The 106,758-nt window shown below is 34.7% G+C and overlaps 14 protein-coding genes and 1 pseudogene across 15 annotated transcripts in view; 8 read left to right on the top strand and 7 right to left on the bottom strand.

Moving 5' to 3' along the window:
- The first annotated feature begins 5,934 nt into the window (after positions 1-5,934).
- On the top strand, positions 5,935-7,886 carry LOC21407584 (HMG1/2-like protein). Its single transcript, XM_010096264.2, has 8 exons — positions 5,935-6,065; positions 6,161-6,209; positions 6,369-6,470; positions 6,928-6,985; positions 7,065-7,109; positions 7,203-7,283; positions 7,382-7,477; positions 7,567-7,886. The coding sequence occupies exons 2-8, from the start codon at positions 6,169-6,171 to the stop codon at positions 7,582-7,584; spliced, it is 441 nt and encodes a 146-aa protein (XP_010094566.1). The 5' UTR covers positions 5,935-6,065; positions 6,161-6,168; the 3' UTR covers positions 7,585-7,886.
- A 3,943-nt stretch (positions 7,887-11,829) lies between these two features.
- Positions 11,830-14,262, top strand: LOC21407585 (WUSCHEL-related homeobox 8). Its single transcript, XM_024164354.1, has 3 exons — positions 11,830-12,339; positions 13,121-13,521; positions 14,043-14,262. The coding sequence occupies exons 1-3, from the start codon at positions 12,063-12,065 to the stop codon at positions 14,127-14,129; spliced, it is 765 nt and encodes a 254-aa protein (XP_024020122.1). The 5' UTR covers positions 11,830-12,062; the 3' UTR covers positions 14,130-14,262.
- Positions 14,263-14,893: 631 nt separating this feature from the next.
- LOC21407586 (Fanconi anemia group J protein homolog) lies at positions 14,894-26,817 on the bottom strand. The gene is made up of 28 exons (XM_024164329.1): positions 26,456-26,817; positions 25,469-25,562; positions 25,221-25,296; positions 24,846-24,910; positions 24,709-24,753; positions 24,519-24,619; positions 24,274-24,415; positions 24,098-24,159; positions 23,947-24,020; positions 23,801-23,871; positions 20,611-20,698; positions 20,455-20,530; positions 20,283-20,378; positions 19,971-20,079; positions 19,774-19,867; positions 19,553-19,636; positions 19,321-19,477; positions 18,903-19,099; positions 18,719-18,763; positions 18,441-18,469; positions 18,237-18,358; positions 18,044-18,091; positions 17,510-17,634; positions 17,121-17,407; positions 15,999-16,872; positions 15,810-15,881; positions 15,570-15,689; positions 14,894-15,440 (listed from the first exon to the last, which is right to left on the bottom strand). The coding sequence occupies exons 1-28, from the start codon at positions 26,811-26,813 to the stop codon at positions 15,417-15,419; spliced, it is 3,735 nt and encodes a 1,244-aa protein (XP_024020097.1). The 5' UTR covers positions 26,814-26,817; the 3' UTR covers positions 14,894-15,416.
- Positions 26,818-28,836: 2,019 nt separating this feature from the next.
- On the top strand, positions 28,837-35,568 carry LOC21407588 (epidermal growth factor receptor substrate 15-like 1). Its single transcript, XM_010096268.2, has 13 exons — positions 28,837-29,263; positions 29,931-30,936; positions 31,069-31,293; positions 31,378-31,577; positions 31,705-31,779; positions 32,239-32,310; positions 32,408-32,506; positions 32,848-32,919; positions 33,005-33,119; positions 33,613-33,681; positions 33,822-34,077; positions 34,193-34,277; positions 34,877-35,568. The coding sequence occupies exons 1-13, from the start codon at positions 29,129-29,131 to the stop codon at positions 35,429-35,431; spliced, it is 2,964 nt and encodes a 987-aa protein (XP_010094570.1). The 5' UTR covers positions 28,837-29,128; the 3' UTR covers positions 35,432-35,568.
- Positions 35,569-36,783: 1,215 nt separating this feature from the next.
- LOC21407589 (dolichol-phosphate mannosyltransferase subunit 1) lies at positions 36,784-39,526 on the top strand. 2 transcript variants are annotated; one of them, XM_024164357.1, is made up of 8 exons: positions 36,784-37,088; positions 37,187-37,289; positions 37,389-37,422; positions 37,497-37,573; positions 37,946-37,971; positions 38,057-38,221; positions 38,312-38,426; positions 39,144-39,526. In XM_024164357.1, exons 1-8 carry the CDS (start codon positions 36,976-36,978, stop codon positions 39,246-39,248), a joined length of 738 nt encoding a protein of 245 aa, XP_024020125.1. In that variant the 5' UTR covers positions 36,784-36,975; the 3' UTR covers positions 39,249-39,526. The 2 variants fall into 2 exon arrangements, with proteins under 2 accessions (XP_024020125.1, XP_010094571.1); XM_010096269.2 differs by having other exon boundaries at positions 36,788-37,088; positions 37,190-37,289; positions 39,144-39,524.
- A 143-nt stretch (positions 39,527-39,669) lies between these two features.
- LOC21407590 lies at positions 39,670-40,798 on the bottom strand. Its single transcript, XM_010096270.2, has 2 exons — positions 40,480-40,798; positions 39,670-40,390 (listed from the first exon to the last, which is right to left on the bottom strand). Exons 1-2 carry the CDS (start codon positions 40,583-40,585, stop codon positions 39,873-39,875), a joined length of 624 nt encoding a protein of 207 aa, XP_010094572.1. The 5' UTR covers positions 40,586-40,798; the 3' UTR covers positions 39,670-39,872.
- Positions 40,799-42,063: 1,265 nt separating this feature from the next.
- Positions 42,064-45,258, top strand: LOC21407591 (probable acyl-activating enzyme 1, peroxisomal). Its single transcript, XM_010096271.2, has 2 exons — positions 42,064-42,356; positions 43,590-45,258. The coding sequence occupies exons 1-2, from the start codon at positions 42,159-42,161 to the stop codon at positions 45,081-45,083; spliced, it is 1,692 nt and encodes a 563-aa protein (XP_010094573.1). The 5' UTR covers positions 42,064-42,158; the 3' UTR covers positions 45,084-45,258.
- Positions 45,259-46,950: 1,692 nt separating this feature from the next.
- On the bottom strand, positions 46,951-48,321 carry LOC21407592 (vinorine synthase). Its single transcript, XM_010096272.1, has one exon. It carries the CDS (start codon positions 48,319-48,321, stop codon positions 46,951-46,953), a length of 1,371 nt encoding a protein of 456 aa, XP_010094574.1.
- A 3,976-nt stretch (positions 48,322-52,297) lies between these two features.
- Positions 52,298-59,026, top strand: LOC21407593 (pre-rRNA-processing protein TSR1 homolog). Its single transcript, XM_024164307.1, has 21 exons — positions 52,298-52,514; positions 52,756-52,832; positions 52,947-53,024; positions 53,197-53,328; positions 53,856-53,906; positions 54,020-54,160; positions 54,265-54,387; positions 54,465-54,542; positions 54,705-54,797; positions 54,876-54,998; positions 55,209-55,292; positions 55,686-55,778; positions 55,914-56,108; positions 56,225-56,300; positions 56,808-56,911; positions 56,995-57,254; positions 57,347-57,433; positions 57,511-57,741; positions 58,104-58,182; positions 58,289-58,352; positions 58,559-59,026. Exons 1-21 carry the CDS (start codon positions 52,424-52,426, stop codon positions 58,669-58,671), a joined length of 2,373 nt encoding a protein of 790 aa, XP_024020075.1. The 5' UTR covers positions 52,298-52,423; the 3' UTR covers positions 58,672-59,026.
- A 1,965-nt stretch (positions 59,027-60,991) lies between these two features.
- LOC21407594 (pentatricopeptide repeat-containing protein At1g76280) lies at positions 60,992-67,626 on the top strand. Its single transcript, XM_024164343.1, has 14 exons — positions 60,992-61,250; positions 61,346-61,406; positions 61,654-61,711; positions 62,085-62,251; positions 62,428-62,535; positions 62,778-62,960; positions 63,602-63,949; positions 64,345-64,440; positions 64,577-64,750; positions 64,916-65,143; positions 65,897-66,040; positions 66,144-66,332; positions 66,563-66,682; positions 66,963-67,626. Exons 1-14 carry the CDS (start codon positions 61,237-61,239, stop codon positions 67,362-67,364), a joined length of 2,292 nt encoding a protein of 763 aa, XP_024020111.1. The 5' UTR covers positions 60,992-61,236; the 3' UTR covers positions 67,365-67,626.
- A 1,269-nt stretch (positions 67,627-68,895) lies between these two features.
- Positions 68,896-72,151, bottom strand: LOC21407595. Its single transcript, XM_010096275.2, has 7 exons — positions 71,697-72,151; positions 71,485-71,574; positions 71,188-71,268; positions 70,965-71,096; positions 70,221-70,439; positions 69,827-69,919; positions 68,896-69,416 (listed from the first exon to the last, which is right to left on the bottom strand). The coding sequence occupies exons 1-7, from the start codon at positions 71,934-71,936 to the stop codon at positions 69,255-69,257; spliced, it is 1,017 nt and encodes a 338-aa protein (XP_010094577.1). The 5' UTR covers positions 71,937-72,151; the 3' UTR covers positions 68,896-69,254.
- Positions 72,152-73,907: 1,756 nt separating this feature from the next.
- On the top strand, positions 73,908-78,926 carry LOC21407596 (O-fucosyltransferase 16). The gene is made up of 10 exons (XM_010096276.2): positions 73,908-74,258; positions 74,369-74,419; positions 74,527-74,617; positions 75,120-75,196; positions 75,721-75,809; positions 75,957-76,140; positions 76,712-76,893; positions 77,249-77,351; positions 77,542-77,873; positions 77,961-78,926. The coding sequence occupies exons 1-10, from the start codon at positions 74,085-74,087 to the stop codon at positions 78,400-78,402; spliced, it is 1,725 nt and encodes a 574-aa protein (XP_010094578.1). The 5' UTR covers positions 73,908-74,084; the 3' UTR covers positions 78,403-78,926.
- A 6,396-nt stretch (positions 78,927-85,322) lies between these two features.
- On the bottom strand, positions 85,323-92,523 carry LOC21407599 (annotated as a pseudogene).
- A 2,510-nt stretch (positions 92,524-95,033) lies between these two features.
- On the bottom strand, positions 95,034-100,515 carry LOC21407600. The gene is made up of 11 exons (XM_010096280.2): positions 99,806-100,515; positions 99,182-99,273; positions 98,827-99,020; positions 97,934-97,973; positions 97,588-97,669; positions 97,408-97,485; positions 97,178-97,303; positions 96,562-96,683; positions 95,764-95,803; positions 95,546-95,620; positions 95,034-95,391 (listed from the first exon to the last, which is right to left on the bottom strand). The coding sequence occupies exons 1-11, from the start codon at positions 100,126-100,128 to the stop codon at positions 95,226-95,228; spliced, it is 1,338 nt and encodes a 445-aa protein (XP_010094582.1). The 5' UTR covers positions 100,129-100,515; the 3' UTR covers positions 95,034-95,225.
- Positions 100,516-102,725: 2,210 nt separating this feature from the next.
- The window catches only part of LOC21407601 (WD repeat-containing protein DWA2), a 5,056-nt gene continuing 1,023 nt past the window's right edge, over positions 102,726-106,758 (bottom strand). Inside the window, exons 4-13 of the mRNA XM_024164320.1 lie at positions 106,319-106,430; positions 105,889-105,988; positions 105,635-105,759; positions 105,263-105,332; positions 104,485-104,573; positions 104,259-104,304; positions 103,943-104,016; positions 103,752-103,825; positions 103,608-103,666; positions 102,726-103,294 (exon numbers count right to left, since the gene is read on the bottom strand). Coding sequence (XP_024020088.1) covers positions 103,253-103,294; positions 103,608-103,666; positions 103,752-103,825; positions 103,943-104,016; positions 104,259-104,304; positions 104,485-104,573; positions 105,263-105,332; positions 105,635-105,759; positions 105,889-105,988; positions 106,319-106,430 — 791 coding nt within the window. The 3' untranslated portion in view covers positions 102,726-103,252. The remainder of the gene's footprint in view (positions 103,295-103,607; positions 103,667-103,751; positions 103,826-103,942; positions 104,017-104,258; positions 104,305-104,484; positions 104,574-105,262; positions 105,333-105,634; positions 105,760-105,888; positions 105,989-106,318; positions 106,431-106,758) is intronic.

A 106,758-nucleotide genomic window follows, 5' to 3' on the forward strand; every position in this document is an offset into this window, starting at 1 on the left:
CAAGATAAGTGAGAGTTGGTAGGATGACATATATAGTTGGGTGAATTAGAGACAACAAAGGAAGAAACCTCTTTCTTCTTCCTTAACTACCATCGCTGTTGGGCTTTTTAAGCAAAGTTACGCCTTGGGCCTAGAAGTCCAATGGGCCACTCACTACCCTTATAATGCACGAATTTTAGATTTTTATCTCTCCCACTCAATTACAGTCGAAAAAATTATATTAATTAAAAGTGTATTAACTGAGAATAAAAGATAAAAATCTTAAACAGTGCATTTAAAAAGTAAGTTTATCAATTTTCTCACATAAGAAAACGTCACAAATTCATGCCTTTGAATTGTTTTTTTTTTTTTTTTCTTTTAGGAGCCTTTGAATTGTTTTATGTTACGAGGAAAGTTAATTGTAAAGAATATCATGTCAATGCATATAATCACAACACTGAATATACTTTTAAAGTGGCGCACTAAGACACCAACAGTAACTTTTGGTGACTATAAATATATTACATGATACTTGGAGGTATTCCACCGTAAAATTAAGGATCTGTTTGTTTGGTTTATGAGTTAAAGCCATAGTTCATAATCTTAATTTTTAAAATTTAAATTTCTCATAAAAAAAAAACACCATAGCAAATTAAGAATCATAATTTGAACCATATAAATACCTTAAAATAAATGCACCCTAAGATTCTAACAAATGGCAATGGAACATCGATGACCGCATGTAACCTATAGTGATACTTGGAAGTTATCGGCTAGAATTGTCGATATCTTAACATGATGTGTTGCACTTGCTAACATGGGTCGATCCGGTTGACTTAGATTTGTCCTCTGATTTGAATCATAGTTCGTAATTCGCTACAGTATTTTATCTCACACAAAATACACGTAAATCGAAAATAATTCTAATCACGTGGTTCTAATTCATGAACCAAACGTACTTTTTTTTAAGAATTTTATTTCAACGGCCTGCGATGAGACGTTAACTAAGTCAATTTTCTTTATTAGAGACATTAATTCTATCTCCATGAACGTCGAGTTGAATAAGAAGCTTCATCTTCTAATCCAGTCCTCCATGCAAATTGTCTAAATTATGAGTTATTTTTCAGAGTCATGAAGTGGGATGGGATGCATTGTTGATTACGTTGAACAGTAGGGCGCTTCAATTGAACGAAGGTCGAGAATGATGATAGCGGCAAATGGACATCGTAACTTTGTGCGTAAAGACAATGCCAGAAGTTAGGAGTAACATAAGGCTTGTTCTTTTAGAGTTTAACTTGAGTATAATTCTTGAGTTGAATTTGAGTTATAACTTGAGTTGAACTTGTAACTTGAGTTTGTGTTTGGTTGTGTACATTTGAGTTATGGTTTGAGATAATAATCTTTTTGAGTTTGTGTTTGAGTGAGTCAAAACTTGAATTTGTATTTAGATAGTATTTTAATAAAAACTCAATGTTGATGAAAATTTTTAATAGGGTATATGGGTCGGGTTTTATTCGTCTTTTCGTTATCAATGCAAAAAAAAAAAAAATCTCAATTAGAATTAAAACGAAAAAGTTATAGCATTTTTAAGAATAGAAAAAATATTGTTCATTAATTTGAGTTCGAGTTTCTGAACTCGAGTTGAAGGAGAAACTTGAACTCGAGTTTTAGTTCTAAACTGGAGTTTAAACTCGAGTTTAAACTTAAAAGAACATGAACTCGAATAAAGTTGTAACTCGAGTTGCATTTTTTTAAGTTTTTCACTCAAAAGAACCCTGGGTTTTGTGTCTTGGGGTCCTCTAAAGTGACGGGTGTTGATTATGATCTTCAATGTATGGTTAACGTGTGTAAGACAGAAACAAGAATTGTGCGACTCAAGGCGAAGACTCCATATGCGATTCAGAGTACCAGTTAATTAATAAATTGGTTTAGTTTGGAATTGTTCTAAATTTTAAAAAAATTATTTTTAGCTGTGCTGAAAGAAAAAATAACTATTATAAAAAATAATGAGTGTTTAGTAAACTATAATTATAATAACTCTACTGATTTTAAAATTAATGTAATAGCGTTTGATAAATTATGAAGTTGAATTACTATTAATAGTTAAAAATTACAACTATATTATATTATACTATAATATAATATATAATTAAAATATAATATATATTTAATACAATAAAATAACTATTATTATATAATTATGATATAAAATATAATAGTATTATTAAAATAGTAACTGAAATAATTAAAAATTACGATTATATTATATTATTATATATTATAATATTATAAAATAATAATTATAATATCATATTATTAAAATAATTATAATATCATATTATATGATAAAATAATAATATTATAGTTATTAATATAATTATGATATTATTTGTTACAATATTATTATATTATGTTATATTACGAGTCTCACTTTTAAATTTAGAAGATTATAAATTATAAATTTTATTAGGGGAATTATAAAAATTTTATTAATTATATTATGTTAATTCTCACATAATTTAAAAATTAAAATTGCATTTAGATTATTTCTGATTTTAATTATAGATTCTTTAAAAAAATTTTAAAAAATTTAACAAACACTAAAATTAATTTTCATTATAAATAGAAATTGATTTTAGAGTGAAAAATAATACCAAATGCAGCCATTGTGTCATCGCGGTAGTTTTTTGAGTTGGTTCGTGGAGGCGGTGTCAACAAAAGACAGTAGCATGTGGCACACACGCGTAAGGAGGTGGTAGGTAGCATTGAAATTTTATTTATTTATTTATTTTATCGATTCTCGTGATTTTTCCTTATATTACGTGGTTTTTGAACAAAAATATTTTCGTTAGCTGTGAACACTCAAAAGTAAATTCTTTGAACAATATAGACTAAAGAAATCGATTATCACTTTAATACCAATTGATGTATAAACAAATAGATCCAAAAAATATATAGAGTTTATGGACAAGGGCGTTGATTTGAGTTTTTAATTTGAGTTGAGATGTGATTTTATGAGTCCGTTTAGTTCATTGATTTGAGTTTTTAATTTGAGTTGATATGTGACTTTATGTGAGAGCTTTTTACTGTAACAAAAAAGTTAGATGTGACTGTTTTTGAGAGTTTTTTACCGTAGTAAACTCGAAGCAGTGAAATAAATGAGGTCTATGTGAGAGTTTTTTTATTGTAACAAAAAAGTTAAATGTGATTGTTTATGAGAGCTTTTTACTGTAACAAAACTTGAATTTTAAACTCGAATGGTGAAATGAACAGAGCTTATAGTATGGTGACTTGATTTTTCCTCCTAGTCAGCCCGTTTGGTTTGAGGATTCGTTCTCTGATTCGAATCATGATTCATGGTTCGCTATAATATTTTCTCTCATAAAAAATACACGTAAATCAAAAATAATTATAATCTCATAGTTTTAATTCATAAACCAAACGGACTAACGTTTGGTTCACGAATTTAAAATCATAATTTAAAATTATTTTTAATTTATATATATTTTTTATGAGACAAAATACAAACTATAATTTGAATTATAGTATGAAATCTCGTAACAAACACTCTCTTAGTTGGCTAGAAACTGAAGGAGTTTGCCAGAGGCTACGATGAAGTTCTGATTTTTTTTTTTCTTTTTTCCCCCCTTTTTTTTAGGAATAAATGAAGTAGTTGGTGTTGAATCCTATGTGAGAGATCTTTTTTTAGTTTGGTATTTTGTTATGCTCTTCAACCGCTAGATTCGAATTCAATGCCTCTAAAAAGTCACCCTACCAGTAAGGAAAAGTGTAGTTATCCTATCATAGACATGCCCAGAATTTATATAGAAAATACAAAATCAATAAGGAGAGACACAACTTAAACTACGAGAGAAAGAGGGATTTAGAGAGAGATAATTAAGGCGTTGTTTTGTATAAAGGTTCTGAATCTGAAATCATGATTCTGGTTCAGAATTAGTATATGTTTATAAAAAATAAATAGTGATTTTGATTTGACTCACTTAAAATCAATATTTGATTAGGATAGTTATGATTCAAGGTTTGAATTCTGATGTGATATTTTAGATCATGAATCACCTATGATTATAAAACCACTCCCTCTTGGTTTTTGGTAATTCAAACCCTTGATTATAGTTATGATTTCAAAACCATGATTTGGACCCAAAATCATGAATTATAATTCTGATTCTAAAATTAAAATTAGAATTACCCTAATTTAAATACTCATACCAAACGAATCCTTAAAGAAAGAGAATGTAACTCTTGATCAATAATCAACTCTTTGACTGACTATAATCACAAACAAACACAAGTAAATATCACAAATATTCCCAAGAGATAATATTTTTTTATTTTATTTTATGAAATCCCAAGAGATAAATATAAACCTAAATTTTATAATTAAATACTAAAGATAACTATATAGCATTTAAATACCTAATACCTCTAATATCGTTCGTAGCTGCCATGCTAAATACAGACCGCATTGACATGAAAAAAAAGAAAGATAAATATTTATATGTCTAAAATGATTATTGAGAGGAGTAATTCAGTTAATGTACATTGTACAGTAATGAACGTGTCTTTATTCCAAGGATGGAATTGCAAACCAAACAATTGAATTTTTCGCTGATTCGAGTTTTTAATTCGAGTTGAGATGTGATTTTATGTGAGAGTTTTTTACTGTAACAAAAATGTTAGATGTGATTATTTGTGAGAACTTTTTACTGTAACAAAACTCGAATCAACGAAATGAATGGAGATATTTTTCTTATAATACGGCCATTTCAATGCAAGTCCCATTAATTTGCTTTGTCCGATCGGTTAAACCAAATACTTCCTAGAAAAATGATAATTTTTCATCATTGTGGTTTGAATCCACTATTTATCGTTTTGGGTACATGATGTTGAATCTTAAATTTTAATTTAGGATTCGTTTGGTTGGAGGATTCAAACCATGTGATTCGAATCATTTTCAATTTACGTGTATTTTTTGTGAGAAAAAATACTATAACGAATTACGAATCATAATTCAAATAAGGAAACGAATCCCTCTACCAAACACTTAAACAACTCACGCGAAATAGCAAGTTAACCTTTATTAATAACCAAGTTAGTGGTCGCTATTTAAGCAAAAAACAAAAACAAAGTTGCGTGTTCATTATTAATATAAGGATATTAATATTTGGAAAAAATATTTATCAACATTGGGTAAAGGCGTTCGAGGGAAAAAAAAACAGTAATAATTTTCGTTGTTACCAAATAAAATTAGTAGATTACAACAATATTTATTTATTTATTTTTTGCTGAGAAGTGGTAATACATGAGCTGACAAAAGCAATAACAATATAGAATTAAATTTTTGTTCTGTTGAAACATAGCTTTTAATTCGAACATTTACTCCACTCGGAAAAAGGAAAAAATTAAAACACCATGATTTTTTTTTTTTTTTTTGCTTGTAAAAACCAACATGTATTTACAAAGTAAATATGAACTTACTCTAAAAAAAATATCATGAAGTTTAATAGAATGAAGAAAAAAAACCATAAACTTAAATCTAAACAGTCTAATTTTTAAAGATTTACCCTTTACTACCAAAAAAGTAGTTTATTTTTCCCCATTCTAATTTTCCAAAAGCAAAAAAGTTATTATTTTCAATTTTGGGAGAAAAAAAAGAAGCTTTGACAAAATTAGAGGAACAGATGCTGAGAACAAGCACAAAGGAAAGCACAAAGGGGAAAAGAAGGAAGAAAGAAAAGAAGCGTGAAAAAGCTCGGGCTACAAACCACCAATAGAGAGAAAGCGCACGGATCGATGACGTGGCATGAAATTTAAAATCCCGCCCAAACCCCTCCAAATTAAATTTCATTTCGTGCGCAATTGAATTTCAATTTCCCCAAAAATCTCTCTCTCAGTAATAATTATAATAATAATAATAATAATAACAATTATAATAATATCTCTCTTGCCTTTCGCTTCTCTTCTAGTCCCTTCACATTCCGGATACATCGCTCTCCATTCTCTTCTCTCTCTCTCTCTCTCTCTCTCTCTTCGCGTTGAAACCCTAACCCTAGCTCACCAATCAGGTATTTCCCGTCGATTCCGTCCAATTTCATCGAATTTTCCTGTGCTTCGATCGTTTCCGCTGCGATTGAAGACTGATCCGTTCTTAAACTTGCAGGTTTCGCCATGAAAGGAGCCAAATCGAACACGAAGAAAGCCGATACCAAGTAAGTTCCTTTTCCAATTGCAATTTCATTTCGGTCTCTCGATTAAGCTCTAGAATCGTGTTTTTTCAGGCCTTAGATCTATGAATCTGTTTATTTTTATTTTCGATTTTTTGTTTGTTTGTTTTTTTTTTTCTCAATTTGTTTTGTTATGTCTTGTAGGCTTGCGGTGAATAAGAAGAGCACCAAAGTGGGAAGAGGTAAGAAGGCAGTCAAGGACCCTAACAAGCCCAAGAGACCAGCCAGTGCCTTCTTCGTTTTCATGTAAATATTCATGGCTTTAAACTTTTTTTTTTTGAAATTGTTTTATTATTTCTGTGCTTTTAACAGAATATCATTCCAATAATTTATTGGATACAAAGACTAAATAGGATGTCTTGATGAGAATTAAATTCAGTAGAAAAAATGTGTTTATTTTGCATATACGATTGGCATAATTCCACATATAATAAAAATCTATCATTATGTTGACTATATGTATTTTAGGTTGCTCCTCTATATTGTATTAATAATCTTGTAATCTAATTTGTTAACGTTATCATCTAAAGTAAGCGTCGAGTTATCTAATTTTTTAGGTTTTAATTCAGAAGGCTTTTTGCTAAAGGGAAAGAAACACATCATGTGAAACTGTTTTTCATTACATGTACACTTTCCTATAAGATATTGTCAATCAAATACTATGTAACTCATTTCCCCCTTTTTTTTTTTTTTTTGATTAAAGGGAGGAGTTCAGGAAGCAATTTAACAAGGAGAACCCTAACAACAAAGCAGTATCCGCTGTAAGTATATGCACTCTCTAACGTTTCGCGTGTAATGATCTAAAACTTGTTGGTCCTTATTCCCTCTTTCATTTATTAGGTTGGTAAGGCTGCTGGAGCAAAATGGAAGTCCATGTCGGAAGCCGTAAGTGTTTTCCATCACATGAATTTCCTTTCAAGCTGTGTGGTAGTCAAAAGTTGTATTGTTATTAACGTTGCAACAACCATATATATCTAGGACAAGGCACCTTATGTTGCAAAGGCTGAGAAGAGGAAGGTTGAGTATGAGAAGAACATGAAAGCCTACAACAAGAGACAAGTAATTTCTCAGCAAGTTGTTTTTGTTGTTTGATTGTAAACCAATTTAGTGTATAAAATTGACCCTTTGCGTACTGGGGGGTTTTGTTGATTTTGTAGGCTGAAGGTGTCAATGCGGCAGATGATGAAGGATCTGATAAGTCGTTGTCCGAGGTGAATGATGACGATGAGGGAGATGAGGATGGCAGTGGAGAGGTTTGTTTTTAGGTTCCTCTGAATTCTCTTTGGTGTTCTCGTATGGGGTTTTAGCTTTTGTTCACTATTTGTCTTTCACTTGTTTGCAGGACGATGATGAGGAGTAGATTATGGCATAAAGGATAGCATAGTCACCTAGGCTGTCAAAATATTTTATCAATCCATGTTAATGGGTTTGATTGTTAATTGTTAATCGGTTCTTCTCTTCGGAATATACTTCTACTCCCTTTGTCCACTGATTTTGGGCTCTTGAATTTTTATAGTTATTATAGAAGGGAGAATCATCTCTATTTGTACGTTTCTTTAAGTCTAATGACTAGCTAGGTGATTCTGTCTTTTGTAGAGAGAAGCTGGCCTCCTTGATATAACTTTTGATGTTAACTGATTGCTATGGCCTCTTTCTTACTAACTTGTCTTTCTTTTCCACTTCTCGTTCTATTTTGTTTTCTGTTTCTTTTTCCCCCTCTCTATGTTCTCTTCCTTTATGCTTTATATATTTTCAACTTTTTTTTTATAAATTGATTAGATGGTTTTGGTTTGTGCTTTTTGCCATATTGTGGGTGGAGATGAGCTACTTGTTAGTTTATTTGAATTTGTGTTTCGTCAATGGTCCTTTTTTGATAGTTTTCCTCTGCACCCTTTTGAGCGTTAATTAAAGGTTCACTGACGTTATGTCTTAATGCAATGAAGCGGACTCGTTTAAATTTATTTATAGTTTAATCTTGATTTTCTAAATTCTGTGTTAGCTGCCATAGCCGGTACATATGGCCTATTTAATTTACTGATTTGATTTTCTAATTTGATTTGAGTTTTTAATTTGATTTTATTTGAGAGTTTTTTATTATAATAAAAAATTAGATGTAATTATTTTTTAGAGTTATTTATTGTAATAAAATTTAAATTTTAAATTTAAATTGATAAAATAAATGAGGTCTTATGTACAAGTACAAGCTCGGGTTGTATTATACTCGGAAGTTGGCAAATAGATATTTCTTTGTTTGCGGTGCGATTTGCGTGGTTTGGATCACGTTGGCATGGTTTTCTTTTAATTTATTTCAATCTAGCTGTTATTCACATGCAGCCCTTGAAAAATTCATTGACATGGTTTCTTATTGTGGTACAGAATCAATCAAGTTTACTGAGCCATCTTTTATCTTATTCTTAAGATGCCCGTTGATCTTTTATTTGATTATTAATTTGGTTTTGTGTGAAACGTGAGAACTGAAATTAGTCTTTGCATTAGCACTTCTTCTATTTTTATCGACTGTTGACATTCTGTTTCATATAATAATGGCTAAATTGACCGTTCACATTGATACTTGCCTCTCCATCACCCCAATTCCGACCGTACAACTACTCTATCTATGCGTAACTTAAAAAAATTGGAGAGCTGCAAAATGAGATAAACATGTGGATCTTCTTCATTATGATAATATATTGATAAGTCAGATTTTTTATTTGTCAGATCTGTATAAAATCACATAAAAATAAAAAAAAAAATATGAAGATTCAACAGTTTGAAAAAATTAGTTTATTGATACGTCATGTGCATCGAAGAATCTCCCCGACTATATTACAAGAAGTGAAGAAAAGAAAAAAATTGTCAAAGAATTTGAGCCAATTGACAAAGATGTCGAGACCAACTTCAGGGCCTCTATTAGGCAAGTTCTTAATTTCCATTCTTATCCGAGCGGTTCTCTATAATAAAGAGAAAAAGAGAGAAAAAAGAAAAGGTTAAGCCGTGAAGGTTTGAGAGAATGAGACTTTTATTGTTATAATAAAGAATTATGTATCAACAACAGAGGTGCAATGAAGTGCTAAGACAAATACAGGTGAACTTGACAACAATCTAACAGTGTGAGGGTTATAAACGCGATGGAAACCATACAAATATGCCAAAGGATCTTTCTTCAAAAGGAAGGATAAAACAGAATAAAACTATTTCACACTCAACACGAAAGTTTCAATTATAATAGGAGAGTATTAACCATATGTACAAGCAAAAGATGTGTGAATGGAATACGTTTGGTATAAAATTATCTCCTCTCCTTCTTGAAGGATCAACTTCTGAAGCGATTGGCAAGTGAATCACACTCATATTTGACAGTTGCTTATAAACATTATTTTCTTACTTCCTAGCCTGCAAGAGTATTGTGTCATTTGCAGCTAAACTTTGACAACAAAAATTCGAAGTGAATTCACGACGCATTTTCTAAAAAACAATGAATAGATTAACTAAGTAGTATCTTATGATAATCGGTTGATAGAAATTCAGTTTACAACTCGAAAAACAAATCTATACCTGTAAAGGAAAAGGGTAGAAAGTAGCCCCAATAGCCTAGGAACATACTCCATAAGTGGTTTGTGACAATTCAAATATAATACCTTTATCCTCCAACCATGTAATTGATATGGAGAGCAACAGTCACATAATATATAGCTTATCAAAACTAAAGACTAAATCAAATACAAAACACAAATAATACACAATTGATTACAAGAATCGTAAAGAATTAACACACAACCAATGAATATGACAAAGTCCAACATATCCAAAGGAGAGAAATAACCAATATGATACCAAAACGGGTTATTATTGAGATTGACACTATGATTCTACATAAATCTTTTGATTCATTTAAAAGTAACACTTCAGAGTTCTATAACAACACTTTTAAGTTGGCCTCTAGACCATCTTCAATGCAACCGTTAAGAGCATCTCTAATACAATACTATAATTAATGTGCCAATTACAAATTTAACATTTGAGTGTAAAAAACATTCTTTAATGCAATGTTATTTGTTATGTCAAATTTATCATATACTATATTTTGTGACAAATTTCCCACCACATATATCATTTGATTATTATTGGTTAAAATATTTATTTTTTCATGTAATCATTGTAACTTTAACATTTACAAACTATTTTAAAAATAAAAATTTACTTTTAACAACTTTCAAAATTTCATGATCATAAGAAAAAAAAATAAATTTAGCATTTCAAATAAGAATAACATTATATCATATTTTTTTAATGTCAAATGTACAATTAGTATTAACATTTACATTAAAAATAGTCTAATGTATTTCACATCAAATTCTTGTTTCAATTTTTAGTAAATTAGTGGTATTAAAGACATAAAAAGGGTTGTGAGAGAGTTCCTATTAATAGTGGATTTGTCAACTTATTGTGACAAAATTATAGCTCGGGGACCACCCTCATATAATCTTATTTAGGTGGTTAACCAAATAACTAAAGCTTGGCGTAAGTTGCAAGCTTGAAGAGACAATTATGTCCGAGTGTTCTTAATTATCCAAAATATAATGAACTTTTTGTTTGATGCTTTTATAACGTCAGGTGGTGCACCAACTTTCTCTGTGTCCCCAACACCAACAGGAATCTGATTCCTCTCTTTTTATGTCTTCTTTTAGTGAGATTAGATTTTTATTGCGTCATTTTATCAAATTTCTATACTTAATAAGTGATTATTGATAAAAATGTAATTATTAAAAACTTATATATATATATATATATATTAAAATCCTTCCCACCTTTTCCTCGAAAGTGTTTTTGCTTAAGCACTATTGGTTTCCCCTCCCTCAGGGGAAAAAAAGGAGCACTTCTTCATTTTATTTTATTTTATTTTATTTTAAAGCAATAGTTTGGTTCTGTTTCTTTTCCTTTTGCCGATTTAGCTATTGAACTTTTGCAATTTTGATACTAACACTATAGCTGATAGATTTTTATAGTTAATGGAAATTCTTGTGATCATATCGCATAAAGATTTGAAATTTTACAAACAAAATGTCGTATAGTTGAAAAATCTTCTACTTCAAGGATATTTAAGAGCAGTTAAGAAAACATTTTACAGTTTACTTGCGTGTTTTCGTAAAATTTTAAGTTATTAAGCGATAAAATAATTTTTAATTTTTTTAAGAAAGTCTCGACTCTAATTTTTTTTTTTTTTTTTTTTTATTGAACTCTATGAATACATATGAATGCCATATAATAGTTTCCCGAACAAAAGCTTTAAAAAACCGAAATAAAATAAAAAGAAAATAAAAATTCCTTGAATACATTGAATTACAATCTCAATTCAATTTCCGAATACTACAAAAAAAAAAAAAAAAAAAAGGGGTCAAAGAATAGGAATGTAAAAATAATTTGACGTGGAGATTGTGCAATCCAGAGTATACGTATTATTACGTAGGAGAGACCGGCTATATTGCGCGATTGGCGTCGTTGAAATGCAAAAAAAAATACGCCCGACTCTGGAGCGTCTTTTTACTCTCTCCCTCTTCGCTTTACCCTTTTTTTTTTTTTTTTTTTTTTTGGGGGTACATCGTTAAAAAGACATTCATTCATTCAGTAGTCAGTAATCAGGACTAGATAGTCAGAAGTCAGTACTAAACACTTGCTTGGAATCTAAGACTCTCTCTTTTCTCTCTCGAAGTCAGAATCTGTCAGAAGAAGAGGATCCGGGGGTTTGACAAATGAAATAAATGGGTTAAATTCTGTTAAGAAGTTGAAGAAGAAGAAGAAAGAAAGTAAGAATAATTAGAAAGAGCGAATTGATTAAGGATGGTTATGGAGTGGAAGAGTGAACAACATCAACATCAACAACAACAAGATCATCATCATCATCATCATCAGAATCATCAGAGACTGCAGAAAGAGGAAGAAGAGAAATTGATTGTTAATGGGGTTTCTCCAAAAGAAGGATTAGGGTTAATGTACGTGAAGGTGATGACTGACGAACAAATGGAGCTTCTGAGGCGCCAGATCTCTGTCTACGCCACCATCTGCGACAAGCTTGCTGAGATGTTCAACTCCGTCACTTCCCAACATGACTTCTCTGGTTTCTCTCTCTTCTCTCTCTCTCTATTTTTTTTAATTAATTGTTTTCTGGGCTATTACTATTTTCCTCCTTTTTTATTTCTTCAGTTTTAATTCAATGGGGTTCCTTGTTATCCGTTATTCATCAATCGACCCTTGTAGGCAATTCAATTTGTAGTTTTGGTTCATAGATATGGATTCTTGGTTTTGGTGCATAAAAAAGGTTATATATATAGAGGGTAGATAATCCCGGGAAATGGATTGTTTATGTTTGTGACTGATTCGAACTCAAGACCTTATTCTTATTACTTTGGTGATTGATGGTCTGAGACAAAGATATTTGAAATCTTTAACTTCTATGCTAAGTTTTTACCCTGGTGCCTATTGCTCTATTAGTTTAATTGCTCATGCTTATTCTCCATGGCTGGCTAAAACAGTCTGAGACAAAGATATTGAAAGGTTAGGCTTGCATGAGAGCAGGTGCAGGATATACTTGTATTTTTCACCATTTTTTTAAACGGTTGAGTAAGGCGTGGTATTGAATGGGAGCAGATGTAGAATAGAATTTTTATTTTTTATTTTTGATTTAATGAACTTGGAGTAATATATGGTGTAAGCCAGAGATTGTTTTGTTCTTTTAAATTGTGTAATTGTGAGTTCTCAAAGCTATTGTACATGGTGAAGTGTACTGTTTTCATAAACACATAACATTTTATGTTAAAGTTTCAGCAAAATTTATCACACATTTTTCGTTCTTTTTGGCTCTAAACATTTTTTTTTTTTTTTTTTTTTTTTCTGGTTAGGACTGAAACTGGGAAGTCTTCACTATGATCCACTAATGACATATGGTGGCCACAAGATTACTGCAAGGCAGAGGTGGTCACCAACGCCCGTGCAGCTTCAAACCCTTGAGAAAATTTTCGATGAAGGTAATGGGACCCCGAGCAAGCAGAAGATCAAAGACATAACCACGGAGCTCTGTCAACACGGCCAGATTTCTGAAACCAATGTCTACAATTGGTTTCAGAATAGGAGAGCTCGTTCGAAGAGAAAGCAATCCACTCCAGCTCCAAACAATGCGGAACCAGAAGTAGAGACTGAAACTCAAGAAGAGCATTTGAAGGACTGTACAAAACCAGAAGAAGCAGAATTCTGTGAGAACCCTGATCCGAGGGAGGATAATGTCTACTTTCCAAGTCCTGAGGTAGCTAGATAACTTAACATTGAAATGTTGCGTCTTTACTTAGATGTTTAATCTTAAGGCATGTTGAAATGCTGTGTCATTGATGGGAAAGGGGAAGGAAAAGTGAATATCTCTATTCATGTTTTTACTTACAAAGTCGGGAATGGTAATTTTTTAAGGACAATATGATGTAGGGAACTAGTCTTAATTTACACTTGATTTTGTTTCCCTTTGGATCAGAATATCAATGATTGTTGGGCACTTTTTCACCTTGCAAGAAGTCTTGGGTTCGAGTCACCCCACCGCGTTGGTCTAGTTGCCTTTAGGGTGTCAGTGGTCCCCGTAAGGTGGCCCGGGCCCAGGATTATTTGGGGGCTCCAACCTCTTCCCCTATAACCTTTTTTACTTCATCAAAAAAAAAAAAAAAAAAAAAAACAGATCCCCCTTTCTTATTTCATTATTTTCCTTTCCAAGTCTCTTCATTTTCCCATCACTATCTTTAATAAATTGTAATGTGTTTGAAATTCTAACGGATTTTGCAGGAGTTGATGAATTGGTCGGCTAGTGGAAGTGCCATTGAGCTACAAGCCTTGCCTTCCTGGGCAGGATTGGATGTGGATGAGCTGTAGCTGGGTCTTATATGTCCTCTTGATGATCTTTATAGATCTCATGAATTTGAGTTTGTAGGCAATATTTATTTAGAGAGACTTCCTTATTGAAATATTATACCCATAGATGGTTTAGCATTCACTGACAGTCTGCCACGTGCATATATATATATATATATATATACATATATATATATATACAATCGTGTGTGGCAGACTTGGCAAAGAACTAATAGCCAAAGAGGTCTTTGTTGTTAGCATGTATATCAGTATATGTAATCTTTAGTCTTTACAATCTGATTGCGATGAACTTGGTTTGTTGAAACCTTCAAATATATACAATGGTATAATATGCTGCTTGTAATGACAATATCATATTCTTTTCTTTTTTCAAACATTTACCTTCAAGTTTAATTGGTTGGCATACTATGGGATGAAAATTTTTTTTTTTTTAGAGGACTTTAAAAAAAAAATACTGATATTTTTGATATGATATGGTAATTTTAAAACTGTAATCTGTTTTTAAATTTAAATTTCACCAGAGAATTCTCCAAAACTTTTGTGCTGCTCTGTTTTGAGTTTTGTTCTGCTATTGTTGATCTGACACACTAGGTGACTAGAGGTATTTTCTTAAAGAGTTGAATTGATTGCTTTAATTGCTTTAATTTGGAAATTGGAAGCCATGACAAAATAAAAGAAACGTAATAAAAACAGCAAAGTCCATTTTTCCCTGAACTTGTTTCTGGTCTGAATAAGAACACAAATAGTAGGTACAAGATCCGAGTGAAGAAGATTTTAACCACCAAAAAAAAAAAAAAAAGCAATTCCTATGGCTTCTTTATCGCGTCTTTGATAAGTTCTAGGAGCATTGACTATCATCGCTTTAAATTCCTCCATCTTCGGTGGTTGAAAGTTTGTTGCTTCTCTTCCAGGAGACAAATTCCAGGCAGCAAAGCAAAATGTCGGATATGGCATGCTATATATAAAGAATATAAATATAAATATACACGTGTATTTTTACGACCAAAATACTATCCTAACACATTACATAGAACATGTACATTAACATTTTGTTCATCTATCTTATGAATTTGTAGAACTCGATTGTTAGTGACTCGAGTCCTAAATATAAAATAAAATAAAATGCCATCAAGTGTCAAATGTCTTGGTTAGTTGATGGGGGAAACTGCAAAAACTCAAACCGAGTGCTTGACATGGACTTGGTTAGTTGATGTCATCATCGTTCGCCGCCGTCGGAACAAAGTGCTATGGACACAAGTTCTGTCATTGATCCTCTGTCTTACAGATTCAGCCTCTCTTTGGTAGTTTCAACTGCACCAATTCAATGCTTTTCAAAACCAAAAAAGAAAAAGAAAAACTGCACCAGTACAAATGAATTATTAATTTCATGGTTTGACAAGATGCACTGCAACCAAAAGTTTTAGTTCCTTGGTTTCTGACCTTTGATTTTGTGGACCTCCAGCCTCCTGAGTTATTTTCTTGTGGAGTATATGAGAATCTGTCAAAGGATTTCAGAGTGCCCACTTCATTCATACTTGAGGCACTAACCGGCAAGGGATCCTACAGAAATTGAGAGATTAACAAAATTCGAGTGAAAATTTATCACCTTTAGGATGATTCGAAGTTGACAGCCCATTGCCTTGAACGGAAAAAAGAAGAATCAAATATGAAAAATTTTACCTTGCCTTTTGACTTCTTGTTAATGGATTCTTCAAGATTTTCAATTTCTAGCTGATCGACATAAAACAAGATCTGCAGGAATAGAAAGTGAGCAAATAACACTTTCAGCTGAAGAAAAAGGCACCTATATATGCACAAACATCGAGGTCTCTGTAAACATGTGTATTAAATTTTGTATTGAGAACTTACCTTGTTAAGAAGATGAATATTTGATGCATTAGTTGCCATGACCTGTACACCAAGGCAATTGCCGTGCGTACTACAGAAGGGGCAGAAAATAGTATTGAACACACATCCATCTTTCTCACACCATATACCCCGTTCTGAATTACTTTCAAGAGTTCTATCGAATAGTCGTTGATAGACCGACGAAATATCTGTTACTAGAATGGGTATGCCTTTTGATGTCCTAACATGCTGAGGTTTCACTATTTCTTTGTGAAGGGATTCTAAATGAATCTTTGATGAAGTAGTCAAATAACACATCATATATTGATGATTTCCAGGAAGGCCCAAAGGGGTTTTGCAGAGTGAGCAATGAACACGTAGTCTCTTGTCCATTGCAGAATCATTCATGGTAAGCAGTTGAGCAACAGCTGACTTAAAATTTTCTTCTACGCAGTTAGTCTCAACACCGAGGTCAATTCTTCCATTTGGCTCTCCATTAGTACAATTAGAAGCATTCGCATCGGCAGCATCATGCTGTCCTTCAAAAAGGCAGACCAGTGATGAGGAAATGAACTTTCTTCGTTTCTGGGAACAAGAATTAACACTTGAAATGTTCGATGATTCCATTTCCAGCATTGATCTGCTTGTGTCCACAGCAGCATTCTTCTGAGGAGTAACTTCAGTCAGACACTGGGCTTCTGGAGAACTTTTGTTCCAATCAGTTGAGGACTGTTGATCAAACAATAATTGTCTTGAAACAACTGAGCCGGTCACGTCCTTAGAAAAGGACCTAGGACTTTCTGTTGTAATGCTGTCACCTGCACATGGGGTCTCCTTGACAATGGATACTTCTGGATCTTCAACGGAGAATCCCAGGGATAAAGCTGTACGGTACCTGCAATTGACTCCTAACTTGTAATGAAGTTCTAACCCTTTACTAAATCTAAATCAGGCAGACAAATAATTATATTTCTTTACTAATATTTATAAAATAACTAGAGATTAAACCTTGAAATGATTCCTTTAAAAGTGGGAGAGAATATTAAACCTTCAAGACTAGACCAACTTGAAATTTTAGCTTGAACCTAAAGGCTTTGATTTAGTCCAATATCTAAAACGCTGAATGAAAAACTTAAAATTTACCTTGAATCGTTTTGAAGACTACATAGGTCAATAACTTCCTGCCAGTTTTCAGCATCTTCATTCAGTTTTGCAGTTGTCTGGAGCTCCATATCATCCTGAGAATTCAATGAGGTACAGGAGACATTATGCCTTGTTAAGGAAAGCTCTTTCTGTCCAGAATGATCAGATTTGTTAAAGTTCTGATCTCGTTTTGTTGTAGACCCTTTAATTTGATCTGCAGAAAGTACATTTTCTGAACTGGTATTGGAAGTCTGCAAGGCATTCATCATATTCTTGTTCACTCGTTCCTGCAAACAAGTTGACTCGTTTGGTAATGTTTTTTCATCCATTGAAAAAGGAAATGAAAATGAAACATAGAATCAGGCTAAGGAATGAGAACGCATAAAGACCTTGACATTGCTGAAAAAGGATTTTAATCCTTCTACTATCAAGTCAAAGTTGTCGTACTGTCTAATAGATTTCCGCAGCCATTTGGAGATGTTTGCTCTGTTCCTTTCTTCCTGATAACGTTCATCTAAATGTGCACAGTGATGAAATAAGTGGCCACAGATATGAAGAAGGCAGAATTGAAACAGTATCCAGAGAAAAAGTTGCACCAGAAAAATAAAAGACGGACGAACACACAAGAAATTTGAATGTTAGTTAAAAAAGAGAGATATATAAAAGCAGTTCGAATAGAGATCCAGCATTGAGAATGACTATATGAGACTGAAAATAATCTGAAATTAAACACGAAGTTTGAATCACACGAGGCTTCATATTGGCGAGTTATAACCAAAGAGTTAGGTTTAGAGTCTTCTGAGAACTGAGAAGGATCTGTCACCCCCCAAAAACAACTGGACACTTTTATTCCCGCAACAAAGAAAGCTCTTAGAAGGAATTCTCAGTTATTAAAGATAACCATGTCAATTTTGAATATTTACCTAGAAATATAATAGCTCCATAATCAGACCTGTGGCGGATACAACGTCCTAAATAAAAAGAAAACACACGGTTACGATAACAAATTTATCAGAGTTTATATTTATAAAACTGCTGTAGAACCTATTATTCAAATCAAATCATCCAAGGAAAAAAGGGAAAAGGAAAAGAAGTGATAATTTGCTTTTCATGTACCTGCGGCTTGATTTAGAGCTCTGAATGCTTGCTGGCAGTACCACTCATTCCCGCTTAGAAGATCTTTGGATGCTTTATGTGCATCGTTGTACTTCTTTTTTAGCGAAACTAGAATATCATTTCTGATCAATTTAGAACAATCAGCGATCACTTGCATAAGATATGCTTTCCAGAAAAAAAAATTCAAAAAAAAAAGAAACTTACACGTTGGCAAATGGGATGCCGACAATTATCTTAAGATAGTTAAGTCAAATAAAACATCCTCAGTAGGCAGGTTTAAGGTGAAATGCAACGTGTTTAATGAGGTAAATAGATAGGCAAATCATTCACAAACACAACAAACATACAAGCTTTAAGAATCACACTATAAGCGAAATTACTTGATTGAAAAAAAAAAAAAACATCTTAATGGAGCCCCTACGCTCAAACCATGGAATAAGGAAACAAAATAATGGCGAAAAATGGAATGACGAAAGGGATACAACCATCCGGGCATTGTCATCAGAGAAATCAATTCCTTCTGAAACCTGCATGAACAACAGAAAATTTGAGAAAACCTAAAAGAATTACAATTAAATTTGCCAGTAACAAAATAGAACGCCAGGACCAACTTGCGAATAACATCTAGTGGAAGGATCATATTCGCTCTACGACTAAAAATTACACCTTTCCACGGCAAACTGCCAAAAGGGCGGCCCCTTTCGTACTAGTACTGTTTGCACACTGAGCAGCAGCCAAGTCATTATTCTTCAAACTCTTAATTCTTTTCCTTCTCCCAGAAAGAGGTCTATTGACACCATAAATTGCATCGTAGTAATCCTTCAAGACCGACTCAAAATCCTCTTGGCTGGCTCCTCTTGGTTCTGCACTAGCCAATAGTAGTCCAATTAGACGAAATTAGTGTTGAATCACAACAAAGCAAAATCAAGTCAAAGCATTAATATTTCTAAGATCTCCAACATTCGTGCATAAAGGCTAATCATGAGCAACATAAAAGATCAAATTCCTTAATGACAGTTTGTCAAAGGTTTATTGTCGCAATTTAGGGTTAATAGAAGGAACAGGAAATGAACATAAACCTTACCCACAAAAAGGGACTTGTTTGCATTTAATTGAGACCATTGACCTGTTTCACACCAGCGCTTTCTTAGCTTCTCCATAAGCTTATAACTCGGGAAAAATACAAGAGAGCCACCAGGCACGACTTTAAAAATCTCCTCCAAAGATTTTCCAAGTGAATCCTTGAAAAGAAGATACAAAAGTTAATAACACAAAATAAAAGGCCTATTCCTTATAAATCAAGAGTAAAGTAGTACCTGGAAAGCATATAAATTTGCTGTTTTATAACTTGCATTCAGTGGAAAATTACTTTGACCAGAAGACATTATGGCAGACCAAACCTAAAGTGACAGTGGTGATATCTTGTAAGTTTTTTGGTAGAAGGTAATATCTTGCAAGTTGAACAACTATGCAACCAACAAAAATACTAGATGAAAAATATATATATATATATATATATATATATATATATATATACCTGAGTTTCATTATCAATTACGTGTGCAGCTTCAAGACTCGTTCCAAATTGAACACCAAGTTCAGATGAAAAAGAATTCATTGGCGACAATGTCCTAAACAGAAAAAATGCAGAAATAGAGGATATTTGGAAATCATACCAAGTAGCATATTTGGACAGTCAATCAACGGCTTAACATATCATCTGGGTATACTTACCCTGATGTCAAAATAACTGACAAAGATAATTGAGCAATGTCTTTAAACACCACGGCTGGATTTAGGCACCATAAACTTAAGGTATATGTCCAGTCGCCAAAAGCTTTCCCTAAAGAATACCAAGCAAAAATGATGGTAATTTCACGTGTAATTTAGTAGGAATTATATTACCTTTTCAGTAGCAATATGAGATCTACGTCACTGACATGCTAGACCAGCATGTCTTCTAACTAAGTAGAAAACGCCTCATCCAAGAAATGTTCAAAACCACTATTTTACGATAAAATAAATATAATGCCATTTACTACTTACCAGCATCTTTCTTAACGTATTTTCGTACAGCAAGCTGATAATCATCCGTATGAAACCCATCTCTTGAGAAAAAATAAGTCAGAGAAGAGAACAATCCTGCAAAACATAAGAAATGATATGATAGATTGACATATTATAGGACATCTAACACAACAAAATTTGGATCTTTTACCTTCTAGTGTCATAACGGCCATGCCAGTTAAATGTATTTCAGCTGTTGACTCTGTATCTGACGCATCTTCTATTGCCTGAAACCAAAAACAAAAGTTGAGACCATGCAGTTTAGAAATGGAACACATAAAATTCAACAGATTTTTACAAAAGATACCTTTGCAGCACATTCTAGCAAGATTGGAAAAGATTGTTGGGAAATATTAGCTTCTTGTAATTCTTTCAATGCCTTATCACCAGTCCAACTACAACACGTAATGCCCCACCAATAAAAGAGGAAAAAACAAACAAAATATAGACATTACAAAGTATAGGATTTATCAACTATAAAGTCTCAAAGACCTAAAAACACCTGGTTGTCACAATATATTCAACACCCAAGTACAAAAGTAGACTATACATAAATTCTTTCATTATGCTTACAGGAAACGAAGTGGACTGGAGAGAAAGCAAAGGAGATTGGAAATTTAGGACACGAGTTATGGTATATAGGTTGGGAAATGAATCACAATGGAGTTGGTATTCTAGCGGACAAAACTGTGAAGGATGACGTAGTTGAGATTAAACGAATAGGGGATAGAATTATTATGCTCAAATTGGTACTAGGAAATAAGTTCATCTATGTAATTAGTGCTAATGCTCCACAAATAGAATTGGATGCGGAAACTAAAGTCAAGTTCTGGGAAGACATGGATGACTTAGTGTGTCGTATAGGCAATGAGGATAGTATTTTCATTGGAGGAGATTTCAATGGGCACGTTGGTAAGGATAAGGAAAACTTCGAAAGGAACCACGGTGGTTTTGGTTTTGGAGCTCGAAACGAAGAAGGAAAATCTATTTTGAAATTTGCATTGGGACATGATTTTATCATAACACACATTTTTCAAGAAAAGAGATTCTCACTTGATCACTTTTAAGAATAGGAGGAACTTAAGCCAGAGATTATTTTCTCACAAGGTATATAGAACGTTCTCTATGTAAGGATTGTAAAGTAATTCCTGGAGAAGTACTAGTCACCCAACATAGGTTGGTGATCTTAGATGTGAGCATTAAGCTTTGCTATAGAAGGACTAAGATAAACCACCTTCCACGAACTCGTTGGTAGCATTTGAAGGGAATAAAGCAATTGGCCTTTAAAGAGAAGTTGTTAGAGGAGGCTACTTGGTCATAAATAGGTGACGCAACTACTACGTGGGATGCCATGGCCAGCTGCATTAGAAAAGTGGCAAAGGAGGTACTAGGGGAATTTAGAGGTAAAGGCTCCCCAAGGAAAGAAACCTGGTGGTAGGGTGAGGAAGTTCAAAAGGCTATTAGGACCAAGAGGGATTTATATAGAGATTTACCAAAGCGTAAGGATGTTGAAACTTTTAATAAGTACAAAGAAGTGAATAAAGAAGCTAAGCGAGCAGTTGGTAAGGCTCGATCTACTTACTTATATGAGGTATATAGGAAACTTGAGACTAGAGAAGGAGAGGAGGATATAAACTAGCTAGGATAAGAGAAAGGAAGTATCAGGACCTAAATCAAGTGAGGTGTGTTAAGGATGATACGGAGACAAAAGATAAGGACATTAGGGAAAGGTGGAGGAGTTACTTTAAGAAGCTTTATAATGATGATCATGCGATAGAGTTTGACGATCTTAGGTCACAAGGAGAACCTAATGTGATGTATACAAGAGGAATCAGAGTCTCGAAAGTTAACTGCACTACGAAAAATGAAAAAAGGAAAGGCATGTGGGCCAAATGATATTCTAATAGAGGTTTGGATGGCGTTAAGAGATGTTGGAATTGTGTGGCTCACTAAGCTTTTTAATGAGATACTAAAGAAGAAGCATATGCCTGATGCATGGAGGAAAAGTATTCTTGTCCTCATCTTCAAAAATAAAGGAGATGTGTTGAATTGTAACAATTGTAGAGGCATAAAGTTAATAAGCCACATTATGAAACTTTGGGAGAGAGTTATTGAAAGGAGATTAAGGGCCACAACTACCATCTCAGGTAACTAATTTGGCTTCATGCCAGGTAGATCAACCACGGACGCCATTTTTCTGCTTAGGATGCTGATGGAAAGGTACAGAGAAGCCAAGACAGACCTACATATGGTCTTTATAGATTTAGAAAAGGCATATAATAGAGTACCGATGGAAGTTTTATGGTGGGTGCTAGAAAAGAGAGGAGTGCATATGAGGTATATCAAGGTAATTAAGGACATGTGCGATGGGGTGGTCACGAGTGTGAGAACTGCTGGAGGCTACACGGCAGAGTTCTCCATTCGGATTGGCCTTCATCAAGGATCTACTCTTAGTCTTTATCTTTTCACCATTGTGATGGATGAGCTGACAAGAGAAATCCAAGATAGAGTTCTTTGGTGTATACTTTTTGCAGACGATATAGTTTTAGTTGATGAATATAGGGAAGGAGTTAACTGTAAATTAGAACTGTGGAGACAGACTCTCGAGACGAAGAGATTTAAGTTAAGTATGACGAAAACTGAATACATGCATTGTAGGTTTAGTAACTCAAGTAATCAGAGTGATGAAATTTCTTTAGATGGTGTGGAGATTGGGGCTTCTAGGAAGTTTAGGTACCTTGGGTCTATAGTGCAGTACGGAGGAGATATAGAATAGGATATTCAACATAGAATTAAGGCAGAGTGGGTTAAGTGGAAGAATGCTACGGAAGTTTTATGTAATGGCAAAATGCCTATTAAGTTGAAAGGAAAGTTCTATAGGATTGCAATCCACCCAGCTATGTTTTATGGTAGTGAATGTTGGGCCATTAAGAGACAACATATATTTAAGATGAGTGTGGTAGAAATGCGTATGTTAAGATGGATGAGTGGCCATATGAGAATGGATCGCATAAGGAATGAAGTTATTCGTAGTAAGTAAGTGTAGCACCAATAGAAGATAAGGTGTGCGAATGCCGCTTGAGGTGGTACGAGCATGTCCAACGTAGACCGCTAGAAGCACCAGTTCGTGCTTCAGAGGACATTCTTATACCTAATACTAGGAGAGAGAGGGATAGACTAAGAATTACGTGGACCGAAGTAGTTAGAAAAGACATTCTAAATCTAGGTCTTTAAGAAAGTCTAATTTCGAACAGAGCTGCGTAGAAAAGTGAAATCCATATAGCCGACCCCAGTTGGGATTAAGGCTTGTTGTTGTTGTTGTTGTTGTTTTGTATGTATTTTGTAGCAACATGATAGGAACACAACAAAACTCAATGTAATTTTGATGCTATGTTAATTTGCACAGTTCATCTAAGAATCCAAGGGTCACTTTAAAATAAAATAAACAAGTGATAGTATGAAGGACTAACTGCATCCATATTCATAGTAGAACTTACCAAGAGACATATTCTTGAAAGTCACACTTTTCCAACGTCTTTTTCCTATGATCAATCCAACTTAGAAGGTCCTAAACATTTTGGAACCAATATAGTATAAATAAATTTACGTTATGTAATTGTGAGTAAAATGGATGAAATAGTACCTGGGTCATTTCATACAAAGGTTGGTACACTGTAACATTCTCTTCGCACAGGGTTTCTAGTTCTGCCTTCAATTCTTTTAAAAGTAGAGCAACTATGTAAGAAACAAACAACTTAATCATAAGAAGAAGGTGTTAATAGTTTGTAACCTACTATGCAATGTTTCTTCTTCAATATCCACACTACCAGCATCACGAGCAATATCTTCTATATTACTGCAAACAAATAAACAAGACTAAGACTCGTGTATTATCAATTACATTCTTTGTTTTCCAAAAACAGATTACACAGTATAAAACAAAAGGAGGAGATGAAGCAGTCTGACGTACTGAGCCTCGTCAAAAATTATAATGGCTCTGTTAATTTTTACTTTCATAGCACCCCGTATAACTGGATTGATAATGTAATTATATGGACAAAATACCAACTGAGCACTATCCGCCATGGAACGTGCTGCATAATAGGAACAACCTAGGAAATGGTTTGAAAAAAAAAATCAGACATATTTGATAGAAAAAGAGCTGGATGTCAACGTTTTCTTTAACCTGTAAAAAAATGAAAATTTAGGGGGAACCTTTCACAGCTTGCCCAATTTTAACAAGATCTTCTATGTCAAAGGCTTCATGGCAACCTCCTTTATAAAGGGATGGATGGCATTTAACTTTATCTACATTTCTGTTGAAAAGAGAAACTAATAATCATGCTCAAGTCATAGTTTGTCCAACTCCAACTAAACTTGAGAAATAAAGCAATAAATAACTCACCTATATTCGAGGCATCCTCCATTTTTATCTCTCAAAAGGCGCTTGCTGAAAATTCAAACAATGCAATTTAGACACCAAGACAAAAACCTTCTTTAGAGAAGGGGAAATACAAAGGGTTGTGACAGAGAAACGAATACCATTCTTCATCAATTGTATCTTTTCCACGTATAGATGCATTAGTGCAGTAATGCTTTCGTGAGGCCTGTACCATAATGGACAAACAAGCATTTGAAGATGCCATTAACGAATCACAATATTTTAGTGAACAGTTGAATATTCTTTCATACTTTCCTCCAGTAAGCTAAACCCAGATTTCAGCAAAAGTATGTTTTTATGTTGCAATATTTCCGAACAAAGAATGCAGGGAAGTGTTAAGTACAGAAATAAGTAGCACATTAACCAAAAAGACCACAGCTTTAAAGAGCAACAATTCTGAATGAGGACACCAGTTAGTCAAACTGTCAAAGGAATTTAATCATAAAGATCAATAGCAGAAGAAACCACCAGCTTACCAAAACAGACATTGCTACCCGGTATCCAGTCTTTCGATATTCGCGAATCACTTGAGAGATTTGTGAATGTGTCCTCCTTATAAAAAAATAAAAATAAATTTTACTATTTTACTGAATTCAACACCAAATATCCTCGAGCAGCCGTGATTAGAAATACTTGTTTGTAATGTACCATAGAACTTTTTGGGAAAATTCAAAAACTAATCCAAAACATACTCGAATATCTTATTGAAAAACACACAACTTACGTTGCATAATATATGGTAGGTGTTGCCTTTGCCTTCTTAGTCTTATTATTTAACATGGTTTGGGCTGATCCAGGACCTTCTGGTGCCAGCATACCTAAGAAGAATAATAAAATGTTATCCAATAATGCGAAACCCGTAAAGAAAATAGCAATCAAAAACCCATTTTAATCGCATTGAAACAGAATGGACTTGAAATAGGACAGTAAACTAAAGGCAATATTGGACAACTGTGAATCTAGAATAATGAAAATTAGACTTCAGATAATCACAATGCTTTCCTGCGAACAATGATAGCCTAAAAAGCAAAGAGTTTTACAAAAATATACTGCTTTATTTGGCTCCATGGAAAAGCATCTAACCAACGTGAGGAAAATAGCGAGGAAACATTTGGTATGAATTCCTTTCTCTTATCCTTTAAACTTTGAAAGGATTAAAGTAAAAGCCTCGTAGAGAACTTAAAATGCCTAACCTAATCCATTCTCTCCTTCAATCCCTCTTACCAAACAACCATAAATCTTAAAATACATTCACTAATTCACCCTTATCCCTCCTTCCACTTTTTCCTGCTACCAAATAAGGCTTTAAGGTTGTGCTTGGTAAGAATGAGAGAAAATTGAAAGGAAGCAAAGGTACATAATCTAGGTGAGGAAAGTGAAGAAGAAAACGGAGGAATTTTCTCCTACTATGTCTGGTGTCGATTCCGTTCTCTAATCTCCATATTTAAAACGATTAAAAACTCTCTTTGTAGGATTTTAAATTTTTCATCGAATCCATTTCCACATCTTCTCTCTCCTACTAAACAACCATAAGTCCCAAAATCGATCCACTTTTCGCACAGATCAAACAAACTCCAAGACTCCAGATAACTGTCAACAAATCCATAAATTTGACTATAATGACTGTTAGAATTTAATCACAATGCTCCGCTGCCATATAATGCTTTGTACGATTCCATAGAAAAGGCCAGAGACCGAGAAAATTGAGTACCTGAAGGTTCGTCTTCAGGAACAAATCCGCCGCCATGATCGAGAGGATCGGTCATGGCCTTGGGGTCGGGCTTCGACTGGGACTGAGCCGCCTTGGACCCACAATGTTGCTGCCAAGCGATGGTGGAGCAAAGGAGCGAAAGCGTTTTGCCGGTTCCGGTGGGAGACTCGAGAAGCGCGTGGCAGTGGCCGTCCCTCTTTGCCCGATCTAGGGTCGCGATGACCCTCCCCATGAACGCCAACTGCGTCCCGTACGGCCGGTACGGAAACTCCACTTGAATGCCTCCGATGTGATACGCATTCTTTGACATCTTAGGGTTAGGGTTTGCTGTCGACGGAGTTGCAGAAGAAGAAGACATCTTTGGAGTTGGAGGGAAAAAGCACAGAGCTTGAACTAGAGAAGCTCCTTTTGTAAGGGGCGGGAAAGTCAAAAAGTTCTTCAATGACGAAATATTGGGGGAATGTAGAGTGTAATTAATACAATTACCCCTGTTACTTAAGATTTTAGCATTTGTGCCCCTAAACTAAAGTTCATTTGGCATTTCTGTTTCTAAACTTGATTTTTTGTGCATTTCTGAATTTTCAAAAAGAAAACAATCAGCTCGGATTGTCTTCTAAAAAAAAAATACCGTAAGGGAGAATTACACATTTATGAATTTTGGTTCAAGGTCTATGGTTAAAACTATTTTCTTGTAAATAAAAGTGTCATAGTTAAATTTAAGGGAGGCATGTAATGAAGAATTTAAGAAAGTGATAATAAGGAAAGTGGTCTACACAAACCTCAATCAATCACCCATTCATTTCATAGATTTGAGTTTAGAATTCGAGTTTTGCTACAGTAAAAAGCTCTCAGAAACAGTCACGTCTAACTTTTTTACTACAGTAAAAGGCTCTCACATAAAATCAAATCTCAACTCTAATTAAAAACTCGAATCAGCGAACTAAACGGGCCCACGTGAGTTATGTAATTTATAATCAGTGCAAATATTTTAGTTTCTTATTTCAAGATCTTAGAGATATTTGTAATTGTTTCATTTTCTTCTAATTCTATATTATTATATATCACACACTTTACTTTCAACGAAATCACGCCCCGTTCATTTTGCCGATTCGAGTTTAGCTACAGTAAAAAGCTATCAGAAACAATCAAATCTAACTTTTTTGCTACAGTAAAAAACTCTCATATAAAGTCACATTTCAACTCGAATTAAAAACTCCAATCAACGAACTGAACGGGCCATTAACATAATTTCAATATTTTTTAAAGTTGTATGATATTACTCTAAAAAAGGTCATTTCAATATTGTTTGTACCGCATCTTATAACTTACGAGGGAAAATGAAATAATAACAACTATCCAAATATAAAGTTTTATTGGGAAAAAAAGTACAATAAGACTACTGGGTGAAGTTACGATTAATAACAATGCAAGTATGCAAATGCAACATAACGTTTATCTTTTCTTTCTTGTGTGATATTTTTAAATGAAAAATCGGAAGATTCTAAATGAAAATTTATCTTGCACCCTTAAGAACTATAAATGTATTTATTCAAATTATCAGTCTCTTTACAATCATTATCTTCTTATTTTTAATCAATTTAGGTCATATTTTTCTTCGCATTTTAAATGACAACTCAAATTTTATTGCTACAGTGTTTTTTCTCACAAAAATTTAAATATAATTTTTTTACTATAATATTTTTCTCTCAAATACACAACTCAAATTCTTAACTTGAGTTGTGAAACAAACTCACCCTTAATGTTATAAATTTAAACAAAACATCATTTGACAAATCCACTTCTTTATAGCCATTTTGACATTATTTAAAGGAAACTTCAGCGTCAAATTTTTAACAAAATAATTGTGGAGATGTTTGGTTCATAGATTAGAATCATAAGATTAGAACTATTTTTTATTTACGTGTATTTTTTATGAGGAAAAATACTATAGCGAACCATAAATTATGATTTGAATCGGGGTACGAATCCCCCAATCAAACAAGCATTTAGGGATTGGATTTTCAGTAAATTGGCAGTTTGAAGAGTTATTCACTTATTTGGTAATTTCAAAGAATAAAGAATTAAACTCAGTGGAGAATTTTGTATTTTACTCTTTGACAGTGATGAAAATGCATAAAACAAGAAGAAGTAGGGGTATTAAATAAAATCCGGTAACATGTTGTCCTTAACCCAAAAAATTGTAAAAATTCCCCGTCACGGCCACAATCGAGATCGACGGGAGGAGAGAGAGAGGAGGGGCACACCAGAATCCAACAAATCCAATATAAATTGCAAATTAAAAATACTTAAATAAATAAATAAAATAAATAAAAATCGAAAGAAATAGAAACAAAAACAGAGAGAGAGAGAGAGAGAAGAAGCTCCTTCTCTTTACTCTTTCTTTTTCGTTTTCAATCGTTCCTTTACATTAATGCCCCAAATCCTCTTCAAAATCTTCTCTCTCTCTCATCGATCTGCCAACCAATTTCTCGATCCCAAGCCATCACTCGCCGATTCGTCCAAATTCTGTTATCCGTTCGTTCGATTTTCGGTTCTTCTTTTTGTTTATCATCATTTCTCTCTCTTTTTTTTTCTTGAATTATTGTGGGGTTTTTCACGTAATTTGGGGCTTGGGTTTGTGATCTGTTCGGAAAAATTGAGGAATTTGGGAAGATGGCGGGGCCGAATATGGATCAGTTCGAAGCGTATTTTAGGAAAGCGGATTTGGATGGCGATGGGAGGATCAGCGGAGCTGAAGCCGTCGCTTTCTTTCAAGGTTCCAATTTGCCCAAACAAGTTCTTGCTCAGGTCAGCTTCATCCTTTTCCTCTCCAATTCCTTTTTTTCGTCTCTTGTTATCCACGGCTTTTTAGGTTTTATGGATCAGTGTAACTTTTTTTTTTTTAACTGAATTGCCATTTTTGTCTCTTAATTTCGCGCCTTATAATGGGATATGTTGTCATTATCTTGCCTGATTGGTGAAGCTTTGGGGGGCCAATGTTGTGTGTTGAATTTATGTATGTGAACATTTGCAGATCGGAAACAATAAGATACAACCTTATTTTGATTACATTTTTGTTTTGAAACAATAAAAGATGTATCTTTGTTGTTTGAGCGCTGCTATTCAGTGTCTAATTGTCTATAGTGTATCAGTCGTGGAGAACTGTAACGTTATTAACAAAAAAAGAAAAAGAAAAAAGAAAAAATTGGGTCTCACTATGTTATGTGGCGGTTTTAATATATCGTCACTTGTGCGGTGATATGATGATAAATCATAATTTTCATTTTTCTTAGTCAGTACTATGATAATTGAAACGAAACGACCTATTAAGCATTAAGCAAACAAGATTGTTCAAATTTCTGCATGGCGTTCAACCTCTAAAATGAAAGGAGTTATAAAATAACGTCTTCTCCTTTGTAAGTAGCTTTTGGTTGCAGAACTTGGAAATGAGATATTGATGTTTTATGATTTACAGATATGGATGCATGCTGATCAGACCAAAACTGGCTTCCTTGGCCGGGCTGAATTTTATAATGCTCTCAGACTTGTAACTGTTGCACAAAGTAAGCGAGAATTAACACCTGATATTGTCAAGGCAGCATTGTATGGCCCTGCTGCGGCGAAAATTCCTGCTCCACAAATTAATCTTCCAGCCGTATCCGCACCTCAACCAAATTCAATAGGTGTTGTGTCTGCCCCACAGATGGGGTCTGTTGCACCACCATCTCAAAGTTTTGGATTTAGCGGCCCTGTCGTTGCTAATCCAAATATCAACCAGAACTATTTTCCTCCTCAACAAAGTCAGTCTGTGAGACCGCCTCAAGCCATGCCTACGGTTAGTATGGTGGCTCCAAATGTCCAGAACACCAGCATATCAAACGAATGGCTCAGTGGAAGGGCTGGGGTACCTCCTAATGGTCCCAGAGGGATCAGTCCTATGCCTTCTCCTGCACTCAGACCACAAGCTCCGGTTTCAACACTTCCTCAACCAACAGTTAACGACCCGAAATCATTATTAGTTTCTGGAAACGGGGTTTCTTCCGCTGCAAGTTTTGGAGGCGACGCGGTTTCTGCAACCCCATCTTTGAGGCCAATGTATTCTGCAAGTAGTGCTTCTGCCTCAATGGCTGTTGTTCCAGCATCCAGTGGGCCCCAATTTTCTAGCAAGAACAGTTCAATCAATTTGTTACAGGATGCAGTCTCTATGCAGCCTAAGGTTAGTCAGTTTCAGCAGCCCCAATCAGGTTTGAACCCAAACCAGCAGGCTCCTGTCCCGGGTTCTTTGTCTTTTGCATCATCGGGTGTTTCAGTGGGAACGAGATCCTCTATGCCAGGCAATTCGCAGGTTCCCTGGCCAAAGATGAAACCATCTGATGTTCAGAAGTATACAAAAGTGTTTATGGAAGTAGACAGTGACAGAGATGGTAAAATCACTGGTGAACAGGCTCGGAATCTGTTTTTGAGTTGGAGGTTACCAAGAGGTGATTTTATTTCTCATATCTTTCTTTTTGAAGTTCAATTAAGAGTGAATTCACTATCTCCCTCTCGTCTCTTCTTCTTCTCCTTTTTTTTTTTTTGCGTTTGTTAAAATATGATATGTTGTCTGTTCTCAGAGGTTTTAAAGCAGGTGTGGGACTTATCTGATCAAGATAAGGACAGCATGCTTTCATTAAGAGAGTTTTGCTTCGCTCTTTATTTGATGGAACGCTTTAGGGAAGGTCGCCCTCTTCCAGCTGTCCTTCCAAACAGTGTCATGCTTGATGAGACGTTGACGTCAATGACGGGTCAACCCAGGGTCCCTTATGGCAATGCAGCTTGGAGTCCAAGCCCTGTAACTGGTTAGAGTAGTTTTTATGTCTTCAATTTTGCTCTCATTCCCTTCCAGATGTTTCTTCATGGACAATTGTTCCTCTTGTGCTTAGGTTTGGGACAGCAACAAGGGATGCCAGGTGCTCAACAACTAGGACCTACTGCTAACTTGAGGCCACAAATGCAGACACATCCTAAGCCTGACAGTGTGCAACCAAATCAGCAAAATTCTAGAGCACCAGGTTTAGAGGACTCGTTCTTAGACCAACATGATAATGGGCATCACTCAAAACCTCAAGAGCCAGCAGCTGGAGTAAAAAAAATGCATTTTCTTTGTTGTTTAGTCCATTTCTTGCAGCTAATCATTTGCTTGAATCAGATCTCCAAAGAGTCGTTCTTTTTCCCTGTTATTAAAAAATATTTTTCTTTGCTTCCTGCAGGTTGAAGAGATGAAGAATGCGATATTGGATTCGAAAGAAAAGATTGAGTTCTACCGCACAAAGATGCAGGAACTAGTGAGTAGCTTCTATTATGATTCTTATACTTCTGGCCTTTTGATAAGTGAACAACAGTTCCAAATTTTACGCAGTTGCGTGCAAAAGGGTTGAACTTATATCCAGGCTTTTGTCTTTTGTTTCTTAAGATAAATCACTGACTGCACCATCAATGGTGAAGTTTGTCTATTGATTGTCGCTCATCATGCTTTTATTGTGAAAAAAAGATGCTAATAGTGTTTGGAATGAGAATAAACACCTCCATCTGACATCAGCAGTTCTATGATTCTGTGAAAGCTAGTGTATAGCCTTTTGATCAATCATAGAATGGCTTCTCTGTCAGAGAAACACTTGCGGCAATCATAGAATGGCTTTTCTGTCAGAGAAACACTTGCAGCTGTATTTGGGTTCATAATCAGTTCAATCGCAGTTCACATGTTTGTTTCTGTTTGTCATTTATTTATGGTCTTTGCTGTACAGGTTCTGTACAAAAGCAGATGTGATAATAAGTTAAATGAAATTACAGAAAGGGCATCTGCAGATAAGCGTGAGGTAGTTTTCAAGATATACTGAATTTTGTGACTCTCATAATTTGCATAATTTGAAGTGCTCTTGTTGAATTGAATCTGCTTTAAAATGTGTATTACAGTCTGAGTCACTGGGGAAGAAATATGAAGAGAGGTACAAGCAAGTGGCAGAAATAGCATCTAAATTAACTATAGAGGAGGCCACCTTCCGTGATATTCAGGTAATCATATTCAGCACCTTCAAACTTATTACGCTGAAGCCTTGCAGGTCTGTCTGTTTCTTTTTATGTAGTTTCTCTCATTCTCTTTCTATTATTCAAGTTCGTTTTCGAAAATAAAGTATTTTGGCTTTCAATTGGTTTGTTTATTACTAAGGAATGCTTTCATTTCTCATGTAATATACTGGATTTGATCCTTGTTAAGCTACAGCTTATTGGTGATTTTTGTTACTTGGCTCTGTACCAATTATACGGTACCTTGAAGAGTCCTCTTCTTGTGAACTTACACTTCAGTCTATTGATGTATCAAATTCTTTTAATAATATTTTTTAATTTACTCTCAGGAAAGGAAAATGGAGTTGACTCAAGCAATTGCCAAAATGGAACGGGGAGGCAGTGCTGATGGTATCCTTCAGGTAGGTTTTGAGCAAGCAGCTACGATGCTGCTATTTGAGATTCTAGACAAGTTTTCCTTTTATTGACGCAGTGGTGATATTATAGGTTCGAGCTGATCGTATACAATATGATCTTGAGGAGCTTATAAAGGCTTTAACTGAGCGTTGCAAGAAACATGGACTGCGTGTCAAGTCAAGTGCAATAATTGAGCTTCCAAATGGTACTCAAATGTCTTTTTCCATTCCCATTGAAGAAAAACACAAATAATGTGACATCTATCTGCTAAAAGGTTTTTCCAGTGTAAATATTAGAAAACATTCAAAATATTCATATTTTTAGGTTTTGGTATTCAGTTGTCACCTGGAGTATTGACTCTGGTATATTGTTTTTGATCAAACGGTGCATTTTAACACGTGCATAAGAATTTTTTTTCCTCTGTTGATTTCCTCAGAGGTATGAGGTCCACATTTTGGATTTATATTTGTTTCTCCTTCATGCTCCACTACGTCTCAAATCTTATCTGCTGGGTCGAAGGGAGGGTCAAAGGGAGGAAACAGTCCCACTAACAATCACCATTTGCAGTACTACCAATATGTCCTAAGTTTCTAGTGACTAAGAAAGTTATTGCTACACCGGAACATTACCTCTATTTGTGCTTTATTCATCCTGCCAAGATTCTTATTGTTTGTATTTGTGACACAATGGTCTTTAAGGCTGGGCACCTGGCATTCAAGAGGGAGCAGCTGTTTGGGATGAAGAATGGGATAAGTTTGAAGATGAAGGTTTGCCTTATATTTTTTTTTCCCTAAATTTTTGTTCTCCAATGAGTGCTGTCATTCTACTGATGCATTTGAAGCCTAATAATTTGAAAAAAGACATTGACTGATTTTTCATCCTCTGAAAATGCAAATTAAACTTTCAGGATTTGTTAGCGACCTCACAGTTGATGTGAAAAATGTCTCTGTCCATCCAACATCTCAACCAGCTTCTGTTCAGAGAGAAATAGCTTCCCTTGATGGTGCCTTTGAGAATGAATCTGTATTCAACCATAATGAAGACGAATATGCAAGAAGTCCCCGCGACAGTCCAGCTGGAAGAACTGCTGTAGGAAGTCCATCTCAAGCATTTTCAGACGGTCATTATGATAAAGATTCTGAAGCAGATGCAGAAACTCATAGGTGGGGATCCATTATTTATTTCTTTCACTTTTTATACTTTATCGCTCGCTTTTTAGAAAATTAGCAATTACCCTTACGTCATGATGATGCTGATTTAAAAAATCTCATCTGACAGAAGTTTTGATGAATCAACCTGGGGTGCTTTTGGCAATAACGATGATGTCGACTCAGTTTGGGGCTTTAATGCTCAGAAAACCAACGTGAGTCCTTACGTCCTGATTCTGATGCACCTTTGTGGCTTATATCAATTAAATTTTGATATATGTCATGCCTTTATTTTTTTGAATATTTACCTAGTAGGCGGTTTTTTTTTCAAGGTAAAGATGAGACAATCAATAATATCCTAGAGACTTTTCTGTATGGCGTTGACAGATAGAGCACATTTTTAATTTGAAGAAATGCTTTTTCTTTAGACAAGACAACCCTCCTCTATCCTTCTCCTTGTGAACTTTAATATTATGGTTACTTAACTGGCGCCTGGTCAAGCCTGAGAACAACAGTCCAGTAGCATCTTAAATGTGTCTTTTTTACCCCTTTTTTCGAAAATTCACCGCACTAGCATGTTTCGTTGACATATGCATTAGACGAGGGTTTCTAAAGATACACTTGGCTTTTTAGTAACATTTGTCAATATTTATTATGGTCCTTTTTCTTCTGACATGGATGTCTTGGCTTGCTGCTTATTCTCACTCTTTTGACAAGTCGCTAAACAGATGTAGTAATATTCGAAACGAACGATAGGATTCTGCTTCTACAACATTATAATGTCAATTCTTTTCATATTCATGTCATACTTCAGGACACAAATTCGGAGAAGAACAGAGATTTGTTTGGGTCGGACAGTTTTTCTGTTAACCCAGTAAGAACTGGATCCCCACAAGCAGGAAGCGCCTTTCAGAGAAAGAGCCCCTTTACTTTTGATGATTCTGTGCCTGGCACTCCACTCTCCAGGTTTGGAAACTCGCCAAGGTACAGTGAGGCTGGGGATCACTACTTTGACAATTTCTCGCAGTTCGATTCCTTCAGCACGCATGATGGCGGATTTTCTTCACAGCCTGAGAGGCTCACGAGGTTTGATTCCATAAACAGCTCCAAAGACTTTGGCCAGAATTCTTTCACAGATTTTGGCCAGAGTTCTTTCACAAGGTTTGATTCCATGAGTAGCTCCAGAGATTTCGGCCATAATCCGGAGAGTCTTACGAGGTTTGACTCCATAAGCAGTTCGAAAGACTTTGGCCGCAGCGGCGCATTCTCATTCGATGACACAGACCCATTTGGTTCCTCTGGTCCTTTCAAGGTCTCTTCGGACGTTCAGACTCCTAAGAAAGCTTCTGATAACTGGAGTGCTTTTTAGTTGGCGGTTTTATCTTTTGTCTCTCCCGCAGCTCGGTTCAGTTTTCCCCATTTTGTGTTAGGGGGTTGATAAATTCACGGTAGCTATTTTTTGTGTGTTGTATAGTTTGGAACTATATAGATGAATCAGTTTTATTATTTGTTTGTATGGCCTTCTTGTACCTTTCGTAATTATGTATTGTTTGTTTAATTTTTTCGGCTATGCAAAGATTGGAAAATTAATAAACAAACATCTTTCTTTAAAATGATGGTTGTCGTATTTTTTTCTGGCTCGTACAATTTATTTATTTATTTATTTTTTGGTGTGTGTGTGAAAGCTGGCTCCCGCAAACATTAGGGCTGTGTTTAGAATTAATTCCGTTTTTGTTTTTCACGTTTTTTGAGAAAGAAAAAATAAAAATATTTTTAAAACGGTGTTTAGCGCAATAAAAACAAAAAACGAAAATGAAAATGATTTTTTGGTTTAGTGTAAAATGAGAAAGAAATAAAAAATAACTTTTAGTCGTTTTTTATTTTTTATTTTCGTTTTCTCCTCTCTCCAGCATAGAGAGAAAGAGAGATATTAATGGGTTCTTTACACTAAAAATAATCTCTTAATAAAACTACCAAACACATTTTTAAAAATAACTTCTATCTGAAATTGAAAACGTTTTCATTTTTATTTTTATATAAAAAATAAAATTATTTTAAAACGAGTTCCAAACACGCTTTAACATTTCCAATTATATAGTATTCGATTTGTTTCTTTCCTTAAGAGTACATTTTGGTCTAATTGGCAAGCTCACCTGTACTCTATTTCTCTTTTTTGTTGTTGTTGGTTTCATATACTTTTGTACTTCCATTCACCTGTTGAATTATCCATGAATATTGATTTATTAAAAGACAATTGAAAACAAGAAAAGCGAAAGAGTTTGAAGAAACTCTGGACTGCACAATTCCAATGGATTATTACTATTTTTCTTTTTTTTTGCCATACCAAATAATTTTCAAAATTCCAATTTCAAAAAAAATATGCACATTTTACCGTACCAAATAATTTTCTCTTTTTTTGTGAAAATTTCCAAACTAATTACTGAAACTAAGGTAAAACATCCCGTTTGATTCACTTGTTAAAAATCAATAATAATTTTTAATTTAGACATTTAAATTTTAAATTTTTTATAAAAAAAAATATTATAATAAAATTAAAACTATAAATTTAAACGCAACAAATAAATAAGCTCTAATTAATCAGCTTACAAAGACATCAATGTGGGTGATTTCTTTTTTCTTTTTAAAAGAAAATAATAACAAAACAAATTAGACGGCGGGACAAAACGACATCAGACAAGCAAGCATCAGCCAATTTCTGAAGATCCGAAGTTCTGAACATAACGGCAGTTGTCGACTTGTCGTTTTCGCAGAGACCTTACTTAGAGTGCAGACGTCATAGTAGTACCGAGTACACGGTAAACGGACGAACTCCGACGACGAAGAAGAAGAAAATCGATCGGGTTTCTAGGGTTTATTTTCTCGCAGAAAATCGAAAATTGAAAATTCGAAACAATGGAGGATGACGGGAATGATAAGGGCAAGAATAAATACAGCATAATTGTCCCAACCTACAACGAGCGCCTCAACATCGCCCTCCTCGTCTACCTCGTCTTCAAGCATCTTCGGTGATCCTCTTCAATCTCCGTTAATTTCTCAATTCGATTTTGTCCTGTTGTTTTCAATTGATGATAAGTTTGAAGATTCATGAGAATTTTTGATTTAGCAGGGATGTGGACTTTGAGATAATCGTTGTAGATGACGGGAGCCCCGATGGTACTCAAGAAATTGTAGAACAATTGCAGAACGTTTATGGCGAAGATCGAATTGTAAGTTTGAATTTTTGGTTGTAGATGATCAATATTAATGGTTATTTCTTCCTATCTCTTTTATTTCTCATGATGAAAAATCCCTGCTCTTTTATGTAGCTGTTGAGACCGAGAGCTAAGAAACTTGGTTTAGGTATGTACATATCGTTTTTTTTTCCCCTTTTTGGAACAATTACGACGCCATTTTTTTTAATTATATCATTTCAGGGACGGCTTATATTCACGGTCTAAAACATGCCTCTGGAAATTTTGTTGTAATTATGGATGCTGATTTATCACACCATGTAAGTATCTTATAGGATTTCTTGTTCATGTCAGGATATTAAAAAGAATCTATAAACTTTTGGGGCCTTATGTTAACGCATATTTTGTAAATCGGTGGCCGCTGGGTCTTGTTGGTATGTCCCGTTTGTTTTATATTATCTTTGTAGTTTTATTGATTTTATCTTCTGCCGAGGATGTAAATTAGTGTTTTCTAGGATTTCTTAATTCTTATTCATTTAAGGTTTCAAGAATTCTTTATATATGTAAAGCATTTTCTGGGTCTTTTTGGTTTGCCCATTTTTTGTTGCTGGTTGTTCCATATCCGTTCATTACTTCCTATTTTGGATTATCTTTGGAGTTTAATTGACTATCTTTTGCTTATTGCTATGCAGCCAAAGTACTTGCCCAGCTTCATCAAGTAAGAAAAATTCATAGCCTGTGATTCTATGTTATAGATCAGAATTCCTAGTACCCAATTCCTAAGAATTTTTTATGTTTCTTAGGAAACAGTTGGAAACTGGTGCAAGTATAGTTACTGGAACCCGTTATGTTAAAGGTGGTGGTGTTCATGGATGGAATCTTATGCGCAAACTAACAAGTCGAGGAGCCAATGTTCTTGCACAAACACTTCTGTGGCCCGGTGTATCAGATTTGACTGGATCTTTCCGGTACACTTTCAAATGCTTACTATTGAGCTGCATTATTGGTTCGTGCCATCATGATTAACAACTAAACTTTTTTGGTGTTCTCTCGTGAAGGCTTTATAAAAAGTGGGTGCTTGAAGATGTTATTAGCTCATGTGTAAGTAAGGGATATGTCTTTCAGATGGAGATGATAGTTCGGGCTTCGAGAAAAGGCTACCTTATTGAAGAGGTAGAGTTACACTCTGAGTTACTATGGTCTGTGTTTGCCTTTTCTATCCATGCTTGCTAATGATGATCTGATTTTTGAGTTTTTAGAATCAAATATTTTATTGTTTTTATCTAGGTGTCATTGAGTTTTTCTTTTTCTCGTGCAATGTGATTCTTCAACAGTTAACTCATTTGTTTATTTATCTAGATTTTTCTTGGTTTTTAATTTTTTATTTCTATATTTCATTTGGAAGATGTTGTGGATGGACTCACTCGTTGCCTTCTTTCAACAGTAAAGGGTCTTATATATTTTTTATCATATTGAGCATGTTGTTTGTTCCTATTTCTTTGAAATGATTTATGCTGCTTACTGTCTAGTTGCTGTCTATGTTCATGCTTGAGAATGTTGATGACATAGAGTAGACATAATAAATTGGTTCTACTACAAAATGAGCATATATTATCTGAGACACTTTTTCTTATTCCCGTTTTCAATCTTATAGCGATCTTTCTCAACCTCATGCTCGTTAATCACTTCTTTTTTTTTTTTTTCTCTCATATGCTTGAAACCCCATTGTACTGTCCACAGATCTTCCTTTATTATTTTCATTTGCTCATATTGTGCCTTTTTTCCCTCTTTTTGTTTCTGGCTCTGCGTTTTTCACAATTGTTTAACATATATAACAATTCAATCGTCATCCTTTTTGGTTTTATTAATTCTGCGTTTATTCGTCAACAGGTTCCAATCACTTTCGTTGATAGAGTATATGGAAGTTCAAAGCTTGGAGGATCTGAAATTGTTGAATACCTTAAAGGCCTTGCTTATCTCTTGGTTACTACCTGAATGCGTTGAAAACAACTCCTAATCTTCTCTCTCTCTCTCTTCTTCTTCTTGTTTTTTGTTTTGGTGTGAAAGCCATAACCATCTTTTTTTTTAGCCGTATGAAACATTTTTGGGTATATTCTTTTCTTTGTCACGAATATTTCACATACAATGATACAAAAGCCTCAATCAAACTTACAGCGATGATATGTGGCCTTGATTTTCTTGTCTTATGGGTTTTAAACTCACAGTTATTCTGATTCTTTTATCAGGTTTAATCACAGATTTTTAGGATACATTCCTAGATCCAAACAAGCTAATCGTGTAACTCTAATTATTAAATTTGCTCCTTCTAGTTATCAGTTCTGATTATATTCTGCTATGAGACGAATTGCAGAGAAAAATTTGCAATCAATTATAAGATCTCACCAGTCAAAAGAACTAAAAAGAAGAAAAAGAAACCTGTATATTATACCACCAAACAGAAACAAAGAACAAATTCGAGCCTTCATACAGTGTAGCCTGGACTTTTGCAGAAGCAAAAGCACTGGTATCTTAAAGACATATAAAACCCTTTTGCCTAAGGAAACTAAGCCAAAAAAAGAAACAAAAGAAAGTTTCAAACACTGTTCTAAAATCCCAACCCTAGTATTCAGTTTTCCGAACCCTCCTACCTCCGACCTTCCGTTCGCCAGCAACCACTGGAAGAGGCGGTTTCTTGTTCTCTTTGCTCATACTTCTAAGCATATACCTCGGAGTCTCGCTCATGCTTGTCTTCTCCGCCGAATAATAGGCTGCGGATATGGATTTCCTCAAGCTCCCAAGCTTCTTCGAGCTACTTCGTTTTGCAGACTCAACCGTCACACCCAAATTGTGACAAGAGCTCTTCTGACCACCCTCATCTCCCGTTTGGCCCTTCTTCCTCTTCAACCTATCGTTCCTTCTAGCAGAATACTCCTCATAAAACCTTCCCTTCTCGAACAGAGCACCATTTGAAAACCCGGGGTTATACAGAGCTTCTTCCCTCTCTCCATTGCCCAATTCCTCCTGAACCTTCTTTGCTAAAGCCCGCAACTCGCACGAGATCGTCAGATACTCCGGTCGCATCTCCGATTCTTTGATGTCTTGAAATTGATTTGATTTCAGCGATTTCGTCAATGAACCTGAAAATCATTTAATAAACAAAAAATGAATCGGAAAATCCTAAAAGAAAAGTAAGAGGAAAACAAGATCGTTGAAGCTAAGAACCGACCAGGAGGTGTTTGTGTAGCGGCGCTTGTTTGGAGGGACCGGCGAGGTCGATGCCTGATCGGCGATTTCGGCAGCGGCGGTTTCTGTACGGATTTCATCCTTGACATTTTGACTTCCAGCACAAGAAATTACAGACAGAGAATGAGAATTTCTGGGTTCAGAAAACGCGTTTTGGTGATGAGAATATTTGAAATGTGTGCAGAGGCGTTTTAGGTTTTCTTTGATATGTGATATATATACAGAGAGAGAATGGGCGTTTGAAAAAGGGGAGCGTCGCCAACGGTCATATTATTTAATCGGACGGCTTGGATTTCTTCAAATTTGAAGAGTGGGTTAAGTGTCTTGTGTTCCTAACGCCAGATTTCTTTCCATTTAACTCCCGAGATTTTTTTTCTACTTTTTGATTGTTTGCGTTTTGGTTTGTTTGTTTTTTTCCTGTTAAACTATGTCGTGGGGTCGTTATAGTGAAAAGCAAAAGATTCCATGGTTCGAACTGTGTTAATTTAAATAGAAAAAAAATAAATTATGATTTTAATAATTAGAATTAATGTTTAGATGTACGGTTGAAGTTTAAATCTAATATGGAATAAAATTTATATTTATATTTAATAAGTGTAGAAAGTAAAGAGAATATATATCTTTTTATTGTTTGAAAAATAATTTAAACGGATGAATTTAAGGTGGGAATTACACTCTAAATTAGATAATTTAACTCAATTAAAAGAAAGAATATAATTCAAATTACATGTTTACTAAATATGAGTTCAAATTGTACTCATTATTTAAATTAAGTTGAATTAAACTAAATCAATAAAACAAGTAGGATTGAACTATATAATTTTTTCCTCTCTTCCCAAGCTAATATAGCTTTTTTTTTTTTTTCTTTTTTGAAGAAATCAAGCTCTATTTTTTGATATTTCTTTTTGTTTTATTACCCAATCTAATAATTTATTTAGGATTTTTAGATCAAGTACTAAAGCTAAAACGAGGTTTAATAGTCTTTGTCCCTTAAACTTTTTTTTTGGGATTTAATTGGGAACTTCTCTGCTGCTGTGAAAAGTTAGGAAAAAAAATTATCACTATAAGTTTTCTAAGGCCGTTCGGTTCGCTAATTCAAGTTTTTAATTCGAGTTGAAATGTAATGTTGTGTGAGAGTTTTTTACTGTAGCAAAAAAGTTAGATGTGACTGTTTCTGAAAGCTTTTTACTGTAGCAAAACTCGAATTCTAAATTCGAATATGCGAAAAGAACGGTAAAATCATCACTATCATCCTAAAAAATCTATCAAAAAATATATCCCCGTAAAAATAACTAAATACCCTTTAAAATGTATGAGTTTAAATTTTTATATCTTTATTTTTAATTAAAATTTAGACTTATACAATTAAAAAATAATTCAATAATTTTTTTTTTTACTCAAACTTAACTCGAATTAGCTCAATCTTTTCATATATAAATAATTAATTTTCTATGATTATTATTGTCGTTGTCGTCCTAATGGAATAACGTGCCGTGCACATAGAAACTGTTGAAAGAGTAAAAACAGATTCGGTCTACTCCCGTGCTCAAATATCAATCATGAATCATCCAATCCGTCTCTCTCTCTCTCCGCACTATCGGTATTATCTAAAATTGCTCTTGCTTTTTCTTGCTCTACAACTTGATTATCGACTGCTTATCAATGGAGGGCGCGATTCGGTGCGACGCCAACTACGTCCCTCTCAGTCCAATCACCTTCTTGGAGCGCTCCGCCACAGTCTACGGCGACAGAGCCTCGATTGTCTACGGTCACGTCCACTACACCTGGGCTCAGACCCTTCTGCGATGCAAAAGACTCGCTTCTGCTCTTGCCCACTTGGGAGTTTCTCGAGGCCATGTGGTAAAAAACCCATTAATTAACTCTTTTCTTTTTAATTTTGAGTTTTGACTTTTGTTTCAGTGCTTTGCATTGCTTATTAGTTTTATGACTCAGCTTTTGTTATTTAATTTTAATTTTATTTTATTTTTTATAATGTGGCTTTGATTGCCGTGGCTAAGCACCCAAAAAAGCCTCTTCTTCGGTTTTCCTTTAAATTTTTTTTAATATAGATACAGGTCATGGGTATATGAGTAATGAATCTTTTGTAGTGAAGATAAGATGTTGGGATCCATTTTTTGCCTTCTAATTTATATGCTGAAAGTTTTCATCTGCTTAATTTTAGGAAGAATGTATAAGATCCGTTTAATTTGTTGATTTGAGTTTTTAATTTGAGTTGAGATGTGATTTTATGTGAGAATTTTTTATTATAGTAAAAAAATTAAATGTGACTGTTTTTATAAAACTTTTTTACTATAATAAAATTTAAATCAGTAAAATAAATCATACCTCGTTTTTTTTGTCCCAAAATACATTTCTTGGTGACTGAGCACTTGGGAGCCTCGGACTCTACTTTTGTCTTGCTGTAAACTAATGACTTTGTCTATCATGCCACTTTATTTGGTGGGGACATCGATTTTATTAGAATGTCCCACTAAAAAACTTGGGATTTTAGTTGCCTGGAATTACCCTTTCAAAACATAAACAAGTAAATAAAACAATTGCCTTGAATTATTACTCTTATCTAAGAGAACGCTGGATAATAGTTTAAACATCATCATTGGTTTCTTTTAGTCATATACATATAGTTGTCTTTTGGGAAACCATTATTTTTTAGAACTGAGCAAATTAGAACAAAGAATAACAGTTCGGGCCGTTTAAAAAGTATATTCAAACTATGATTTTAAATTCTGATGTTTGAAATTTAAATTTTTTATAAGAAAAAAATAATACAACATAATTAATTATTTAAGTCTGAATATATGAAATAAACAGACCTTCATTTCACAAGTGAGTTTACCCTTTCTGCAAAAAGGAAAAAAGAAAAAGTGAGTTTACCTCATAATGGTTCTTTAAGCTTCCTTTTTCACTCTCGTGGCTTGTGACTTGGGACTTGAATACCCTTTTCATACCTCATTTTGAAAGGACTGAAGGGCAATTAATGCTCATCTTTCTTTGTTTTTATTTTATTTTTTATTATTTGTTCTTTTCTTTTTGCTGGACATTTTATAATTTCTTTAATCTTCGTTTGAGCAGGTTGCTGCACTCGCACCAAATATACCAGCAATGTATGAGCTACATTTTGGTGTTCCAATGGCAGGAGCTGTTCTCTGCACACTCAACACGCGCCACGATTCCGCAATGGTCTCTGTATTGCTACAACATTCTGAGGCCAAGATCATCTTTGTTGATTACGAATTCCTTCAAGTTGCTCAGGGAGCCATTGATATCTTGTCCAAGAAAGGGTCCACCAAGCCTCCTCTTCTAGTCCTAATTCAAGAATCTGATGGATCATCCCCGAATACAACCAGCTCATTTTCGGCTTCTTCTTCGAATTTCGAATATGAGAGCCTCTTATTAATGGCACAACTTGAATGCTTTGAGATCATAAGGCCAAAAGATGAATGGGATCCCATTTCACTGAATTATACTTCAGGCACTACATCAAGTCCAAAAGGTGTCATTTATAGCCATAGAGGCGCTTATCTGAATTCTTTAGCCGCGGTTCTTCTCAACGAGATGAACTCGATGCCGGTCTACTTGTGGTGCGTCCCCATGTTTCATTGCAATGGTTGGTGCCTCACTTGGTCAGTTGCTGCTCAAGGTGGCACAAATATTTGTCAAAGGAATGTCACCGCAAAAGGGATTTTTGACTTAATTCATGGCCACAAAGTCACACACACAGGTGGCGCACCCACAGTCTTGAACATGATCATAAACGCGCCAGCGAGCGACAAGAGGCCACTTCCACACAAGGTTTCTGTCATGACTGGGGGCGCCCCACCGCCGCCACAAGTACTTTTCAAGATGCAAGAGCTCGGATTCAGTGTCACTCATGCCTATGGTCTAACCGAAACCTATGGTCCTGGAACAATCTGTAGTTGGAAACCCGAGTGGGATTCGCTTCCCCGGGATATGCAGGCAAAGATCAAGTCCAGGCAGGGTGTGCAGCATCTTGGCATGGAGGAAGTTGATGTGAAAGACCCCGGTACGCTGAAAAGTGTACCGCCTGACGCGAAGACAATTGGCGAGGTTATGTTCAGAGGCAACACTGTGATGAATGGATACTTGAGAGATGCCAAAGCAACACAAGAGGCTTTTAATGGCGGTTGGTATAGAAGTGGGGACTTGGGGGTGAAGCACCCTGATGGTTACATCGAATTGAAGGACCGGTCGAAGGATATCATCATCTCTGGAGGAGAAAACATTAGCTCAATTGAGGTGGAATCTGTGCTTTATAGTCATCCATCAGTTGTTGAGGCTGCAATTGTGGCAAGGCCTGATGATCACTGGGGAGAGACGCCTTGTGCGTTTATTAAGGTGAAGGATGGTTGTGATAATGTCACTGCAGAGGAGATTATTGGTTTTGTTAAGAGTCATTTACCGCATTATATGGCTCCGCGGACTGTCATTTTCGAGAATGATCTACCGAAGACTTCTACTGGGAAGGTGCAAAAGTTTGTTCTCAGAGAGAAGGCAAAGGCTATGGGAAGCTTGTCAAAGAAGAAGAGTAACATCAGCAAATTGTAAGAACGGAATTTGACTGTTCTACTTGATGCCAATATGCAATGTTAATGTTGTAAGTATTATTTATTGTAATATGTCCTTGTGCTTGTATCCAAAGCCTTCAAACCCATAAAGAATTTGTTTGCCTGCTATTAATCTATTACTCATAAAATTTCTTTGATGAACTCCTTATTTTGTCGCCAGCTCGTTTAGATTGTATTTTGTACTAAGCTTGTTAAATCTTTTGAATAAAGAATTTTTGTACAGAGGAGAAGTAAGCATGGATTTAGGATGTTTCTTTTCAATTAAACTTTCATCGATCTGAGAATACTGGGAATGATTTATACAAATTAAAAGTTCAATATGCGGGAAACTTATCAATACACTCAAAATCATGTGAAAAGCGCCAAACTTATAATTTGTCTACTTGCTATTAGGCTTGAAGGGTTTCATAAAATTCCTTTTATGAAGAGGGGATCGTGTCTAACATATATGATTGATATTATTAGCTAGAACGACATTTTCACTCCATGCCAATGTTGTGCTACCAGTTAAAAGAATATACTTTTTTTTAGGACATGTTTGGCGCACCGTATTATATTATGTCACATTATATTGTTATTATACAGCATCGTATTAACAATGTTTAGTTTATCATCGTATTGGATTATTTTACTCATGTTAAATTTTCTCATTATTCTCTCCCCATTTAAAAAATACACGGAGAAAACGCCATTAGAGGAGCTCGGAGGAGTTGGAAGAGCGAGGCAGCGAGCTCTAGAAGGAGAGCATGAGGAAAATGTCGAGGAAATATCGAAGGCAAGAGAAAAATGTTTGGGAAATAATACGAATCTAATACAATAAGACTTAATACTGGCTTGGCTTTTCTCCGTGTTAATCCAATACCGGTGTATTGTATTAAATTGATTGTGTCATATTATTTTATACAGTATAATGATACAATCATAATTTTAAAATAATACAATGTAGAGTTTTAATACGGCCAAACGAACTATTATGTTGTGACTAATATTTTATTGATGCTCCTAATAGAATATGTCTTGTGAAAAATAAAGACTCTAATATATATATATATATATATATATATATCATGTGAGCTACTTAAAAGCTAATTAAAATGTGGTTGGGTATATATGTTTGTTTACGCTCTGATTAAGACAGTGTTATATATAAGTCTTCTACAGGCATTAGCTTTTATTAATGAAAGCTTATTCAATTCATTCACATAATATAAAATTCTTTTATCCTCTTAGTTCCTTTTGATTTTCAACAAACGAGAAGATTATTTGAATTTATAAGCTTTCCTTGAATCTATAAATTTTCTCACTCTTTTAGACATTATTTCAATTACTTTCATTGTATTATTTGTATGCTATTATTATTAATCAATTTGATTATGATGTCATAAATTTTATGACTTCTCGCCGCTAATTATATCATCATATCATTTTACAAATTTTAAATACTTTTTAACTAGCTTTTTTAATGCTTTATTATATAAATTATTAAATGACGTGTCATAGTGTGATTGGTTAAATACCAATTGGAATATTAAAAATTAAACATGTGATTTGAGTCCTTAAGAATAGATCATAACAGATGTAACGTTAATATTTAACATAAATAACACCTAAAAAATTAGTTATTCAAATTATCATAATATTTTTAACTTCAATATCACATTGAGCAATATCATATAATATTTATAACCACCACGCTACCGTGGACAAAAACCATGCAATGATCAAGCTCGAAAGGGCTTGAGTGAGATTGAGTTAGGTCCTTTTAGTTTTATTGATGGACCTCGAGATCTTAAAAGTGACGAATAAGAATGATCATTTTTTTATTATTTTATAAAAGGGAAAAAATGCTAGAAAGGGGTGGGATCAACTTGAGCCAATTGGAGAAGTTCCGTGTTTGATTCCATAATAGCCATGTCACGCTCGTCCAGAGTCACCCACGCCTCAATCCCATCGCCCAACCTGGTGTCCGCTAATATCACGAGCTTCATGAAAACCGAACCACTCAACCCAAAACTACTCACCCACGCAGGCCTTCCCCAACCAAAATCAGCCTCATAGAACCCAAACTTGCACCAACTGCTAAACCCAATTTGGTCCATTTCCCCGTCTCCCATTACCTGAATTATTCTGTTTAGAGACTCCAGCATTCGAAACCTCCGTTTTTCCCCTCTCAATCTCTTCACAAAATCGCCATCAGTTTTCGAGAATGACTCTCTCAACAAACCCACCAACTCACTCACCCCCGCCACGGCATGATCACCCCTCGCCGGTCTACTTTGCGCCGAGGCAATCCAGAGCAGATTCCCTAGGCAATGCTCCGACAAAAACGGCGTCGTTCTTCTGCGGAGGTTGACCAGATGCGTCGACAGCGAAGGCCTCGAAACGCCGCCGTTTCGGTCCTTAGCGGCCGAGATGACGCACCGCCAAATGAAAGCCGAGACGGCCTCCACGCGCGTCGGGTTTTGGACGGCCGCACTCGACGAGCTACGACTCGCTTCGCTCCTCAGAGACAATATGGCCGAGGCGTCGAACACGAATCTCTTCGTTACGCACTTTCCTTTGGTGAAAAACGAACCGAACATCACCATGGACGTGTCTCTCAGCCACAAGTCTCCAGCATCGTTTGCCGGGAAGAGAGAATTAGCCGCCTCGAAGCTCGGCGGCCGTGCCGCCTTGCATGTCCGATCTCCGCGGGCCGTGGTGGCCCATGATCGGAGGAAGGAGCTCAAAGCGGCGCCGTCTAAGATCTTGTGAGAAATGCATAAGCCAACAGCTAATCCACCGCATCCGAAGACGTTGATCTGGATATTCGCCACGTGATTATTATCATTACGGTTGGACGCTGCGAAATTTAGGTCGCAAGGAAGGAGTTTTTGAAGCAGTAAGAGATAATCGGGTTGGTTAAGGAAATCTCTTAGAGAAGAGTCAACCTTAGCTTCAGCGAAATAAGCTCCTCCGTCGTCGCAGTCGATCGAGAGGTCGTCCTTGATCTTTCCGGCGAGCGGGTAAAGATCGGTTAGGGTTTCGGATAGAGATTTCTTCAGAGATTCTAGCTTGTTTGAATTTGAAACGTCGTCGTTTGGTGGGTAAAAGAGGATTATGGGAGCGTACGGACTGGGAATAAGCTGGTCCAAAAGAGAGAGCTTGAAAGTTCTGAGGTGAGAAGGTGTTGGTGAAGATGGTTTGATGTGATCTATTGAAACAATTTTCACTTCCATTTTTTTGGTTGTGGTGGTACTGGCGCAACAAGATGATATCCAAAATGGGACACGTAATTGACTTAAATAATAATATTGACTATATTTAATAATTAATGGTCTGATTACGCAATCTGTCTTGGTGTTAATCCAATGAGGTAAAGAATCTTGCTTTGGATTTGATGAGTATCCGTCTTGATTTTGTCCTTCCTTAGTCTTGATTTTGTCCACCTCTAAGGAAGGTAAAGCGACCAAAACTCGTAGACTCCAGTAAATTATAGATAACAATACATGGAACTTTTGGTGAAATAACAAAATAAAATAAGAAGGCTAAGGGTTTGTTCGGTTACATTTTTAAGTTATGGTGACTTGAATATAGATTTTGAGTTGAATTTAAGTTATAATTTGAGTTAAAGTTGTAACTTGAGTTTGTGTTTGGATGTGCACATTTGAGTTATAATTTAAATTGAGAATCTATTTGAGTTTGTGTTGGTCAAAACTTAAATTTATATTTAGATAGAATTTTAATAAAAACTCAATGGTGATAAAAAATTTTAATAGGATATATAGATGTTGTTTTATTCATCTCTTTGTTGTGAACGCATAGAAAAGAAAATCATCTCAATTAGAATTAAAACGAAAAAGTTATGGTATTTTTAATAATAAAAAAAATATTATTCATTAATTTGAGTTTGAGTTTAAGAACTTCAGTTGAAGATGAAACTTGAACTCAGATTTTAGCTTTAAACTTAAGTTAAAAATTGAATTCAAACTCAAATTTTATAAAAGAACGTAAATTTAAATAAAATTGTAATTTGAGTTCAAACTTTTTTTTTAGTTTTAATCCAAAAGAACAAGCCTAACGCCTGGTTGACTCTAAATATAAATTTACCAGTATCTATCTATCTATATATATAAGAAGTGAGAATCCCAAACACTGTTCATGCATTTTTCAACTAAAACGGTGTCGTTTTTTCTATCTATCTATATACCACCTTAAAAGAACATAAATTTAAATAAAATTGTAATTTGAGTTCAAACTTTTTTTTTAGTTTTAATCCAAAAGAACAAGCCCTACTCCTGGTTGACTCTAAATATAAATTTACCAGTATCTATCTATCTATCTATATATATAAGAAGTGAGAATCCCAAACACTGTTCATGCATTTTTCAACTAAAACGGTGTCGTTTTTTCTATCTATCTATATACCACCTTTTTTTTTTTTTGACTAAGTGCCTTAAAACTTAACTTTTTTAAAATTTTAGTTTCTTTTTTAGTTTTTATATGTTTTTAATAATAATACCCTAATTAAAACGTAATACACGATTACTCTACGTGCATAGCGTGTTCTTCAACTAGTGCATCAAAAAATATATATTGCAATACGTGTAATGGTATAAAGGGCTCTGAAAAGTGAGAAGCCATGAAAGATATGATATCGTTTATCAAATTAATTAATAATTATATATAATATGCAAATACAGTAATGGAAATGAAATAATATATAGAAAAAGGAAATTTAAATTAATCTCCTTATTATGTAACCCGGAACAATAAAACGTCACTAGCTAATCTCTTTACATATTTATTAAGGGAGATAAGAATTTCAATATTTTATTATCCTTTGTGATTGAGAAAATATATGCCCTTTATAATTGATATTTTTTCCCCTTTATTCTATTCTTTCTTTGATTTTTCATCATATACTTTAATTTGAGTCTTTACTTTACACGACACATATAATTTGTGTCAATCACAAATTAAATATTAATGGGTGTCTAATTAATCATATTATAACATGTCATTCAATAACTTAAATATTAAAGCATGAAAAAAATTAGTACATAATTTAATTGACTAGACACTAATTGAAAACTAATTAGAGATGTGATTTGAATCCTATTCTTAAGGGGTCCTCTCAACCAAACCTGTATATAGTATAGGGTGAAGCTCCCTAAGATCGGAGCTTCATATCATTTTTATTTCATTGGATTACAACAAAGGAGTAAAATTACAACAAAGGTAGGGTATAAATAGGAAAAAAAAATGGTAAAAAACAACTTATTCACACAAAAATTTATTGAGTGGTGGGTCATCATATTATGATACACCCAAGAGGGAGCTATTTAAGGCAGGAATTCCACAAGGTCATAACATCACTTTTTTATTGAACTATGGCACTATACCAATTATAAATGAAAATCTAAAAAGGATGATATATAAATAATAAATAAATAAATAATTTACTCACATCGGTGAGGACCCAACGCTGGGATCCACCTCAGGGGCTCTTATAATACTGGACTATTAACAAATAACAATTAATAATAAGTAAAATCTTAGAAGAAAGGGGATAATTGAAAAAAAGAAAAAAAAAAAAAGATCGAAGACAACTAGCTTCGTCACGTTTAGTATGTAGTTTACTGAAACAAGAAATATACATTATAGTCCTATTCTTAGGAAAAAAAACAAACAAAAAAGAGAATATACATGATAGAGGTTGGAATTTACAATAAAATTCAGGCATCAAAACGTGATGAGCTGGTCGATCAAAGTCAATTTGAGTTGATAAAGCGTTAAAACGAGAACTTGAAGTACGAAAAATAAATGAACACGCGTATTTATAGCGGTTTATCTTCGATGTGAAGATTGCGTCTACTATAGAGTCTTGTGCTTCACTATATGATGTAAAAAAGTACACTTACAATAGTGAAGAAAAATAATGAGAGATAATAAAAGACTAGAGAGAGTCTCTAGACAGGGTGAAAGAATGGGCGTGAGAATGTTTGAATATCATCCCCTTTAATTTGTGGTAGCAATCCCTTATTCATAGGAGATGGTTTGAGCCTCATTAGTTTCTCAATTCTTGAGTGGATTCGTTGTTGATTGGAGAATCATGCAGTTTCCTTATATGGCTTCAGTTGACTTTCGTCTTCTCTTGTTTTCACAATTTGATTTGGTGAAGTTTGCTCTCTAAGTTCGATCTGATTCTGGTTCTTATTGCCTAATTTTGTTGATTTGGTCTTTGTAGCTTTGAAGGAACCTTCTTTCATGATTTATCTGTGATGGTTCCCACAGGATCTCACGTCGTCGTGCTTCTCTAGTTGACGTTGTCTCTTAAATTGATTCCTCAGTCAGCTGATTTCTGTCGACCTACTTTTTCAAATGTTGTTCAAGTGTATAGTGATAATCGTGGTGTTAATTTTAACCCTAGCATAATCACATGTCTAATTTTAATGTTTAAAATAGGGTTTGATCAATTAGATTGCGTCACATCTTTTAAAAATATTAAAATATATTTTAATTTTAACAATCATTAATAAATAAATGACATAAATGAAAAAAAATGATCGAAGACAAAAAGCTAATGGAAGACAACTAGTAATAGTTTACATAAACAAGAACAACTACTATATAGTTTACATAAACAAGAACAACTAGTATATAGTTTACATAAACAAGAAATATACATTATAGTATTATTAAAAGGACTTTTCTTTGGTATGGTATTTTTATTGATAGAGTCAGTTTTTTATTGTTAGATTTAATTAAAATCAAATTAAATTAAAAAAATATACATAATAAACAATTTTTGATACATATTTAACAGCTAAAAATACTACCGCTTCATTTTTTCTAGTAAGAGAAACTCCTTTATTAAAAAAAAAAAGAATCTACATTATAAGAGCTTATGTTTGTTATTTTTCAAAATATTTAGGCCTTATTTTTTTTTTATAACTCAAATCACAACTTAATTTCTATTGTTATATTATTTTCTTTAACAAAAATTTAAATTTAATTTTTTTACTACAATATTTTTCTCTTTAATACACAAAATTCTTAATTTGAAATGTAAAACCCTTGAAACCCCTTAACTACAGCAAGTGTAGTTGAAATTTGATTTAAAAAAAAAAAAAGATCAAAAAAGCCATCTATAAACATGGAATACGATTTCGCCTTATACGGCAACAAATAGGAAGTCGTTTGAGTGGGGAAAATCTGTTGTTGGTCTCTCTCTCGGGATAGCATATAATATTGCCGCCAGGCGCCAACACAACCGGACGGACTCTAAAACCCTTGTTGCTGCGTCGAATTAGGGTTTCCCTCTGCAACCAAGCAGCCATGGGAGGCTCGCGAACTCAAGTGAATAAGGCTCACAAGACTCGATTTTCTTCCAAAGCTTCTCGTCACCTCCACAAAACCTCTCTCCAAGGTTCTTCTTCTTCTTCTTCTTCTTCTTTTTTTTTTTAAAATTACGAATCGTCAATTGTTTTCAATTTCAATTTTGCATGTTTGTTTGGTTTAATATTTTCTCTGGAGAAAAAGAAGCCTCGGTCTGGGCGACTTTCGTTGTATTGATTCCTCAAAAATTCTTCATTTTTCTCAAAATTATTGCCTGCCAAATGGTGCATAATTTATGATTTTTTTTTTCTTCTCTGTCTTCGGTGATGTAGATAAGAGTAGGATTGCTAAATCGGAGCGCAATGTTGGAAAGGGAGCTAAAGCTGCTAGAATTCAGCGTAACAAGATGGTAAAATATTCCAAGTACTTAAAATTCCTTTTTTTTTTTCTCTCTTCATTCACGTCATTTGAATTCTTTATTGGTTTCATTTTATGATTTGGTTGTGGTACTTCCACTTTGTAGTTACGAGATCAGAAACGGGCTGCTGTTTTGAAAGAGAAAAGGGCCTCCGGTGGATCAACAAGCTCTCCCCGTGTCATTGTATGTATTTTCCTTCTTTGATTCTCTCTGAGGATTCTTTTGTGTGTGTGTGTGTGTGTGTGTGTGTGTGTGTGTGTGTGCTTGTGTAATAAGTTTCAGTTAAACTGTTTCAAAATCTATTTATTGGGATATGTTTAATTTTGCTCAATTTATGTCATTCTTGTGATAACAGGTTCTTTTTGGGCTTTCTGCAGCCGTGGACCTAAATTCACTTGCCCGAGATATTCTTGCATTGTTATCTTCTGAAGGTTCTGGGGTTTCGTCATCAACCGTCGCTTCTTCTGAATATAAGTTGCGAGCAACGGTAAGCGAGCCATGCTACAATATTTTGTTGTTCCTAGTATTCCTCGGTAAAATATTCATAAAAGGGTTCTTTTGTGTTGTTTGGTTTCTAGAAATGCACTTTTAAAAACAATTTAGTGGAGGCAAACTGGGCCTCTCGATTATCTCCTGCTTATTTTCTTTATTGACATCCTCGGATTTGCAATGAATTTGATTCTTTTAGCAAGAAGATGCCTATTTACTTCTCATTAATTGAGAGAGGAAAAATACTTTAAATGAACTATTGGCGTGATTTTCTCCATTTTTTGAATTGGGAAATTGTCACCAGTTTGAGCCCTGAGTTTCTTGTTCGTAGCTAAAGCAAAACAGAAGCTAAACCAGGGCCGCGTGTAGGTGTGCGTGCGCGCGCACATATAGTGGTGGACATGTCAGTCACAGATTACTCTGTCCTAGCAGACCTTTTCCTTTCAAATTATGACGTTGGTTTTTACTAATATAGCTGCGAGGTGGTAATTCATACTGATTATCTAACTATAATTTATGCTTTAGGTATTAAAAGCTCCGCATGGAGATCTGCAATCATGCATTGAGATGGCAAAGGTATGAAGACTCCATGAGAATATAGAAATTTTCCCTACTTTTTCTGGTTTTAGGGGCTTGAAGGACGTGATTTGCTTTTTCATGACATTTTTAGAAACTGATTGGAATTGTAGGTTGCTGATCTGATCGCTTTTGTGGCATCAGCAAGCTACACATGTGAAGGCAGCATATCAGACTACATTGATTCATTTGGAAGTCAATGCCTTTCTGTATTTAGATCTATTGGTTTACCAAGTACTGTTGTGCTTATTCGTGTATGTTATTACTGACCTGATACTCATATTTGACATGCTTTTATTTTTAGAAATGTGAAATTAGGTTTTTCCAACATTATAAGATTCTTTTGGAATGCCTATAGGATCTACCAGGTGAGATGAAAAAAAGACATGACATGAAAAAGATGTGCACCTCTGATCTTGCTTCTGAATTTCCCGAGGATTGCAAGTTTTATCCAGCTGATACAAAGGATGAGTTACACAAGGTAAGTTGACCTGGAAATAGATAACCTGGCTTATAAGCTGCAGATCTTAAAATTCTAAGTGGTCGGTATTATTGCAGTTCACGTGGCTTTTCGTGGAGCAAAGGCTCTCAGTTCCTCACTGGCGAAGTCAACGGTCTTACCTCATGGCTCAAAAGGTGCTTATTTTTTTCAGCAAATCTGCGTTACAATACCTTTTGTTAATGGGAACAAAGAGGATTAGAGGAATAAGAAGATTATAATTGGAAATTTTCCTGAGCAGGTTTTCGCCTTTAAACATTTTCTTCAATGCCTCTTTTCCTTGAATATTTCATGTTTAGGTTGATGCCATAGCAGATAGTGGCAACTCGGGTAAATGCACTCTCCTCCTTACAGGATATTTGCGCGGACGCAGCCTGTCTGTGAATCAGCTGGTATTTAATTGAATCGATCCATTTGCATTCCTTTTGTTGCATGAATTGGAAGTTTATGTCTTATTTCCTTTATACCAGGTTCATGTTTCTGGTGCTGGGGACTACCAGTTGAGTAAAATTGAAATTCTCAAGGACCCATTTCCTCTTAATGCAAGAAAAAAACAAGATTTCATGGATTCAGATGACATGAGTGATCTTGAGGTACTGATCTTTACTTTTTGTTTGGCAAAGGCAACATAAGATGGTACTTGGATTTATCCACTAAACGTTAGTATTTTCTGTTTTTGTTATCTTGATATTTTGTAAAAAGTCGTCCTTCATGTGCACGGTGACAAGATCATTGTATAAAATTTATTGGTTACTATAGATTTTATCAGTCAATAAAATTGCTCCGTTTTCACATGTTTCTAGGTTGTTCGATGCTTGGTTCCAGATCCATTGAAGCAGGAGCCTTTACTTGTTGAAAATGTTCCCGACCCTCTTGCAGGTGAACAGGTAAATTTATTAAATTCTTGTTTATTCTATTTACTGTAGTTTTTGTCTCCCATTTCGTTCTGTTTTTGCATGTGGGTAAAACTTATACAAGATTGAAATTGAGATTACACAAGTTGTATCGGACTGTTTGTAAAAGTTTGTCGCACTATTTCAATTTAGCTGATAGATAGGTGTTGAATAAAGTTTACAACTCCTAGATAATTCAGTTTTTTATGAATGGCCTATTAGAGGCTTTAGTATCTTAATTAATTATAGCAGCAATGTCTCTTTTGATTCTTTTGAACTATAATGGTACTTGTTCATTTCATTGTACTACTAGCTATGCGTGATATGTTGTTCATCTGCCTGTGGTATGATAGAACTCGGAATATAAGTCTCTTTGCTTTTTAACAGACTTGGCCAACAGAAGCTGAAATTGCCGAGGCTGATAGAAATCAGAAACAAAAAAGGTCAAGAACTCTTCCTCGAGGAACTTCAGAGTACCAGGTATATGTTTATTTTGTCATTATAAAAAACTTAGTGTCCCCTGTCCATCTATTATTTGTTGTATCTTAATTCAAACTGTTCTAGTTTTCTTGCTTATATCGTAATCATCAATTTTGCTAACCATGAATATTGCAGGCTGCTTGGATTGTGGATGACACAGATGAGGATGATTTAGATAGTGATGATGAAGCTGATGGTATGATTTTGGATGAAAGAGAGGTTGATTTTCCTAGTCACCAAGACAATAATAACTTCGATCTCAGTGATGATCGGGCTTCACTGAACTTGAGAGACTCTGATGAAGAAACAGATGTTGATACCGTGATGTTGGTAAGTTATATCACACATATACATATACATGTGTGTGTACTTAATGGTAATTGGTGTGTTGCGTGGAAGGGGTTACAAAAGTTCTGCTTTAATTATTTCTCATCTATGATTTTCAGGGAGGTGAAGAATTGACAAGGGAGCAGCTAGAGGATGAAATTAAAAAACTGAAAAATGAACATGCTGATGATGAGGGTACTCTTATTTATTTTTTATTTTTTATTTTTTAAAAGAAAAAATCTAAGTAATGGTGTTTGCTGGAGTCACTGCTTTGCTTTTTATCGTTAGTTACCCTTTGGAATGTTACTTGTATTTCTGAAAAAGAAAAATTTTCTTTGATCTTTTTTCCATTTATTTCTTAAATTCAAGTGAAAAATTACTTCGAAATAATAATTTAAGGATTCTTTTAACTTTGTTATGAGTAATTTCATTTAAATTGTATCGCTGACCCTTTGGAATGTTACTTGTATTTCTGAAAAAGAAAAATTTTCTTTGATCTTATTTCCATTTATTTCTTAAATTCAAGTGAAAATTTACTTCGAAATAAATAAATTTAAGGATTTTTTTAACTTTGTTATGAGTAATTTCAATTAAATTGTATCACTGACAATATAACAGCACAGTTCGCCGTTAAAGCATTTTCCTTTAGGTGAGCTGATATTTTGTTTCAGTCATTTGTTAACAGTTGTTCTTGTGTTTCAGAGTTTCCGGATGAAGTAGATACCCCATTAGATGTTCCTGCTAGAAAGCGGTTCTCCAAGTATAGAGGCTTGAAGTCCTTCCGCACTTCTTCATGGGATCCTAAAGTAATTTTCTAGTTCTTAATTTTGTTTTTAAAATATTCTTGATACTTGAGCAGGTAAATAACATGCTTTTCTTCGGATATCAGGAATCTCTACCCCCAGAATATGCCAGAATTTTTGCATTTGATAATTTCGCGCGAACACAGAAACATGTTCTTTCTAAAGCTCTAGAAATGGAGCAAGAAGAAAGTGAAAACTGCATATCAGCTAATTCATATGCAAGGCTGCATATCAAAGAAGTGCCTGAAGGTATTGCCTCTAAATTATGTCTGCTTGTGAAAGAAAGGCCCGTTACAGTGTGTGGGCTTTTGCAGCACGAGTCCAAGATGTCCGTCCTCCATTTTAGGTACTTCTATTGTGGCATTTTTCTCTTTCTTTTTGTTCCACTTCCCTATAACCGCAAACGGTCTCACAAATTAGATCATCTATGTTTTGCAGCATAAAAAAGCACGACTCATATGCCGAGCCTATCAAAGCCAAAGAAGAATTAGTATTTCATGTTGGCTTTCGCCAGTTTGTTGCAAGGTAGTTCTCTAATGTTATGAGCTCTAGCATTTCTCGAATTTCATAGGTATTTGATGTCACTGCCCATTGCTTTGTAGGCCGATATATTCCACTGATACCATGAATTCAAACAAGCACAAGATGGAGAGGTTTCTTCATGCAGGGCGTTTTTCCATAGCATCAATTTATGCTCCAATTTCGTTTCCTCCTCTTCCTGTGATAGCCTTGAAGTATGCTGAAGGAGATGGTGCTCCTGCAGTCGCTGCTGTCGGTTCACTGAGAAGTATTGACTCAGACAGGATAATTTTAAAGAAGATTATCTTAACTGGGTAATGATTTATTCTCGACTTCGTATATAAAGTGGTTGCTTGTTGCTTCTGGGCTACTCAGTATAACAAGGAAATAGCTGTTTCTTCCTTGGGCTTTTCTTAACTTTTCAGTCTTATAATTGTGTTTTTAGAAATTATTTTCTGATTTCTCAGGAATTTTTTTATGAAGTTCCGTTGATAAGCCACTGTGCTTTTGCTGTTTGATTTACTCCTGTGATTCAACTTGATGACTAAACTTGCTTTTAGTGATAAAATTCACACTATTCTACACGAATCTTACAAGCTAGTTTCTTTGGATTTTTTGTATTAAATTTTTGCTCTTTTGGTAATTACATCACACTAACATTGCTATCTGATGGCAGCTACCCTCAACGAGTATCGAAGATGAAAGCTTCTGTAAGATATATGTTTCATAACCCAGAGGATGTAAGATGGTTCAAGGTGAGAAAATATCATCATTTGTATATATTTATTTTTGAATCCTGTGAACATCCTGGTGTAGCTAGACATCAATATGACGTTGTTCTTCTGTTGGTGGTGATTTCAGCCCGTGGAAGTGTTTACCAAGTGCGGGCGTCGTGGTCGTATTAAGGAACCCGTTGGTACACACGGTAAGATACTTTCTAGTCCAAGGCGAATCTTGAGCCACATAAAAAAAAAAAATTATTAATTTTCGTCATATACTTTTTGTGATTATCAGTAATGTTAATGGGAGTTTATCCTGAATATCCTTGGTGTTCTGAAATAACTATTAGTGATAAGAAAGTTGTAATGCATCGTCTCATTCTTACTAAAACTTGGTTCTTTTTCATTTCAGGGTTTATGAAGTGCATCTTCAACGGGGTCCTCCAGCAGCGCGATACCGTATGCATGAGCTTATACAAGCGCGCCTATCCAAAGTGGCCGGACCATCACTTCCCAATTTCTTGATTCTCATTGAGAAGACAAGTGGCTGGTGCTCTCTAACTCTTAAAGCATTTCTTCTTTTAGAGCATAGAAAGAAGCCCATGCTGCTTGTTGATCGGAATGAAGCTCTGGTTCAGATTGTTGGTTTTTTTTTGAATTCTCAATTTTGCCGGTAGGACACTGTCGAGTGTCAATTGTTAGTATATATATGCTCGATGTTTTTTTCCCCCCTTCTTTTTCCCTTTTCAGCATTCTTTTAATCCTTAACGTATTTATTATTGGGACCCACATCTTTTTTCCCTGTTGAGTGGAGACTAGCGAGCATCGACATATTTCTGCTTATAGCCGTTTCTAATATCGACGCGGCATTTTATTTTTATTATTATTATTATTATTATTTTAAGTTTGAGTTTGAGTTTAGATGTTATTATTAGGATTATTAGTCAATGGAATGTGCCTTTAAAGATGTCCACCGAAGGAAAGGGGCAAAAGGATTTTTTTTTAGAATGGGGCAAAGGGATTTTTATTCGCTGAAGAAAAAGAAAAGATATCGAATTCCCTTGTATATTAAAAGGCAAAAGAAAATTATAAATTTTATATTCTTAAGTATTTGACTTATTAAAAGTATCATTTTTAAAAAATTATATTCTTAATTAGTTTTAATTTAAAAGGTTGAGATCTATAAATTAAAAAAAAGTATCATTTTAAAAAAAAATATATTCTTAATTAGTTTTAATTTAAGAGGTAGAGATCTATAAATTAAAAAAAAGTATCATTTTTTTAAAAAATATATTCTTAATTAGTTTTAATTTAAGAGGTAGAGATCTATAAATTAAAAGGGGTGTCTTTAAAATTTGTCCTTTAAACCAATGGCATTTGGGCTAGCACTTACTGTGAGTTTAAAAAGAAAAGGGAAAAGGATGCCTTTTTTTTTTTTTTTTTGGAGAAAGAGATAAATAGGTCAAGACTTGAGATGAATTAAAATTAATACGTCAATAGTTTACATAAGTTAATAAATAGGTCAAATTACTGTTTTCGTCCATAACTTGTCTAGTTATAAACTATAACTTGACAAGTTATTGTCCATAAATCACGGTTTTTGTCCATAACTTGTCTGGTTATGAACCATAACTTGACAAGTTTGTCCATAACTTATATGGTTATGAACCATAACTTGACAAGTTATGGCCTATTAATTTCTATAACTAAAAGTTGACCTATATATTTACTTAAGCTTTTCATATTGATCTATTTTCTACTATTTCTCTTTTTTCTTTTTAAGTGAATGAACAGTGGTTCTTTATTGTAAAGAGTAACGTCATATTTTTTGAGGGGGTGACTATTCCTTCCAACTTTTCAGTCAAATTACAAATTCACGGTCCAACTTTAGAACCCATTTTGATTATACGGCGTATTCAGAACAAAAAAAAAAAAAATCTTCATTTCATTTTAATTTTTTCTAAAGAAAAATATTCCTTTTAGAATTTTGTATTTATAAATCCGGCCTACTAGTGAAATGCGAACAAAAATACGTCCGGTTAGAGTTGCAAAGTTTTGTCGCACGTCCTCTTTTTTATGCATCCTATTAATTACTCTAAATATCAGGCCATTAAAACACTTAAAATGATATGGCCTTTAATTACTATTTAAATTAACATGATATTTTAATTAACGTGGTATAATATTTTAAGGATTAAATGAAGATAGAAAAAGGAGACAAATACCTGTTGACAAAATGTGACATAAGATTATTGGATCGAAACCGATCAACATACAAGTTAGGCTCCAGCATTAGGGTTTATAATTGGGAGAAAGAGAGAAATAGGCCAAGACTTGAGATGAATTAAAATTAATAAGTCAATAGTTTATATAAGTTAATAAATAGGCCAAATTACTGTTTTTGTCCATAACTTGTCTGATTATGAATCATAACTTGACAAATTATTGTCCATAAATCACGATTTTTGTCCATAACTTGTCTGGTTATGAACCATAACTTGACAAGTTTGTTCATAATTTATTTAATTATGAATCATAACTTAACAAGTTATGACCTATTAATTTTTATAACTAAAAATTAGCCTATATACTTCCTTAAGCTTTTCATATTGACTTATTTTATACTATTTCCATTTAAAAGTTGGGCAACTCCAGATTCTTGGCCTATGGACAATACCCAAGTTGGAAATTATGGGCTTCCTTCTTCTTTTAACCCAAGACCCAACTCTACAAACCCAACCCTAAAAGTCCAAATTGAATTCCAGATTTCCTATGTGAGCGTTTATGGTTAAATTCGACTCCAACCAATCAACGAATAGGTGGACGATCGTCTGAAATTTAAAATTCCAATTATGCCCCCGACAAATCGGTGAAGCTTCATTTTAACCCGCAAAGGATTCATGGCCCCGACTCCGATTGTGAAGAGACGAAGACGGTGACTGGAAAGTGGAAACTGGAGTTTCCTTCTGCTGCCTGTTTGGACTCGCTGAAACTTTCCCAAGATTTTTCCGAGAAAATTCCAGTTTTTCTCCAAATGCTTAAACCCTAAAGCAGAATGCTGGGTTTTCTCCCCAAGGAAGCTTTAGAAGCATGTACAGAACTGCGTAAGTGTATACTGCACCGTTACATGTATAGAATTCTGCGAAAACCACAGCCATGGCTATCATTTTCTCGTGTTAATTCGCTCATGTCATTACAGAGCGACGGTCCCTTTCCGGTTCTTTGCGGACGCGTTTCGGAGATCAATATCACAAGAAAATGTATGTTCCCTTTCGCAATTTCTTCGTCAGAACAACTATTATGAAATTCACCCGCTTTTTGATTGACGATAATTTTTTTGTTAGAATCAATGTTAGACGAGAACACGCTTTCATTTATGTTTTTCCTTTAGGAAACAGAATAATGCATAAGATTGATTGTAGACCTTTTTTTTTTTTTTTTTTTTTTTTGTAATTCGGGTGATTATTCCTGTTCTTTTGATATGCACATTATCAAATGTCGTCGCAGAGATGGAGTGGTGCGGCAAAAGAATTCGCTTTCTCAAGAACTATTTCAACGGCAGAAGGTAATCTTTCACAACTCTTCTTCAACTTGTGTAATCGCGTTTCTAATCTGTTTATTATGTGAAAATAAATAAATCACTAACTAGTTATGCAATGGACATTTTTCCTTATGCTCATTGTATACACGGGCAAGACTTCAATTGTTTGTGATAGGCATAGATGTATGATGTAACGTTGATTGAAAAAAAAAAAATCAGATTGTGAGCCCGTTTGAAAACTTTCAGATTTTAGATTGAGTGGAAAGCCTACCAATGCATAAAGGTTCTGATTCAAGTGACAGCCCAGAATGATTCCTCCAATTTAGTAGATTCATTTTGTTTTCTATGAGTAACTTTCATACCATCATATTGTAATATTTGCGTGGTTATGGAGCAGAATCAGCCACAAAATCCATGCAGATGCAGATTGTTGATGCGCTTTCCGCTGGCAAGAGAAGTGAAGCGTCCAGTGCACTTTCAAGTCTTGCTCGTGGAAATTACTCGCTAAGAGCTAATGATTTTCTTGATATCTTTAGATACTGTGCAAGTTCTCCTGATCCGTTGGTAAGCTACAATACAACTTGTTTTTAGTTTATCCAAGTGGTTTAGTGATCTAAGAAGATCTTTGTTTAATAAGTTGATATTCAATCGATTTTGCTAGTACCGTTTGATGCTCTGGAAAATAAAAAGGTAAAACATAGAGTCACAAGCATTATTTTTTTTCTTTTATTTTATTGCAGTTTGCGTTGGAGACTTGGAGCTTAATGGAGGAAAACCAGATCAGCTTGGATAGCTATTCTTCCTTGCTAATGATACGTGCACTCGGAGAAGGGGGTTACCTGGATGAGGTTAAGTTCATTAAACAAGAACAACCAGGAAAAAAATCAAAACAAAACAAAATAAAAATAAATAAATAAAACCTTGAACGCATACTTGTCTAGTTAGTTTTGGCCATGCTTAAAGATGTAGTTGGAAAATTGAACTACTTGAACCACCAAGAAAAGTTAATTATGCATTTCCATTATGTTCTTAGTCAATTTTAAGTACAATGAAGGAACTGAAGTTGTATCTTCCTGATTCGCATGTTCAGGCATTCCAGTTGATAAATTTTCTTGGAGAAAGTCAAGGCATTTACCCGCTTCTGTCTATTTACAATTGTTTCTTGGGTTATTGCGCCAAAGTGAAAAGTATAGATCATGCCAATCAATGTTTGGATCTGATGGACCGCAGAATGGTTGAAAAAAATCAAGTTACTTACGTGCAGCTTCTTAAGGTGTGTAGAGTTGAATGCTGTTATAATTTTCTTTTCATGTTCCTTGATTTCTCACTAGAATGTAGTCCCATTGCTTTGCAAGATTTGTCATGTAGAACGGAACCGATTGCTAATGTGAGTTTTTTGAATGATAAAAACTTCACGTTTCTGGTTACCATTCCAGATGAGTTTTAATCCCTCTCAATGCATTCTTTTGAACTTCTAGGAAACCTTTGTACATTTCTATCAACAGTCAGGCTCTGCTCGGTTCTGACTTACTTAGTTTGAAAGTGTCATAAAGTCAAACGTTAATCAATTCTTCTTTTCTTTCTTTCATTTAGCAGTTTGGAGGTTTAGGACTCCTTGTATGTTCGCTTCTAATTTCCCTAAGTTTCAGATTTTTACAAGTTCATGGCGGTTTCTTTTCATCCTAAAATTCTTTAACAGAGTCAAATCTGATGATGGTAGAATGCATGAGATAATAGATGATTAGGGATTGTTTAATTTTTTTTCCCCCTTAATTCTATCGCTCTCCCTAATTCTTCGATTCCTCTCTGTTTACCATCTCTCGTTCAGTCTATATTCAAATTCCATTAGTCCTGCATCATGTTACAGAGTCAAGCTCGTCAACGTATTAATTTGTTTTTAATTCTTTCTTTCAGTTAGCAGTTTGGCAGAAAGACCTGTTTACTGTCCAAGAAATGTGGAAAGAATGTATCTTGAAGTATAGTCCAAACATTATCTGTCTGACTCTGAGGAGATTTATCTGCTCCTTAGCTCGGTTGGGAGATCTAAAATCTGCTTATGAAGCTTTGCAGAAAATGATGGTTTTAGCCATCAGGGGTAGTACTTCTATCAGAGCTAGAGAGCCTGAGAATGTTCGAATAAGAACGCTGAATGTATACAAAAGAGAGCTTGTTATGAAGCGTTTGACGGCGTCTTTCAATGACATCATTGCTGCGTGTGCATATTTTAAAAATTATTGGCCTATAGAGGTTTTAATAGCTCAGGTGTGAGGTTTTGTTGTTTCAAGTTTTGTTATACAAATTGAAAGTGCAAGAATGAAATTTTATTTTTTTCTGCCTAAAGTTATTTTTACGATTCACATCTTGACCATAATATAGATTCTAAATACCAAATGTGATAATTCTTGCTCAAAATCACATTACTGCTCGGTTCAGCTACACGAAATTGCAATAAGAATGACGTGGCTTTTGCATCTTCTTTGCATTCTCTCTCTCTCTCTCTCTCTCTCTCTCTCTCTCTCTCTCTCTCTCTCTCTCTCTCTCTCTCTCTCTCTCTCTGCAGTGTAGAATAGGACTATCGTGACATTCACTCTTATATTTTGTTTGCTTTCAATTTGTTCAGAGCTTCATCTCTTTGAATTTTAAATACTCCTTGTCAGATGCAAATACTTGGGTTGCAACTAACGAGTCATCAATGCTATGGTTTGATTAAAGCAGCTGTTTCTAAGAGAGGTTTCAGAAGTGGAATGGAAGTGGTAACTTTTATTAGTTTTGTTGTATGCAGTTATTTCCTCCAACTGCTTCTAAATTGATTGCATTTTTTTGAATTAGATTATCACATTTAAGCTAAGCTAGAAACAATTTCAACTTGGTCTTTTGTGTGATTTGCAGTTGAAAATAATGGAGCGAAGAAACTTGGAAGTGAGTTATAAGATTCTTGCAACCCTTTCAATAAGTTGCAGTGAAGCATTGAAATTGGACTTGGCTGAGGCTATGCTGGATCAAATAGATAAATGTCCTTATGCACATCCTTTTAATGTTTTTTTTGCAGCATGTGATGCATTGGTGAGTTGAACTCTGACTTTTGGAATGCAAGTAAATTTTTAGTTTTCACATTTTCTCAAATTCCTTCCAAGTATATTTTTACTCACTTTAAGTTCTTCAATATTTTCAGCGTTTCAGGTTTTATTACTCTACCGTCAATCTAAAGTTGTTACACTTATTTTGCAGGACCAACCTGAACGTGCTTTGCGGGTCGTGAAAAAGATGAGAAAAATAAAACTTCCGCCAGATATAAAGACATATGAGGTTTTGTTTTCACTATTTGGAAATGTAAACGCGCCATATGAAAGGGAAAACATGCTGTCACAGGTGGATGTTGCTAGAAGAATAAAAGGTTTAGAAATGGATATGGCAAAATATGGGATCCAGCACAGTCATTTATCAATGGAGAACTTGGTAATTCCTATCCCCATTTTTATTTTTTTTTTATTTTGTTGTTTGGGAAACAAATTTGTCACGCTGTACAGGAGTTATCTACTTCGTGATAGACAATTGTCATTTGATGTGTTCTATTACGATGTGAGCACATGTTAGTTTCCACTTTGCTCAAGAATAAAATAATTAAAACAACTGTTTAGATGGTGTTAGTTCTTACAAGTGGTAGCTTTTTTTATGCCTAAATTTACTGATGCTAATTGGTGATAAACTGTTGGATGAACAAGTGTCTGCAATTGTGCTTATGTCTATGATGGAATGGCTGCGTTCTTCATTAACTTAACAATTTGGCCAAGTTTCCCGTGTTTGATACATTTTCCTCTTTAATTTTGACTTCCTATTATGTTATTTCACTTGCAACATGCTTTGAATTGATGATCTATCGTAGTTACATCTTTCCATGCTTACAAGTATTCAAATTGAGAAATTTGATTTTGTTTAGGTATGGGAAGCTTGGAGATGGATATTGTTTATAAGGATCAATGAAGTGAATGATGAGATACCTTATTTTTGTAGGTTCTGAAATTTGATGAAAATTTCCCTTGGTTTACACTTTCCATACTTCCCTTTACTTCCGATTCCTGCTATCATTGTTTATATTATCATGTGCGGACTTTAGCTAGTCTTTGTAGACCATCTTTTTTTTCCCTTTCCCAATCTCATATATATTCACAAGCCATTTATCTATTGTGTATTTACTCACCTTCTTCTCAGTTGAAAGCCCTTGGAGCAGAAAGGATGATAGAAGAGCTGATTCATTATTTACATGTGGCAGAGACCATTTTCAGTCGTAGCGGAACTTCTCCGGGGACACCCATCTACAATGTGGTGTTACAATCACTTGTTAATGCTAAGGAAGTAGGTATTTTGGAGTTTGGAACCGTGTTTCCTCTTCCATTTCCTATTTCGTGAGGGGTAGAATTACCTTATCCAGTAAGCTTTCTTCCTATTTGACATGCAGAGTCACATAGCAATAGAAATGTTCAAAAGCATGAAGTCATGTGGCATGTCGCTTACTGCAGCGACTTATAATATCATGATTGATTGCTGCAGCATTTTAAGATGCTTCAGATCTGCTAGCGCCATTCTTTCCATGATGCTCCGTGATGGGTTTTATCCAACGGTAGTGCATTTCACTACTCTCATGAAGGTATTTTTATACTCTGCTCCATCCTACAGATCATGTGCCTGGAAAACTGCGATATTCATATGTATGCAGTACGAATATGTTATTAATTAGAAGTCCCAATGTTGTTTTCCCTGAAATTGTCTTGCATAGTCTTAAATAACATCAATTTGTTTTGCAATTTGTTGCTTGATCGCATAACTATTTAAGACCACTATATAATCGTAACATGCTCAAGGTGTTTCTTTTTCCAGGTTCAGTTGGAAAATAGGAATTTCAGTGGAGCACTAGATCTTTTGGAGCAAGCTGGCTTAGAAGGAATTCAATTTGATGTTTTGTCGTTTAATATTCTTCTTCGGAGAGCATCTGAAATGGTACTTCTTTCTCCCTTCTAAGAGCATCAATCTGACTAATGTCAAAGCTTTGTTGCTTTAACGTGGAAATGAACCGGCAGAAATTAGCTCGGTGGTTAGACACTTGTAAAGATTGAGAACCATGACATAAAATTGCTTTAACGATGGTGATGCTGAACATTGGCAGAAAGAGTTGACACTAGAACATTCTGTTATAGTCCACAACATTTATCGGGTCACGAGTTATTCTCTTATTGTTGCTTCATATTTATTGATATTGCTTTTCTTACATAAATATCAGGGAATGATTGATGTGGTTGAGTTTGTTGTTGAGCTAATGCACCAAGAAAACATCAAGCCCGACCCATCAACCTGTGAATACGTGTTCCGTGCGTATGTCGATTGTGGTTTTCACAGCACAGCCATGGAAGCATTGCAGGTGTTGATCATGCGTATGTTATGTAAAGAATCTGGCGGCAGTCTTCCAGAACAAGAAAAGGAACTCTGGGACGATCTTGTCCTTGCTGAGGACGAGGAAGCCGAGTCAAGGATACTCCAGCTGTTTGAAAATTTTGAGGAGGACCGTGCTGTTGCTTTTCTGTGTTTACGATGGTCTGACATGCTTGGTTTTTCAATGTCTTCGTCACCTGATCATAGTCCATGGGCGAAAAGACTCTCAACTAAATATGGTACCTGGAAATGACCCACTTGACACAAATTGATGCTGTTCTTACCATTTCAAACGGGCGTTTGCAAATTTGGTTTTACAAAGCGGAGAGAACTACTTGGTTGAAAGTAACTAGGATTCTGGGGCGACAAGTTCCTTTGATGACCCTTAGGCAGAATTAGCAGTGTCATTACATTTTGAATGACTCGCATTAGGAAAATACCATCTTCAATCTGGTGGGATGTCAGTCGGATTGGTTTACCTTTTTTTCTTTTTTTTTTATCATAATTATTTTTTTAATGTTGTGTATTTTTCCACAATATGTGGATTAAATTTTGAGATGTAACATATTTTAGATCTTTTTTTTGCAGATTCTCTAGACCATATGTATTATCTAGGTGGTAAGTAAATCCAACATTTACCTGTGTTAAAGTATTTCTTCTGTTTTTAAATTATTCCGAAATTATACCCATAAGTTTTTCAAAAGAAGTAAAATATAATCTTTTAAGTGATTAAATTGTTTAAAATGACATAAATAACCTTAATGATCAATATTTAAACATCATCCTAAAAACTAATAACTAAGAAACTAAATTTAAAGAAAAAAAGATAAAATTCCAATAAAATAAATTCTATGTTTTTGAAAAAAAAAATTAAAAATTTAGTCGATCAAATTGGTCTAACTTCACATAAAATCTTGCGCCCTCGCCATTGATACACAATTAGTAGAATTAGACTTGTCAAATTAGTCTCATTTTTACACTTAATATTGTCCTGCAGTCATTCGAACATGTTGGCTCTTTTGTTTTCTTGATTTTATTTAGTTTTAAAAATTACGTTTTAAAAGATGCTGATTGATTGGGTTAATGTCTAAAAACAATCTAAATAATACTTATTGAGGTTATTTTTGGTATCTCAAAGATGTTGATTAATTAAAGAGTTATTTGTTTACTCTTTTGATAAACGTAGGGAATAATTTTGATAATCTAAAAACCTAAGGGATACTTTTTAAATTACAAAAACACAGGGTAAATGTTGGATTTAGCCAAAACTTAAGGGATACTTTTTCGATTTTCTGTAACATGATTCGAGGGTTTCCAATTTCCAAAGGCGCAACCAAAATAATGAGTAGTTAAATAGTTTAATTTTGTTAAAGGTAACTATTCCTTTGTTAATAAAATTATTTGCTAGTACAACCATACATTTTTGGGGACATTAGTTTGTTACGTAACAATTGTCGTGAGTTTTTTTATATATTTATAATATTTGAAACCTTTACACATTCTCTAGGCGGTTCATTAATAAAGAAAAAATAAAAAACCACGACATAAATAATAAACTTGTATAAAATTATAACAAATTATGTACTTTTTTTTAAAAGATTGTCTTGGGGCCCAGCATTTTTTTATTTTTTTTTTGGCTTGAAACTTGATGCAACTATTTTACTTGCAAGTGCAACGGCTGATAATCAGATTGAGAAAGTTCACAATAGTCAAACGATGGTAAATGGTTTGATCAAATCCGTTTTTCTGGTTTTGACAAGCTCAGAAATTAATTGTTTTCGGTGTTGTGTAAAATTCATCAAACTCTGGAAATATATCTGGTAAGCTAACAGTGTGGCGTGCAAAAAACCTCGCCTCATCATCCTTCTGTTCGAATCTAAGCTACCTCAAATTAGACGAATACAAATTCGTCGCATATAGTAAATCCAGCATAAGAAAGCTATAACCATCGCTCTGCTTTAGGCTTATCGCGTGATGATTATGAAAAAATACTAGGGCCACCAGCGGTGTCGCCTAGCGCGACGCTAATAGAAAATAGGTCTCATAGTTGGGACTCAATAAGAATAATTTTTCTATTAGTTGTGGTGCTCAATACAGGCGGTGGTGCTCCTGATCATTTTTCTGTAGCTATAGACTTGTCTGTTTATAAGGTTTCTCCAGGAGGCAACTCTTGAAGCTTTGGAGGAGTGCCAAGAATTCGTTCCATGTCAAAGCTAACTTCAATGTTACGTATGCTGTACCCAACCACCATCAGCCAATAAAGCAGCTTTGCAAGTTCAGGTGCTGTCGTCTCTGTTGCTCTTGTCTGCAACCACAAATAAGAGTAGGAACATCTAAAATAAATAAATAATAATAATAATAGAGAGAGAGAGTAAGAAAGATTGCACTGAAATAAGACAGAAGAATAGTGGTTCTTAGACTCTTAGAACATGTTCAAAGGAAATAGTAAAAAGGGATGTCATTGAAGTTAGGAAGTGGAATTGGAAATCAAGTCTTTCTAGGATCATAAGTGCTAAAATGTCCTTGAACATGTTAATAATTGGCTAAAATTAGTAAGGTTGTAAAAGTAATTTTGCGGTTTATTTCAAGGGATATTGGCTCTTCTTTTTCTCATTCCTAGCATCATGCCGTTCATATTAAATTAGGATTACTGATTTTGCAAGTGTTTATAAGCATGCCCTTTATGCGAAGATTAAGGTGTTGAGTGAGGCAAACCTTCATTTGGTCAGGATCTGAAACAGCCAAAAGCCGCTTGATGAATGTATTCATTGCGAGCACAACATCTTCACCAGCACTACTTGTCAAGTCCTACAAAATCGAAGATGTAAAGTTGGAGGCTCGTACTTGTAGAAACATTTGGGCACTCTTCCTATTAACTTTCATACACAAATAGTAATGTCCCATTTCCAACTCTTATCATAGAACACTTGTGAATTAAAGAGGGGAGTAGGTAAATGATCATGAAACTATTCATTAAGAGAGACGAGTCGTCTTAAAATCTTTCCCCAACCAGCCAAAATCTCATCTAGAGAAGGACCTTCATTGTTCAGCCTCAATACATTTTCATTGTGATGAGGAAACATCAAAGTTTTCAATTAACTTTCTTTACCTTCAGATTTTGGGGCTCAAGAGACTTTAGATACTCCAACAATTCATTTTGTCCATTTGCAGTTTTTCTGCCAACTTGGCGATTCAATTCTTCAATCTCTGCTTCAAGTAGCTCAATATATTTCTTAGCATCTATTTTCTCGGGTCCAGAAACATTATTCCACCGAATAACTTCACCCGATACGTTCTTCTGGGTTCCAGGTGCATAATCCGGTACATCCTGACGAATCACTGGGTCATGTTAATGCACCAACTAAATTTGAATCAGGTACACATCAAACTGTTTGCAATAGTTTATACAAAGAATAAATCCAAGGAATACCAATTACAAAGTTGTACCGGAAGCATATGGAATGAACAGAGAGCTTATCCTTGTGAGAAATGACAATACGATTTCGGCCAAATGCAAGCAACAATCAATATATGTATGGAAAATTGGAAATCATGCCTGAAAACAAGCTTTAATTGTGAGTAAAGAAAACAGATTCCTCCAAAGAGAGTAGCTCAACGGTCCAATATGTTATATGGTAAAAACACTACCAACGCCATATCCCATGAAATCAGTTGAAAATCCATTTTTTTAAAAAGTGTGATAAGAAAACCATCAGCTGGAAAACTTGAGAGTTAATTTAAACCGTAAGAATCTCTTGTTCAATAGAGGGAAATGAGCATCATTTCACTAAAAAAACGATGTCCACCAGTGTTTCGCTATAGGGAGTAGCTAAGAAGTAATAAGAATAAGTACCTTCTCATCTTGCACCTCCGGAAGAGCAACCTGCTCCAGACTTTGTTGCAGTTCCAAACGGTATTGCGCGTTCTTAAACATATATCCGGTCATCATGACACTGTACATTAGCTGCGCTAGATTCTCAGCAACCTGAAGTACAACTCAAAATCATCAAAAAGAACTTCGTAAACACTTAAAACAAGAACAAAATATAATCACACTAACTAGAAAATACACTCACAGTTGTAACCGCCACTGCAAAAAATTGCGGGGGCAGTGTTCCTATCATGTTCGTCACTGTTTGGCGCATCGCATCGACTACCTAATTGCCCATTTTTTTTCAAGGTTCATTTCCACCGTGACACATTATTAGCTCAAACAAACATGAATAACTACTTTTCTTGCATTAAAAGTAACCTTTGCAGGAATTATTAAAAAAAAAAAAAATGTTACTTATGTGTGACTTGTATTATACTTGAGATAAATAACTATAATAAAGATATCTCTTTTTGTGCCAAAGACAACAACTAGAAAATACCTGTTGGGGAGCTCTTTTTACAAACAATTCCATGAATTCTGGCTGAACATTTTTGACATACTCCAGTAGGATTTCTCTCCTGCTCTTCGGCTGTAAATTTCAAACCCAAAAAAAAAAAAATTTATTCGAAACTAAAAACTACTACCAAATACATCCTACAAATCTAGCCAAAAAAAAAAAAAAGAGGGGCAAAAGGGTAAAAAGAAAAATACTAGAGTTCCATTGGGGAGCTTGGAATCGCCATTGTCATTGGGAGTGTCGCTGTTTGAAGAATCGTAAGCTTGAATTCTCAAAGCTAATCTTCTTCCTCCAACACTTTTTGTCTTCACCGGAAAACCAATCGAAGAACACAACCGAAGACAACAATACGAAGAAGAAGAAGAAGAAGAAGGAACGGAAGGTGAAGATTTAGGGAGGATTACGAAGGACGGTTTTACTGTCACAGAATACATATCTGGGTTTGAATTCAAAAAAAAAAAAAAAAATTGATTCTTTGAGTGCAAAGAGAAGAAGACAATGGAAATTTTTTTTGTTTTCTATTTTCTCGCCATTAGCAGAGAGTCCAAGCAAAAGCTTGTCCGTTGAAGAAGCTCAAAAGCTCAAAAGAGGAGAGAGTCCAAGCAGGATTCCAAGAGATGAGGGTGTTCGCACTTATCGCACGTGTAAGAGTTTCTCTTCACTTCACTGCCACACTCTATTTTTCGTTGAAGAAGACGATTGTACTTCTTACCTTTGCTTTGATCTTGTCCGTTGAGTACAATACGTGGGGTCCACTTGTGCGGAACACCATGTTCCCTATCGTATTGGATTGGATGAGAAATACTAACACAGATCACGACCACGTGCAATGCATGTGGGGGAGATAGATGAAAAATCTTTTTATCTTTTCTAAAAAAAGGAATTAATTTAATAAATACCCTTTAATATTATACATTGTTTCAACATGCTCTCTTAATTTGGAAAATGATTCAATTTACCTCTTAAAATATAAAAAGTAGTTCATAACACCTCCTAAACTGATGTTTTTTCATAAATACCTCTTGAATTATCGATTTTGTGTCAATTTACCTCCCAATCTTTTAAAAAATTATGGGATAAGTTGACACACAAATAATAATTAAATGGGCGAGCTGACTTAAAATTAATAGTTTTGAGAGCATTTATAAAAACATCAGCATGTCATGTCATTAGATATGAAATTTCAGGCCGCCAGCCCAACCTGGCAACCCGAATGGGCTCGACCCATTATTTTTCACTAGGTTGGGCTAGGTCAACCCTAAAAAGAGTATGATTGGCCCTGTCCGACCCGAAATTCACAAGATATTTTTAATAAATTTTTTTTTAAAAAAAAGTCTTCGAATCGGCATGGCCCAGCCCGAATAAGGTTTCAAGTTTAAAATCTAGGCTCAGCCCAGCCTAGAGTTAGGGTTGGGTCGAGATCGAACCAATAGTGCCGGCCCTCGGCTCAGCCCGTGTAGTCCGGCTTAAAGTTGCAGCTCTACGTATCATTATTTTGTTAATTTTATAAATGTATGGACATTTGAAACTGAAGTACATACTTACGAGGGCGAAAAGAACTCTTTTCAAAGTTGAAGAGGTATGTTAAAACAAAATACAAAGTTGAGAGAGCATTTATGAAATTTATCCAAAAAAAAAATACACACGCAAAAGGAGTACAAGAAAAATGAGAAAAAAAGAAAGAGGCCGTGCAAAATAATGCAATTGTGTTAATCAATATAATTATACTTCTTCATTTTTTTTCCAAGCTGTTCCTCTATTTTTATACACTATAAATATATTTTTCGCACTTAAAAAATTTAGTTTAATTTTTATATTTATGTATTCTATTAATAGAAAGGTAGCAAAAAAACACGACTACTATTAAATAGTTTATGAAGAGTATTTTATAAATTTAGGAAATTTAATAAAGCCCTAAAAAATCATTAAATTACTTTAAAAAGATCATTAAAATTTTTTTTTTTTAAAAAAGGAATTGAGTTTTATGTTTTTTACGTGTTAAATACCTTTTAAAATTAAATTTGATCTTAAATACTTTTTAAAATTAAATTTGATCTTATTAAGGGTATTTTTATCTTCTTTAACATATATATTTACATAGTTTTTAAAAATAGAGGATTAAATTGAGAAATAATGAAAACTATAAAATATGTAATTAACCTTGATTTCAGCAATTCAGGAAAAAAAAAAAAAAAAAAAAACCCCTTTGTATTCAGCAAGAAAATATAATGTGGATAGCCAAAATTAATGTCCGAGAGAACGTTAGATTATTACAAGGCATGGTTGTCGTTTTCGCTGCGGCTCTCTAAAAAATAAAAAATAAAAAAATGGGGGAGATTCTCAGACAACAGCCCCCCCCCCCTCTCTCTCTCTCTCTCTCTCAGACAATGTTGGAGCTGTCGTAGCAGAGATTGATTTGCATCTTTTACCTTTTCTTTCTTCTCTCTCTTTCAAACCAAACCAAACAAAGCGAGAGAGAAAGAACAAATGCTTATTAAACCCTAACATTCATTCATTGTTCATACATACATACATACATATATATATATATATATATATATATATATAAGTCGCTCTCGGCTATGGCGTTTCACCGGCGGCGCAACCACTACTCGCACCGCTTTCGCTACGTCCTTCCGGTTATCTCCGTCGTCTCCGGCACTCTTCTTGTCCTTCTCGCCATTCTCTCTTTCCTCACTCCTTATCCTATCGATTCTGATAACCTCCGCCACCGCGTTCACCGCCAACGTTCTTCGGTACTCTCATTTCATTTTCTTCTGCGTCTTGAATTCCGAATGCGACCTTTTTATTTGTTTGTTTGTAGATTTGTATTTGTTTTTAATTACGTTTGATGATTTTGGTTCAGTATAATGTTGGCGTGGACGATGCGATTGGACCTACGGTGTTCCGAGTTCCGGTTAGGGTTCTGTTTTTCTGTGATTTAGATTTTGGTTTTTTTTTTTCAGATCTTAATTGTCTCTTTTCTTTTTGCTCCTGTGATTTGTCGATTCTTTTGAAAATCAGAGCAATGGAAGGAAATTGGATCGCGATCTTTGGACTTCTAGGAATTCCAAGTACTTTCATGGATGTAGCAATGCTAGCAACAAATTTCTGAGTGCGTATTCCTTGTTTTTTTTTTTTTTCTCTCTGTTGTATTAGAAATTGTACTCAAGGTTTCAAATTTGGAACGTTTCTTTTATTCTTTGCATGCTAAGATGAAGATCGTCAATCTCGATGAAAACGGAAAATAGGATGAAGCTCCCTTCATGATTAAAAGTTTTGAATTTGCATCAGTATGACAGTATCCTTTTCATAATCATAAACGGTAGAAGTCTTAGTACACGTTATACTATGTTCCCAATTCTCATTCATATCTAGTCCAGATTGAGTAATTGCTTCCCCTAGATGTGCACCTGTACCTGTCTGTTCTAAGCACTATCCCGCAGAATGTGTGGTATTATTATTATAATCGAAACCGCCCTTGGGGTTATATGACACAGATTATGCTCTAACAGATTTATAGTAACACGATCTTAGGAATGGTTAATGATTGATTTGGTTTGTAGATACCGGATATTGTTTGATCCTAAGGTCTACGTTCTTTATTCCATGTGCAGAATCTGAAGCTATTATGCATCCTAATAGATACTTGGCAATTGCAACCAGTGGAGGCTTAAACCAACAAAGAACTGGGGTAACTTTCTTGACTTGTCACTTGTGAATCATGTACATTGTGAGGAGGAAGGAAAAAAAAAAAAGAAGAAAACTTTGAGAAAATATTTGTTTTGCTCCTCATCAAGTTGTCAGAGAAACTAAGTGTTTACTGGGTCATCTTATCATATCAAGTAAGGCCTAGCGTGAATCCAAAGGATTATAGAATGTTTTGGTTTTTATCAAGCTTGAGAGCATATAAATCTAGCAGGAAAAAATTAATTGAAAGATATTCAGAATCTGGAAAGGGTTTCATATAGTTAGGTCGTACTTCACACTGCCTGTTTTATTTGCTTGTTAGCATCCAACAAATACTGATCGGAATTTTGATAATTGGGAGGAAAAATGAAAAATAGATCTTAATCATTTTTTATTTATATATTTAGAATTAAAATAATATCATAGTTGCTTGTCTTAATGTTGCGATTGCCGTTATAAGATCACTCTGCAGTTGTCTAACTGTTGGTTATGAAGCAACAGAGCACATTTAACTCAAATCTTTGTCAGATTACAGATGCTGTTGTCGCTGCACGTATATTGAATGCCACTCTTGTTGTTCCAAAGTTGGACCAGAAGTCTTTTTGGAAAGATGCTAGGTAGTCACGAAATGATTATATTTGCTCCACCTTTCTTATTTTTCAAATATAGCAAGCTGAATCTTTGGAAATAGAGTACATATTTCATTGGTCAGCTCCAGAGCTAAATAGTTTTTCCTCTTCTTTTCTCCCCATTTTTGATTGCAGCAACTTTTCTCAAATCTTTGATGTCAATTGGTTTATATCATTTCTGGCAAATGATGTTAAAATCGTGAAGGAGCTGCCGAGAAAAGGAGGGAAAACATGGACCCCATATACCATGCGTGTTCCAAGGAAATGCAGTGAGAGATGTTATAATAATCGTGTTTTACCTGTTCTTTTGAAAAGGCATGTAAGTCTTAAGTTCTCAAAACGCAGAGTCTTCTCCCCATCATTTTCTTTCCAGATACAAAGTCTATAATCTGTATTGGAAATATTATGAAAATGGTCATTTGAACAAGTTCTTGCTGTTTTATATTACTCTTAAATTTTTTAATTTGTGATATTTTCTTCTTATGAAAAGGTCACTATGCCATCAATGTCAAAAAGAAAAAATCCTGGGTTTGCTGGACATTTATTGATTTTCATAGTTGTTGAGGTGTTTTGAGTATTTCGCCCCCCGTGTTTTTTCTCCCTACGCTCCTTATCGTTCTGAGCATTAGCATTAATATCAGTGTAGCTCTTTTTCTTTTTCTTTTTTTTTCTCCTTTTTGTATAATGAATATTAACTTGTTAGTGTGTTTAAAACTATTGAATCGTGTTATGGAAGAGTTTGAAGTTTTATTTTCCCTCGACTTGCCATGCTTTCTGTTCTTGAATTGTCTCGAATAAGTATCTTGCAATTACAGTTCTTCTTCTTCTTTCATCATGATGCTCTTATCTAGCAATTTGAAAGGTGTCTAAGGATCTTCATTCTGCAACAGGCTGTTCAGCTTACCAAGTTTGATTATAGACTTGCAAACCGGTTGGACACTGATTTGCAAAAGTTGAGATGTAGGGTTAACTACCATGCTTTAAAGTTTACTGATCCAATAAGGAAAATGGGTGAAAAACTAGTACATCGGATGAGGATGAAAAGCAACCATTATATTGCATTACACCTGAGGTATTCTGATTTTCTTATGTCATTCTTTTGGCTCTGAATTTTAAATGTTGGCTTGTGCATATACACACACGTATACTAATACATGTATGTAGAAACACATTTCCTCATCGCTAGTTATACTTATGCTTTCACATGTATACTGCATGAGTATAAATTCTCATTTTTCTTTTACACGATCTGGCAAGTGTCTGCATTTTTTTTTTTCTTTTTCTACTGATGCACGCTTATTATAATGAGAGGGAAATGGCATACTTAAATTTTTGGAAAAAAGCTGATTTTTTACATTCCCGAAGTTGCCACTTATGAGAGTCGTCTGTTGAAAATTATCTTGGTCCAATCATGTTTACTTTTGCAGGTTTGAGCCTGATATGCTTGCATTCTCTGGTTGCTATTATGGTGGAGGTGATAAGGAGAGAAAAGAGTTGGGTGCATTACGAAGGAGGTGGAAAACTTTACATGTAAGGCTAAAGTGCTCTACTCGAATTATCTAAGCTAAACCCTTGGAAATATTGATTCACAGTACATAAAGAAAGAATAACAAGCACAAATAAAGCAACAATTCAATATCAAGAACACAGTTGTTTCCTTCGTGAGATGATATAGAGTTTAATGTTTTAATCTGTGAATTTGATTCGATTTCCGTTACAGACAAGCAATTCTGACAAGGAAAGGAGGCACGGTAAATGCCCACTCACCCCTGAAGAAGTTGGTCTGATGCTGAGAGCATTGGGTTATGGCAGTGATGTTCATATTTATGTGGCATCTGGAGATGTATATGGAGGAGAGGAGACATTGGCACCGCTAAAAGCATTGTTCCCTAACTTCTATTCCAAAGAGACAATAGCCTCCAAGGAGGAGTTAGAATCATTTTCTTCATTTTCTTCTCGTATGGCTGCTCTTGATTTTATAGTTTGTGACAAAAGCGATGTCTTTGTTACTAACAACAACGGTAATATGGCCAAAATATTGGCTGGACGAAGGTACAAGATCTGTTTGTATTTCCTCATGCTTTCTTATTTTTTTCCTCCTTTTACCTGCACGTTTACTTGTCTTTTCTGCTAATACAGGAGATATTTTGGGCATAAACCAACCATTCGTCCCAATGCTAAAAAACTTTACCGATTGTTCTTGAGCAAAGAAAACACGACATGGGAAGCATTTGCCTCTAAAGTTCGTACTTACCAGAGAGGCTTTATAGGAGAGCCGAATGAGGTGAGGCCTGGCAGGGGTGAGTTTCACGAAAACCCATCCACCTGCATATGTGAAGATTCCGTGGCCAAAGAAAAAAGAGATTCCGGACCTAGAAAATATGGTAAGGCAGACAATGCAACAAGGAAAGAGGAAGTGTTTGACGACCAAAATGTGGATGATGAACCAGATTGGCCTGAGTCTGAGGATGATGATGATCAAAGTGGGCTTCAAGAGAAAGGCATTCTTGATGGAATAGGTTTGGACAATGATGGAGTCACCTCTGAGGAACCTGAATTAGAGGATATGCTGTCAGACTAAAGAAAACCACCTGGTCCTGGGCCAAGAGTTTGCGGCTGCAGTTTTCCAAAATGTATTACCATGCGTCCACCGTCTTGTATATAACACCAGAAGAGAAATTTGTTAGTGTCCATTTAACCTGGGGCGCTTGTGAAAGCAAAGACATGACATTGACAAACATCCTAGTCGTCCGCGAGGTATGCGCTGGTCTGTAGTTTGTAGTTGAAGAGCGAAGAGCTAAAAATAATGTTGAGCGTTCAATCTTTGCGGCGAACCAAAGGGTATGAGGTTAATCACAGAATGAGGTAATGGAATCAACTTTTGCATAGAAAAGCAGCTTCTAATCAATTACAAGCAGCTTCCCACAAGTTGAATTTGTGTTCTCCCTTTTTCCTTTACATTAGTTTAGAATTTATTTCATGGGAAATGATGAGCGTCCGTGGCGTATAATTAGGTTAGAAGATTCCTTTGTAATGGTTTTGGTTCTTTTGTATTTTTATATTTTAAATTGGTTGTGCATTGAAAACTCTTTTCAATCCTGAGCTGATCAATGAATTGCTCTTTATTGTTTTTGTGGGTGCGGACTGTGTAGGGGCCAAGGGCTAGGAAATAAATTGTAGGTTTAAATAGAAATTTAAACTGAAATTCCAATTTTTGCGAGATTAAAGCACTGTAGCAGCGATGCAATCCAGGAAATACCATTTTAATAATAGAAAATTTAAACTGAAATTCAAATTTCGTGTACAACACGTCTGAGATACCAAACAGAACCAAATAAACTTGGATTTACTAAGAGAATTGTCAACTTAGTGGGTGCAGCAATTGGATGAAATATACGTCTGAGGTACCAAAAAAGGAAAATAGAATCGCTTGAGAAGAAGTTACAAAAGCTGAAGTAGGCTCAGGAATTAGAGGAAGAATGGAAGAAGTAATTACATAAAATGTCTACTATGAAAGGCTTGAACTTAAAAGTCTACTGTATACAATATTACAAAAATATCTACTTGTGCTAATTTGTAACCTTAGAATTCAATCCTCATTACTCAGGGCATAAATTGGATTAATTCACCATTGTTTTGACTTGTAACATCCCCATTCAGCAGCCTGCAAATAGAGGCTTCTTTCGGCCATTTTAGAGACAACAAAATTCAGAAGCACTTGTTCTTTCCGTGTGTTTTCCACTTTTAGAGTCATTAGGAGCTCCGGTGATAGAGTGAAGACACAGTTAGAGTTCGCTAGAGTGGTTCTTTCGTGTTGAAATTCTGCTCACCGCTGTTATTGTTAGGGATGACAATAATCTCCACGGGGATCGAGATAGGGATGGAGACAAAATGTAGTCTCCAATTCATGGTAGGATGGGGACGGGGAACTACTCCTCACCCCACCTCCGCTCCGATATGAATGTACTATTTTTTATTTAAATATATATATATGCACACACATAATCTCTTAAAATTACTTTTTACTTAAAAAAGAATAACTGAGCTTTTTTAATTGAGAAAGGGAAACTACTGATTATAATTCCTTATACCAGGAAAAAAGGACAATTACCAATCTTCTCATATATATTGTATATGCACATGAGGATGCACTGCCTAGTGCCTCCTCATCCTCTTTTGTACCTAGAAGGATAATTACGTTTTTGTTTTGATATTTTTAAATTTTTTTGCTTATGTATTGGTTATTACTTTTGAATTCAGCTGACAATATATTAAGAATTTTGTTTTTATTATGGAACCTTTCATTTTGGTTTAAATTTATAATAAAATTTTACTCTATTTTTATTTTAAGTCGTTATAATTTTAAAATGCATAGTTCTACATGATAAGGAATTGAGCAGGTATGGAGAAGACTCACCCAATGGGGAATCTCCGACTCCGACCCCACCCCTTCTTATGCGGGGATGGGGACGGGGATGGAAATAATCTTAGGGGGATGAGAAATAATCCTCAGCCCTCACCCCGCCCTATTGCCATCCCTAATCGTTATATACTGGGAGACAGCCGCTTGTTGAATTCTCAAGCACCTGTGAAAAGGACAAATCTATGTTAAGAAAACTGTAAGTTTCACAGACCTCGACGTTCTGCTGGCTTCAAATCCAATTTCAATTTAGGGTTGAATTTCTGGTTGTAGTGTTTGTTTACTCGTTGAAATTTTATGCTAATATTAAAATACATGTTCGATTCTATTATTTTGCTATATTTATTAACAGAAAGAAATGTTTTTTTGGCTTTTTAATTCGTCAATAAACCCAAAAATAAATCAAAATGAGGGGGGAAAGGGGACAAATAAGAGAGGGAGTTTATATGTACATTTCCTCTATGGGTAGGGCACGTAAAATTGCAGTTGACCACTTCAAAATGGTAGGAGATGAGGGAACATTGTGTTTCTAGATGCAGGGTAGTACTATAGTGTAATAATCTGTCACGTGGTGCACAATCAGATTGGACAAAGTTCTAATGAACACGTGACGGACCAAGTAAAATTTTTTTTTTTCCCAGTTTTAAAATGTACAAATATAAATTGATTAAAATTTTGAATTAGGGAAAGTGATAGAATGTACCGGAAGTTGATACCTCAGAATAAATTTTTATCATTGCACTGTCATGGCAAGAATGTTAACCCAATGGTCGCTCCATTTTGAGAGCGTGTTCTGCACGCCCAAATCTGGTCCGTCTCAATCGGTAGATTTTAGTAATTGAGTTCAACTGTTTAAGTCGTCCTTTTCATTTATAAGCATATGCATAGGTCAATTTAAGGCACGAAAGCGGGCTCCGTTATTATTATTTCAAAAAGTTTATTAACTGTGTGTATAAGACGTTTGGTTGGACGATTTAAATCATATGATTTAAATTATTTTTTTATTTACGTGTATTTTTTATGAGAGAAAATACTGTAGCGAACTACGAATCAGGGAACGAATCCCTCTACTAAATATTTTGCCAATTTTCAAATTTAACCCTTGAAAAATAATAGTTGTTTGATTTTCATATTTTGTTCCTATAATTTAACGGAAATTTTTTTTGTATTCTTTACTTATCAGCCGTCAGATCTATATTTTTTTTTAATCTGATTCAACTTTTGATTAGATTTGTGTTAAGTTTCTAGTGACGCTTTGGTTTTAGCAACCGTTTTTTCACTTTTTGTGATGACAAGTGTAACACTCACTTAATATAATTCTATTTACCCATCTAGTCATATTAAGTAGTGTCACTTTTTTTCCTTCTCTTAAATTTAACTTAAATGTGCTAAATAAAAAATATTGACAAATTTAAACTTTTAAAACTTCATAACTAGTAAAAACTTCAAAACATAAATGATAGAACCCAATATAACATATCTCTCAAAAATAGGCTCAATTGTATACTGTATCCGCCCTTATAGGCTCACAAACCATATCTACAATAAAGGCCTCCAAAATATAGGTTAGCTAATCCATATACATTAATCTCGATCCTCAGGAGTGCGCCAGCTAACTGTCTAATTCTAACTAATGCTGGAAGTGTCATCGTCTGCATCACCATTAACTGAGTGGGCCAAAACTCAATAAGTAGAATAATGCATGACATAGCAATAATGAAAATATGCATGACTTTATGAATTGATAACATCTTTAATTTCACTTTTCATTCTCTCTCTTCTATCTTATGTGTGCATTTAGGGTTTCTTAGATGGGGTAGTATCCAAGATACCTCATCGAACCTTGTGGCCACAAAATGAATATAATATCAAATGTTGTGGTGTGGGGCAATAACAAATAAACATTCTCTATCTCCTCCGTGATCATCGAGGAAGCTTCCCACACCGCAAAGGTCCATTGACCTAATGATCACAAATATATTAATATAAAATGCTATCATGTGGAGCAATAACATTTATATATCTCTCTATCTTCTCCGTGATCATCGGGGAAGCTTCCCACGCCGCAAGTCTCCACGAGACAAAAAGGTCCGGCAGTCTCCCATCGAAACATAAAACCCGTCACAAGTCACTTATATATCATTTAAACTCACTTATATACTCACTTACCACTTAACATACTCAATGCCTCGTATCTTTCATCATGTCGTGTATGCATGCTTATGCCATCACCAACAACATGAATTTCATATGCTCAATTATCACAAACTTTAGAACACATAACATATGCGCGACTTTTATGGTGATATAGGTGAAATTCTACTTACCTTGTGTCTTCGAACTATTATGGAGGCTCTTTGGTATCCTCTTGGGGGATCCAGTGTTCCACACGCCTATGAAATATCAAATATTTTACTCACATTATTGCCCTGCCAACAATAACTAATATGCATACATTAAGGAGCTCATTTTCCTAATTTAAACCTTCATTCAACCTTAAGTCTATTTCTAACTTTTTAAATCATAATAAACCTTAAAAGTAGAATTAAATTAGACTCACGAGTGAAAGTAAATGAAAAACGAAATAAACCCCAAATTTTGATGACTTTTATAATTTTCCTAATTTTTAATTATTTAATTAATAATAATATTTTAATTATTTTACTTCATATTTATGAAAATATGAGTTTACAGGTTTCAAACGCTTCAACGGTGTCTAAGAGAGGGGGCGAGGGTTCAAAACCCCAAACTAGGCCAATGCCTAGTCTGGCCGAGGGCAGGATTGCTAAATAAGGCATATATAATACCAAGTCATTATTTTCGTAATGAACATATAAAAAAGAACAATATCAATTTTCACCATGTCATTATTATAAAATTAAAACAGTTAAATTTACATTTATTTTACTCGTATCATTATGATAATTACATTATCATTATGTTGATGCCGATTCTCTTCTTTTACACATACTGAAATTTATAAATCTTTATCATAATTACATTATCATTATGGTAATGATGATTTTCATATTTGTTTTGTGATATCTTTTTTTTAATAAGTTATTTTTATCTTCTATGATTCTTTGCATCCGAATTTCTTATAAAATTTTGAATTTCTTTTATATCTTTTTTTATTTATGTGTTTTGTAAAGAAAGATTTCATTAAATGAAATAATTTGATTTTTTTTACAATGAAATAATTTGACTTTCGTATTTAAAATTGGATATTTTATATCCAGATTTTATTTTATTACCTTTCATATTTTGATGATTCATTTTTTTTTCCTTTTTCATTATATGAGGACATAAAAGTCTTTATATGTGTAGTAGAGGATATTTTTGTAAATAAATAAATTAGTAGACATTTTTAGATTCAATGTGTTTTAAGTAGACATTCCTGTAGATGACCCTATTTTTAATCAGAACTAGACGTTAGTCTAAGACTAAACTGGTTTTATTTTTAAATCATTTGTAATTAAACGCTGAGAGGGGAACCTAGGCTTTAAAATTTGTTTAGGATTCACAAGATAAACCCACCACAAAAGCATCTCATAACGCTTGATACAACACAACGGCACTTATGAAGATTTGATTTGACTAGTCAGCAATTAAGAATGCAATTATGTGACGTAGAACATCATTTTCAGTGAGAAAACAGGTTGTTTAGATGGATTCCTTCTAACATGATATAATTCTCATATGAGAATAATGAATAGGTGAAGAGACTGTTAAAAAGATGGGACAAAATTGTGTCAAAAATTTCAATGGTTGTGGATTTTCTTGTACCCAGACTCCAAATACAAGTGAAGTTACCCCTCAAAAAAAAAAAAACAAGGCGGACGCGCCCTCAGTCAAGTATGTACAACCATTTAATCCTTCATTATTCATAACATAATCATATAGATATCATATAACCCCATGTGTTCCATAAATGCATTCCTTTTTCTTTTTTCTGAAAGTTAAATGCATTCAGAAACTAGAATCAAAACAAGGCGGCAAAACATGATAAACGTAATCATTCCTTTTTCTTTTTTGAAAGTTAAAACAATAATTATTAGGTTTCTATCCTAAAATAACATCATAATTGTAGTCGTAGTCATATTCATATTCATAATCATATCGACTACATAATTTCAACAAAACCTTGTATGCTTCGCCACTGTATTTTCCTATTACACACCGTTGCGTTGATTATTAATCAATTTATATGACATACATATATATATTATCATACTCAAAAAACATAGCACATCAAAAATCATAACCATTATTGAATTTGTGCACAACTACCACTAGGACCCCGTGCATAGTTAGGTTCATTGAACCTAGACATGATTTAATTGAAATTCAAATAAATTTCAAAACTAATTTCGGGCACTCATTTTACAAAAATTATGATTTTTGCCCCAGAGTAGAAGTTTACAAAACTTATACTTTCTTAACTAATTTCAACGCTCTGTTTAAGATTTTGACGCAAAAAATTATATCCAGATTTTAATTTTATTAGGCTTTCCTTTTTTCTCCCATTAATTAGTTTTATGGTAAATTGTCCACGAATCATTGACTGCGCAAAAGTTTAAGACCTCGGCCGTGTTTGAAATTGATTCCGTATTTTGAGAAATAAAAAATGAAAACGTTTTCAAAATGACGTTTGGCGCAATAAAAATAAAAACGGAAATGAAAATGATTTTTTGGTTTAGTATAAAATGAGAGAAATGAAAATCAACTTTTAAGTCATTTTTTATTTTTTGTTTTCATTTTCTCCTATCTCAAGCAGAGAGAGAGAGAGAAAGAAAGACGTTAATGGGTTTTTTTACACTGAAAACAATCTCTTTATAAAATTACCAAGCGTATTTTCAAAAATGATTTCTGTCTGAGATTAAAAACGTTTTCATTTTTATTTTCTCACAAAAAATAAAATTATTTTAGAACGAGTTCCAAACGCGCTCCATGTCTCCTTGATCATCCTAATTAAGCACATAACACGTGATTTAAAGTAATTCCACCAAAACTATCATATATACCATAATCATGTTTTAAAAAGCAACAAGTAACCACTGAATATTAGAAAGCCAGCAGCAAACACTAACTAATCATTGTCGTTTTAGGGTTCATAATTAAATTCATCATAACATACCTGAACCAAACAAAAAATCAAACAAGATATACCGCCGGTCATATTGATTGCGAGTTATCCTGTCTTTCGGGAATGCTGGAATGAGGATGCTCGGCAGTATTTAAGATGATGTGGGATATAATATTCAAGTCATCCAGCTTTGCGCTGACAGGTACAGGAGCTTCTACTCCCATATATTGACTAGCCTAAAAACACGAAATCCAAATTGAAATGTCACTAGATTTCAGCCAAGAAAAAAAAGAGCAAGAAAATCAAGACATCCAATATAATTGACGGATTACAAGACCATCAAAAATATTTTGGGCGCGTTTGGAATTCATTTTAAAATAATTTTATTTTTTATATGAAAATAAAAATAAAAACGTTTTCAATATCAGACATAAATCATTTTTGAAAATGCGTTTGGTAATTTTATCAAGAGATTATTTTCAGTTTAAAAAAACCCAATAATGTCTCTCTTTCTCTCTCTTTGCTCGAGGGAGGAGAAAATGAAAAATTATTAAAAGTCGTTTTTCATTTCTCTCTCATTTTACATTGAACTAAAAAATCGTTTTTATTTTCATTTTTTGTCTTTATTGCTTCAAACGTCGTTTTAAAAACGTTTTTATTTTTTTTTCTCAAAAAACGTGAAAAATAAAAACAGAATCAATTCCAAACACGGCCTTACTCTCTACAATAAAATATAAAAAACAGGTCTTCAAAACAGTATACCCTTGTAGAATGCTGTGTGGCTAATTCCAATGAAAGCAAATCATATTTAGCTGCAACAATCAGGCAAGGCACCTTAAATCCCCTAATTCCTCACCATGACTAGCAACTTCAACCAACAATTCAGTCGCCCTTATCCATGACGTTTCATCAGAACTAGCAAAGAAAAGTGGGAAAAATCTTACATATTCATAAGAGTAATTGAAATTGTAGAATATTAGCACTGATCATACATAAGAGAGAAAGCGTAATTATACATGCCAACATATGCTCTCTCTCTACAAGCCTAAGCTCATTAAAGACATTAAATCCACCCAAACTTTTAACACGGCACCAATGCATGAATAAGATGCAAGTCATGTTGTACACGACTATAGCTCGTCTTCAACAAGAAACTTCTGAAACACCGCTCAGAAGGCAATAATCTTGTATTTTTAAAGTCTATTCATCATAAGCTTAAATAAAAGATGAGCTAGTCTAGCGACCTCAATTAATAGGACAATTAAAGAAAGAAAGAAAACAAGAAAGACCTAGATCCTTTGTCCATCTTAAAAGATTCAGTGATGAAAACAAAAAAAGGTCATAAAATACAATAAGATCGCAGACAAGCAAATAAGTTTTATGATTAACTAGATTATTATCAAATTAGCGACTACTGAGGGCTTCTTGCTTACCTGTCATGAACAAACACTGCTACGTCGCAAGCAGCCAAGGATTCTTTGTCTGAAAGGAATTTTTTTAACTCCGTCTACGGGAATTTCTTTCAACACAATGGTTTATTTTTTGTTCCCTGCAAACAAATTTAACATAGAAACAATTTTAGACCAAATAACTGGTGCTTTAAAATCCTAAATGAACTTTACAATTTAAGCAATACTCAAGGGTACAGAACTAAAGAGAGACTTAGAAATCCCAATAAAGAATTGGGCAAAACTCAATAAGGTTCTTTAGTCAAGCACATCCAGAAACAACCAAGGGTACAGAACACCGAACGAAATGATAAGTACTCATGCTATAAAATTAAAAAGATGTTCAGACATAAGATGTTCAGTGGTGGGATTGTAAGTATTAGAGAAAGGCCTGCTATTACACAAAGAAAAAAAAAAAAAAAAACCGCTTATTAGTTGCTTCACAAAGTTGTATTAGCTGGAAATCACAATCAATCATAATTCAGAAGACGACCTTCCAAGAAAAGAGTCGAGCAACGCAGACTTTCCAGCCTTTCCAGGGCCAAAAACAAGGCATTGGTAAACATTTCTTTCTGATTCTTGCTTCATTCGATCTAAACACCTCTTCCTAGTCAAGCGGATAGCAGATGAAATATCGCCAGAATAAGCAATGTACTTCAGATTCTTCATGCTAAAAGCTGGGTCTAGGAGTGTCATGAGAGCCCACTGAAAAAAGAGAAAGTTCAGACACTGGTTAACACTTAGCAGTGAAAGATGATAAATATGATTTTTAAATGTATACTGGATACGTTCTACCAATTTCATTCATAGTCAAAAGTTTTCAACAGTAAATGTGAAAATACGAAAATACATGCAGAACTTCATCACCCCTCAGAGGGGTATAAAAATAAATAAATAAATATATAGTCTATGCAGTCAGTACAAATTCTCCACCTCCGCGTGTGGGGTGGTGGTGGGGGTGTAAGATAAGAATTCATCAAGTGATAGCCCTCCAATTGCATTTCTCTTAACCATTATTCTAAGCAAAAAGATATTAGAAAATTGGAAGAATCATAGGACATAGATAACAAATCTGTCAATTAGCAAATCTTCGTATAAAAGTCAAACAGGATATATCTCATAGAATAGAAACCTGAAGTAGAGACAAAAAAGTAAACGATATTTCAATTTTTTAACTACCTTTCCGGAGCAGTAAAAAATAGCTCGTCTAGTTCACGAGGACAGAGTGCTCCTGTCATGCCCCCAAGTAGGGTGGGTGGCGTGAAGCTCGATTAGGAATTAATAAAACAGATTCTCAATCAGGCCCCACATTTGACTGCATTAAAATATGAATAAATTACAGAATTTCGGAGCCTCTGACACACACAGGGCTCCACCCCACAGGACATACAGTATCGTACGTACATGCTCATGTAAATAATCATTACAACAAATATCAACCACAGTCTAGTAAATCCAAATATTACATAAGTTTACAAAATTCTCAAATTCCTTACATTTATACAAGAGGATGAACTCAATCCTCACTTGATCCAACAGTAGCAATCTTTCGCTACCCCGCACCGCTCTTAGAGTCTCCTGGGAGGGGTTTAATACATTTGAAATATAAAACGTGAGCGAAAGGCCTAGTAGGATATAATTTTAATTGACTTAAAATAAATGAATAAATAAATGAACGAGTAAATAAATGAATGAATAAGTAAATAAAATTAGACATTCAGTCCCGACAGAACAGCCGGAACCTCACATCCTTTTTCTCAAAGGAAATATAACTGAAAATAACCGTTTTACAGGCTTCAGCAAGTAATTAGTACAAATTATTTACCTAACCAAGTGCCTCACCTACTTGGACCGAGTTTCGAGTTCTGCCTCCGAGGATACACTCTCTGCATCCTATCTAGGCTTACAGCAATAGACTCTCTTACCGGTTCACAAGATCTCTTTATTAAGAAATCATTCATTAACATTCTGAAATCGTTAATATGACCCCACGAACTACTCAAGCCGCGGGCCCCATGACTGGACAAGCCATGAGGTTCCATAACTAAACAAGACATGGTTTTCAAAGCGTTTTTCTTTCACAAACCAATCCCTTTCTTTAAAACATTTTCAAGGCCAAATCTTCTTTTAAAAACAGGCTCACAAGGAAAAGGGATAAAAATCCTACCTCGCACGATCAAACCTGGAACTAGCGTTACCTTTTCTGGCTTCCGCTTCCTCAAGCCCCTTCAGTCTGAATCCTCAGCGATCACTGATGCAAGACAACACTTTAGGATTAATTATCATTCCTAAAGCAATCCAATCTCAATTTCCAACCAAGATTTCCTATTAGTGTGCCCTAATCCATTTTCATGTTTCAAATTATCATTCCAAGGTTTTTCAATCTCAAAACAAGGATTAAAGATGCTAATCCATTCATCTCAAGCCCCCAAATGAAGCTAATTTGGGTTCTCCCCAAAAACAGGGGTCAAAACAGCAATTTCAGGCCAAACAGGGTCAAACCCCGTGTCAACCGGTCGAATGGTGACAGAACAGTGCATTACCACCGGTCGACCGGTGGTGTGCACTTCGGTCGACCAGACAGGCCGACCGGTCAGGCCAATACAATCCGGTCGACCGGTTACCATGTGATCCGGTCGACCGCACAGGTCGACCGGTGGAATCAGCTGCGCGAGAGAAGCTCACAGAAACCAGTCCAAAAACCTGCAAATTCAGTCCCAAATCAAAATATTTCAAAGGGAAACCACTAGATCTAGGTTCTAGGTCCTAAAACAAGTCTAAAGAACCCAAGATCTCCAGTTTCTACCCTAGTTTTACTCAAAAACTATCAAAATCCGGTTTGAACCAAAATGAGTTTTGAAATTCAAAAACTTGAGATTCAAGAGAGGTTCTTTCAGTAATCTTACCTCAAATCCTTCTCTTGACATTGAAAACATCTTTAAATCTTTTTTTCGTTCAAGATCCGTTTGATTTGGAACAAAAATGAGAGAGAGTGAGTGAGAGAGAGAGTGAGGGAGAGAGACGCACGGGAAAGGAAGGGAAAAAGAAAGGAAAAGAAAAGAAAAGAAAAGGAAAAAGAAAAGAAAAGGAAAAAAAAGAAAATGACATGTGTACAATATTTTAAAAGAGCGGTCCAGAAATGCGTCCATACACACTTCTGGTTTAAAATAAATTACTGAGAATAATTTAAATACCTTAGAACTATTTAAACTCACACGTGTCAGAAACATTTATTAATTAATACTAAATTAATAATCTAAATTAGGCATACTAATAATCTCAATTACCTTAATTAATCTCAATTAATTCGTCAGAGTGTTACAGCTCCATCCTGGTGGAAAGCAGAATACAGTCATGATTGAAAGAGTTAAGCGAACTACTAATATGAAAGGAAACAGCAGGAGTGTAGGACAGAATAATTCATAGAACTTGGTTTACCAAATAACTGACGATAGGATAAATTTAGAAAAGGACATACCCTATCATTGTCATAAAAGTCAAACTTTTTTTTGAGGAACTCAATGGTTTCATTTGTCAACTCCACATGCTGCATGTAATAGTTTATTGGAAGCAGTTTTAACAAATTCCATATGCTTTAAAAATTCACAAAAATAAAAATAAAGAAATAATAACTGAGAAATGAAATATGGAATTTGTTAAAAATATATATATATATATATATATATATAAACTACCATGATCCATGGAGAAAGTTCAAATAGGTCTGAATCGTCTTAAAATTTCAACCATAGATCACACAAGTAAGATTGTCAAACCCATGAGAGAGTGAGAGAGAGTGAAAAGGAGTTTAATGCCTCATATACCATATTTGCAAGTCCAAAAAAGCAGACATTGCAAGCGAATATCCATAAGACTAAAACAATAAATAGGCAGTGATATTCTTGACAATGTATTAGTCAGGATATTATTCACTTCCATTCCAGTTTGACATGAAATTGAAAGATCAAAGAAGCATGTAAATAACCTGATCAGCCACATTTGCTGAGGAATTGAAGTTTTCCTCGATGAGTTATTACCTGGTCAGGAGTCTCTTTCAATGGAGATGGAAGGAGTTCGTCTGCAAGTTCTAAATCATTATTGTATCCAGCTTTTCTAAGGACAGTCCAAGTCGTATGGAAATGCTCTTTTTGTATAATTACTGAATGAATACAGAAAAATCCTAAAAGACTAAGCCCGTGCTCATTGACTGCTTCGGGACAATATTTTTGCACAATCCTCTTGACTTGGCTGAATTTCAGAAGGCTGCAAAGAGGTATTGGACCAGTTGACCTATTTATAGAAAAAAAATAGATTTTCCATTCATCCCAAACACAAATTATCATGAACTTGAGCTAAGAAAAAACGTTTTAGGACTTGTGATGTTATTTCGAATAGCCACCACAGAAGACTATTAAAATTGACATAAAAGAGTAACCTGGTAATCATTCAGAGCTCCATCTTGGTCACGGTCAAAGAGAGCAAATATCCGCCTCAAGGCTCGCACAAATCGAGGCTTCATTAATTGTAATTCTTGTCCGTTGGATAGAGCGCGTGCTCTCTTGCTAAGTGAAAAACCTCACGAATCTGCAAAATGAAATGCAACACATTGACAGTGTAAAAAGTCCAGTGTAAAAGCCATAGTAACAAGAAATTGCTGAAGGAATTTGAGTAGCAAAATTATATGCAAGTTATATAATATCGAATCAGATACTAGTGTATTCCAAGTTAAAACTTACTAGACTAAATAAGCATTAGGTTGCAAATGTGGGACATTTAGATAGCATGAAAGATTAGTGAGGGGAGAGAGAGAGAGAGAGAGAGAGAGAGAGAGATAAGGTTGCAAATGTGGGACATTTAGATAGCATGAAAGATTAGTGAGGGGAGAGAGAGAGAGATAAGGTTGCAAATGTGGGACATTTAGATAGCATGAAAGATTAGTGAGGGGAGAGAGAGAGAGAGAGATAAGGGTGCAAATGTGGGACATTTAGGTAGCATGAAAGATTAGTGGGGGGGGGGGGAGAGAGAGAGGGAAAAACAAAAAAAAAAGCCTCAGGCAAAGAAGAGTCTCTATACAGACCTGAAAATATCCCAATGCCGAACAGTCAACTGTAAGTTTCAATCTCCAGAAACTGTTGCTTTAATGGTGACATCACTTGCTTCAGGCTAAACTGCTGGTTTTTATCTCTCAAATCTTGTTAACAACCCACAACTATTATTGGGACCTTCACCTGCAACACAAGTATGAAAAATATATGGCTCCATTAAGCTTATTATTCTCATTTGTACCAGAGGTTAAGGTTTTCTTTCATCAGATTTTTATTTCTTTCTCTTTCCTTTTTTTTTTCTTTTTCTCCGTTCTCTCTCGTTCCAGAAGAATTTCTGGAAGTTCTCCATCATGATAATTGTGCTGATCATGGAACCAAAAACTTATAAAAAAACAGAAATTAATGAGAAAGAAAGAAACCTCAAGCTGACGAATTTAGGAAGCCAGAAAGAACTCAATCGATCAAGCGTCTGAGGTTGATCACATGCGTAAGTAAGAACCACTGCATCAGCCCGCTTCAATTCTTCAGCAACTTTACGACTATCCTTGGGACTGGTTAATGAAACATCAGTATGGTTCGTGAATTTTGTTTGCAAAAAAAAAAAAAAAAAAAGTATCGCTAACTTTAAGAAATAAAATTCATACCGAAAGGAAGTGTCGATCATCGCAATTGGAACACGCTCGGGATAAAGGTTTATACTCATGCACTCTCAAACATAAATTCTCCATTTTTTTTTTTTAATGTGAAAGATTCAGGCAAGCCCGTTTACAAAAATCACGAGCACGATCCACATGAAGGAAAGAAAACCGAAACTAGCGACACAATCTAAAATTGTTTCGATACACGACTAACTTTGTTTAAAACGTCAACACTCAACTTGGAATCACTGAGCACGACAATAGCCGTCCACACCTTAACTCCAGCCACCTCCACTGCTTCTCTAATGGCAGAAAGTTCAGCATGCAGAACAGAGAGAGTTCAATTGTTGACAATGAATAACAGCAGCAGTAGTTGCTCGCCCATCCTTCCAAGAAGCATCCACACTTAATAAAGTGCGGGTCTGAGATGGCCGCGGACTCAGAATTACCTTGATTGCGATAATGCACCGGACTGGGAAGGACCCTGCGTTGTCGTTCCTTTTGAGACGGTCAGAATTTTCACCATTTCCTATCCGCGGCATAACGCTCCTTTGTTGGGATGTTTCATTTAGTTTTGTTTCCTTTATTTGTATTTTTCATTGCCTATTTGAAGGCTTCTTCAATATTGTTATTTAGGGGAGACAGTTTTAGTGATTAATAAAAATATATGTTTTTTAGAGTTCTTTCAACATATTTATTTTAATATTTTTTTTATATTCGTGAGCGAATTAACAGATTAATAAAAATCTTATTTTTAGTATCCCAATTAAATCGATGAATCTTTTCGTATTCTAAATGAATCAATAGATTTTAAAAATTCATCAACCGCAGATAGGAGTGGAGGAATAAGGCGTCGAAAGTGAAAAGTGATATTGTTTGGTAGGGTAGAAAGGGGTGAGGAGGGCGCAGAATTAGAAAAGCAATAATTTTCTCAGAAAACAAACATTGAAATTGACTGAAAATTCATATTTTCTATCTGCAAAATATCCATATATATATACACATGATTAGATGCATCTTTTACAAAAATGGTTAAAAGTTTGAACAAATCCCACAGAGAATCCCTAAAACCAACCAAAATCCTTCATGCCTAACCGACATAGCACTTCATGTTTAACCTTGAAAACTTTGAATATGCAAAAACCATGACAAAGGTTTGGCTATCACTGGAGTGTCATTTTTAAAAGAGAACATCGTTTGTAATACATATCGGCCATTGTTGTTTCAAGAGCTTTTTGTCGTTTTTTTAATGTTGCCGTGTTGCGAATTTTGTAACAACTTGGTAAAAAAGTATACATGTACTTTCAAATAATAAGTAATTACATGCTCTTTCTTAAATTTGCGCGTGCTACACTTTTTTGCTAAACTTCCACTTGTACAACTTGAATATTCGTGAAATTTGTGCTTAAACAATTTGTGAAGATCTTTAATTCTAGGCACACATATCGAAATTTTATTGTTTAAAATTAAACATTTTTTTCAGTTTTTTTAAACTTTGTTGCAAAGTGCAAGACTGAGCAGAAGTCTTCATTAAAAAAAATGAAAAGTTTGAGTAGAAGTGGAGTTATATAAAATACATATTTATCATGATAACAAGAACAATAATAAATAAATAAATAAATAAAAGGCCCCTTGGAGAATAGAACATATAAAACCCCTTAATTTTCTGCATTGAACAAGATGATGTTTATAATAATAATAATAATAATAATAATAATAATAGAGTTTCTCTAGTGTTCTTTTTTTTTTTTAAACAACGGTGTTTCTTATTTATTAACTGTCATATATGTATTAATCTAATGAAAAGTCAAATTAAATTGAAAAAATAATATAAATTCAATAGTTGATAAATAAAAAACACCGGTGTACTTAAAAAATATAGAACACTAAAGAAATTCCCTAATAATAATAAAGAAAAACTCCTGACCTAAGTACGGCAAGAAAAACAAAAACAAACTGTTTTGTTCAAATGGATAGTCAAAGGTTCAAATATGACAGATCATGATAACACTTTTTTTTTTTTTTTTTTCATGTTGTTTCTTCTTGAATGTGTCTTACCCATCATAGCAGGTTTTAATGTATCTTTTCTTGATTAGCCAAAAAAAAAAAAAAATACATAGTCATAGAGGCCCCATAATGCCCAAGAAATACCACATAAGAATGTCATTTTATCATTTATAATGTGATACAATCTGATTAATTAAGTACCATTTTAAACACTAAAATTAAATAAGTGATTTGAATCCTTAAATACAAAAATTTCAATCATCTTTTGTTTCTTAATTTAAAAAATAAAAAAATTTTAAGAAAATGACGACCAAAAAAGTGTCTAGAGGAACAAATTTCCAAATTTTCTAAAGAAATAAAGAACAAACCCCTGAGTGTCCTATTAGACTTTGGCATCTAAAGACAAGACATGGCGTTAAAGCCTTAATTAAAAACGGATCCCCCCACCCATAAAACAAAAAACAAAACAAAGTAACCGTAATAACGAACGGTTAACAAAAATCCTGAAAAGCTCTTGGGGTTTATTTCCTTTTGTCCTTCTTTTTACTAGAAATCTTGGTCTACCACGTAGCAACTATTGAAAATGTTAAAATTAAACAACCGGCAGTTCAGAAAATTACAAGACCCTAAAATGCAAGCAATGGTAATTGAAAGAATGAAAAAATTGTAGAGTGACCTAAAAATATTGCTATTACACAAGTTTCAACCATACTCTCAAGATCGAAAGATTATCAAAGTATGGAGCCTAAAAAATAGCTCTTCACTGTGAAGGAAGTTCGTCTGGTGGTGGTGGTGGTTTGGCAGAAGATGATGATGACCCAAAGTCCAGATTTGGATAGACTCCGGGTGGCCTTACTGGAGGTTCAATCGATAGCAACTGGCTCGAATCACCCACGACATCTGGCCATCCGTAATGAGGTTCAGCCCTTCATTAAAAAGTGGCACTTTTTAGTACCAAGATTAACTAAATAATGCAATGAAAATACTTGTGTTTATTTTGTCACCGGATATTCTCTTGATAGCTTGAATAAATAACAGTCACAGCCTACTTCGCTTACTATAAGAAAACCAAATCCTTACTCGTAATAGGTTTCCTCGTCTACCACAATATCCCAGCTTTCACCTGTTGTGCTCTTGCCATACTTGTGCACTTTGCTGATAGAAAGAGAGTGCGGCCATCGTAAGAAAGGGAATTTAAGTAACTAATTTCAATGGAGTTCAATAATTTGCATAGGATCGCAGTTTTTTTTGGTATAAAAGTTTAAGCTAAAATCCCATATGCAAGTTTATTCCCATACCCATTTCCGAAGTGCTCCTCTCCCCATGTCCTTGACCAACCTAAAGCAGGGCAAAAAGAAAATAATGAGTAAAAATCCCGAAGAAGGATTTAACATGAGCATCCAAGTGACTAGAAGGAGTTTCAATTACACTAAGCGTTCAACAAAATGTTCCAGTCAACGACTAGTCTTTCCAAAGCATCAGATCAGGAAAGAATTAAAGCATTAAATAAGTCACTTGACTACTTAAAATCACATCATGTTTAGATCGCTGACCTACCTTCTTTCTCCTGCTTTACATCCAGTTATGTTAATGACAAAAAAGAAGCCACAAAAACAAGTGACTATGGCCCCCAACCGTAATTTTGAGACCTTCGTGAAGAGAAAAATTAAGACAAAGGTGAAAAATGATGACTATAACCAATGTGATTATTACCACTGGTTTTTCAAACAATTAGCTGGTTGAAAGCCAGTGGTGGCTGGTTCAAACAACTAAGTAACAAGGTTAGGACCTAAATTTAATTAAAACTTCACATCATGAAAGGATGAGTAATGAGGGCCGGCAAGTTAGAATAAATGACAAACTAAGGGCAATGGGTAGACTATGAAGTGTATAAAAGAAATAACGTAGAAATTTAAAGGGCAGGCATGTGGGCAAAAGCAAAAAGATAGCTTACTTATACTAGTTATACCCTAGAAAATTGCAGTAAGCGAGAAAACTGAAATGAACTTTATAAAGCTAAAATTGGAAGAAAATAAATGAAAAACAGTAACAAATTAATTAAAAATTTATCTACAGAAAGTACATGATGGACATACGTTCAGCACTGGGAGATACATGCCATGTCTCCCCTTGTCGGGAACCTATGCCAGCAAAGAACTTCTCTTCCCACTTATCTCCCCATTTAGTCCCAAGTTCAGTCTCAGCCCATTTATCTGTCCTGAAGATATTGTTCAGAGAACGCAGAGCAAAACATTAATACAGGTTGAAATATATTTTCAACTAGGAGTCGTTATTAAACTAAGGAAATATACGAAACTTAAAATCCTTTTAAGTTGTAAATTAACGTATCACCAAATACCTATCAGTAAGTTTACATTACATCAAATCAAACTTTTATTTGCATAGAGTAAACAGTGTAGCAAATTAAACTACTGCAAATTTGTACTGGCCTCAGATACCCATTACCAATTAGATTATATATCCTTCTTGTTCCTAAATGATGAACAAAAATCACAAATACATAATTTCTTATCGTTTGTTGGTTGGTTGGTTGGTTTTGGGATAAAGGAACTTCCTGGTGAAGAATTACAAACTGACATCTATTTATTTATTCATATATTAATTTACTCTTGTGCAGTTGCGCTTAAAGAACATGATTCAAAGGGGGACGTAGAAACCAAAAAATAGCGAAGAAGGGTAACAGAAGAAGACCATTTCAGAACGGATCCCCTTCCATCATAATGCTCTCCCCATTTCTCCCACCATGACTGCTCATTAAGTCTACCATATTTATGTGCTCCTTTCTCAGTCCATCCTTTAGCATCATACTTCTCCCACCTGCATCCAAATTTGTTGTTCCATGCATAAATTTTGACACTTCATAATTGCTCAACAGCATTATGGTGTATTCGTAATTACTTAGCATCCACAAGTTATCTTACCACTTCTCATACCATCCAGCATTTTCTGAGCCTGATTTTGCCTGTTTCTGTGCACTCCTCTCGATCTTTGCTAGGTTACTGCAGTCTCAAACGTATCAGTTACAGGATCAACAAAAATAAATAAACAAGAATTTGGGCCGCGAGAAAAGGAGGAAAAATTCTCTGGGGCTAGTATTATACCTCCATTCATCTTGATGAAGTACTTCTTGCCATGTTTCCCACCATGCGTCCCCTTCAGCATTCTTACCGGATTTCTCCACACCTACCAAAAATATATATATATATATATATATAAGCGATTAACACACTCATGGATGCGTACTGATTAACAGATTTCTAGAAAACATTTTCAGGAACAAGAAACTTTATGTGGTACAGATTTCTAAAACTGGAAGGTTTGATTAGGTAAATGTAAATCCAGTAATTTCAAAGTACAGCCTATGATGCCAAATTATAATAAAAGAACAATGTCTAAATCTGAACGTAACCAGAGGATAAGATGTAATATACAAAGGAAGCAAAATACCTAGCTCTTTGTATCCAGTCCAATCACTTTTCTCCCACCACTGTCAATGAGATCAATAAATCCACATTAAATGCATCCACCTGGTGATACTTAATGAGGTCATATAATCAATGTTTAATGTAGCGAGCATTAGAAATACGGTGACAATTGGCTACAAGTATGATGTCTTCTTCCACGTCTACAAAACCCACCTAGAGGTAACTAAAAATAGAAAGAACCAGCGAGAGAATCATGACGATTGAATATTTACTGCGCCTCTTAAACAATTTTTCTGAACGAACCACTTATTCACAACTAAGTGCTGAGCGAGAAGCCCAAGGTTTAGGTCTTAGTAGCTCAATGCAGCTGCTGCCAAACAACAACATATGTAGCTAGATAACAAGAAGAATGAACACCCTAATAAGAAACGGAAAGAAAAAGAATAGTTAAAGCATATACCCATTTTTAAAGTCAATGGAGATAATCATTCTTCTAGATAAAAAATTATCAATTGAGGAAACCACCCGTTGAGTTATAACACGGGGCCATAATCTTTTTCAGATTCATAGAACGTTCAACTTCTAAACTTAATGGTATTTCTTTGTGCTTCATTACTGATTTTCAACCTGTTTATATAAATGGAAGTCACAAGCTACAAGTCAAGCGTACAAGCAACTAAAAGTCCAAATTCTCCCTTAAGTCAAGTAGCTGATCATCATAGGGTAGTTATAATAAAATAACAAGACAGTAACTACTAGCTGCGTTAGTAGGTTTCAAATTTTTACATGAACAATTTTCATGGAGTATATCCTCTGATATGCTTCACTTCCAAAACAAGAACATAAAAAACAACATTAAAATTTAAAACAATATACTAAAACAACTGATTGGTTAAGTGACAGAATAGTTTATACCGTTTCTTTCCATTCAGAAGAACCATCCTGAGATCGACCACCCATCCTTGTCCATCTACATCTGAATCCATTATCTCCCAAGTCCTCCCCACTTTCTCGATACCAAGTACTGCCATCTTCATTAGTGCCAGACTCGTTAACATTTTCACTTGACAAGATTATGCCCCAATCCTTCTCATTTGCAATACCAGTGTCTACAATGAGGGTATCAGTAAACACAACATGCTCCATTAGACGACTTATAAAGACAATAAAAACAGTTATTCAAATGCTAAAAAAGCAAAACTAATTTTGCTTCACATATAGATCATAGATCAAATAGATAATCCTAAATGTCCTAATGATTACAGATTACCTCTTTTTGGCGGACTGTCACGGGACTGTGGGCCAGAATTTCTCGGTGTGCATCGAGGATAAAACTTTTCTTGCTTAGAGGCAAAATGAGATCTGCCATGGAAAACTCAATAAAGATTCATAAAAATATATCCAGCGGGTATAAATAAGTTATGATAGAAAGCAACGTGATAAATATCAGTAGAATAATCATAAATGGTTCTACACACAAGATAAATGGACTACGAAATAGAAAATGGAATATCAAAGCATTGAATAACTAGAAATTAAACAAGTTCATTGCTCAAAAAAAAAAAATAAAAAATAAACAAGTCTAGATTATCTCTTATAAGTCTTAGGCTAAACTACGTCAACAACCCTAACGCTTTTGTTAGTATGCTTCCTCTCTTTTTCAGGAGCTATGAAGTGATATTTGATACTGCAGTGTAATTCTGGATGAAATTGAATTTTAGAACGAACTAACATTAACACCGTATGATCCAAAACCTAATTCCGTCCCTGCTTGCTAACTTTCTTGGACCAAGTACAATAAGTAGAAAATACACTTTCAGATTCTTTGAATTCAAGAAGCCAAAAATACTCATAATACTCAAAGAATGGAAAAAGAAAAGCGATCGCAACGCACTGAGGAGAAGAGAAGGGCAATGCAGGAGAAGGCTGGATTCGAACTCTGCGAGGACTTTTCTTGGGATCAAACCGCCACTCTTCGGCCTTCTCCACGCTCTTTCCGGCGCCGGCGGCTTTCCGAATGGGAACCACCGAGTCGGAGCAGCAACAGCGGACTCGGCTAACTACGACTCGCCGGTCGCCGCCGTCGAAACTGACCCTCCGCCGCTTCCTCAACTCGAACGAGCCATTGCCGTCGCGGCGCGGAGGAGGATGGTGGAAGCCGAGTCGCCTGAGTTTAAGATCAAACTGAGTCGCGAAACCTCTGGAAGTCGCCGCCATTTATGCCATGCGGCGAAGAGGAAACCCTAGAATCGCAAAGGAGAGAGATAAGAGAGAGAAAGCGTGACCGACGTAAGTCCGACGGAAGATATAGAGAGAGGAAAGAAGGAGAGATGTATTAGTGGGGGCTTTGAGTGGTTTTATAGGGAATTAATTAATTAATCTCGAATTTTATGGGAGGAAATAAAAGGAATGACCAATGGGAGTGAAGGAGAGAAAACCGGAGAATCTTTGCTGAGGGACATTTGACGGTTAGAGAGAGAGAGAGAGAGTTTTCAGGGTCGGAAGGAAGAAGAGAAGACGGCGGCGGCGGCGGTGTTGGTGGTGGGTGTGAGATGAGAATAGACTGAGATCGTTTGTTTTGTTTGGTTTGGGGATGAAATTGGACCGTGGCTGCGAATCTCGGGATTTTAATCGGACACGTGAGCACCAGTTGGCCCCACCATACTGGAATTTGTATCCGTTATGCCTCTCTGTCCTCTCTGGTTATGCCACGTGTTCGAAGCTGAATCGCAACTTTTTTTCCTTGATTGATGGGGCTGGATGGGATCTTCCGAGTGGCAGTAGCTGCTGTCTGGGATTAGCTTGCTTTATTTTCCTTAAAAAAAACATTTTGCAGATAAATTATTAGTTGAGTAATTATCTGTAAAATATTTCAAGGAAAATAGAAATTTCAATACAGTTTTAAAGTGTATTTTTTTTTACGGCTTAAATTTTTTATGAGGGAGAAAATATTATAATAAAAAATTATGAGAAAAATATTATAACAAAAAAATGTGAAGTGTGAAAAGAACAATGACTTCCAACTTTAAACTCAAACAAATAAATATATTGCTTTATCCATTGGCGGTATCTCAGCAACATTTTTTTTATTTTTTTGAATTTTTTAGAATCTAATAAAACAATGCTTTGTTTTAAAGTAATATTGTCAAACCATAAAACTATGCTATGTTTCCTAGAAAATAATAATAATAATAATAACCTGATGTTATTTCATTAATTTCTCTTACGGCCAAAGGCCACCCCGTAACGTGCAGTATGTAATCAAACAAATTCTGTTATGATGGAATTTCATGTCAATCTTTACACTATTTGATATTGATTTAAAAATGTCAAAACTACTAATACTAGGTAAGGTGGCATTTTAACTTGATTTTAATGAACACTAAAGAAAAAATTGATTTGTTTTTGTTATGCTGTCTAATAATTAAATAAATACTAGAAATAATTAATAGTTCGTTTAATTTGTTGATTTGAGTTTTTAATTCGAGTTGAGATATGATTTTATATGATAATGTTTTACTGTAGTAAAAAATTAGATGTGACTTTTTTTAAAGCTTTTTACTGTAGTAAAACTCGAATTCTAAATTTAAATCGGTAAAATGAACGAGTTTTTAATTTAAGTTGAGATATAACTTCATGTGAGAACTTTTTACTACAGTAAAAAAATTAAAAGTGATTATTTTTTAAAATTTTTTACTGTAACAAAACTCGAATCGGTGAAACGAATAGAACCAAAATATTAATAATACTCCTTAATACTTTACTTTTCTATGTAATGCCGTTTCCCTATGTGCGTTCTTATTTGTCACCAACGAATACATGGTCGGAGAAGTTTGCTCACTCGTGAACGTATGTCAAAACCGAGAATCTCCAGATCTTGGAAGTGAAATCTTTGTTGGTGATAACGTGGCCATGGATTATTGCCAAAACGACAGGTACCCAAAAGCGACTTTTATCACTTCTGCCTTCTGCGAAAGCAAAAGCACTCCGACACCTTATCCAATTCCAAACCGTACCATTTGCCAATTTGCCTTTCCTCCTCCATTCCGATTACACTTTTCTTTTTCTTTCCGTTTTTTTTTTTTTTTGGTCCTCTTCACTTTCTCCACGTGTCAATAGCTTGGGACATCTGACCTGGCCAGCCAACTGTTTGCCCGTGCGCTTATATTTGTGGATCAGGCTGAAAGCGTGGCAGCTTACGTGTAAAGCAGTGCACTTATGGTGAGAAGATATGCCACGTGTCAACAATCAACAAGTGGGAAGACTAATGTCTCTGCCGTGTAACTAGGAAACCAAACATTTGTTTCTTTTATCCGACTCATCACGTCCCTGCGTGTTTGGATAAGCTTAATGTCCACTTCATGCAAAATTCTTAGGTGCAATCAAATCCGAGTTTGTGATGGTAATTTGATAATGACAATTCTGTCAATACCCAATTGAAATGGAATGCCAAGAAAGCGCTATCTCTAATGACACATAGCCGAGCTTTACATTATCCAAGCGCTGTCTCTAATGACACATAGACGAGCTTTACATTATCCATTTAATAACGATGAAAAGATCGTTTAGTTCGCTAATTTAAATTGAGATGTAATTTTATGTAAAATAAATTTTATTGTAATAAAAAAATTAGATGTAACTGTTCTTAAAAATTTTTTACTGTAACAAAACTCGAATTAGTGAAATGAACGAATCAAAATTTCAATCATCCCCATAGGATGACTTTCGGGTGAAACTTGTGATGCTAAAATTGCCATTTGGGAGTTTCCTCTTTACTTGAATTCGCACACGGAGAGAGATTCTTATTCCTATGATTGTTCAAAAACTAACTTACAAGTGGAACACACATGGAACGATATGAAGAATCACAAATCGTTCAGAATTTATAATTCTCATAGGCAATTGACACAGCAAATCACCTCGATTTCAGTAATGAAGCTTATAAATTAGAATGTAAACAACACATTGAGACTTAAAAGTGGTGATTCTTTAACATGAAACCAGCCTATTTCAAGTTCAAAGCCTCGCCATAAAAGTAAGAAATTGCTGAAAAAGAGGATCTAAATACACCAGTGCAAATCGTCCTGAAAACATTCCGTGCCTTTATTGGACGTCTACACATCACTGTTCAACTGCACACTATACACGGAAAAACGGAAAGGGGTGTGCAGCCTGAAACGTTTCAGGAACATAATCACTCTAGACTGAACAAGACCAGACATAAAGATCTGATCCTCAAGAATAGTACTTTTCCTCTCTTAACCAACTACAAGGATCGTGCATGTATAAGGGGGGAAAATGGCTACCAATTAGACCAAACGCGTCCATTTGTCCTGAAGATTCATTTTCTGAATAGAAAAGGCTTCACCGATTCCACAACTACCTGTTTTACAGAAAAGGGAAAGAAGTCAAACACTGAAAATATTTAAATTTATAAAATGGTAAAGAAAGTGATACAGTGTGCAAGAAGAACAAGGGTAGTGTACAATGCACAATTCCCGAGGGGAAAACGGAAATAAAGGATGGGTAGAAACACTTGACTATGGTCCTGGCTAGGTAGGTCACTTTCTTAGTAGCAAACTGGAGAATTTTAGAGGGTTGGGAAGAAATTCTAATTGATTTTAGTCCTTCCAATGACAGAAAAATAATAAATAAAATCGGTTTGTTCCAGACAGCGCATCTAATCTCGTCGTTACCCTTCCATCGTAGGATAATGATGCAAAGATCCAAGGCTCACGAGAACTCCAAGCAAGGCCTGTAATTTCCAGTGAAATATCAGTTTTACGATTCAGGTATAAATTAAAATCAAGGTCTACAGAAACCAGAGTACTAGTAATTACCATAAACACTGTCTTCATAGTCACTGTAGGAATTAAGTAATGGATCAGGCTGCCGAGTTGGGGAATCCACAAGTCTGTCAAGCACGTAAAGAAAATTTATCAACAACCGAAAATATAGAAGAGGATACAAGATTGATTCAATATGGATGAAATTTCAGGAAATATCCTGGGTAACAAGGTAAGGAAAATACGTTTCTGATGTCAACTCATCCCTGCTGAATGGAGAAGCCAACCACAAGTTGACGGTTGAGTCTGTACCAGAACTCTGCAACAATTTTCATTTGTTACATAGAAAAAAAAAAACAGAGAGGGAATGTGGTAGTGGCATCTTAGAAAGGTAAAGTTGAACGAGATAAAGGTGGCTACTCAATACAATGGATAAAGTCTCCGTTATGGACTTTGAGAAAGAAAGAAAACGGCGGAAAAAAATCCTTTGGTGGAATGATTACTCGTGCAAAAATCCACTATCTAAATATTAATCTATTTAGAGAGAGAGAGAGAGAGAACCAAAATCAGCCCTTCATGTTCAGGATTACACCTGACAGCCCACGTCCTGGAAAGTTTTGAAAGAAACCGCAAATCAGATAAGTAATCAGCACATAATTTCTAGGGGGAGGGGTGAATATTAGTACAAGTTGACCCTTAGACCGTCTATAAATTAGAGGTAATCGAATGGGGATGGAACTTGGTTGAACTTGAAAGAGATTGATCTGCTACTAGATGAAGTACATACCAATGTGTGTGTCCAGGAAGCTCCTGAACTGGAGCCTTGGATTTCCTGATATCCCATATGCATATACCTGATTCATCTTCTGCAGTGACCTGCAAATCGCAAATTGTTAGAAAGAAAATACTGTAAATATGGTAACCAGAAGAAAAGACTATGAAATATGACATCTTCATGCATACATTACCGACAATACATTCGTACAAGTCTGAAGGGCATGGACTCAACATGCTATTTTAGTGATTTCCAAAAGTCCGAACCAGATAAATTACTGTTTAAACATATCCCATGAGCATTTGAAATAGAGATTCTTCCCCTACTTTCTTCAGAGACAAACAACTCTCATTTCATAGACAAGAGGGTGTTTTAAATGCGACTTTTGGATATCAAATCTGCTCAGAAAAGTTCTACCTACTTGTTAATTGTTATATTAGCACTGGAAGCACCTAGATTAGCATACCAAGACATATATGTCGTCTGTTGAAAAAGCATGTAAAAGAACTTTGGAAAACAAAACATTGATGATCGATTATTCAATGAATACGTTATTGGTGTCCTTCACACTAATCATATATGAATTCAGAAGGCATGCATGTCTTTCAAAACCAAAAATGATGCTAGCTAGATTTCGGGGGTGATGTGATTTGTAGTAAACAATAACTTTGTGCCTTAATTATGTAGACATATAGCCAAAAACTGAGTAAATCCACACACAAAAGTAAATCAAAAATTTTATACTAGTTTTGACATGTATGGTTAGAGGAACCATATAATGCAGTCTTACAATTACATGAGGCTTCTTGGGGTTGTAATCGACATTGCGAACATGAGAGCGCTCGATCAAATTTGTTTTCCTGCATCAAATGAATTTTATGTCTTGTAAAAAGGGTGAAGTCCCACACTGGTAATGGTTGCAAAACAGTAACGGTTCCAAAATGTTTTCATCCATAGTTTGTTTGTCAGAAAATGCCCAACAGAAACTAAAAAATCTTTAATGTGTGTTATCCACTTGAAATGCATTAACATTCCAAGCAGATGTAGTAGGAATGTTTAATAAAAATGAGAAATCAGTTCATCAAATGTTGGGGGAGGAATACCTAAGCAAAGTTAAAGGCACTGAAATGTTAAAGAATTGAACATATAAGCTGTAACATACATCATGGTCCGCAAGTCCCAAAACTGGATGGAAGATTCACTAGTGGCCGCAAGTGCATTCACATCATGTGGATCCCAGGCTCCTCCGGATAAGTTGTGTAAACCAGCCGATTCTTGTAATTGTACCTACTAAACACAAAATCATAGAAAAATCTAAGTGTAACTGTACAGTAAGTCCTCTAAGAAACAGTAAATGACTTTCTTTCTTGCAATTTAGGCCTCAGGTGAACAGAACAGGGGAGTCAATTACTGTACCTGAATAGCTTTTTTTGGCATATCTAAACTCCACAAGAAAAGATTTTCCTCATCAATGCTAATCAGCTTATCATGCCTTCCACACGGCCACCAAAGAATGCTGAGGTGCACACATGTATGCAGCAAGTAACCCATGAACAAACATTAGAATAAAAACGTGTTCAAAAGGGATGAAAAGTTCATTAAGTTCAAAACCATCAAAAGAAAGCAAAAATAAATAAAGATTAAAAAATCAGAACAACAGAAGAAACCTTCTTCAAACTACATGACTTCAGAGTACAGTACATTTTGCATTGTGACATAAATCTTTTGACATATCCTTCCCCTTCAGCTTTTAGTCATTCTTATCTATTTATTTGAAAATTCACATCTAACAACAACATTTGTGCAAAACCTGCCTTGAAAAAAAAAAGGGATAAACAAAACTCACCACTTAATCTTACCGACATGTGCGCCAAGGGAAGTAATCTTTTCCAACTGAGGAGAATTTAACTCTCCATATAACTCAGGTATCTGCCATATTGCTGCTCCATACGATTCACCTTAATAATAATCAAACTTTTATTATCAAACCACTCGCTATCTTTGAGCCCACCGGATTTCAGAAGGCAAAAAAAACGTTAAAAGGTTGTTTGGCAGAGCTTTTAGAAGCTAAGTTTTGGCTTCATGAGCCCAAAGATGTTATGATATGATACACTGATACTGATATAGCTTTAAGCAGCTAGACGTCTTCCAAAAACAATCATACTTACATGGTTTTCTCTTAAAAGAGCCTCCATATAAGTACGATGGATTCTTTTAGAGTTTTAAACAAATTTCTTCATTCGTGAATAACAAAAGAAAAATCCATTTGTCTTAAAAATCTCTTCC

This window comes from Morus notabilis, unplaced genomic scaffold, assembly GCF_000414095.1.
Source record: "Morus notabilis unplaced genomic scaffold, ASM41409v2 Scaffold314, whole genome shotgun sequence".
Classification (NCBI taxonomy): Eukaryota; Viridiplantae; Streptophyta; class Magnoliopsida; order Rosales; family Moraceae; genus Morus; species Morus notabilis.

Coding starts and splice junctions, on each gene's coding strand:
- LOC21407584 (XM_010096264.2), top strand. CDS start 6,169: ATGAAAGGAGCCAAATCGAACACGAAGAAAGCCGATACCAA. Junction 7,110..7,202: donor GGAAGTCCATGTCGGAAGCC/GTAAGTGTTTTC, acceptor ATATATATCTAG/GACAAGGCACCTTATGTTGC. Junction 7,284..7,381: donor AAGCCTACAACAAGAGACAA/GTAATTTCTCAG, acceptor TTGATTTTGTAG/GCTGAAGGTGTCAATGCGGC.
- LOC21407585 (XM_024164354.1), top strand. CDS start 12,063: ATGGTTATGGAGTGGAAGAGTGAACAACATCAACATCAACAACAACAA. Junction 12,340..13,120: donor TTCCCAACATGACTTCTCTG/GTTTCTCTCTCT, acceptor TTTTCTGGTTAG/GACTGAAACTGGGAAGTCTT. Junction 13,522..14,042: donor TCTACTTTCCAAGTCCTGAG/GTAGCTAGATAA, acceptor CGGATTTTGCAG/GAGTTGATGAATTGGTCGGC.
- LOC21407586 (XM_024164329.1), bottom strand. CDS start 26,813: ATGTCTTCTTCTTCTGCAACTCCGTCGACAGCAAACCCTAACCCTAAG. Junction 20,531..20,610: donor TGCTAGAATGTGCTGCAAAG/GTATCTTTTGTA, acceptor TTTTGGTTTCAG/GCAATAGAAGATGCGTCAGA. Junction 17,408..17,509: donor CCTTTTTCAGCAATGTCAAG/GTCTTTATGCGT, acceptor ACTTGTTTGCAG/GAACGAGTGAACAAGAATAT.
- LOC21407588 (XM_010096268.2), top strand. CDS start 29,129: ATGGCGGGGCCGAATATGGATCAGTTCGAAGCGTATTTTAGGAAAGCG. Junction 32,311..32,407: donor CATCTGCAGATAAGCGTGAG/GTAGTTTTCAAG, acceptor TGTGTATTACAG/TCTGAGTCACTGGGGAAGAA. Junction 32,920..33,004: donor GTGCTGATGGTATCCTTCAG/GTAGGTTTTGAG, acceptor GTGATATTATAG/GTTCGAGCTGATCGTATACA.
- LOC21407589 (XM_024164357.1), top strand. CDS start 36,976: ATGGAGGATGACGGGAATGATAAGGGCAAGAATAAATACAGCATAATT. Junction 37,089..37,186: donor CTCGTCTTCAAGCATCTTCG/GTGATCCTCTTC, acceptor TTTTTGATTTAG/CAGGGATGTGGACTTTGAGA. Junction 37,423..37,496: donor AGCTAAGAAACTTGGTTTAG/GTATGTACATAT, acceptor ATATCATTTCAG/GGACGGCTTATATTCACGGT.
- LOC21407590 (XM_010096270.2), bottom strand. CDS start 40,585: ATGTCAAGGATGAAATCCGTACAGAAACCGCCGCTGCCGAAATCGCCG. Junction 40,391..40,479: donor CGCTACACAAACACCTCCTG/GTCGGTTCTTAG, acceptor AATGATTTTCAG/GTTCATTGACGAAATCGCTG.
- LOC21407591 (XM_010096271.2), top strand. CDS start 42,159: ATGGAGGGCGCGATTCGGTGCGACGCCAACTACGTCCCTCTCAGTCCA. Junction 42,357..43,589: donor GAGTTTCTCGAGGCCATGTG/GTAAAAAACCCA, acceptor TCGTTTGAGCAG/GTTGCTGCACTCGCACCAAA.
- LOC21407592 (XM_010096272.1), bottom strand. CDS start 48,321: ATGGAAGTGAAAATTGTTTCAATAGATCACATCAAACCATCTTCACCA.
- LOC21407593 (XM_024164307.1), top strand. CDS start 52,424: ATGGGAGGCTCGCGAACTCAAGTGAATAAGGCTCACAAGACTCGATTT. Junction 52,515..52,755: donor CCACAAAACCTCTCTCCAAG/GTTCTTCTTCTT, acceptor TCGGTGATGTAG/ATAAGAGTAGGATTGCTAAA. Junction 56,109..56,224: donor ATGTTGATACCGTGATGTTG/GTAAGTTATATC, acceptor TATGATTTTCAG/GGAGGTGAAGAATTGACAAG.
- LOC21407594 (XM_024164343.1), top strand. Junction 65,144..65,896: donor ATTTATCAATGGAGAACTTG/GTAATTCCTATC, acceptor CCTTCTTCTCAG/TTGAAAGCCCTTGGAGCAGA. Junction 66,041..66,143: donor CACTTGTTAATGCTAAGGAA/GTAGGTATTTTG, acceptor TTTGACATGCAG/AGTCACATAGCAATAGAAAT.
- LOC21407595 (XM_010096275.2), bottom strand. CDS start 71,936: ATGTATTCTGTGACAGTAAAACCGTCCTTCGTAATCCTCCCTAAATCT. Junction 69,920..70,220: donor TTGAGCCCCAAAATCTGAAG/GTAAAGAAAGTT, acceptor TCGATTTTGTAG/GACTTGACAAGTAGTGCTGG. Junction 69,417..69,826: donor CAGATCCTGACCAAATGAAG/GTTTGCCTCACT, acceptor TTGTGGTTGCAG/ACAAGAGCAACAGAGACGAC.
- LOC21407596 (XM_010096276.2), top strand. CDS start 74,085: ATGGCGTTTCACCGGCGGCGCAACCACTACTCGCACCGCTTTCGCTAC. Junction 76,141..76,711: donor CTGTTCTTTTGAAAAGGCAT/GTAAGTCTTAAG, acceptor ATTCTGCAACAG/GCTGTTCAGCTTACCAAGTT. Junction 77,874..77,960: donor AAAATATTGGCTGGACGAAG/GTACAAGATCTG, acceptor CTGCTAATACAG/GAGATATTTTGGGCATAAAC.
- LOC21407600 (XM_010096280.2), bottom strand. CDS start 100,128: ATGGCGGCGACTTCCAGAGGTTTCGCGACTCAGTTTGATCTTAAACTC. Junction 97,486..97,587: donor CTTCATCAAGATGAATGGAG/GTATAATACTAG, acceptor TTGAGACTGCAG/TAACCTAGCAAAGATCGAGA. Junction 95,392..95,545: donor GACGAGGAAACCTATTACGA/GTAAGGATTTGG, acceptor TTTTTAATGAAG/GGCTGAACCTCATTACGGAT.